Genomic DNA, 113,564 nt, shown 5'->3' on the forward strand with positions numbered 1-113,564 from the left:
TAGAGCAAAAAGACTACTGAAGGAGATCAAGGGGATACAAATTGGAAAAGAAGAAGTCAAGATATCATTATTTGCAGATAATATTATAGTATATATTAGTGACCCTAAAAATTCCTGGGGAGCTCCTACAGCTAATAAATACTTTCAGCAAAGTAGTTGTATACAAAATTAACTCATAAAAATTAATAGCCCTCCTATATAAAAATGACTAACAGACTGAGAAAAAATCAGAGAAACAACACCCTTCACAATAGCCTCAACTAATACAAAATATCATGGGATAACTCTAACCATGGGTCAGTATGATTAACATAGTAAAAATAGCCATCCTACTGAAAGCAATCTACAGATTCAATGCAATCCCCATCAGAATTCCAACACAATTCTTTACAGATCTTGAAAGAACAATACCCAACTTCATATGGAAAAAAGAAAACCAGGATAGTTAAAAACAATCCAGACCAATAAAACAACTTTCAGAGATATCACAATTCCTGATTTCAAGCTCTACTACAGAGCTACAGTAATAAAAACCTACATGGTATTGGCATTAAAAAGGCACACTGATCAATGGAATTGAATCAAAGACCCAGACATAAATCCACACACTTATGGACACTTGACTTTTGATAATTGTCTTAGTCAGGGTTTCTATTGCTGTGATGAAACACCATGGCCAAAAAGCAAGTTGGGGAGGAAATGGTTTGTTTATTTGGCTTATACTTCAGTATCACTGTTCATCATTTAAGGAAGTCAGGACAGGAACTCAAACAGAGCAGGATCTGGGAGGCAGGAGCTGATGCAGAAGTCATGGAGGGCGCTACTTACTGGCTTGCTACAAATTGCTTGCTCAGCCCACCTTCTTATAAAACCAGGACCAGTAGCCCAGGGATGGCACCACTCACCATGGGCTAGGCCCTCTCACACTGCCTTACAGCTGGATCTCATGGAGTCATTTCCTCAACCGAGGTTCCTTCCTCTCTAATGACTCTAGCTTGTGTCAAGTTGACACACAAAATCAGCCAGTACAATAAAGAAGCCAAAATTATACAATGGGAAAAAGAAAACATCTTCAACAAATGGTGCTGGTCTAACTGGATGTCTGCATGTAGAAGAATGCAAATAGATCCCTATCTTTCACCCTGCACAAAACTCAAGTCCAAGTGAATCAAAGATCTCAACAGACCAAAACCAGATCCACTGGACCTTATAGAAGAGAAGGTGGAGAGGAACCTTGAATTAATTGGCACAGGGGAAGCTTCCTGAACAGAACATTGTTGTGCTGACTAGTCTTGTGTCAACGTCACACAAACTAGATTTATATGAGAGGAGAGAACCTCAATAGGAAAAATGCCTCTATAAGATCAGGCTGCACATACCCCTGTAGGGTATTTTCATAATTAGTGATTGATGGGGGAGGGCACAGCCCATTGTGAATATGACCATCCCTGGACTGGTGGTCCTGGGTTCTATAAGAAGGCAGGCTGAGCAATCCATTAAGCAGCACCCTCTATGGCCTCTGCATCAGCTCCTGCCTCCAGGTTCCTGTCCTACTTGAGTTCCTGTCCTGACTCCCTTCGATGATGAGCAGTAATGTGGAAGTGTAAGCTAAATAAACCCTTCCCTCCCCAACTTGTGCTTTGGTCAAGTTGGTGTTTCATTGCAGCAATACAAACCCTGACTAGGACAATTTTTAACACAGGTACTAAGATCAGCAATTAATAAATGGGACCTCATTAAACTGAAAAGCTTCTCAGCATTCACAGGGCCTGTACAGTGATGGGGGATGTCCTTCTTGTATATATGCTTCTCTTATTGGTTGATTTATAAAACACTGTTTGGCCAATGAGGCAGGAAAATAGGCAGGACTAGAAAACGGGGAGAATTCTGGGAAAGGTAGGCAGAAGGAGCCTGCCAAAGACAGTCGCCATGTAGCCCACCGGGAAGATAGGATGCACCAGGTGTTTTCCGGTAAGATAAGACCACATGGAAATACTTACATTAATAAAATGGGTTAATAAGACAGGGCTAGCCAGTAAGAAGCCCTAACTATTGGCCAACAGTTTAATAATTAACATAGCATCCGTGTGTTTATTTGGGGCTGAGAAGGGCGGCGGGACCTGGAGGGATCGTACAGGTCTGCACCAGGTCTTCTGCCTACACATCATGGATTCCAGGTTACTGTCTTTATGAGATTCCTGAGTGTGAGAACAAGTGGGCCTCTGCCTTTGAACTGTCTTTTGGGCTCTTCTCCTTCTGTTTGTCTTATCCAACTCTGACATGTTAGTTTTCATTTTTTATTATCGTATTTTATGTTGTTGGCACCCCTCAGAAGCCTGTTCTTTTCTAATGAGAGACAGAAAAGGGGTGTGTCCAGGAGAGGACGTGGGGAGGGACTAGGAGTAGGGGAAACCATAATCAGGATATATTATGAGAAAAAAATCTGTTTTCAATAAAAAATAAAGAAATTATTTTATTATTTTCTTTTTTAAGTGTGTGGGGTTAGGAGGGTTGTAGGTGCATGTAAAAATGCAGTGCCTGTAGAGGCCAGAAGGGGGCAGAAGATACCCCTGGAGGTGGCGTTACAGGCAGTCCGGAGGCAGTCAACATGGGTTGCCATGTACTCTAGCCACTGTGCCATCTCTCCAGGCCTGCTTTGTTTTTTAAATAAAGAATCTCTCTCTCTCTAGGGGCTTGAGAGAAGGGTGTCATTAGCACATCTCTCCAAAACATGAGACCCTAAGTTTGGATCCCCAGGAGCAATGATGTAATGCCAGCAATGGAAGGCAGAGACTAGAGGATGCCTGTAAGCCAACAGCCATCTGCACTGGCCTACTTGGTGGACTTCAGGCCAATGAGAGACCTTCTCTCAAACAAAGAGTGGAAAGCATCTAAGGATTGACACTCAAGGTTACCCTCTGACCTCCACATGCAGGCACATGAACTCTCACGGATTTGTACACAAGAGTCACTCGAGCCCGGGCTGATCTCACACTCACGGGATAGGATCCTACCTCAGCCTCCCCAGTGCTGGTGTCACAGGTGTGTGCCCCACACCCACTGTGCTTGCTAATCTCAATTCTTTACCAGTCTGACAGGCAGACATTGGTTCCTGGTGGAGGCCCAGCTTAGCTGCTGGCTGGCCAAGCAGAGCCCTACTGTGCTCCAAACATGAAGTTACTTTCTCACTGGGGCCTTCTGACTGTAATGGACCAGCTAGTTCCTATAGGAACCTGGCGTACAGGACACTGGCTGGGAGACTCTGGCAGGCAGGCATTTAACCAAAAGGATCCCCATGAAAATATGGAAAAGCAGGCTGTGTCAGTCACTGAACACACAGCTACCAAGTACTGCAGCACCCAGCATGCTCCCTAGACTGGGCTGATGGCTCTCAGTGTCTGCCAATGGCATCTGGGGTCATGGTGACCCAGTCCTGACCCAGCCTCTAGTGAAAGAAAGGAAATGGGAGTGCCCCTAACTGCCCTCCTCCATGCTCTCTGACCCAAGGACCTAAGGAGCCTGCCCATTCCCAGAAAGACACACCTTGTCCTGGGATACAGCCCTCCTGATGCCTCTAGGAGACTGGCAAGGCACCCTGGGAGCCTCCTCGGGCATTTGGTAACATGGTTCACAAAGGGTCTCTGTGTTCTAAAGTGGACCCGGCAGAAGCATCCAATACACACCCAGGAAGGCCACAGTGGCTATAAGGCCTCCATTTTGGCCTGTTATACAGAACACCCAGGCCAGCTCTCATCCCCTAAGTCAATACTAAAACTGGGCAGGTCCAACACAGGGCACTGGGAAACAGGCAATGCAGCAGAGCCCTGTCACCAGGAGAGCATAAAAATCAACACTCGGGACAGAAACGTTTGGTACAAAGTTTATAACTCACCCTCCCATGAAAAAGCAACTTTAAGTGTTCTGAAATAGATGGGAATGGCAGACCCAGGACCCACTTCCAAAGCCTGGCTACATATCTGGTCCATGTGGGCAGAGTAGAGGCAGGACTGGACATCAAATTGAGGGAGGGCTTGGAGGCCTCGAGCAGGAATCTTCTACAGGCTTGAGAACAGGATTCAGACCCAAAGCCACGTGTGACCTTTCAGGCAACCCGGGCAGACCAAGGGTTAGTAGCCTTTTTTTACACTTGTGATCCCTGCCCCAAGCCCAGGCCAACTGCCCCACGCAGACAAAGGGCTCATCGTCTGCAGGTCTGTCAGGGAGGGTGCTGACTTCATGTGCTGTCTCAGACCCGACCATTCCTGGGGCCATACAGGGATGACCCTCCTCGGAAAGCCCTTGGTGGAGGGAGACAGCTCTCAGAGCAGGGCCTCATCTTTTACAGGCCATGTGTTTACATATGTTTACATATGTTTACAGGCATATGTTCCTGGAGCACACACAGTGCATATATATGTCCCTGAATGGACCCTGTCCATACTCAGGGCTAGCCAGGCACCCAAGACTCTAGTCAATGGTCACCAGCCGGGACCCTGGGGCAGCTCCAAAGCCAGTAGTGCCTGACCAGGGCCAAGGGGCCAACACATGACTGGCCCACAGGTGGCTTCCCAGCTTCCAAAGCAGGAAGAGACTGGGTACTCATAGTGGCTAAGATCCATCGCCGAGAGTCAGTGTCAGTGACAGACTGGGCTTGCGCTGGGGTTCCTCATCCTCCTGGCAGGACTGGGGCGGCCGGGATTTGAAGAAGTCTGAGACATATCGGACCTGTGGGGGAGGGGAAGACAGTGAGTGAAGCCAGAGGATGACGACCAGAGGGAAAGCCAAGAGGGTTGGTTGTAAAGTAGGTGGGGCCAGTGGTGGGGAAAGCTGGGGGCGGGGCAGACCAGCAGGCAGAGGTCACAGGAACACTGGGGTCAGGCAGAACAGGTCTTATAGGACGAGGCAGGCAGGGCTCACCGTGAGGCAGGCCACCAAGGCTCCTTGCAGGAGGCCGACGAGGACATCACTCCAGTGGTGCTTGTGGTCAGACACTCGGGTGTAGCCCACATAGATTGCAAAGGCCACCAAGAAGAACTGAACCGTGGGCCTCAGCAGCCGTGCCCACTTCCAGCAGAGCCGGGCCTGCACATACAGCTGTCGGGGCATCAGCCTGCATCAGCTGGGCCCGTGGGTGTCCACACCCTACCCAGCCCAGCTCAAGAGTCATAAACCCCCCTACCCTCAGTGTCTCATCCACATATCCCATTGTGCAGTGGGGAAGACCCAGGGAAGGGGTGCCTGAGTTAGGTTCCCCGGGAAGGAGGTAGACACTCACCGCCAGGAACAGCATGCAGTACATGCCAAAGGAGGAGTGCCCGGAGTAAAAGGACAGCCTGGGAGGGAGGACAGCCGGTCAGCGGTACCCGGAAGGCAGAGCCAGGAGCTCCTTGGGGAGCAGCCACAGAGGGGTGCAACTCTAAACTATGGGAAGCAGGGCTAGAGAAATGGCTCTGCTGTTAAGGCCCTGACTGATTTTGCAGAGGACCCAAGTTCAGTTCCCAGTACCTACATCCTGCTGCTCACAACTACCAGGAGATCTGATGCCTCTGAAGGCACCTGCACTCATGTGCCAGAGCATACACACACACACTAAAAATACATCATCTTTAAGATCTACTTATTTGCTGGGCATTGGTGGTACACGCCTTTAATCCCAGCATTCAGGAGGCAGAGGCAGGTGGATCTCTGTGAGTTCGAGACCAGCCTGGTCTACAAGAGCGAGTTCCAGGACAGCCTCCAAAGCCACAGAGAAACCCTGTCTCAAAAATAAAAAATAAAAAAAAATTCTACTTATTTTTATTTTTATGTATATGGTGTTTTGTTTCCAGCTATGTCTATGTACCACATATATGCAGTGCCTACCAGTGGTCAGAAGGGGGCATCGGAAGTTACAAATGGCTGTGAGCTGCCTTGGGGGTTCTGAGAATCTAACCCAGGTCCTCCGGAAGAGAAGCCAGTGGTCTTAACCGCTGAGCCCTCTCTCCAGCCTCTTAACCTGAAGGGAGGCTTGCACACAGGACTTTCCATCAGGGAGGGGACGTCTCATTTCCTCACTCTCACTTCACCAACTCCAACCCCCACCTGCTCCTGGAGCAGGCATGGCCAGCAGGACCACATTGTGGGTGGCAGTCACCCAATACTGCCACTGTCACCCAATGCCATCATGGCCACTGATGTGACAACAGGTGGTCCGAGTACTGACCATCACCTCACCTTACAAAGATATTAGTCTCCACTGCCTCAGAGCTTGAGCAGCAGCCCACAAGCTATGCCTGGGAGGTTCAGAAGGGACAAGCATCCTCAGAGCACCCACAGAGCCACTTCATAATCTTGGCAGACAAAATAAGGCTAAAGCTAGCTCCACCCCTAGCTCCACCCCAGGACCCAGAAAACAAAAGAGAAATGGATGTCCAATCCTGCTGACCATAGACCCTCACAACAGCATGGCTGTCCACTAAATAAACAGTGACCACACTGTCCATTCTCCCCTGTAACTCGGTGTTAGAGAGACTTGTATGCATGCAGAGGAAACGTGTACGCACACACACACACACGCACACACACACACACACACACACACACACACACACACACACACCATGGCTAATAAACAGAAGTTGTCTAAGGACCTGGGAAGATGGTTAGTAAGTAATGTGTCTGCTTTGCAAGCATGAGAATCTGAGTTCCATCCCTAACACTCGTGTAAAAAGGGAGGTGTGTGCTGCAGCCCATAGTGTGTGGCACATGGGACTGGGGTGCTGAAAACAAAAGGATCTCTGGATCTCTGGATCTTGTTGGCCAGTCTAGAACTGCACAGCTCCAGGTTCAGTGAGAGGCCTTGTCTTAAAAATAAATGTGGAGAGGGACTGGAGTTGTGGCTCTGGGGTTAACAGCACTTACTGCCCTTGCAGAGGACCAGGGTTCAGTTCCCAGACCCACATAGCAGCTCACAACCACTTGGAACTCCAGTTCACAGGGATCTCGTGCCCTCTTCAGACCTCCATGGGCTCCTGCACAAATGTAGTGTATATACACACATGCAGGAAAACACGTATACACACAATTACATATATACGGTGGAGAGCAATTGAGGAGGAGAACACTTCCATTGACTGACTATTGGTCCTCACACGTATGTGGACACAAACACACACACATGAAGCAGTCCATGAGGAGACACAAGCACCAAGCTTAGGGACAGACACTGCAACCAGTCACTGGAAATATCCAGAGATGAGAACATCTGTGAGACAGAAGGAACAGAAGCCAAGAAGACATCCTATGCTGGTCATGGGGACACAAGTCTGTCACCCCAGCACTCAAGAGACTGAGGCAGGAAGATGAGACGTTTGAGGTCATTCTGGGCTACACAGTGAAATCCTGCCTCAAAAATCTAAAATTGCATCATGGATGTGGAAATGTCATTAGTACTGAGAGTGAAAAGGCACTGGAAGGCCTGACAGCTGATCAGAGCCAACGGAGAGAGGAGTGGAGATTACAGAGCCAGGGTGTGAGACACATAGGCCATACCAAGCTTGAACAGCAGGGCTTAGAAGAGCAGGACCAGCAGGGAAATGGTGCTGCCAGCAAATAAGCTCACCACAAAGGACCCTGAAGAGGCAATAGCAGTCACAGTAGATCCCTCAGTACTTGCCTCAAGGGGCAGAAGGCAGTCGCCCAACCTCTTCAGGGCAAGCCACTTCCTCCCAGACAAATGAACCCTGCCCACTTAATTACCTGCCCTGCCAAAGACACAGAAGAAGACCCATGGCCACCTCCCCTGCCTGCCTACTAGACAGGTTTTCTCCATTCACCAAGCTCCAGACTTCTCCTTCCTCAGAGCCTTGCCTGGGCTTCAGCTGGTACCCACCTGGCCTCAGTGACATTGGCAGGGCTGCCTCTGCACACCTCCAGCTGCACATAGCCGGAACAGTTGACCCGGCTCCAGTCGGGGTCACAGACAGCCAAGAAGCTGGGTCGCAGACGGCCAATCATGTACTTGGCCAGGTCAGTCAGAGACTGGCTCACAGCGGCCCCAAACAGGAAGGTCCCCAGCACCTTGTAGATGGCAGCCACATAGTTGTTGAAGTCAGAGCGTGAATAGAGACGCTCTGTGTACACCAGGTAGGCCTCCCCCGATGAGACCTGCCAATGGAACAGGTTACAGAGCACTGGGCAGACACTGCTCCCTCCGTACCCATCGGTTGGGGAGCTGAGCCCTACATACCTCAGGGCAGAGCTGACCCAGCCCCCACCCAAGCACTTTTGTGCCTTACAAGGATGACAGTGGCTGTGATGATGACCCCGGCCATGAGTCCATGGGTGATTGTGTCTGGACGGTACGGGTACCGGATGGAGTCATCGCCGCAGTAAAACCCTCGTTTGTATGGTGTGTTCACCAGGGTCAGGATGATGAAGGGCAGAGAGGCTGTGGGAAGCCAAGGAAGGTACATGGTTCTCCACAGAGCAAATCCCTACCCACGTGTTATCTGCTCTAGTATCATGGCCGCTTCGCCATGACCCCACTGGAAACACTCCAGTGCCCTTTTTTCTTTTCATTCAGCCACAGTTCTCCCTCTCAACTCTGCTCCCCCCACCACCTCCCTCCCCAGCCCACCCCAATCCACTCCTTCTCATGGGTAAGGGCATGAGAAGTCAACAAACCCCAATTGCCATCATAGGGCCTTCAACCTGTAATTGATGGAACCCAGACCCAGAGATCCACAACCAAGCAGCAGGCTGAGCTCTGGGAATCCAGTTGAAGAGAGGGAGGAGGGAATATATGAGCAAGGGAGGTCAAGATCATGGTGGAGAAATCTACAGAGACAGCTGAACCAAGCTCATGGAAACTCATGAACTCCAGACTGTACTAGGCCCTTGGTATGTGGGCGACAGTTGTGAACCTTAGACTAGCTAAGGGGCCCCTGGCATAGGACCGTGATACAAACCTGGTACATGAGCTGGCTTGTTGGAGCCCAGCCATTGAGCAGCTCTACCCTGATGTGCTCTGGCCTCACTTCAGGCCTCCCTAGAGCTGACTCAGCACCAGGGACCAAAGCCTCTACACACACACACACAAACACACACACACACTGCAAGCACAGTGACTCCCTCCCATCTCATTCCAGCACCCTCCTGATGAGCCACCCATGGATGGGGTCACTGTTGCTATTCATAGCTCCTATCCTGTGTAGAACCACATAGTCACCTTAGTGACAGTTAGTTGGACTGTCCCATCTGCATAGGAACACCAAGGGACCTTCTGTGTTCGGGGTGGGGCCCTGGAGACTGCTCACTGCCTGGGAAGGTAAGATCATCTAGTGACACAGAGTTAGACTGGAGGGCTGTCTCCCACAGCAAGGGCACAGCCTGAAGGCCATCCCTAGAGTGTCTGGTCTTTTTACTGTTCATTGATGTTTTGCCTATATGTTATAGACAATTGTGAGCTGACACATGGGTGCTGGGAATTGAACCTGGATCTTCTGGAAGAGCAGTCAGTGTTCTTAAGTGCTAAGCTGTCTCTCCAGCCCTGAGTCTCTGCTTCTTTTTTTTTTTTTCCTCTCTTTTTTCTTTTTTCTTTTTTCTTTTTTTGGCTTCATTCCAAGTTCTGAGCCAATGCCAGCTGCACACTTGACAAGATGGACCCAGCCCTGGATGTGGGCTGGGAAGCTCAGACCAAAGCCCAGAGACACAGACACTCTTGGAAAATAACCTGGCAGTCAAGCTGTGAACAGAGCTGCAACCTGGAGCCTCCAACCAAGGGTGGCTGGGAGGTGAGAGCCAGTCACAAGAATAGGACAGTGGATAGCACCTTGTTCCACAGGCACAGGTACACAGACACCCCAAAGAGGCAAACCTGGGCAAGTGCCCTGTGAACAGGAAAGTTGGGTGTGGCGGGCTCGACAGGCGTGGCTTTCAGGTCCTGAATGCCAGGAGAACACAAGGAGATGAACCTCCCCTCAGTATGCAAAGGGGAAACTGAGGGGCCCAGAAAACAATCCCTGACAGGGGCTGGTCCATCACAGTTCCGGAGGGCACATGATCCAAGGAGATACTAACATCATGAGGCTAAGAGGTGGAGCTAAAAAGGATGACAGACTCAGTGTCTCCTGGGAGGGGCTAAGCTTCATGACTGTGAGAGAAGGCTTGAAGGAGAAGAGATCAGAGGACACGAGGAGATGGCAATGAAGGAGAAGAGAGGATGAGGAGAGGGGAGAGGGTGAGAGAAGAGAGTAAAAAAAGGGGGGGAAGGGGTGAGAGGAAACAGAGATGAGGTCAGAGGAAACCGGAAATCCCTTATCTTGTTCATAGAAGGCAGCTACGTAAAAGAGTATGGTGACATCATCATGGAAGACAACTGGATTCAGCCAATCTGCTTACTGGACATCTCAGGCAGACCACAGCCACAGGGTCTGGGGACCTAAAAGCCCTGTGCATGGCTGGGCTGCATGGCAGGTGTGAGCCAGGACTGACTCCCAGCTATACCCACTCCTCTCCTCCCACCTTCCGTGGGCATCTTTAGGGGACGCTGTCCCCACCAATGCCTCCCTATCAGCACCAAAAGCCTGTGCTGACTAAGGGGAACAACAGGCTGGCATTGGCCTCCTCCTTCCTGCAGTGACTCCGGGTAGCTCCGCCTCTGGGGACCCAGGACTTTCCAAGGAAAAATGTAAACTATTTCCAAGTCCTCCAGTACCTGGCACACGGTTAAAGCAACAGACATGCTTTAATAAACCCGTACAGTCAAACAGGGTGCCCAAGGCTCGGGGATGTCCCACGGGGCCTCCTTGGTTGCCAAAAAGCAAAGCTGAGTAGAGTATCCTTCCGGGCTACGGAAGATGGGCCGAGAGGGAGATGCAGAATGGGGGAAGACAGACGACACCCTGTCACCGCCTTCGGGGTAGGATCCAGCCACAGTCCCCTGGGCCCCGAACAAACACTTGCCCTTTGTTCGCGCCTGGGGGGGTTCGGAATGCTCCTCCCCGCGGCCTGAACCGGACTGGCAGGTTTGTCTGTGTGAGCCTGGCCGTCCCCGCCTCCCGGGGGCACCGTGCTGGACCTTGGCCACGGGTCACTGGCCTGCAGGGTCCTGATGCCGCCCCGCCCGTGTGAGTCACACCGCCCCGAGGCACTGGAGCGACTTCCTGCTGCCGGGACCCCCGCCCCCAGCACACACACACACTCACACACACCGGGAACAGCCACAGGTAGACAGGCAGCCCGGATCCCGCCAAGAGCCCAGGAGGGATGGTAGGGCGCGCAGAAAGAAGTAGGAAGCGCCGGTCACCATTGTCCGCATCCAGAACGCATACTGGCAGGAGGCACCGAGGGAGCGTGGACCTGGGAGAGAGTTCCCGCACCCGGTCCCGAGACTCTTACCGACCAGCACGCACAGCACGTCCAGCAGCACGAAGACCCACCTCCGCTCCATGTCGCCCCCTCCCAGGGACGCCCGCGACCCCCGCTTGTCCCAGCTGTTCCGGAGCGTCCCAGCAGCCCCAGGATCACATGGCCATGGAAAGTGCCCGGCCCAGGGAAAGGGCTGGGCTTGACGAAAGGGCCGGGGCGAGGCGAAGGCGGGGCTGGGGCAAGGCGTGGCACAAAAGAAAGAGCAGAGGCAGGAGGAACAGGCAGGAGAGGGCGGAGACCCTGAGGGGTGTGTTTGCTACCTTGACCCGGGCGTGGAGGGCAGGGACTTCGGGGCTGGGAGGGGTCTCAGGACAAACAAGTCTCTAGGCTGGCATTCTGGTATCTCCGGGCTGAGTATAGGGCTCCAAAGCTGAGCATAGGGCTGAGTATAGGGTCTTCCAGCTGGAGTCTTCTGGCTGGGAGCGGCCACCAAATCTCTAGGTAGTAGGCTGGAGGTCACCCAAGTGTGCCCAGCACTTGGGCGGGGTTCTGCAGTTGTAATAAGGAGTTGAGGGTAGGGCAAGCCAACAATCACCTGGGCAGCACAAAGCTCACACACTCGGGAGTTGATCTCCTCAGCCTTTCCAAGAGAGGGAATCTGCACTGGACCCTCTAACACCTCTAAAACCAATAAGCACCGCAGCATGGGGTGACCGGGCTCAGGCAGAGACCCTCAGGCAGAGACCCTCTAAGCTAAGATCTTGTAGTCCCTGGCAGGTTAAAAGGTTCCTTGACACTTCGTGGAGGGAGGTTCAGGGTCAGTATCATGCCCCTGCTGTGTCCACTCTAGGGACCGACCACCACAGAGAATCTGAGGTTGACCCATGAATGGGCCCCAGCCTACCCTGTCCTGGGAGTGTCCTGGAGCCCTGGGCAGAGGACACTTGAGAGCCAAGGGCTTGTGGACTCAGGAAAGGAAGTCCAGGCTCCCAATACCCACTGTGGGCTGTGACCATGTGAAGGTGTAAGAGGCCACCGCATAAAGCCTCCACTCCAGAGATCATTGCAGCATTGGTGGCCACTGTTCTCCCAACATAGGGCTGTGTTTCAAGATGTTTAAGACTTGAGGACAGCGGAGGGCAGGAGAAGGACAGCTCCTGGATGAAAGTCCAGAATTCCTGCTGACCTGCTCCTGCGGGATGTCACCTAGGGTAGAGCTGTCCTGAAAGGTCCTGAGAGAACCCATGTGCCTGCTCTTTGGTGCTAGGAGGAGGCAGCACACAGTGACCTGTTTGTGGGTAGAGAGTCCCTGCACCCTAGAAGTGTCATTAAAGTTGGCAGGCAGCACCTTCAACATACAGTAACCTGCCAACCACTAGGGCTGGACAAGGACTGTGCAGAAACCTGGCTCCAGGTCTTCGTCTGTGTCCATGCCCTCCCCTACCTATGCCACAGGCCTGACCCTTAAAAGACAAGGGCATTCCTTGGTGAACTGGGCCATGATTGACAGGACTCTATCTGAGGACACTCTGAGGAGAGCCCCCCCCCCCCCGCCCCGACTCCATCATTCGATCACACCACCCAGCCATCCATCTAGAGCACATGACTCAGGTGCCAGGGTTCTATCTGCGACATATGTGGCCTGTCTCCTGGCCCCTGACAACTCGAATGAATGATAGCATCCTTCCTGCCCCCCTTTAACCTCTGTTTACCTGTGACCTAACCATAACAAGGTCTTAGCAGGTCAGGGTAACACTGCAATTCTGTGATGTTAGGGTCCCTTACTGAATGCCTACTGCATGGTGAGAGGAGAGCCAGAAAAGAGGTGATGGAGGAGACTGGGGCACTGGGCACGGAGAAGAGGATGGGGCAAGGACGCTCCCGAGGGAAGAAGGCTGGAAGAGGGTGGGTAGGAGGAGGACCGAAGGTGGAAGGGAGGCAGACTGGAGGAGGGAGGGGCTGGAGAAGGTGAGGCTGGAAGAGAGTGAGGAAGGAAAAGGGATGTGGCTGGAGGACTAACAGGAGGAGGGCGGAAGCTGGGGGATGAGAGGGAGGAGGGCGGAAGCTGGGGGATGAGAGGGAGGAGGGAGGAAGCTGGGGGATGAGAGGGAGGAGGGAGGAACTGGAGGATGAGAGGGAGGAGGGAGGAACTGGAGGATGAGAGGGAGGAGGGCGGAAGCTGGAGGAGGCTGAGAGAACAGGCTGGAGAAGGGCTGAGGCTGAAAGAGCGTGAGGATGCTGTTTGTTGATGGAGAAAACAGGGTCTGGAGGAGGGCTGTGGCCTGCGGAGTGTGAGGAAGGAGGAGGGTGAGGCTAGAAAGGATGAATGGGAAGGGGAGGGTAGAGGATCTGGAGCCTGGATAAGCAGCGAGGCTGTGGGAGAGATGAGCCTTCATGGACTCTTTCTCCCGTCCTTCCCCTCTTGGGAGGATTTGGGTCAGTTGCTAAAAATCCTTGGGCAGTATCAGCATTAAAACCTTGTAGAGGTGGCAAAAATTAGGATTAAGGTTAGGATTGGGGTCATGGCTCCTAATCCATTACCAGCATGACCACACAGTGAGGACCTTCCCTAGCAGAATTCTCCCACCAGGCCATGCTGAGCCAAGCTGCCTAACCAGTAGAGGAGCATGGGCTGGGAGCCTGGCCTTCCCCTGGGGCACAGGAGACTTGACTAGTCCTGCTGTCTTGCTAGCTTCCTGCTCCCACAGGGCATTGTTGGTCCAGGGCAATGGAGCTCAGGGTTAGCTCTGGCCCTGGGGACTCATGGCTACTGAGGCATCAGTGTCTCTCTGAAGGAATGCTGGGAAGTGAGCAGAGGGATCTACGTGTATTAGACACCACTCATATACACACAGCCTTGGCTCCCCATTTCTCTGTTTCAGTGCCTCCCTCCCACAGTCAGGGTTAGGGTCCCACATGATCTGATGCAAGCAAGATGCAGACCAAGGCAGGAAATTTGGGTGCATTCCTGAAGACAGACCCTGCAGCCTAGGTGCTCTGGAGATCAGCAGTTAGAAATAGGGTCAAGCAAGCAGCGGGCAGCCTGAAGAGTGGGGACCCGATGTACTGTGGAACTGGCCTTCTGCTGTCCCTGAGCCCTCACCCCACGCCAGTCACCTGCAGGGCCCAGGCTGTGCATCTCCTGCCCTTGGCCCAGCTGCTCCCCTGCTCGAGAGCATCAGGAAGCAGTGGCTGGACAATGCACAGACCACCAGCATGCAGGGGACCAGAGATGGCTGAGCAGAGCACAAGTGTACCAGTAACAGTGGATAACACAGCAGTGGTGAACTGTCAGACACAGGACATGTGTGAGCTCTTGCTTCAGCTCCCACACCTCTCTTCAGACATGGCTACCTCCTTCCCTGCTGCTGCTCACAATGGGCAAGGGACTCCATGGCAGATAGAAGAGGGTTGAGTCTACTATCTAGAGATAGATACTTTGGTGGCCCGGTTGCCATTACACATCCCTGCTGGCATGAATGATAGGTGTCTTTCTGACGGTCAGACCTCCATAGAAGCAGAGCTTCACACCCACAGTGGACCACCTGCCCTCAGTTTGCAGCACCCCCCCCCCATGAGTGTGTCTCTGGAAATCTACACTGAGGCTCTACACATCCCCCTCAATCACCACTTCCGTCATGCCTCATGCCAGCCACAAGGCCTGGATCCAGGCAATGCCAGTCTTTGATGACTGCCTGGGTGGGGCTGCTGGATGAAGCAAACAAAAAGGCAAAGCCCAGAGGGTCAGAGTAGCACGGCAATAAGCCATTATCAGCAGAAACGTAATTCTTATCCATCATGGGAATCTGAATACCCGAATTTTACCTGGTGACACCATCAAGGGAGCTATAGGCTGGGAGACTGAAGACCACTGAGAAGTGAACAGAAGTTTAGACAACAGAGTCAGGCCTGGGCCCATCATATCCCAGAGCTCTGACCAAGCCAGAAAGCCTGAGGCTCAGGGCAGTAGAGGGCCCAGATCCTCTAGCACCAGGAGCCTTTCGCCCTCCTCCAAGGCTGTCTCAAGAAGCCCCATCCAAGCTCTCTCAAGCCAACATCCACTTGCTCGAGCCAGCACAGACTCCCAGACTTGTACACAAAAGCCTTCATCCCAGTGCAAAGAGGCCTGGTCCTGAGGGAGGTTCTGGCCTGAGGTATGGGCTGAGTGCAGGGACAGCACTGGTAGGAACGGCCTGCAACCATTTGAATTCACGAGGGTGGCCTGGCATCTGCCCCAGCTGCAGATGGCGAGGGCTGGTGGCCCAGCTCTGCTCCCTAAGTCTTCAGTGCCCCTTACAAAGCAGACACAGATGCTGACTGACAAGCACTGACATCACCAGTCAGCAGGACAGAGCTCAGGGTGGCTCCTCCTGATCCTGGCCCACCTTGTGTCCCAACCTAAACTGGTCCCCCAACACCCTCCCAGGCTCACTACAACCTCTCTGGATTTCCAGACCTCTTGGCCTAGAAGAGTGTTCTATAGCTGGTCCAATGCTCCCCAAAACCATGCACGGCATGCCAGACACAGCAACCACTCTTCTCAACTGTCCCTGCACACTCAAACAGAAAATCCCATCTCACTATGCCTATGAGACCCAAGAAATCTCACCCAAGGATCTGTTGGCAGGGCTAGAATGACTCAGGACTTCCACAGAGGACAGCAGGGCTGCCAGCCACAAACCAGGCAGTATGGGAAACAGGGTGACCCGTTCCCACCAGCCTCCCAAGACTGATTTACTTGGCTACACCACATTTAAGACTCACATCCTCCACCACAAGAAAAATCACAGTATCACCTAACCAGGACTCCTAGACACCAAGAGGCTGAGCCAACCAGAGCACCTGCATGAGTCTGACCTAGGCCCTCTGCTTATGTTACGGTTGTGTAGCTTTGTCTTGTGAGACTCCTAACAATGGGAATGGGGCTGTCTCTAACTCTGTTGCCTACTTTTGGGACCCTTTTTCTCCTGGGTTGCTTTATCCAGCCTTAATACGAGGGTATATGCCTAGTCTTATACTACTGTAACTTGATATGCCAGGTTTGGTTAATATCCATGGGAGGCCTGCTCTTAAGAGAAACAGAGGAGTGGATGGAGGATGATGGAAGGAGAGAAGGGACTGGGAGGGGAGGAGAGAGGGAGAGATGTAATATGGGAGAAAAACAAAAACAAAAAACTCAAGTCCTCAGAAACAGCCGGACAGGAAGCAAAGCTGATGTGGAAGTGAACTGAGAGGATGAGACAAGCGGGTACAGCCTTCTACCCCCCCCAAATCTGCAATTACGGGGCTTGTCTAAAATACAGGTACGCTGGACATGGTGGCTCTACAACCGTGTTCGGGTGGAAGCTTCACCCCAGCCCCTGGCATCCATAAACCCAGAGTCTGGGATGTTCTGGCGGAAGCTTCATCCCAAGACCCCTCTCATCTCTCTCCAAACCCCCCTGCATTCATATAGCCTGCCAAGTAACAACCCTTCCCCCAAAGATGCTCAAAACGACTCCCATAGGGTATTTAAACTGTCCCCCAGAAAATAGACTGGTTTTCCGGTATCTCTTTCCTGTCTCCTCTCTGGGGGAGGCTGGAAAATCATCCAGGAGCATGGTGTCCACTAAACGTGGGCTTTTCTAGTTTGGTTTGATTTGGTCTGATTCGGATTGCTGCATCGGTGGAGAGGCTTATCGAGGTGCAGAAACTTCACCCAGTACTCAGGAAACTGAGAAAGAGGAATAAGCAAAAACTTGAGGCCAGCCTGGGCTTTGCAGCAAGTATGGGGATAGTGTGGACTAAAAACAATGAACTAAAAGTAGGGCTAGATACAGATAGCTGGCTCAGCAGCTTGACTGCTAATCAGGGACTCACAAGATGGGGAGAACCAACTCCCCCAGGTTGTTCCCTGACCTGCCATGACATACACGCATCCACTGATACATATACACACAAATAAACAGAAAAACATGGCTGGAAATATGTTCATGGTACACAGCTCGTCATGTAAAAGGCCTCAGGACAGATAGACAGACAGACATGGTCACGGACACACACACACACACCCAGCCCTCTCCGTCCAAGCATAATGGCAAGTTCCAGACCAACCTGGTCTACAGAGTTTGAGGCATCTTAAGCTACACAGCAAGACCCTGTCTGTAATCAACACAGAAAAACCAACACATAAAATAATATACAGTAACTACTACATAATATAAAGAGACAGCAAATACAAGGAGAGTTTTAGCAGAAAAATTAAAAATGATTCATGACTGGACAGGATATCTCAGCATCAGGTTAACAGGGGCCATCTGACAGAGGGGTGGATGGGAACAGACCCACTGGCCATACAGACGCCAAGCTTCCACAACAGGAGATTCTCAAATGCCACGCTTCCTTCCTCTGCCTTGGGCCCCACTGTTTGGGTCCAGTTGCCCTGTCCCTGCCCAGTCTGTCTGCTGTGCCCAAGGAAGTGATGCCAGGTTCAAGTTTCCAATGGTGACCACACACAGAATACCCTCCCCAACCTACTGTCCCAGCAAACACTGGTCTCTGCCTTAAGTGTCTGCTCTGCCACCAGCTCCAGGCAAAGTCGACTGGAACTCCATGTTTGAGCTTTCTCGGCCTCTTCCAGGCTTCCTGTATTGTGTGTCATGGAGCCCTGTGGCCCTGTGTGATCTAGTATCCTCATGCCTCTCAGCTGCACTCTACTGTGCAGTCATACTCTTGCCCAGGGTCCCCAACGGGGTGACAAGGGCAATGTAGGTTCCCCAGCTCCTGCCAAGCCACCATGAGACACCCCGGGCTTCAAATCAATTTAATAAATAAAATAGCATTGGGCAAAGGCAGTCTCGCATCACAGTGTCCTCGGTGGGGCGAGGGACAGTCGAGTCCAGCCACAGAGGCTCACACAGCACCACTCTGCCAACACCGGGCGGAGCTGCCTGCCCAGAGACCCCACTCCGAATTGTAAACACCAACATAAATAAAACGAGGGAGGCCAAGGACAAGACGGACCCAGCCATCCTGCTAGGAGCCTCCAAAGAAATGAGACCCTCAGAACAGGGGCGTGGCAGGGTGGTGCTTCCAGAGCTGTACCCCAAGATGCCCCAAGGGGAGGGGCAGGAAGGGAATGGACCACCTGCTCCTCACCCACCAGGCTGCTGAAGCCCCACCTCGGTGCAGGGTGGGGGTGCGGGCAGGAGGCAGTTGGGGTATAAAGTGCGGCTTTTCCTGAAGTGGAGACGGTGAGGGCCGAGAAAGGGTGGCCACAGGGCGAGGTATATGGCTCTGTGCCCCAAGGTCCCACGCAAAGCAGAGGCTGGGGGCCACAAGCCCGCTGCGGTGGGGAAAGAGCTGGCCTGTGGAGGGTGCCCGGGCAGAGGCTGCTGGTGCGGGATGAGTCCTGCCCAAAGTCCCAGGCAGCACTGCCTGCCCAGCCTCTGCTGGCTGAGGGACAATGGCTGGCTCCATGTTGGGATGGGCCCTCTCCAAGCCCAGCTGCCAGGTTGGCTCGGCGGCACAGAAGCAGCCTGGGGCTGTGGCGGTGCTGGATGCTGAGGTCTGGGGTCTGTGTGGCCCTGGCCACTTCACTGAGTCCCATCATGATCTGAAGCAGAGGAGGCACCACACAGGCCTGCGTGGGAGAGGTCAGGAAGACTGACAGGCAGGCCTGGCAGTGCTGCCGTGTCCATTCTGAGCACTCACGCCCACAGATGACCGGGGGTCAACAGGTCATCACGTTGCACCTAGGGGAAACCATAAGAAAGGGTCAGTGGCCAAGGAACCCAGGCCTCACCAATCCCCACCCACTGCCACCCAAAATGCAGCTCTGTCACTGCCTGGACAGGCTGGTGCAGAGTGGAGAGCAGCATGGCACCTGCACCCACTTGCAGCTTTGTGTGCAATGAACATATTGCTGAGCTGAAAACTAAGGAAGCCAGAGGAGGTACAAACATCTCAGGGCCTCCTGGTCCCAGTGGCTTTCCAGAGTGTTGGCGCAAGCCTCCAGGACCTCCTCACACTTGGCATTTTGTGTCTGCAAAGCCAGCGCTTGTGTGTGCTGCTGCTGAGTTCTTCCAGCCCAGCCAGTGCTGCAGTGGCCTCTGAACCTTGGCTGCACCTGGGGAGTCACTTCCCTGGGCGCTTGCTTTGAGGAAGGGGTCCCTAGAGGCAGCTTGGCCCTGGGCACCGACCAGCCTGTGGAAGGTGCTAAGGGTGACACTCACTGTGACAAAGGCTCTGAACGCAATGTGGAGGCTGGGCATGTGGGGTGGCCAGTCAGGAAGGGATTCACATCCCCAATGCCAATGAGTCCAAATTCAGTGACCGACAAGGCCACCTGTGCCGGGGCCATGGGCTCTGCAGTGTCCTCGCTCAGATCCACAGGGCTGGACACAAGAGGCAGCTCCTCAGGTAGGGCAAGGTCCACAGCCAGCCTGGGGCTGGTGCCCGGCTCTGGAGCAGGAGTGGCGGCTGCAGGAGCAGCAGCAACCACAGGTGAGAGGTCAGCCGGGGAGGCCAGGCTGCTGGGCTGCTGTAGTGAGGCCACAGCAGGGGGCTCATTCAGCTGCTCGAAGGGATGTGGTCCTGGCTCCGAGGACAGGAGATGATCCGAGCCTGCTCCAGGCTGATCAAGTCCACCAGCTGCAACATCCACACTAGGCTGCTCTGAAGGGAGAACAGGAGGAGCGGCATGAGCAGAGGCTAGGCCCCCATAGCCCCACGTTCCTCTCTACGGTCTCATTTATGTGGGGCCTCCTTAGCCAGCTATGCCAGTGGGCTCAGCCACGGAAACTATGAAGTCAGGAGCGGGCCATGTCCACAGCTTTGTAAACAGGCATCAGAGGACCCAGAGACGAAACACCAGAACTCTGCTGGGAAGTGTGAACACTGGACGGTTCTACAAACCCACAAGCACCACACAGCACAACTACAAGGCACAACCTCGTAGACTCAGTGCCAGAACACTGAAACGAGACCTCTGCTGACAAACAGACTTGGAAAGCGGGAGTCCTTACTCATGTCTCCCGGTGTGAATGTGTTTTTGTCCCCTCCCAGTCACAGGGTTGGCGGGGGCAGGACCAAGCTGGCCCACTGCTCAGTGTGGAGACTGCGTGGTGCAAGCTTTGGGTTCCCTGTTCTCACCCACAGTCCCACCTCATGTGAACTCACCCATGGGCACCCCTGCTTCAGACTCCTGCTCAGGGCGCAACCGGGCAGGACCATCAGAGTCAAGGCCATCCAGGTCCTGCTCAGCATCCCTGTGAAGAAAGGGCTGTGAGGAGAAAGCCAGGGAAGCAGGAAGGGACACCCCACCACACCCACCCTGGCCAGATGGCTAATATGAGCACGCACGTGGTTCCAGAGGAGACGAACTTCCTCCGGCCCAGCCGCGTCTGCTGGGCAAAGTAGTCGTACCGCTCAGATTTCTTCCACAGGTAGTAATACTCCACACACTCGCCCACCGACCGTGTGCGCACCTGTATGGACCACAGGCATGCTTTTGGCCTCACTGCACAGTTGCAAGCCACAGGGTTGCAGGCAGGAAAGGCTTCCCAGAGGGACCCATGAGACATCACCTACTGCCCAGTCCCCACCAGCGCTCTATCGACTAGCCTGCAGCCTTCTCTCCCTGACCCTCAGATCCATGAGCAGCAAGCTAAGCACAGAACAGTGCAGACAACGGTACAAGTCCAGGATACTGGCCCATGGGAGCCAGTTGCTAATATGAACATGGGCTTGGAGCCACCCTGAAGACAAAGCTGAGGACATGCACTGCAGTGAGGCCCAGTGCTGCCCATCCACACTGTCAAGCCCCAGGAGACACACCTCATGCACGTTCACAAGGTTGTTTCTGGGGTTTCCATGAGGAAAGCCCAAGCTGCATATGGCTGGGGTCCTGGATGAACCAAAAAGGTAAAAGACTGTCAACTGGGAGAGAATTCAATGTGACCAGCCACCTCACGTTCCCATCGCCATGGTGGACTGCACCTTCAAATCTCGACCAATAACAGACGTCCTCAAGATGTTTGTGGCTAAAGGCTTGGTCACAACAACAAGTAAGTGACTAATACAGAAAACTAGTACTGAGGTGACATTGGCTGAACAGACCCGACCACATGGTCCACAAGTGCCACTGAGTGGAGGGACCTGACCTGTGGTCAACACGTGCCTCTGGGTGGAGGGACCAGACCATGTGGGAGGAACGTGAAAGAGTTTAGAACTAGCTGGGAGACGGTGACGCTCGCCTTTTATCCCAACACTCGAGAGGCAGAAGCAGGTGGATCTCTGTGAGTTCGAGACCAGCCTTGTCTACAAGAGCGAGTTCCAGGACAGCCTCCAAAGCCACAGAGAAACCTGTGGGGGGAGGTGCGGAGGGGGGGAGAAAACAAGAGTTTAGAACTATGAGCTAGAAGCTCTAGGCTCTAGCTCCCAGCAGAGCTTCTCGGCCATGCTGGTGGGAATTCAGAAGGGCAGAGAGTGAAGAGAGATGTACAGTGGAAGCCACAAGCTTCCCAAAGGGAAGCCTGAGACCATCCGTGCTACAATTTGGCAAAAAGTCTAGCTTCCTCCTGTCTGGTTGCTGAACACTGAAGTGGGGCTGAACTCAAAAGTAACAGACACAGCTGGGCAGTGGCGCACTCCTTTAATCCCAGAAGTCAGGAGACAGAGGCAGGCAGATCTCTGAGTTGGAGGCCAGCCTGGTCTCCAGAGTGAGTTCCAGTATAGCCAGGGATATGGAGAGAAACCCCGTCTCAAAAAGAAAAAAGGAGGTAAAAAGGTAACAGGCATAGCTACTCCATGGAAGAAATTTCAAGATAGGACAGCACACTCACTGCGCACTATCAAGACGGGACAACAGCAGCTGCAGCCCACGCTCACTGCTCACTGCACACTGCGCTCGGTCAGATCAATAGTAAGAGAGAACAGAGAGAACACAACATGAGATTCAGTGGAAAAACGGACCTCAAGCAAGATCTCAGCTACTGATCCAGCTTCAAGCACGAGTCCCTATGCCCTGCAATGGGAGAGTGGAGTAGAGCAGAAACCAGCACTGAAGACCCTGGCTGTGAAAACCCAAATTCACTTGAAAAAAGAACACCACACTGAGGTCACTGAAGGGACCCCTTCCTCAAAGCAAGCGCCCAGGGAAGTGACTCCCCAGGTGCAGCCAAGGTTCAGAGGCCACTGCAGCACTGGCTGGGCTGGAAGAACTCAGCAGCAGCACACACAAGCACTGGCTTTGCAGACACAAAATGCCAAGTGTGAGGAGGTCCTGGAGGCTTGCGCCAACACTCTGGAAAGCCACTGGGACCAGGAGGCCCTGAGATGTCATTGTGTAAAGCTGGGAAGGCAAAGCCCCACTTCCAGTGAAGATGCCAGGATGCTGGAGGCACCTGAACCACAGGACATTTGCCAGAAAAAAACTGCAGGCAGAGTAGAGCTGGCCCCAAGAGGCTACATGCGCCACGGTAACAGGGGAAGTGGCAGGGCTCAGGCCACTGGAGCCCAGACTGTGAGCAGGACACAGAGCTGCATGTGGGTGCAGCCACGCCGAGCCCTAGCAGGGCTTCCGACTGTCTTCCATTGCTATGAAGAAAGAACAGCAATGTCCATCGAGCAGCACTGCACACAAGTATGGGCTTACAGGTTTGCTTTGGTTTTTTGTTTGTTTGTTTTCAAGGCAGGGTTTCTCTGTGTAACAGTCCTGGCTGTCCTGGAACTCTCTCTCTCTGTAGACCAGGCTGGCCTCAAACTCAGAGATCTGCCTGTTTCTGCTTCCCAAGTGCTGGGATTAAAGACATGTGTCATGCTCGGCTACTTACTCATGTGTTTGAGTATTTACCTGCATGTATGTTTATGCACCATATATGTGCCTGGTATACCTGAAGTCAGAGAAGGTGTCAGATCTCTTGGAACTGAAGCTATAGTCATTGTAAGGCACCACAAGGTGCTAGAAATCAAATGGGGTGCTCTTCAAGGACAGCCAGTGCTCTTACCACTGAGCCACCTCTCCAGCCTGTAACTTATATGTAGACTTTGAAGGTCACAGCTGAAAGACTACATCAAGTCTCAGAAGACAGTGACATCTGACTTATGAACTATGCAGGGACAGGACAGGAAGCTGGAAGAATTCCCAGCAGGAGCCCTCCAGGAGCAGGGAAGGAATGTGATGAGTGAAAGTGAACTCCGGTGTCATTATGAGAGACAGACTGCGAGAGTGAATCTTGTCAACCTAACGGGATTTGCAGTCACCTAAGAGACACTCATAGCTTGGCTTGTCGAGGAGTCTCCAGAGAGATGTAACTGGTTATAGAGGACACACCCTGAATGTAGAAGGCACCATGTGATAATTAGGGATCCTGAGTGAACAGAAAGGTAAAAATCAAAAAATGAGCAGACAACGTATTCAGGCCACCGCAGCTGGGGACTGAACATAATCCTTCTTTGTCATGAGAAGCTACCTTTCAAACTGGGCCCAACACGGGCATTTCCTTAAAGCCCTTCCACTCCAGTATTTCATCACAGCGGAGGGAAGCAGTCACAGGGAAGTGACAGACAGGACACAGATGCAGTGACAAGGAAGTGATGGACAGGACATGGGTTCAGATACCAGGCCTCACCTGTGCTACACCTGGCAGACCATCATCCCATGGCCACCATGCATCCATAATCCCACAGATGTGTCAAGCTAAAACCTAGGACACTCCTACTTTGATGTCCCCAGCAGTGTCCTACCAACATCCACAGGGGCCCTCCCACCTGACTTCTGACTCACAGCCCCACCCCTGCCCAGGACACAGCACTTCACAGAGACCCAGTATCTGGACACACCTGCTGCCCAGAGAGCCGGCCTGGCAGGCCCCAGGAGAGACCCCAGGCTTCACAGGCTCCTCATGCCTCTCTGCATCCTAGACAACAGGCACAGTCTGTCACCAGAGGAGTTCAACAAGGTTGTGCCAAGCCCCTGGATAGCAGATGCACTCCTGCTTTGACAGTTCAGGGCTGAGCACTGCCTCTGGCCAGCTCTAGGCAATCAGACCAAGCAATAGCCCTGTGACACCCCAAGCCCAGAACCCCTGTATCACCACTCACTAAAGATGACACCAACACCTCCCAGGTGAACAGGTTCCCAGGGTACAAGGCCAGATCAAGGCTGGGCTACCAGCACTACAACCAGCAGGGGCAAAGGCAGGTACAGAGAGCTGTATGACATGTCAACCCAGAGCAGGGCCTGTGGCACTGAAGCAAGGCAGACACCCACGAGGCACTCAGTGACCCAGGCATCATGCTCCAGTGTGGAGCACTGAGCCAGCAAGCACCACAGAAGACCCAAAGGTGAAGGGGGGGAGGGTGAAAAGGAGCCAACTTAGGCAAGGGAGCCTCATTCTTTGGGGTGAGAAAGGGCCGAGTGAATGTGGCCAAGACCAGGGGGAGCCTTCGACAGGACGGATCTGGCAGGAGGGCCTCACCCACCTTGTTAGCCTGGATCAGGTGGAAGTTCTTCCCATGAACACGGAAGCCATGTTCAAAGTTCCTGCACTCCTCCTCGCTCCAGGCGCAGAGTCCGTCTGCAAAGAGTGGGGTGCTCAGACAGCTCAGGGGCAGAGAGAGGAGGGGAGCCCAGGATTGCAGCTCACCTCGGATCACCTTTACATTGAACCTCAGCCTGCGCAGGGCCTCCTCCACGTTGAAATTACACTTCACCAGCTCGTACAGCGCCTGGGGCAGAGCAGGGTTTACATTTCTCACCAGTCTACCAGAGCCCGCACAGAGGACACCACACCCCATGCTGCACCCGCACCACGGCCCCAGAGCCACGTGCTGCACCCGCACCAGGGCTCCCAGAATTCCAGTGGTGCTGGCACCTTGGCCAACAGCCATCAGGGTGCCTGCACTGTCACACCAGGAGTGACATGGAACGCTGTCACCACTGCCCCTCACAAGTGGATTCAATGTGCCATCCCACAGCCAACTGCCTTACCACTCCCTGGCTGTGCCCCATGTGTGCCCCCTACCTGTTCACTGTCTTTAACCACCTCGCCCTCTGGAATCTGGGGGCCGGCCATCTCCTGCCACCTCCGCTTCACTGCCCTGTACAAGAACTCCTCCACCTCCCGCTCTGGGAGCACGCTGGGGCTCCACAGCAGCTGGTCTTCATTTTCATAAACTGTGGGGAGAGGCGGAGAGTCAGGTGTGGAAAGGCCGCTCACACCGGGGCAGGCACCTCAGCACTTCCCAGTGGGTGGAACCAACTCCTGGCTCATGCAGCTCCGTGTCACATGGACCCAAGTGCTATGAGCACTGAGGGAAAAGTTAGAGGGCAGTGGGGGGGGGGGCAACAAAGTTGGGGTGTGAAGCCAGCAAACTGAACCCACCAGCAGATTTCAAGTGGTTCTGAAGAGGCTATGAGTACTTCCCCTCAGGGTGTCACAAACAATCCCAGAGGCAGTGTCACTCAAGTGTGCCCATCTGCAGACAGAGCTTCAGCACACAGCAAACACGGCAGAAACAAAGGAGAGAGAGAGCAGTGGTGCTCGCCTATGATCCTAACATGTTGTGTGTGTTGTGTTGGCCAGTCTCCACACAATGTTCCAGACCAGCCTGAACTACAACAGAACCTGTCTCAAAAAGGGGGAATGAAACAAATAAGAAAAACAAACAAACAAACAAACAAAACACAAAACACACAGACTGAAGTCTATAAACTCAGTCAAATCTCCATGTGTTCAAGGCCAGCCTACTCTACATAGGGAGTTCCAGGCCAGCCTAGGTTACAAAGAGAAACCTTGTTTCAAAAAATAAAACAAGTAAAGCCAAAAGTGAACCACAGCCCAGGCAACTTCATTGAAGAAACAACATATGCTTCATGGGACATGCTCAGTCTTCCCCAATCTGAAAAAGAGGCAACTTCAACACTTCCACAGGACAGCTTAACATTGGTGTTAACACTTGACAAGAGACAAAAGTTTGACTGCAAGCCACCACCTGTGAGCACATACAAGCCCGTGAAAGGCAGCCTGGGGGGAATCTCTCCAGGCAACTCGGGAGCAGGCGGTGGCTGCAGACATGGGCAGCGGTCACCTGCTGCTGCCCAGCAGAGCTGGCCTCTCCAGACCCTCAGTGTTCACCTGCCTCTCAATCCATCCTTCAGGCATGCTTCCATTTAGTGCCTGGCCATGGTGTGGTTGGGAACCCGTGGCTGAGCGTGTGGCTGAGATTCACTATGCAGGGTCCCCCTCAAACGCAGACCAGTGTGTCTGCACTTATAGGAGCCAAGTTGGGGAAAAAGGTCCCTAGGATATGTCTCATACTGCTTCCTGAACACCATGAGGCAACCCCCTCTGTCACACACTCCCCATGCCATATTCTTTTGTGTGGGCACATGGGGCCCAACAACCAAGGATCGACCCTCTGGAACTTTGAGCCAAAATATACTTTTTGTGTATGTGTGCACACGTGCGCGTGGGGGCTGGGGTGAGGTCTGAAATGAACCCTTCCGCTGTGACTTCCACACATCTGTCATAGCAGCAGCAACTAAGCAACTACTGTACGGTTGATCTGATTACCCTACCCTCCAACACTGTTCCACTGGTCTCCATGAGACATACAGTGGCCTGCGTGGATGACACCCACTCCAGCTCCACAAACAAAAAGTGCCAAGGACAGCATAGGGCACAACAGTTGATGAGAAGGAAGAGCCTAGCCTCCCTGCCACCGCACACACATGTGCTGAGTGCCCCAAAAGCAGACCAAGTGTTGTCTGCAGCCTAGAGAGCATAGTGGCCAGACCATGGGCCGCAATGGGGACAATCCATCATGTCAGGGCTGCTCCAGAATGTAGGCTGGCCCAACAACTGTGAACCTGGCCAACTGCCCTTCACCACACTGGCCCGATCCAGAGCACACACCGGACACCCAACAACACAACTTAGGTCAGCAGCTAGACAGAGGGGCTCTTCATCTGTTGAGGCTTCGGCCCTGAGCACTGACTCTGAGCATGGCACAAGTGAGGACAGGTTCCATGCCACATTGAAGGACCCACAAGTACAAAGATGGGATAGCCTAGCCAGTAATGGCGCTTGCTGCCAAGCCGGACAATCTTGAGTCTGAGCCGTGGAACCCACATGATAGGACAATCCTACAGGTTATCCTTGGACCCCACGTGTGCCTGAGTATTCGTGCACACACACCCACAAAATGTAAATACAACGTGTATATAAAAATGTAAACAAAGGCCTTTAATCCCAGCACTTGGGAGGCAGAGGCAGGTGGATTTCAGTGAGTTCAAGGCCAACCTGGTCTACAAAACAAGTTCCAGACAGCCAGGGCTGTTACACAGTGAAGCAAAACAAAACAAAAAAAAAGTAAAGAAGCTAATTTTTCCCAGTGAATGACATAAAATATACACAACAACCCACAAAGCACTGGACACATATTGTACAAAAGGACAGAGACTGAGGCCATCCTAATGGGGGGGGGGGGTGTGAGCAGGGGCTACAGAACAGAAGCAACCCAGGTTGTGTCCAAAAAATGCAAATAACTCCTACAATCCCAAAGGGCGCCATCAGCACACAGGGGAATGCTCCATCCACCATCCACCTGGGGACAGTGTGACACCAACCAGGCAATGAATGCGCAGCTAAGGAACACTGGACATGCGGGGGCAGCACACACACCCTGCGCAGGCAGCACACAGAGGTGGTGCCCAGAGCAAGGCCACAGGGAGGCACTGCCACCAGAGGACCATGGAAGAACCTAAATGACACAGAAGGCTGGGTGCACACCAGGTCCGGGCTCAAGGACACAGTGAGGTATGCATAGGTGCTGTGTTGGGTAAGTGTCTCTTATGCCCCACCCTGAGTACCCCTGTACCTTCGGGCACACCTTGCACAGCCCACATCGAAGCAGTCACCCTCTACAGGGTCTCTGACCTCGGCTGCTGGGCAGAGCAAGGAGTGCTCTATCAGTGGTCCTGGCCCTGAGGGCTTGGGGCAAGAAGTCCAGACAGGAAGTGACCTCCCAGGTCAAGGGACAATTAGGGGACATGGGAGCAGCAAGTATATAGGCCCAAAGAAGATACTAGACCCGTTCAGGGAGGGAATGGTGCTGCTGGCAGTGCTGGTACAGACAGGGCGGTGGGAACCACGGACTGGGCCAGGGATGGTACTTGGTACTATGGTACTGCTAACGATGGTCTATTCCACCACAGACAGCAATCAGAAGCTTGCTAAGAAGGTGCTACCTAAGCCGGGCAGTGGCGCACACCTTTAATCCCAGCACTCGGGAGGCAGAGGCAGGCGGATCTCTTTGAGTTCGAGACCAGCCTGGTTTACAAGAGCGAGTGCCAGGACAGCCTCCAAAGCCACAGAGAAACCCTGTCTCGGAAAAAAAAAAAAAAAAAAAAAAGAAGGTGCTACCTATTCCCAGAGCCCCTGGACAGGACCCACAAGGCCTCCTGAACAACTTACTCTTGTCACAATGCCGGTTCAAGTGCAGGATATTGAGGTCAGCTTGGAACTGGGGCCCCACCATGATCTCCTGCAGAAGCAAGAGCCGGGAACAGGGTCAGGGTCAGGAATTGAATGGTAGACATGAAGCTGGAACCCCACGGGCACCATGGGCTCCAGAGGCTGCCGCCCAGAGCTGTGGGTCTGCCTGCCCGTTTCCACTTCTGCACTCTGGTGGGTGAGACAGAACACCCCACTGCCTGACCCTGCAAACCCCTGCAGAGTGCTGGGTCACCTCACTGACAGTCAGTCATCCTCAGAGCAGAAGTACAAACCAGGTTCAGGTACTTAGTGGGTCCTACCCACCCTGAAGTCACAGAGCCATCCCGCCTCTCAGAGAGGCTCAGAGCCTGTGGGGTGCCAGAGGCACAAGGTGTAAATCACACAGCTCCATACCTTCTTGCACTTGTTGGCAGGAAGCGCGTCCTCCTCAGTGTCGGAGGAGGCTGACGAGCCTGGGACGTTATCACCAGCCAAGAACCGAGCTGTAGAGAGAGAGGCAGTGAGGGGCACCCACCAGGTTACGGCTGGCCCTTCCAGGGGCCTCAATGCAGCCCGTCTGGCAGCCCCTACCCTGCACCATGTCTACCCAACCCAGCTGCCAGAAGCTAACAGAGGCTGGCAGGCCTGAAGAGCACCTATGGTAGCCTGAAGCCACCATCCCTGAAGTGCTAGGCACAGACCCACTCCTGTCTCACTCAATCCAAACCCACAGTATGGCAGCTCACAGGACCCCAGCCTCACCCAGGGCCACTATAGCATCTCCCCTACAAAGCCCTGGGCCCAGGCCTATGTGACCTACACCCACTCTGATTATGAAAGAGGTCCGAGGCCTCATGGGAGGTGACAGATGGAGTGAGGTCATCAGCTGAGGACTGCGTCTCTTCCTCCTCTTCCCCAGAAAGCAAGTCCTTGGCAATCTGCTCCTTTGAACAGGACAGTAAACACAGTGTGGCAATTACTTCACCTAAACCTAACAGCAACATAAAAGGCCAAGCCTGTTGGGCGAAGGGGATGCAGACAGCTGGCTGAAGCCATCGTCTGTGTTGGATAGAGGTGCAGACTCCACATGCCCTCTGGGGCTCCGACTCCTTTCCCAGCCACAGTTCCTCAGGATGGCATCCATCACCTGGACCAGAATGGCTGTCAGCCCAACCCCAGGACAGAGTCACTGTGGTTGTACCAGTGAGGACACAGCAGGAGAGCAACCCCAAGCAACTGTCACACTTGCTGACCCAGTAGCCCCCCAATCCTGGGCCTGGCATCCCTTCTGCTCACCTCCCACTCAGGGCAGCCAGTCACCTTCCTGAGGCCGTTTCAGGGAGTCCCACTCACCTTGTCCAAGGTCATGTCCGGCAGAGTTGGGGCTGTGTCTCCACCCTCGCTCTCCTGCTCAGAGATGGGGTCTGATGACTCGTACCCATACAGTGCAAGCAGCTCATCCAGGGGCATGTCACTGCTCTAGGAAGGAGTACAGGATCCATCAGGGGAGTGAAGCCTAGGGCTGCGCCTGAGTCCCACTGACCCCTCGCTGACCCCTCGACACTCCTTAACAAATCTCCATGGGGCAGTACGCATGCATCAGGACCACCACAGAGATTAGCAGTACAGGGACACAGCAGACTCGGGCACCGGCCAAGGCTTTGGGGAGCAGAGCAGGCTCTGAGGCCAGGCCAGGCCAGCACATATGCAAACCACATGTGCATGGGCCACATGGAGACCCATGGGAGCAAGTGGACACAGACTGGTGAAATCACCATACCTGGGCAATGAAGTCCTTGTCCAGCTCCTCCTCCGGCTTGTCAGGGCACCGTGGGGCCTCGGCACAGCCCTCTCGGAGGCTATAGTTCTGTGACAGGAGCTCGGCAAGATTAAACTGATGGTCTGCAGAGCCCATGGATACCACTGTGGAAGAGTTCAACAGGTAGACAGAGTGTGGGGACTGAGTAGGGGTAGGTCTGGAGGGCCCAGAGACTGGAAGGGCACTGGGGCTAGAAGAGGGACGGCATCAATCAGGTGACAGCATAAGGCAATGGAGGGGTCCCAGGTCCCGCCATGGCCACAGCCACACACACAGGGCCACACAGGCAACACTACACAAGTCACTGTAGGAGTGCAGAGTACCACACTCTGCTATCTGCAGGGCCACACCTATGTGATGTTTATGGTGGCAGAAATCTGCATCACTTCACGCTCATGGGCCCACAGCAGATGACCAGCAGACCACTAAAGACCTTAAAGCCACCAGGCATGCAGCCACCTCAAGGAGAGCCCTCCCTCCTTGGCTGTTCTCTGTTAGCTAGCCACTGTCCCATAGCGCCAATGAAAAGGAGTGCCCTGACCACTGTGCACACCTCCACCTGGTGGGGGACGCTGAGCCTCCCTTGACTCTCACCCATGCCTGTTCAGTCAGGCTGAGCAAGAGTTCTGTCTGGGGCAGAAGCGGGTGAGGATAGTACCTGCCGTGGTCTGCAAGCTGGGCTCCCGAGGGCACAGGCTATGTGCAAGGCAGGAGGTCACTCGAGGACTCTGCCTCTCCAGCGAGGAGGCCTGTAAGGAAAGAAAGGCGGCACTGCTCAGGAGCCCACACCCACCAGCAGACCTCACACAGCTACTGGAGCTCTGGCGAGAGCCCAGCCACTAGGTACCCTTGAAGACTGCAGAGGAAGCAGCCTGGGGACTGTCCTATCACAGCTCCAGTGTGGAGGGACCTTGAAGACATGGGACTTGGTGAAAGATACAGACACAGAAGGATACACTTGTAACACTCTTGACAAAGCAGGGAGAGGAACTGGACTCAAGGGTCTGGGTCACTGGGGAGAACATGACTCTAGCAATGAAAACAGTGGCTACACAGGTCCCACTGTACTGAGAAGAGTTGACTACAATGTAAGGGGCAGCAAACTGAAGCCGTGTCTGCAAAACCAGGACCAAGAGACGTCAGGGCTCGTCCCCAATACCTGTCCACTTCCCCACTCCAGCAACACCAGCCAAGGTTCCAGTGGCACTGCAAGAGAATGAAACGAAGGGACAGAGAACAGACACCTCTTTCAGCTAGTGACACTGAGGTAGTCCAGCAGGGCTGAACACCATCTTGGTCCCACACCAGCAATGGATATCCCCTAAATTAAGAAAAACAACCCCACTCACAGCGGCCAGGATGTATACAGCACATGCTCCCTAAGAACACAGCCATAGAGACAGAGATGAGCGACATGAGAGAAAGGGTGACCACGCTCCTGGCCAAGGTCCCCATATTGGAAGACGGAGATCCTCTGAAGTGACCTAGACAGCCACCCAAATTGCAGAAACTGATAAGCCAATTCCAAACAGCACACACAGAAACTCAAGGGTCTCAAAAGAGCCACAAACATCCTGAAATCAGGAACACTGATTTCAGAAATGCTACAAACCATAGACATCTCAGCAGAGTAGTGTGAGCCTACAGATAAGCCCAGGTCTGAGACACACAACTGGGAATCTCAGAGACAAACTCCCCGATGGCCTAGATGCACAAGTCCAATATATGTAACCCAACAGACTGACATGTGACAGGACTCACAGGATGGGGAGAAACACTGGAAAGTCAAGCACACATCTGGAAAGCGGTGTGTGTGTGTAGAGACTGCTTAGTGAGCGAAGATAAATCAGCAGTCCAGCCTGCAAATGTCTCAGACCTTGAGCCCATCTCTCCAAAGACACACACACTCTGCAGAGAGGCCATGCTCCTACCACAACAGAACATGCAGCACCAGGAGCGCTTGGTGCTGTCCCCAAAGTCACAGCACCTCTATTCCAGGAGAAGGAAGCACACAGAAGCACCACTCACCTCAGTTAGAAGTGGGAGGGCCATGTCTACCCGCTGAAGAATAGACAAGCAAAAATAAACACCAGAGAACCACACAGCCACCAACAAGAACGAGGCTTTCATACATGCCACCAAAACAAGGGGAGACCTCGCCAGACACTGCAAAGAAAAGGCCACACAGTGTAGGGGGCACCACCAGGGGTGAAGCCAGAGACAGGACATGGGTTTGTACTGGATGAGTGCTGGGAAGGGGACAGAGTGACTGCTCATGGGGATAGGGCTTCCTTTAGAGGTAAGAGAATGGTTTCAAATTGTGTTGGCAGTTACACAACTCCAAAAATACCAAAAGCCACTGAACTACACACACTAAAAGGGAGACAGACAGGGTGCACCTCAGCAAGCTGCTGCCCATAATAATCATAGGAGGGGTAGGAGTAATAATAAATAATGTGGGGCAGGAGAGATGGCTCAGTGTTAAGAGAGAGCACCGGGGCACAAGCCGGGCGGTGGTGTCACACGCCTTTAATCCCAGCACTCGGGACGCAGAGGCAGGAGGATCTCTGAGAGTTCGAGACCAGCCTGGTCGACAGAGCAAGTGCCAGGATAGGCTCCAAAGCCACAGAGAAACCCTTTCTTAAAAAAAAAAAAAAAAAAAAAAAAAGCACTGGGGTACAATTCCCAGCACCCACAAGGCAACTCCAGCTCCAGGAGATGCTGCACCCTCTTCTGGCAAAACACTCAATACACAAGAAATAAAGATGCATCTTTTTTTCCCCCACCCAAAAGCTAGAATGCTAAAGAAAGTTTAAAACTTAGAATACCGTAGCTCTAGGTCCTCAGAGAACCTCAGTGGTGAAGCATTCATCCCTCGAGAAGATGAAACAAGCAAACTACAGCCCAGAGACATCAAGATACTTATTTAGCAAGGACTCCAGAAGCCCCTCCCCTCAGCCAGGCCCATCTACTCTGAAGCACTATCGAAATACAGCACCCTGCCATGCAGCAAAGGGGTGGTGGGAGGCGCGGGGTGCATCCCCCTGGGAAGAGGTGCCAGTAAGCCCCCAAGGTTCAGGAGTGACCATAGCCCAACTAGCTTTTGAGGTGCCCCCACTTGGAGGCAGAGAGCTGAGGAAGATGAGGAGGCAGGTCCACCTGGGACAGCCGCAGGGCCTGGAGGCAAGGAAGAAACATGGCATTCGGGCAGGCTGTCAAGCATCTTACACTCTGTAACTGGTGTGGTGTGGCGAAGCGTCCTAACCTTGGAACACAGGCTACCAGACCCACCGGCCAATGTGAAGGCACTGGGAGGCTGCCCTAGTGTCCTTGGAACCATGCCCAGGGACTGTCCCTTTGTCCCTACAATCAGGAGCCCTAACTAAGAGGGGGGACACCAAAGGGCACCACAGTTGCACAACTGGCCAGCAACAGTCCCACAGCTTCTTTATCCAGACAGAATGAGAAGACCCTCCTGCTTTAGGCCAGGGGTCAACCTAAATAGGGGCTCAGGCAGAAAGGCTCTGAGAACACAACAGTGGTAGATGCAGCCAACTGAGAAACCACACAGCCTGCTCCTTGCCAACCTGGCCAAGTCCATCTCCAGGTGATCCTCAAAGTCCCCAAGACTGACTGACCAAGGCATACATATAAACATGGTCACTGGAAAACCAGCACATCACTTTAATGACACTTTAAAGGGTGGGTTCCAAGACCCTATTTCCCCACATCAGGAAAGACAAAGGCCAGCCCTCAGATCTCTGTGGCAGGAGGGAGGTTAGCCTTAAGATGATCCAGGTGACAACAGGACAAACACATTAGAGGCTGATTCCCAAGGAAGAGGCCAGAGGCAAGTGGGCCCCCAGCAAGGTCTCTGAGAACAGAGGATGCAGTGGGTTGGCATGGACACCATCACCCTGACTTGTCAGAAGCAGGGACACAGTGCCGGCAGCCCCTCACAGGCAGGTTTCCCAGTAAGATGCAGGGGACGCAGCTCTGGAGGCTGGGTCCCAGCATTCCATCTAGCATCTTTTGAACGACGGTCGCCATGAGAAAGCCCAAGTCCTGCAAAGACCTCATGTATGTGTGACAGCTGACATCCCCACGGGGGAGGAGCCTCAGCATTAACTCCAAGCCCAGCCAGTTACCTACAAATGGCAAGCCACAAGAGTCCCAGTGAACCACAAGAAGTATGAGAGGCCAGAACAAACGAATACTTAAAGAGCAAGACTCAAGAGAAAGGACCCACATCCACACCCAGGCAAGGGTCCCTGTGCCCCTGGTGCCCCAGCCTCACCCTTCCACTGTAGCAGCAGCTAGGCCATCCTGAGAGACGGGTTCAGCCTGTCTCCACCCACATGGAGCTAGAACATGGGACAACAAATTGATGGGGGCTCAACCAAGACAGAGGAATGAAGAAAACAAGGTGGAGGCTGGGAAGCTGGGGTCAGAGACGGGACAACTGGCAGGCAGCTCCATGGGAATTCAGAGAACTAGAAAGAAACCCAGGGGGTAGGTGGTCTCATGAGGACCACAGTGGGTAGGCACAGTGAAAAGATGTAGCGAGACCAGCCACCTGTGAGACACACGCTAACCAAGCAGCTGACAACCAAGGACTGCAAGATGCCCACTTTCAAGAGTTAAAAATATATGAACCCCGCCACAGGAGCAGAAGACACATCAGGATCCCACCGACCCTCTCAGCTACGGGAAGATACTACCCGGCTCCCTCAGAGAGGAAACTGAGGCCGGCACCTTCTGAATCCTAGACTCCAGGACAGGATGTAGGCACAGTCTGGGAAGTCTCCACCCAAGCCACCCAGGGCAGAGCAGCCTCCCCGGAGCCCAGGAGCCACCACTCAGCCACCATGCCCGAAAGCATGCCCGTCTTGTTTCATTAGGAGCCCGAAAGAGCCCTCCGGATCGAGCAGCCAGGAAGACACCACGGGGCCCCCGGAGCACGGCCCTGTGGCCCACGCGCGGGCCTGTTGCTACCCCAGCGGCCCCACTCGCGCACCGTGCTGAGTTCCAGTCCCGCAGTGGCGGGTTCGCGGCGCCTCGGTGAGGGCTGGTCCCGGGGCTCAGGGGCCGCACTCCGCGGTGCAGGTGAGCGCGGGGCTGAGCCCAGCAGCCCAGCAGCCCCGCGCCCGCGGGGAGGCCCGCGCCCGAGCTCCCACAGCCAGACCAACTCCACGCGCGAAACTTTCCGCTCGCAGAGCGCCGCGGACTCCGCGCCGTGCTCACCCCAGCACGCCGGGCTGCAGTCCCTGCGTCGCCGTCCCGGCCGCCAGCGCCGCCTGCCCGCCCACCCCGTCCACGGCGCCCTCCGCCGCGCGGCCCCGGGTCTCGGCCAGGCACCCGGCCGCCCGCGCCTCGCGCCCCTCCCCCCCGCCCGCGCATGCGCACCGTAGCTGAGATGGGGGGCGGGAGCGCCCACGGGGCTCCCGCTCCGGCCCGGGGCTGGTAGGGAGGCTCGGAGCGCTCGGGGTGGGAGAGCACGGGCCGGACCAGGTCTACCCAGGGCGGCGTGTGGGAGGGGCCGCTGCCCAGCCGCTCACTCACCTCCGCCATGGCCGAGCGTGCGCGCGGGAGGCGGCGGCCGCGAGGGTCCCCGGATGCGGTGCCGCGCGCTTATTGGCGGAGGCGCCGGGAGGCGGGGTGGGGCGGGACGCAGGAGGCACGTAGTAGGTGTGCTGGGGCGGAGCGGAGGTATATAGCCTCAGCCCTGTATGTCCCGCCCTGGCATCAGCCAAAGGGCTGATTCCTGTGTGCATGCCCAGCTACCAGGCGGGAACTGTCCACAGATGAGGGAGATGGAGCAGAGGTGAGGGACATGGCGCAGAGGTGAGGGACTTGGCGCAGAGGTGAGGGACATGGAGCAGAGGTGAGGGACATGGCGCAGAGGTGAGGGAGATGGCGCAGAGGTGAGGGACATGGCGCAGAGGTGAGGGACTTGGCGCAGAGGTGAGGGACATGGCGCAGAGGTGAGGGACATGGCGAAGAGGTGAGGGAGATGGCGCAGAGGTGAGAGAGATGGCGCAGAGGTGAGGGACATGGCGCAGAGGCGCAGAGGTGAGGGACATGGCGCAGAGGCGCAGAGGTGAGGGACATGGCGCAGAGGTGAGGGACATGGCGCAGAGGTGAGGGACCTGGTGCAGAGGTGAGGGACCTGGTGCAGAGGTGAGGGAGATGGCGCAGAGATGAGGGAGATGGCGCAGAGGTGAGGGACATGGCGCGGAGGTGAGGGACCTGGCGCGGAGGTGAGGGACCTGGTGCAGAGGTGAGGGAGATGGCGCAGAGGTGAGGGAGATGGCGCAGAGGTGAGGGAGATGGCGCAGAGGTGAGGGACCTGGCGCGGAGGTGAGGGACCTGGCACGGAGGTGAGGGACCTGGCGCGGAGGTGAGGGACCTGGTGCGGAGGTGAGGGAGATGGCGCAGAGGTGAGGGAGAGGTGCAGAGGTGAGGGGGCGTTGATCTAGAAGTGACAGGTGACATGGAACGGTCCACAAGGAAGATGTTCCACAGGTGGCGGGCCAGTCTACCGATGGGGGTTAGGGGTTGGAATGAGTGGATGGTCTGGAGGTGAGGGCTGTGGTCCAGAGGTGATGGGGAATGGACAAGAGGTGAGAGGGGATAGTCCAGAGATGAAGGATACAGCCACAGGTGGGTGGTGGAGGGGGTGGAACATGGTCCTGAAGTGAGGGGAAATGGTCTAGGGATGAGAGGGGGTGCTGCTGAGGTGAGGGATACAGGCCAGGAGGTAGCGAGCAGGAGCACATGGGAGCCTCAGGAACAGACCTGATGTCAGGTGGGGCAGTCAGAATGGGAGACACTTGGAGACACACCTGGGTTTGCAGAGGCACAGACCTCTGGTCTACACAAGTCACCTGATGAGCCTTCCCATTGTGCCAGAAGCAACTGAGCTGGGGGATGAAGGCACCACTGGGGTGCTGGTAGCCTGTGCCCTGCCCCTGCGTCGCCATCCTGGACTGTCCCTGTGCCGACCCAAGACAGAAGGTCTCCTGCCTCTGAGCCACATCTGATGGGCCCCGTGATCGAAATTCCTCAGGAAAAGAAAAAAAAAAAGTTGGTAGGCTCATTCATTCCATGAACTAAATAAATGCTGAATCCAGAAGTACAGTGAGGCTTTGAGACACTTCAGCAGGCACAAGATGAAGCTGAGGAGAAAGGCTGAGTCAGCCTATTGAGTTGTGACAAGGATCACTAGAGAAAGCCAGGCATGGTAGCTCACAATTTTAACTCCAATGCCTGGGAGACTGAGGTGTGAGGCCAGCATGGGCTATGGAGTGAGACGCTGCCTCAAAAACAAAATTAAATCTGGGTACAGTGATGCATGCCCTTAATCCTAGCACTCACAAGTCAGAGACAGGCAGATCTCTGTGAGTTCAAGGCCAGCCTGGTCTGCATAGCGAGTTCCAGACCAGCCAGGGCTTCGGAGAGACACCCTATATCAAAACAGACAAACCTGGGAGCTGGAGAAATGGCTCAGGAGTTATGAGCACTGGCTGCTTTTCCAAAGGTCTTGAGTTCAATTCCCAACAATTACAGTGTGGGTAACAACCATCTGTAATGAGATCTGATACCCTCTTCTGGCTTGCAGAGATACATGCTGGCAGAACACTGTATACATAATAAATAAAAAAGACTTTAACAAAGAAACAAATGAAGAGCAAGACCCTTCAAATGGGGACTTCCTTCCCCATGGACTCGTGGAGAATGAGGTACCCTTTTGGCCAGGTGGACACTGCACCTCCTCAGGTGATGCATCTCTTATCCAGGCCAGAGTGTAGAAACTGTTGACATGGACTCCAGACCAAGCCTTAAAAGGAACATTCTGTTAAACAGTAGGGTCTGTTCTTCAGAACTGCCAGTGCTGGAAGAGAGAGATGTAGAAGTCTTCCAGTTCCATCAACAGCATGCAACACTTCATATTTAGTGGGCCAGCAGGAAAGGGAAGTGCCACATAGGATCCCAGACGGGACCGGAGTCCAGATGTAAAGGATCGTATCAGTGTTGAGTTTCCAGAAATTGATATGGATCTGCAAGAGAATATTCTTGTTTGAAAATTCAGTGAAAAGCCAGGTATGGAGAACACCTATGGGTCCAGGTGTGGGGTACAAGCTCACACCTGGAATCCCATTGTTGACTAGGCTGAGAGGCAGGAGGGTTGCAGTAAGATCAAGGCCAGCCTGGGCTACAGAGTGACTTCACTGTGAATATAGACTGAAACATTGCCCAGAGGGGCCGGGAGCAGCTCAGCAGCCCCTTGCCACTCTTACAGAGGACCCAAGTTCCATCCCTAGTACCTGCATAGCAACTCACAACTACCTGTAACTCCAGATCCAATGAGTCCAATGTCCCCTTCTGGCTTCCAAGGGTACCTGCAGGAATGTGGTACACATACATGCATTCAAACATATACACAGAAAATAAAAAAAATAAATCTGAAAAAAATAGGATGGAGAGATGCAGAGGACACAGGGTTGTTTCCCAGACACACATGGCAGGTCCCAACCATCTGTAACACTGTGACTTTGTCACCATGGCTCAGTCTTCCCTCCACACAGTCCCACTGTCTTCACCTTTTGGCCCAGTAGCAAGCAAACTTTTCCCAGTAAGTAGCCAACAAGCATCTGTTCACCCTTAGGGTTCCTACAACAGACTGAGGTGTGATTCCCCAAAGCCAAACTAGGCAAACGAGTGAGTTTATTGGATTTACAAAGAGTTGTACCTGGCCTAAAGCAGTTGGGCCACCCAGGAATGGATGATAATCCCCCATAGCTGTGTAGACGGGGGTTCCCCTTTCAGTCACCTCTCCACTCTCTGTGAACTCTGTCATCTCCTGAGGCCATGAGCAGAGCGGAACTGCGCTCAGCTGGGAGGGTGGTATAGGAAGGAATGGCAGGCAGATCAGGGCTAATGACAGTCCTCAGCTCTTTCTGTGAGGGAGCATCAGTAGGATGTCTTACAGGTAGTTGGGACTGCCCTGTTATGCTCAGAAGGACAGCATTCCGCAACACCCAGGCTGGTCCCAATGGTGACCTCGGTATCTTCCTGCCCATGTCTCAAAGTCCATTATGTCATAATATGGCTTGAGTCATTCTCAAAGATTTTAAATAGCAGCCTGAAGGACTACCTTGATGTGTCAGCACTGCTCCAACAGAATACCACAGCCAAGATGGAAGAAGATGTGCACATCTTTGCTGCTCAGGAGTGAGGCAGGAGAATCACTTGAGCCTAAGAGTTAGAGGACAATGTGGCAGTGTAGCAAGACATCTTAGTTACTTTTAAATTGCCATGACAAAACACCATGACCATGGCAACTTGCAGAAGAAAGCATTTAAATTGGGGCTTATAGTTCAGAGGGCGAGTTCTTGCCCATCATGGCAGGGAGGCAACAGGCATAGGGCTGGAGCAGTAACTAGGAACTTAACGTCCAAAACCACAAAACCAAGGAGGGGGGAGGGGGGAGGGACAGTACTACTAGGAATAGTGTGCATGTCTGAAACCTCCAAACTAGTGACATACCTCCTCCAACAAGGCCACACCCTCTAATCCTTTCCAAACAGTTCCACCAACTGGGGACCAAATATCCAAACATATAAGCCTGTGCAGGTCATATTCCCATTCAACCACTACACAAGACACATCCCAATAATGATAATGCCACAAATGGGTTATAAAGAGCATAAATTAAATTAAATCTGCCATATTGAGTGGACAGTGGTGGCACACACCTTTGATCCCAGCACTAGGGAGGCAGAGGCAGGTGGATTTCTCTGAGTTCAAGGCCAGCCTGGTCTACAGAGTGAGTTCCAGGACAACCAGGGCTACACATAGAAACCTTGTCACAAAAAACCTGCCATATTGCCCCTCATATCAATCCTAGCACTTGAATGGCTGACTTCAGGAGGGTCCAGCCTCAAAGCTTCCACATAAAAGTATTTCCCAGAGCAGGAGAGATGGTTTAGTAAAGTGCTGACCACAGGTATTAAGAAGCTGAGCTCTAGTCCCTGGAACCATATAGAAGCCAGATCCACATGTCTGTAGCTAGCCGTGGGGGTGGAGACAGGTGGCTCACAGAGCTCACTGGTCTAGCCAGTGGCCAGTGCTGGCTCAGCTTCAGTGTCTGGTAAAGGGCCACACTCTACTTGTAAGACAGTGTGTTGTTACTGGTCCTTCAGAAGGGCCATATATTGATTGTGTCTTGACAGTGGTGGAAGGGCAAGCGAACAACCTCAAAGCCTTTTATAAGGTGACAGTCCTGTGAGGGCTCTGCCCTCTTGACAATGTCAACCCTCCTAATAATGTCACATTAGAAATGCATTTTGGAAGGGACACCATCATTTGAGTCACAAGAAACAGCAACTATAATGGGAAAAATGCCCCCAAAACAAGATGGTTCCTTGTCCTGTGAGGAGCTGTGCCAAAGCTACTCTCAGAACAGATGACAGGATATCCCTACTGTGTGCTGAGACCCAGGAGCAGCCATGTATCCGCAGTATTCTCCCACTGGTACAGGGACCCCTGTCACCAGCACAATGTTCCACGACTGCCTACTGTCTCCCAATAGTGCTAGGCATCTGTGCCTAGTCCCTGCCAGACACAGCCCAGCCAGCCACCAGAAGCTCCCATCTGCGGAGTCAGCCTTCTCCCCATACTTTTGCAGGTCATACTCTTTAGGAAGCTGCGTTGGCTCCTCCTTGTGTCAATTTGACACAAGGTAGATTTTTCTGAAAAAAAAAAAAAAAAAAAGGAACCACAATTGAGAAAATGCCTCCAAAAGATCACGATGTAGGCAAACATGTCGGGTGTTTTCTTAATTAGTGATTGATGGGGGGTGCTAGCCCATTGTGGGTGGGGGCATCCCTGGGCTGGTGGTCCTGGGTTCTATTTAAAAAAAAAAAGGCTGAGCCAGCCGTAGGGAGCAAACCAGTAAGCAGCACCCCTCTGTGTTCTCTGCATCAGCTCCTGCCTCCAGGTTCCTTCCCTGACTTCCTTCCATGATGACTGTGATACAGAAGTATAAGCCAAATAAACCCTTTCCTCCCCAACTTGCTTTTGGTCATGGTGTTTCCTCACAGCAATAGAAACCCTGATGAAGACAAAAGCAAACATAGACAGAAACTCATGTTAGGGAGAAGACACCCCCTGGAAGTGGAGATGGTAATGTCAGAGAACCACTATGCAGTGGACAGAGGCCTTGGCTCCAGTGGTAAACCCTGCAGAGCTCCTGGTGACCTCCCTACCAGTGGTTAAGGCTTTCTCAGGGAGAATGTGACACAGAGACCTGCCTTCTGGGGCAAGCCTGTTTCCAAAACTGGAGTGAGGCCAGACATGGTGACATATATCTTTAGTCCCAGCACTCAGGAGGTAAAAGCAGGTAGATCTCTATGAGTTTGAGGCCAGCCTGGTCTACAGAGTAAGTTCCAGGACAGTCAGGGCTACATAGAAAGACCCTGTCTCAAAAATAGACAAGAAAAAAGAACTAGGGTGAGCACTGGGCTTCAAGGGACTGATGGGGAATGTACTACTGTGTATGTTTATCTTATTGATTGTTAAATAAAATACTGTTTGGCCAATGAGATAGCAAGTTAAACGGGACTAGGAGTCAAAGAGGATTCTGGGAAATGTAGTAGAGAAGTGGTGATCCAGGCAGGAAGTGACATAGCAAGGAGACTCATATTTAAGTGAAGGAGAAACAGGAAGGGTCCTTTTCCCCCTTGCTCCTCCAGCAGCACGATATGATCCACCGGCAAGGAGGGACACCAATAAGGTGTCCGATAAGATAAGTCTTATAAAATTTATAGATTTATGATAATTAAGACTGAGCTAACAGATGAGAAATCCTAGTCATTGGCCAAACAGCTTTGAACCTAATACAAGTTTCTGTGTATTCATTTGGGCCTAATTCGGGCAGGTGGCTGGCATAAAGCACACACGTGGCAGTGGGGCTCAGGCGGCTTTTGGCAGAAACATTTATCGTAACAGACAACCCTACTGATGGTCACATGACCTCTGTGTCTTTTGTATACACATTCCTGATAATTTGTGGGTTTTGTGATTTTGCTCTAGCAATGACCTCTATAATTACAGTCATGTGATTGGACTTAACTCTGTTCACTGTCCAGTGGAGACAGAAAACAACTTAAAACCTCCCACTGACTACACTTCAAAAGTAAAGAGAGGGCTGGAGAGATGACTCAGAGGTTAAGAGCACTGACTGCTCTTCCAGAGGTCCTGAGTTCAATTCCCAGCAACCACATTGTGGCTCACAACCATCTATAATGAGATCTGGTTCTCTCTTCTGGCCTGCAGGCATACATGCAGGCAGAACATTGCATACAAAATAAATAAAAATTTTAAAAAAACAAAAGGAAAGAGAAACGTAAAGTTTTGTGATACATTTTATTTAATACAACATATCTTTAAGTATTATCTTTTTAACATGTAATCAATCAATATAAAATTATTACTGAAAGATTTTGCAATGTTGGAGATCAGAACCAGGCTTTGCATAGTAAAGAAGTACCTCACCACTGAGCCACACCCCATCTACTGAGATATTTGCATTCTTGGCTTACTACTTTCTACACTCCTCTATATTTGCACATACAGAGTGGGTCAGCTCTAGGCATCTGAATTTTACATGGCCACTCCTGAGACCCTGGACAAGATTGCTGTAGACACTGACTACTTCAATGCTTCTTTTTTTTAAAAGATTTTATTTATTTATTATGTATACAACATTCTGCTTCCATGTATATCTGCACACCAGAAGAGGGCACCAGATCTCATAATGGATGGTTGTGAGCCACCATGTGGTTGCTGGGAATTGAACTCAGGACCTCTGGAAGAGCAGTTGGTGCTCTTAACCTCTGAGCCATCTCTCCAGCCCCTACTTATTTGCTTCTATGGACTCTGTTGTTAAGACAATGTTGGCAAATCAGATGTGATGCAGGCCTGCATTTTACTAGGGATTACCAGAGCTCGGCACATCCTACACAAACTCTCACCCCTGAGCCAAATGCCTAGCTCCTCACTAGGGGATTCTAGATGGGGCTCCACCCCTGAGCCACACCCCAGCCCCTCATTGGAGGATTCTAAGCAGGGCTCTGCCCCTGACCATGCCCCCCAGCACCTCACTGGGGAATTCTAGACAGGGCTCCACCTTGACTACACCCTCAGCCCCTCCTGGGGGATTCTAGATGGGGCTCCACCCCTGAGCCACACCCCAGCTCCTCATTGGAGGATTCTAAGCAGGTCTCCACCCCTGAACATGACCCCAGCCCCTTACCTGAGGATCCCCCGGTGGCTCTACACCTGAGCTATGCTCCCAACTGTCTTTACTTAATTTGAGACAGGTTCTTGTCAAGTTATTCAGACTAGCCTTGAGCTTTCAATCCTCCTGTTATGGCCTCCTGAGTACTAGGACTACGAGAATAAGCTATCATGTTTGGATTCCAGGCGGTTTTCTTAAATGATAAATTTAAGTATTTCTCATCCCATTACTTTACCTGAGTCCTTTAAGAGTGTCATTTTTATGGATGTGGCATCTCCTTGTTCTTGTCCAGTCCGATGTGATCTCCCTGACCCTTTGGGATGATCCTATTTCTCTTTATTTAGCTGGTTCTCCCAAATTCTGCCCCCTGTGTCCCTTCTTGCTGTCCTTGGTACTGTCTGGTCTCCTTAAGGCTACTTCAAGTTGGACTTGTCCTCACCTTCAGGTGGCCTCTGCTTTTGCCTCACATTTCATTATCGTTGCTCCTCTCACAGCTGTGAACTCTTGTGTTCCGTTTAGGACCTCACAAGTCAAGGCAACTCTTTTCTTGCTGTATTTAAATTGCTATGGAGCTGGAGGAATAACTCAGTGGTTATGAGCACTGGCTGCTCTTTGTCTGTCTGTCTGTCTGTTTGTTTGTTTTTTGAGACAAAGTCTGTGTAGTCCCAGCTGACCTGGAACTCGATCTGTAGACCAGGCTGGCCTGGAACTCACAGAGATCCACCTGCCTTTGCCTCCCAAGTGCTGGGACTAAAGGCGTGTGCCATCACCTCTTGTTTGGTTATTAGCATTGCAGGCGTTGAGAACCACAGCTCAACCTCTAAGAAGGGACATCACCTGAGCCACCACCACAGCCCCCTACTGCCGCCCACTGACATGACCTAGTACTTTCTAGTCCATTTCACCTGCTGCTATGAAGGTGAAATACCCCAAACCATCTGGCACCGCATCTGCCACCATTGGAGCCTTGACTCTGGCCCCACTGGGAGAGGTGAGTGCCTGGGTCCCCAGCTGGAGGACCTACCCTCGAGGCCCTAATCACCCAGGGCACATCTCGCCCCCCACCCCCACCCACTGAAGCCCCAGAGACCTAGGTCAGCCTCCTCACACCCCAAACCATCCTGTTGCACAGCATCTGTCACCATCGGATCCTTGGCCCCACTACACTTGGAAGAGTCCCAGAGCTGTATCAGCATCCAGAAGAAGCAGGGACCTGCCTCCACCTGAAGGAAGAGTGACCATCTAAGCCTTTGCCCCCACCTACAGCAATTGGAGGAAGATAAACCCCTGAATCACAGGCCCCGCCTGCACCCGCTGGAGGAAGAGATGGGCAGACGACAGTATAGGAACACATCAACAACATAAAGACTTATAGGACACCACCAGAGACTGGGCTCTATACCAGCAAGACCTGAGCATCCCAAGGCAGATGAAGCAGAAGAAAATGACCTTAAAAATAACTTTATGAAGAAGATAGAGGCCCTTAAAGAGGAAATGAGAAACTCCCCTAAAGAAATGGAGGAAAATGGGCTGGAGAGATGTCTCAGGGGTTAAGAGCACTGACTGCTCTTCCAGAGGTCCTGAGTTCAATTCCCAGCAATCACATGGTGGCTCACAACCATCCGTTACGAGATCTGGTGCCCTCTTCTGGTGTGCAGATATACATGGAAGCAGAATGTTATATACATAATAAATAAATAAAATCTTTAAAAAAAAAAGAAATGGAGGAAAAGACAAATAAAAAAAATGGAAGAATTCAACAAATGCATTAAAGAAAGCAAGGAAAGCCAAGAAAAAACAATCACCTGTTGTTTGACACCTGTTGTGTCAAAAATCACCTATCCCGAGGCTAAAGAGGAGGCACAAGCTACACAAGGCTGCTCACTCAAGTCATGCTGCCCTGGAGGCTAAGACAGAAGAATGGCTGTGAGTTCAAAGTCAGCCTGGACTAAAGAGTAAGATCAGGGTCAGAGTGAAACCTGTCTCAAAAAGCAGGTCCTGAAATCAGAAAGCTCCTAAGCAGGGGCTCTGGTCACTCTCTTCCCTTCCTTGGTCCCCTCCACCATTTTTTATAATAGATAACATCTGCTTTGGTGATACAGTGTCCCTGTAAGGAATGACATCTAAATCTATGTAGGGACAGTGGGGCTTGCCAGGGACCTCCTAGGGAAGCAGGTTCACCTTTAGATCAGATAATGCATTTTTTTTAAAGATTTTATGTGTTTATTATGTATACAAAATTCTGCTTCCATGTATATCTGCATACCAGAAGAGGGCACCAGATCTCATAACGGATGGTTGTGAGCCACCATGTGGTTGCTGGGAATGTAAGACCCTTGAAAAGCTGAGGCTTCCAGAATCTTAGCCCAGGACCACGGCCACCCCAATCACAGAATGGAGGCGAAAGCTTGATGCAAATTGCATGAGGCTTTATTGTAGTTTAACGAGCTAACCCCATGTTAGCTCAGGTCTTTGATCCACCCGCCATGTCGGATGACTAGCAAAGACAGTTCCAAGCCGCTGAGTACAGATCTTTATAGGGCAGTGTAAGGGGAGTGTCTAGGGGTATGCACAGGTTCAGGATTGGTGTGCCTCCAGGCTTGGAGGGTTTGCCCTGTGTTGATTGGTCAACTGGTTGTTATGGCCCATAGGCCCTCCCAGGGTGGTTGCTATGCTCTCTGCATCATTGCTGTGGACTTGTCCGTAAAGCACACCCAGAGCCATAAAGCATAGCGCCACCAGCTAACTTCTGATTGGTTCCTTGTCACGAGGCAGGCACCTAACCTCTAGTGACTAAGACAAGGTCATAGAGCACGTTACTGTCATGGCTGCCGAAATGGGGAGCTGGTCCCTTCATTCCCCCATTTTCTTTTTTGGAAATTCCAATCATGGAATTGCTGTCTCTCTAGCACCCCCATCAGGGAGTGAGAGATATTGGCATCCCCATGCAAGGGAGTTCCTTTTGACTTAGCATTTTAACCAGGGAAAATGGGCGGTGAATTCTTTCCCAATCTACTTCCTGCTGACTTTGGGACGAAGTTAGGGACCCCAGAAGGTTGAAATGCTAGTCAAAAGCAAAAAGGGAATTTAGGCAATGGGGATTCCATCAGGAGCTTCTGGTTAGCAGACACTGTTGCAGAGACAGGGGGTGTCCATATCAGCTGGACTGGTTCACATCCACAGCAAGTCCAGGGCTCGCAGTCTACTTAGAACAGCCTGTAGTCAGCAACTGATACTCAGATGTCTGCCAGAAGCAGAAACCTGTTTAAGACATGTTTAAACTAGGAACAGAAGTTAAAACTTATTTACTGAAGCCCACAGTGCAGAAAAAGCAGATATCTGGATATCTGTTCAAACAGCAGGAACATATTTATAACTTTGAGTCCTAGCAATAACGACAGATTTGGACTAGAAGCATTTACACTTTTCTTCTGTCCAGAGAGCCAGGTATGGATTGGACAGAGGTGCCTTTGGCCTGATGAAAAGCCCTTTAAGTTTATATTTAGATGACAACCAAAATAAACCTAAAAACCTTGAACTTGTACCTGGACAGTAGACAGTCATTACTTTATCAGCTAACATACTAACTAGTCTATAGTGGATCTGACTGCCTGATGCTGTCAAGCTGACAACCATTAATATTTCAGAGATCTGAGAAGGGTATATTTTATCCGAATCTACTGAAAAGTGACAGAAGCCAGTTAGAAGCCATTCCATATACAGTTAGCCAAACCCAAGTTTCTCCATTACCTCTGGAGGAAGATGTCTCAAAGAACAGCAATCTTTGCTGTGAGAGGTTTTTTCCTCTCTGTGGAAGAGGGACATGGAAAAGACTGAACTTGTTTTGTCTAGGCAAAGGGGTACAATGAATTTTCCAGTGTCCAGCAGCTTTGTCCATAGTCTCAGCCAGGTCATGACAGGCAACAAGTATCACATCTTAGCATCTTGCTCACCATCATCCAGGTGCAGGAACTGGGGTGCCTCATAATTTTCTTTGGAGACTTTGGGTCACTGTCAGGATCTGGCAGTCTGTCTGATATTATAAACTTTTAAAATAACAATTTAAATGCCATATTCTCCAGGTCTCTGAAGCATTAGAGGTCTGCTTGTCTGTTTTAGTTACTTTCCTTAAGCACACATTAAGCACACAGGTGGCTAGGTAATGTCTTATTTCTGTAACTAATTTTCAGTATGACTGTAACTGGTTTTAACTTAGTAAAATGTTTGAAACTTAGCACAGCTGAACTTAAAACTGCATAGAATATTCTTATATTCCTTAAACAGTAGCTACATGTACATACTTTAGCTGTTAGCTTAAACTTAACTTCTTTCTGAGGCAGGGTTTTTCTGTGACTTTGGAGCCTGTCCTGGAATTCGATCTGTGACCAGACTGGCCTTGAACTCACAAAGATCCACCCGCCTCTGCCTCCCGAGTGCTGGGATTAAAAGCGTGTGCCACCCACACCCTGAACTTAAAGGCATGTGCCACCAACACCCTAAACTTAACTTCTGAAAACGCAAACTGTAACATCTTATAATAGATTAGCATCTTTTATAAAACAAGAACTTTACATTGTCAGGCTTTGATTTTAAAATAATTCTAAATTGAAGCTCTTTAAGTACAAACATTAAAAAAAAAACAAACATTTAAACTGGTTTTAAAAAGAAATTTAAATTCCCTTAAAGTCTTTCTGCAATATATAGAAGCGCTAACATTTTAAATCTTAATTGAAAAACTTGTTTCTAAGATAGTACCTCTAATTTCCATGCAATCATCTTTAGTCAAGATGGCGGTTTAAGTACCTTTTTTCAACTTCAGCAAAATGGCTACCAGTCAGCCATGTAACAAAACTTAGGTTATGCTAGGCAACAGAACATTTTAAAACAAGTATACATAATTTACTTGAGAAATAAACAGAACTTTTAAAACTGAATTAACTTGATATGGTTAAAATTTTAACTTATATTACCAATTTTAAAATTTACTATTTGTAGACATGAGAAACCATAACAGTTTACAGTTTACATTTTTCTCTGACTTGTAACAATCTTTTCTCTGACCTTCGACAACTTTCCTCTGACCTTCTACGACTTGCTTTAACCCTCTATAACTTCTATAATTTCCTATTTTTTCTTTCTCTCTATTACTTTACTCTCCTACATTTTCTCTCATTTCTTGGTCAACATATACTCTTATCAAAGTCCTTCTTAAGGTTTTTTTTTTTTTTTTTAAAGTAACTTTAAGGCCGTTTTTTGTTTTTTTGTTTTTTTTGTTTTTTTTTTTTTTACATCCGGATCAGGACAGATGGTTCACCCACCTGAGCTCCATGTGCTCAGGGAAGAGACTTGGGGGGGGGGGTTGTTGCTGGTAATCCCAGACCCTCGGCCAATGCAGGGGTGGAAAAAAGACCCCTGCAGTCCCCCTGCATACCATGTGTGTGGAGCACAAAGAAGGCTGGGCAGCTAGGCAGATGGCGGCCTTGCAGCCATATTCCCTCAGAGTAGGGAAACTCCTGCCACAAGCCAGGATGGTAGTTGGGGCAGAGAGAGCCCCACTTCGAGTGCCTCACAGACCGGCATGTGGGGATAGGGAAAGACTCACCTACATCGGCCAGGCTCAGCTGTAAGGGCTGCAGCAGCGGTTCGAGTTCAGAAAAGCAGCCTCGGGGGACTCCAACACAACACATTCTAACCCGTGACACATGGCAGAACTCATGTCCTGCGCCACTTGCTCAGGGCAACAAGAAAAGACCCCCTGACCCATGCATACCATGTGCATGGGCAGTAGGGACAGAAAGAGATGTTTAACAAACACACAACACAAATGTGAAACGTGGACAGACAGTACAGTAACACAGACTAGGGTCCTATTCGGAATTTCAGATGGCTTGCTCCCAGCAAGTCCCTGTCCTACAGATTGGGCAACCTGCTTGGGTCCCCTTACAGATGGACCAGGCAACTTGCTCTTACCAGGTCCCGCTCCTACACACCGAACCTCCGCCCTAAACAATTCTTGTACAGAAACCATACAGAAACAAAGACTGGAAAATAAAGTTACCTAGTGTGGTGCCACGTGACTCAACAAAAGGGGGTGTTGTAACTTTAACTGACTAACTATGGTCCTTAACATCCGTCCAGTGGTCAAAAGTCAGACTGAGGGGGGTTGGTTACTGTCAGTCCCATCATCAAAGTCACAAATAAGACAAAAACAAACCCAAGACACACAGACAAAAACTATCAGATGTCTGTCTCCACCTAGACAGACAAAACCACTCCAGAAATACAGATGGCCGGGAGGGCGGATAACTTCCCCAATCCAGGGGAACTACCGTACCCTCACCGGCTCCCAGACGGGAATCTCCCAAGCTTCCCTGAGGTTCCCACAGACTTCCTGGAATGTCTTCCAGGGTGGCAGTCAGTGATCTCCCAAGCACGTCTGCTGATCACACTCTGTCTCCTCCCGAGACACGAGCGACCGCAAAGCACAGAACCAGATTTCAGCCAGCACAAAAACACAGAGACACAAACAATACAGGGTACCCACTTATCTCCAAGATCGACTCCACTCAGGTGAGGGGTGGTCGAAAATCCTGGACGAGCCCCCAAATGTAAGACCCTCGAAATCTTAGCCCAGGACCGCGGCCACCCCAATCACAGAATGGAGGCGAAAGCTTGGTGCAAATTGCATGAGGCTTTATTGTAGTTTAACGAGCTAACCCCATGTTAGCTCAGGTCTTTGATCCACCCGCCATGTCGGATGGCTAGCAAAGACAGTTCCAAGCCGCTGTGTACAGATCTTTAAGGGTAGTGTCTAGGGGTATGCACAGGTTCAGGATTGGTGTGCCTCCAGGCTTGGAGGGTTTGCCCTGTGTTGATTGGTCAACTGGTTGTTATGGCCCATAGGCCCTCCCAGGGTGGTTGCTATGCTCTCTGTGTCATTGCTATGGGCTTGTCCATAAAGCACACCCAGAGTCATAAAGCATAGTGCCACCAGCTAACTTCTGATTGGTTCCTTGTCACGAGGCAGGCACCTAACCTCTAGTGACTAAGACAAGGTCATAGAGCACATGTTACTGTCATAGCTGCCGAAATGGGGAGCTGGTCCCTTCAGGAATTGAACTGAGGACCTCTGGAAGAGCAGTCGGTGCTCTTAACCTCTGAGCCAACTCTCCAGCCCCCAGATAATGCATTTTTTCCTGTCTCAAACTTTCCTGTCCCCAGTGAAGCCCCTGGGAGCCGCCATGAGGCTGGTCTGAGGCCTGACTCGGGAGGAACTATTTCCTTTTCCCTCTAATGTCTTTTTCTTCCAGATGCTGGCCCAGAACTCAGCATGCTTTGAAACTCCCTAACTAGCCCTTTGAACTTCTTCCCCTTGGTCTAGCTTCCCTCCCACCCTGCAACTATTCTCTGCCAGGTGGCTGACCTCCACTCATCTCTGTCTTATCTCAGACATTGTGGCCTTTGTTCCTTCTCTCCTCCACCTCACCCCATCCCCACCCCTTTCCCGGCAGCTGTGACTAGTCCAGCTTGCCTGCCCTGGAGTTTTCCTTTGAAACCTCCAACTGCCATTTATGGTGATTCTTAAAGTCTTTTATTAATGAGACTGAGAACCCAAAAAGGGGACCCCAATTTCCCAGGTATCATATGATGACTCTACTGGGACTTCCCAAGATTTCTGGAGCACTTCTTTCCTGCCTTTTAGATAGTTAATTGACAGGGAAAAAAAAAAAACTGTTCCTGCACCTGCAGAGAAGCATTGTTCCGTGTGTCAGAGCCCCTCTGCCTCCGTCCTGCCATCTGTTGGTCCCACCTGTGTGATCAGATATCACCCCCAGTTCAGGAGATCCCCTAGCATCTGTGAAGGGGGAGCATAACCACAGGCATCAACCATACACGGTTGTACCTCAAAGGACGAAAAATTGGTCTCCCTGGCACTAACCTGGCACTGAGCATTTCTGCTCCACCCAACTGGAACCCCAGGATCCATATGTCAAGGGCCTGAGATCCATCCATCGCGGACCTGAGAAATGACAGACCCTGGGGGTGGTTCATTGGGAACCCAGAGCCTGCTCAGTCCATCTGCACTGCATAACCAGCAGCCCATGTCTTGAGGGACTGATGGACAGAAGTCTGTTTCTCATTGCTCTGAAAGCCATGGTCTGCTATGTGCCCCTGTCTTGTGAAGTACCCTCAGATGTCAGAAGGGGCCAAGAATGTCCCCCTCCCCACCTCACTGCCTCCTGATCCTCCTCCAACACCATGACCCTGTGACAGTTTCAATAGTGAAACTGAGGACCACCAGTAAAAGTGAGGAACCCTGTAAGAGGGTGATCAGCTTCTCATCAGGTCACCAGAAGGACCAGCATGCCATGGGCCTGAGCTTGAGGTCTGTGTGGGCGTGTGGAAGGCAGAGGAGATGGGAAAGGGGTCTGAGGCCCAGCTCCAAAGTCCCTCAAGATGGGAAGAGAAACTTGGGAAATAAAAGGGCCGCACATCGCAGGTAGAATGGGTAAATAACATTATTATTGTTCTGACCTCTGGTGCCCCTGCCCGCCCACGCCCAGGCCACGAAGCTCAGCGAATCACGTACACAGGCGAAAGGATGCACTTGGGTGTTTACTGGGAGTGGGCTGGAGATCAGGCCTGACTGTCACACTTTCTTGGTGATATATTTGGGGGTCGCAAGCTCAAATATTCGGGGAGAAGCCTGGGCCACCAGAGAGGCCGGGGAGATATAGTATGGGTTATAGCCCTCGTTGAGATCCTTTCGTATTTTGGGCTGGGCAAGAGAGATGATCCGTGAACTGGCCACTGCTTTCTTGGTGACATCCAGGATCTCCCACTGAGGATTGCGATCAGGAACACATTTTTCTGACAGGGCCTTGGGTGCTAGAGGGCAGAAGAGAGGAATAATGCCAGACTCAGACTTTTCAGGCAAAGCTCCAAGCTTGGTCTGCCCACCAGCCAACGAGTGACAGAATCTGTGTGAGCCACATGCACAGTGTCACTCAGAGCACATGGCATCCACACACCGGAGTATTACACAGCCATGAACAGGGCAGGGGCTCAGAAACAACACAGAATAAGGGATTGGGGCGGGGGAGGGAGGAGCTCAAGGACAGGGAGAGGACCAGACACAAAAGGACACACAACATAAGAGTCCAAGACAGGAAACATCCACTGCAGGTGAATCCAGAAAAGAAAGTAGATTCAGGGGTGCAGGAGACCAGGGAGGAAACCCAAGAGACTGTTCATGAGGACAAGATTCTCTTTTGTGGTGATAGAATGTTCTAGAACTGGTTAAAGGATGATTGGACAACTTTGTGAAAATATCGAAAACCAACTTTCAAGAGAGTGAATTGTGAAGATGTTTCAGTTGGTCACGGTGCTCAGAAAAGAGGCCGAAGCTACCAAGGAGAGAATGGGTCCATCTCCACCTGGACATGATGGCAGTGGTGAAAAAAGGAAGAGCCTGGCCTTTGGGGCTGCTATGAGATGGGGTGTATGGTTACAGGCTTCTCCCTGGCTGGAGCCTCTGGGCCTTTTCCTTGCCAGCCCATCTCACACTCCCATACTCCCAAAACAGAGCATCTGTAGCCTCCCTGTCTGCCTGGGTCTCAGTGAAGATGGACGAGGCCCCCAGGGCCAACAGCCTGACTGCATAGAGGCCCTGGGGAGAGAAATGGAACCCTATGATGCTGAATCACCATGGAAACACACCTCTGGGCATGTCTGTGAGAACCTTTCTAGAAAGGTTGAACAGAGCCAGCAAAGTCCACCCTGAACATAGCAGCACTGTCCCAGGGACTGTCCCTTCAAACTGTGAGCCAAAAGCAGACCTTCCTTAAGTGCTTTCTTTGGGTATTTCTGTCACAAGAGGGAAAGCAGCTATTGCAAGCCCTTTCCCTCAAAACCCAAGAGGCCCCCAGGCTGGGTCACAGCTCTACTGGCAAAGGTCCTGGGACAGAAATGAGCCAGTGCCTCCCTGGACTAGGGACATTGAAGCTCTCAGCCATTGTAACTCCTAAGGTTTTCTCTCTTTAAAAATGATTTTATTGTTCTATATGTATGAGTGTTTTTGTCCATGTGCACATCTGCACACCACATGAATGCCTGGTGCCCTCAGAGGCCAGAAGAGAGTGTTGGATTCCCTGGAGCTGGAGTTACTGATGGTTTTGAGCTGCCATATAGGTGCTGGGAGGAATCAAACCTAGGTCCTCTGGAAGAGCAGCCAGTGCTCTTAACCAATGAGCCATCTCTCTAGCCCAACACCTGGGCACTTAAACTCTGTGAAGCATAGCATGACTGTGGAGAAGAGAGAACCCCCCACCCCACCTCCCGCCCAGCCCCGCCCCAACAGGACTGACAGAAGCAGAACTGGGCGTGCTCTTACCCATAGCTAAACACACACATTTGCCAGCAACAGAGCAAGTGCCTGGTGTAGCCCAGCACCAAGAAGTGCTGGTCACAGTCCTTTGTGGCTGGGCACTTGTGTCTAACAGCAAAGCCTGAGGCTGCCCTCACCCACAGTGTACACACACAAAGACATGCATGCTCACACATGCTCACACCACCTTGGACTCAGCCCTCACCATCTGGTATTGCGAGAACAAACAAGTGAACAAACAGAAAACCCCACAGGTAAAAATTTTAAGAGTACAAGGCAAGATTGGAAGGAATAACTTCAGGGAGTCTGACAAAGGATTGAATTATCATCCTCTATAAAAAGCAGCTGCAAACTGTACACCAAAACTCAGGGCAGAGATAGCTGGGGAGGAGGTGGGGAAGACAATGCAAAAGTCCAGCCTCCTAATCGACAGGCATCGGCCAAGAACAGCACAGACACTGTGGCTCTTCAAGCTGATGGATGCTCAGGTCCAGCACACGGTGAACAGAACAAAGACACACCTAAACATGCATCACTCATAAGTGGTGATGCCATATGCAAAAAATATGTAGACTATGCCAGGGCTCCCTGTCTGAGGAAAACAGGGTACAGGAATAACATGGGGGGAGAGTCCCGAGGCCGACAATATGTTAGGTTATCCACTGAAGGTCACCAAAAACCCATCGGCTGCTGTGTACTGGAAGGGGGAGTCTCGGGGACCCCAGTGTGCTAAAGGCACAGCCCACTGGATTCTGGCCTGGTATATGTGGGGTGAGGGTGGAGGGACAGCCTAGAAGAGGCATCTGAACTTGACCACACAGGCTCTGCACTGTGTGTATGAAGTGTGTGACCTCTAAGCTGTGATATTAGATTATTACTTTCACTTCCTTTTCTAGGCACTTTTGTCTTTTCCATGAAGAGTGCATACTATTGTTACTGGTGAATGGCGACTCGACTTTCACACAGATGGGAATCAAACGAGTAATTGTTTCAAAGCAACCCTCACAGCTCAGTCTGGCTGCCAGCTGTATACCCTCAGCTTCATGTCCGCACACGCTTTCTTTGCTATGACCTCTGATAGTTCCCAGGTTTCAGACATTCTACAGTTGAGGATGATGAAGCTCAAGGAAACATACTCCTGGCAAACACGGGCTCATCTCCTCATCCACACCCAGGAGGGTAGCCACTCACTTGCCAACTGAAGGAGGCGGTTATGATCCGACACGTGAGGCTTGGGCTTCGGCATAGGGTCCCACTCTTCCATCAGGATGGCTGGGGGCCTGGGCTTTGCCAGGTTAAGGGTCCGTGGGGTGGGGACTGCCGTTTGGGCTGCTCTGGATACCTGGGAAATCTGGAAACAGGAGCGGAGGGCAAGAGTGAAGCAGCCATGACTCCTCAAGCCTGTGGAACAGGAGTACCCTGACTCCCAGGGAGAAATTAGGTTTGCAATATGCTCAACAAGGATTAGTGGCCTTAGTACACCAAGAGCCCCTCTGAGGACACTGCAAGACAGCAGTGCTCTCATCTGACTTGGCAAAAGTAAATCATAAAACAAAATACCAGAAATCATAATAGCCCAGCATGGTGTCACATGCCTTTAATCTGGCATTTGGGAGGACAGAGGCAGATATATCCATGTGAGTCTGAGGCCAGCCTGGTGTACAGACTGAAACCTTGTCTCCAAGTGAATTAGATACATACATACATACATACATACATACATACATACATACACACACATTAGATAGATGATAGATATATAGATAGTTACATAGATAGATAGATGGTAGATAGATACACAGATGGCAGATATAGTAGATAGATGAGTGATAGATGAGATAGATGATAGATAGTTATATAGATACATAGATGATACAGAGATAGATAGATGATAGACAGACAGACAGACAGACAGATAACAGAGAGAAGACAGGCTATCCCTGGACAATCACTTGAAAATACTGGTGATGATGTGGTAGCAAAGACACCGTGCACAACAGCAGGACAGCAACTCTGTACACAGCTTTGAGGTGTCTTTGTGACTCGGAGTGAACCCCGAGGCTCTGGCATCAATGCATAGAACACACACAAAACCAGCAGGTAGCTGTGCTGAATTCACCTGATCAATGTGAGGCACGGGTTCAAATGCATCCACATAAGCCAAGTGTATAACAGAGGGAGGGAGGTGGACACCAGTCCCCAGCAAAGATGAAGACAGAATGAGCTCCTGAGATGCAGTGGGAATATGAAGATGCCACAAGGGGCTGCTAAGGTGGAGGGGGAGCCACGGAGGTGCTGCTGAAGTGGGAAAAAGAGGTAGGCCAAAGAGCATATATCACTAAGATATGTTCTTTTTAAAAATATTTTTTGTAATTTTTGTGTCTGGGCATGACATGCATGCACTGCCTTCAGTAGCCAGAAGAGGGTGCCAAATCCTCTAGAACTGGAGTCATCACCAGCAGGCGTGTGCTGTGGATGGAGCCCAGGTCCTCTGGAAAAGTAGCTAGTACTCATAACAGCTGAGCCATCTCTCCAGCCCCCAAACCACTGTCCAAGGCCTCAGAATTAGATCTGTGGCTGCTGCTCATCACCCACCTTTGAAAAGCCCCTGCAATTCCCAGCCTGAGTCTTCCCCACTGACCCTCTCACAGGTCTCTTAACCTTGCTCCCTCACAGGCCCAGAGAGAAGTCTAGCCGGGCTTGTTGGGCTCTGCAAAAGCCAATGCACAGAGGATGCAGTGCCAGCCCTTGTGAGTTGGTTTCAGGACTTCATGATGGGAGACCAGGCCAGTGACCACAGTGAAAAGACACTCCAAGGCCTTGTGTGGGACTAGTGTGACTGAGAAGTTGTTCTAGGCAAAGCCAGGGCTTGGCTGAGGCTAGACCTTCACCTGTTACAGGGGAGCAGCTTGCAGAAGGATAGGAAGTTCCCAGTGGGGTCTCAACTCCAGGCCCAGAAACCTGAACTCTTCAGAGGATCCTGGCAACTCCAGAGGCCTTAGGGGATTGCAGCAGGAAGAATGTGGGTGCTTCACACCCAGTGTGAGGGTGGGGCAGGAGGCAGTGGGTGGGAAGAACTTGTTTGGATCCAAATGAAATCCAAGTCACCATTAAGACTAGCAGGGAATTCAGTGAGGGCCACACTTTTGGAATGTTAAGGAATTATTCATTATTTTTTTTTAGTGTGTTTTTGTTCTGCTTTTAAATTTTACTTGGTCTATTAGAAATGTGTATGGGAGTGTTATGAGGGAGATGGTATATTGCTGGGACCTGTTTTGTGTTTTTGAAACTGGGTCTCACGTAGCCCAGGTTGGCCTTGAACTTGTTAAGTAGTTGAAGGTGGCCTTGAACTCCTGACCCTCCTACATCCACCCCATGAATGCCATGAATGACAGATATGTGCCACCACACCTGGCTGAACTTTGGTTTGGTTTGGTTTTAGGTAGGGGTTGTTTGTTTTTGTTTCTGAGACAGGGTCTCTCTTCATAGCCCTGACCATCCTAGAATTCACTATGTAGTCTAGGCTGGACTTGAACTCACACAGGTCCTCCTGTCTCCTGCCTCTTCCTGCCTCCTCCAACCTCCTCCTGCCTCTGCAGTGCTGGGATTAAAGGCATGCACCACCATGCCTGGCAGGACTTTGGTTTTGGAGACAGGGTTTCTCACTAACTCTGGGGTTCACTGACTCAACTAGACTGTCTGGCCAGGGAACTCCAGCTGAACTTTAAAATTATTTTACAAAGCAGGTTCAGATGACCACAGAGTGACTGGTCACATCCCTTTGGGTGGTGTCACTTCACAGTGGAGCCCCCATGCCAGCTAGACACCAGATGCTAGGTTGACTTTGAGTGATCAAGAAGCTTTGGGGGCTGGAGAGATGGCTCAGAGGTTAAGAGCACTGACTGTTCTTCCAGAGGTCCTGAGTTCAATTCCCAGCAACCACATGGTGGCTCACAACTATCTTTATGAGATCTGGTGCCCTCTTCTAGAGTGCAGATATACATGGAGGCAGAATGTTGTACACATAATAAATAAAATTAAAAATAAAATTAAAAAAAAAAGCTTTAGAATCCCAGGAGGCCTCAGAGGGCAGGAGAGGTGAAAAGGATCAAGGGCCAGAGTGGGGGTGGGGACAAAGTTTTCCAGATGAACCAGTGAACCCACCCACCTTATAAAGGCTGCACCTGGTCTGTCCCCTCACCTACACCCAAATGCAGCTGCCCCCACTGTCCCTCCCACTTGGAGGGTGTGGCAAGCACCACCTACCTCAGACATATCGATGCTCCAGATGTTATTGCGAACCTTTGGAGTAGCCAGTTGCTTCAGCCGGTTAGAAGGTTGATACTCCAAAGTGGACCGAGGGATGGGCCAGATGGGTGTGGTCCTAAAAGGCACCCAGAGTTCAGCCATCATCCTGCCCCTCTGGAGAGCCATGAGGGGCTAACCATGTATGTGGTCTTTCTCAGACTGCTCAGAATGCTCCTGGGATGTGTGAACCTCAGGGCACTGGGGCAGGAAATGCCTCCCAGAGGAGATCCAGCAAGGGCCAAAACGGGCCTCTCCCAGGTGTGTCCAGTCCAGAGTGAGGTACCCTTGGGTATGTACTTTCTTTTTCCACTTTCCCAGGTGGTAAAGGGCCAGCCGAGGTCCCCATCAGGAGCCAGAGACAACGGGTCCTGTGACTGCCCCAGAAGATTGGGAAGGCAACTACCCTAAGCTCAAAGGGTAAAACCGGGTCCCATCTCTGCCATGTCCAGGAGTAAACTCTGCCACAAGAATGCCACTGCTGACAGATCTTCTGTGATCACTAAAGCCTCCCCTTCCAGCAGCTGCCAGAGGCTGGAATGCGGCGGCTCACTCTGAAATCCACCCCAGTGATAGGAGCATTGCCATCCACAGGTGAGCTTGACTTTAGCCTCATCCCACTCAGGTGACAACATGGCACTGATGCAGAATGGGACTGTGCATAAACACAGGTGGGAAAACCCAGGATCCCACAGTGGTGGCATGGGGACCACTTCAGCCCTCAGTGGGGTATATTTTCTCTGTGCACAAAGACAGCAAAGCCTTTGGGGAGCCCCTTTTGAGGGCCTTACCCTGCCTGGGGAGTGGAGGGGGGGATGGCTAGGGGCAGGTGGGATGTTGAGGGTAAGGGGGGGGAGAGGGAGAAGGGATTGACATGTGAAGCAAGCTTGTTCCTAATTTGAACTAATAAAATAAAATAAAAAAGTATAATGCAATTTTTGGGGAAAATGATCTCAATCACACATGTACAATAAAGCTTAAGATGTGACAAAAAAAAAAAAAAAAGGACAGCAAAGCTTTGCCTGGGTGGCTCTGAGGACAGGGTTCAGAATGCATGATTGGCCCTCCAGGTCCCTCCTCTGTTACCTATAGTCATGAACGCCAATGACACAAGGCCAGGTTGATCACCTATGGGTGCTATCCCCATGACCCCCAAGGTCAGTCAACCATGGGACGTTGGCTAGGAGCTCTTGAGACTCAAGTCCCAGAAGTGAGATTTGCTAAGCCCATCCCAGAAAGAAGCGGGAGGAGGCTCAGCGCCTCAGTCCCTCAGTCCCTGCTGTCCTCTCTCACCTGTTGTTGTTGTAATACTCGAGGTAGAACCTCTTGGGCCTTGACAGCTCCTCCACTCGGCGGGACACCGCTGAATGGAAACGGTCCAGTCACCACAGCTACACTGGGCCCCGCGGGAGCCACCCTCTACCCCAGGGCTCTACTCAGCCCTCCGCCAGTACAGCAGGGGCACAGCCAGAGACATAGGTGAGCATTGCCAAAAAGTGTTGACAGCCATCCTACCATAGGCAGGACAGGCATAAAACAGTGGAGAACAGGACCACAAGACTATGATTCTTTCCACCCCAGGGTTGAACACAAGAGGCTCATAAACTGGGGTTTTGTTGGAAGTTATTGCCAGCCTAGGTTTTCTAGGGTACATGGGCCGTGGCCGAGTCTGGAGCCCCAGGAGAGACCCTGCTTGGCTCCGCTCATTCACATAGGAGCTCTTGTTGGCCGGGGGCGGGGGTGGCACTTTATTTGGAGGAGTCCATGCTATCAAAAAAGATGGATCCCATTTGGGGAGGAAGATGGGATCTCTATAAAACAAATACTAGCCCTGCCCAGATTTGCCTTGAAGACTGCCCTGAATCCCTCCCCCTGTGATACAGCTACAGGGTTCTAGCCACTCAGGGAGGTGGGGGAAGACTGGAGTCCTGGGAGGTGGGTGGAGGCTAGGTGGCCACATGCTGAATGGAACCAGCAGGCCCAAGGCCAGGCAGAGGACACCCAGGCTGCCCTGGAGAGACAGAACCTACCAGGGACCGTGATGGTCAAGGTGGTGTCCTCCATAAATCGCTCGGTCCAGTATACAGAAGGCCTGGAATACAGCCAAGCAGCTCAGGGCAGAGTGCCCTGTGCCCTGTGCCCTACTGGGGAAGGGAAACTGGGGCCCCGGAACAATGGACAGGAAGCTGGGGAGCCAGGGAGGACAGCATGAGGGAAAGGAAGGACGACAGGAGAAGGAGGTGGGCTGGGGTAGGCAGTGAGCACCAGGGAAACAGATTGTTCCGATCTGTTCCATGTTCCAATATGGGGCAGGTGGAAAAAGCCAAGTGCAACTTAGAGAGCTGGGCCCCTCAGGTGCATTGACACTGCCCAGCAGGCCCAGTGCACAGCAGGAGGATGGAGGCAGGACAGCCCTAACATGAGGAAGAACCCTCCACCCCCAGAACCTGGTCCCTGGAGAGAAGGCAGCTCAGGTGTAGCCCTGGGGCCTGGCAGGTCCCTGAAATGGACAGGTGACACAGGGAGGGGACACCCCAACTCACCAATACAGGCAAAACTGCAAGTTGCTCTTGTGTGGGGAAATCCAGGCATAGCCCTTACAACAGCACCCCGTCCTGCGATGAGACAGGGTCCCAGGCCCTGCCTTTGCCTCTGGGTCACAACTGGCTCCCGGATTCCTCACTCTCCTCTGGGTACCACCTCAAGGGTCCCACTTCTGTTGTCCTGCCTGATGCCTCCCCAACAGCCCATGTATTCTCTAGGTGTCCTGCCCAGGGTGAAGCAGGGAGGGAGGAATGGGTCGAAGATGGGGTCAGAAGAGCATGGCAGGCCTGGGGCTCCCACTGCCTCACCACCTCATGGGCCCCAGCCCTCACCTGTCTCTCAGGCATTGCCAGTTGGTCTTGGGCTTTGCCAGCTCCATCAGCCTCCGGCTCTTCTTTCTCCTGCCCCTGGCTATGGAGATGCTGGGAGTCGGCTCAGAGATGGACAGCTGGCTACAAAAGAGTTTCATGTTAGGGTCTGATGGTCTACCTTGATGTGTCTGGGAACCTACAGAGCAGTCTGCCCCCACCCCAAGTCAGGAATCTTTGATCTGCTCTGGACCCCTGGAGCCTTGTCATTCTCTGTGAAAGAGTTTGGCATCACCCAGGCTCCACACTGTCCAGAAACTGAGCCCTGAGCCCAGGGAACCGGAAGAAGCCAGCTCCCACCTCCTGGGCTGTTGGGAGAATGAACATGATGCTCACTTGCTGTGGAATATTACTTTAAGTATGTAAAGGTGTGTTACATTTGTTTCTGCTGCATTTGTTTAATGATGTAAAATGTGTCGCCTTGCCTGCCTAAGGCACCTGATTGGTCTAATAAAAAACTGAACAGTCAATAACAAGGCAGAAGAAGGATAGGCGGGGCTGACAGGGAGAGAGAATAAACAGGGGAATCTAGGTTCCAGAGGAGAGAGAACAAAGGAGAAAGAAAGGGAGACACCCAGGGACAGGCAGCCAGGCAGCCACCAGACACACAGACAGAGTAGGAAAGTAGGACATACAGAATGAAAGGTAAAAAGCCCTGGGGCAAAATGAAGATGAAGAGAAATAGGTTAATTTAGGTCATAAGAGCTAGTGGGACAAGGCTAAATGAAGGCTGAGCATTCGTAGCTAACATTAAGTCTCAGTGTCATGATTTGGGGAGCTGGTTGGTGGCCCAAAGAAAGCCTGTCATGCTCCCTTTTCTCACTGTTTACTGGATAGCTGGTGTGTGCCATGCCCCAGAACAGGACAGTTACCAACAGCATCCCTGGCCTCTGGGGAAACTGCAGTGCTCTTAAGGGAAGGACAATGAAGATAGCCAGGATAGACTGGTGTACCAGCATATACCTCCTCCTGGCACCCAGCTGCCCGCTGGGTCCCCAACACCTACCTCATTTCAACCACTTCCACCTCCAACTCTCGTCGAAGTCTATCATCCAGATTGGGAATTTCAAGGAGCTCTTCCCCAGGTACCTCCTCTGGGGGAACATCTTCCTCTGTGTCTTCTGAGGCTAGCCCTGCATGAGTAGCCTGGGAACTCTGAAGCCAAGGGCTCTCAAATGTTGTACTCTGGAGGCCCATATTGCCACTGCCCAGAGTATCACTCTGACCATGCCCTGACGCACCAGAAGCCTTGGCTTCCAGGACAAAGTTGTTGAGCAAACTGGCTCGGTGTTCACCAAGTTCCCCCATGTGCTCAGCTCCTCCTAACCCTTTAACCTCACTCCCTCAACACCCAAACAGATCTGTGGTTGCCACAGCAATTGGAGAATGCCCAGGTTCTGAGGTTCCAGTTCCACGTGGTCTGGGAGCTAGGCCTGAGGTGCACAGCTCAGGGTCCCACCATACGTGTCTTTCTTTTGGAGTGAGGGACAAGCCATAACAGGATCTCACTATGTATCCCCAGGTCTCAAACCCAAGGTCCTCTTGCCTCATCCCCCTGAGTGCTAAGATAACCCATCTGCACTGGACTCCACAAGCCCAGATTCAAATGTCATGGGTGTTGATATCCTGGCTTCTCCCTCTTCCCGGGTCCTGGGCAACCTGGCCTTGTTCCTGCTCCTGACTCCTCTCCTCCCACCCCAGTGGTTTCTCCTCAGCACCAGCCTGTCACTCCACATCAGCCCTCTCCTGGGCCTGGGCCTTCTCCTTAGAGAGCCTTTCCTGGTCGAGGGGCCTCTCTAATCCTCTGGCTCTCTTCCCACCCCTGGATAGCTCTTGTCTGGGTTGCCTTCCCTCACCCTGGGATCTGTCTTTGAACGGTGATCGCTCCTCACTGACAGCTGTCAAAGGTTGCATGGCTTCATAAGGACTCTGCATGCAGAAACCAGCAGGGCTGGCTGCATCGTGCATACATTAGGTGATTGCATAAGGACTCTGCATGCAGAAACCATGAGGAACTGGGGCCACACGGAGCTGGGCCAATGGCAGCTCCATGACTCCAGCTTCAACAGTCCCAACTACTGAGACTCATTCTAAATTACTCCCGTTCCATATATAAGCAAGCACCTCCTGCCTGTTTTCTCTCTTTTTCCATTTCTGCTCCCCATCAGTTAACACCTTTGCTCCCTTTCCCAATAAACTCCATGCAGGTTTGTTGAGTTTGGTGGATTGTGTTTCATCACCTGAAGTTGCAGCAAAGATTAACAACAGGGGCTGTACCCCTGCCCGTGGATGGGTTTGTGGAATCCATGGGAATTTCTGGGCATGGATTCTTTTGGTTTTTTTGTTTGCTTGTTTGTTTGTTTGTTTGTTTGTTTTTCCTTAAGAGACCACATCTCTTCTTCCTGGTTCTGATTGGGCCTGTTTTTAATGTCTGATGCTCAACCATAGGGCCTGTTAACAGATGAGCCTCTGTTTCTGGAGCTTCCATACTTCACACCCTTGGAGATGCCTCTAAATCTCCACTTTGTCCTCTGGGAACTGACTCTGTGACATGAGTAGACTCTGTCCCCAGGTTATATAGGAAGTACCTCCCAGATATGCCACCTTGTACCCTCACAGTGAAATTATGGCTGTGAGAGGGTACTGTCAACCCGTCCCCCATCGCCAGCCTGTGAGGGCATCTCCAGGAAAGATTAACTGGTGGTGGGGAGACACTCCCCCAATCCTCACGGTGACAGTGATATCTGAGGGAAGACAGTGCTGCTGCCTGCTGGCCTTTGCTTCTTGCTGGAGTGTGTGTCTCCTCTGTCATTGCTCTGCTGCCACCTTCCTTCACTGACATCAGAACCCAGCTTCTCAATCTTCCAAGATGGCCTGAAGACTAGTGGTTCTCCAAGACCCCTCCAGGCCTTCAGTGCCAGATTGAGACTGGTAAGACATTGGCCTGACGGACAAGACAGTTGCCAGGCACTCAACCTCTGCAGAGCACAGGTAGCCATTGCTGAACTATCCAGCCCGTATCCTGTAAGTCAATCTGCTCAATGCCCTTTGCACAAATGCTCATCTGTCCTTTCTGATACCTTGGAGAACCCTGGCTAACACACATAAAAGGCAGAGGAACTGGTGTTCAGGCCCTGCCTGGGCAGTCAAGTATAAATCTCCACTACATTCTCAAGATGGAGAGTCCATCTTGGAGTTCCCAGGCAGGAAACAAAGTCCACCCCCATGCTCTCATGTTGCTGTCACCATGATGAGGTACCACAGGCTCAGCCAGAGAAAGCAGAGTTGCTTAACTGTTTCTACTCTAAACCCCTTTTCCTCTGAGAATTGTTCATTTAACCCCACGTATAGCTATATAGAATAGTTGTACTGAGGGGCGGGACATGGCTCAGCCATGTTATGAGCACTTGCTGTTCCTCCTGAGTTTGGTTCCCAGCACAGGTGTGGTGGCTCACAAGGGCCTGTAACTCCAGTTCCAGGGCATCTGACACCATCTTCTGACCTTGGCAGGTGTCTTAGTTACTGTTCTATTTCTGTGAAAAGACACCATGACCAAGGCGATTTATAATAGAATTTACTTGGAGGCTTGATTACAATGTCAGAGGATGAGCCCATGGTGGGAAGCATGGCAGCAAGGTAGGCAGGCATGGTGCTGGAGCAGTGGCTGAGAGATTCCATCTTATCTATAAATGGGAGGCATGAAACAAAAGAGAATTGGCTCTTGAAACCTCAAAGCCCACCCCTCCCCCAATAAGGCCATACATCCTAGTGATATGGTATAACCCTTCTGTACATTGTAAATATGTATTGCTCTTCTTGTTAATAAAAAGTGAATTGGCAGATAGCTGCATAGGAAGAGATAGGGTGAGACAGCCTAAGACAGAGAGAATGCTGGGATGAAGAAGGGTAGGGTTGTAAGACCCTGGAAAAGCTGAGGCTTCCAGAATCTTAGCCCAGGACCATGGCCACCCCAATCACAGAGTGGAGGCAAAAGCTTGATGCAAATTGCATGAGGCTTTATTGTAGTTTAACGAGCTAACCCCATGTTAGCTCAGGTCTTTGATCCACCCGCCATGTCGGATGGCTAGCAAAGACAGTTCCAAGCCGCTGCAATAGGGCAGTGTAAGGGGAGTGTCTAGGGGTATGCACAGGTTCAGGATTGGTGTGCCTCCAGGCTTGGAGGGTTTGCCCTGTGTTGATTGGTCAACTGGTTGTTATGACCCATAGGCCCTCCCAGGGTGGTTGCAATGCTCTCTTCGCCATTGCTGTGGGCTTGTCATTGCTGTGGGCTTGTCTGTAAAGCACACCCAGAGCCATAAAGCATAGCGCCACCAGCTAACTTCTGATTGGTTCCTTGTCACGAGGCAGGCATCTGACTTTCTAGTGACTTAGACAAGGTCGTAGAGCACGTGTTCGGTCGTTATAGCTGCCAAAGGGAAGCTGGTCCCTTCAGGGTCAGAGGAGTTGCCAGCCAGATGTAGAATGAGTCCAACATACAAAATGGGAGAAATAAAAGCCACGAGCCCCGGGGCAGCACGTGGATTAATAGAAATGGGTTAAGTTGTAAAAGCTACTTAGTAACTAGCCTTAGCTATTGGCCAAGTATTTATAATTTGTAAGTCTCTGAGTCAGTTATTTGGGAAGTAGCTGCCTACTGGGGAAAACTGTCTACATGCTAATCACCCCAAAACAGTTCCACCAACTGGGGACCAAGCATTCAAATATATGATAGATATTCAAACAACCACATCCCACTCTCTGGCCCCATAGGCTTGTAGCCCTGTCATAATGCAAATACAATCAGCAAAACTTCAAAAGTCCCCACATTTTTTCACAGTCTCAATACTGTTTAAAAGTCTGAAATCTCGGGCTGGAGAGATGGCTCAGAGGTTAGAGCACTGGTTGCTCTTCCAGAGGTCTTGAGTTCAATTCCCAGAAACCACATGGTGACTCACAACCATCCATAATGAGATCTGGTGGCCTGTATGCATAATAAATAAATCTTTAGAAAAAAAGTTTGAAATCTCTTCTGAGACTCATGGCAATCTCCTTAACTGTAACAGTTGATAAAACCCAATATACAAGGGCACAAAATATACATTACCATTTCAAAAGGAAGGGAAGGGGACATATCAGGACATGTTGTACCAAACCCCAGCAGGGCAAAGTCCAAATCCAATATCTCTAAGTCCCCCGTCAAAGGACTTGAACGACTCCACCCTTCCAGCTATGTTGCCCGCAACACACTTTCTCTCTTGGGCTGGCTCCACACCCTGTCTGCAGCTCTCCTGGGCCAGTATTATATGGCTCTGGCATCTCCAACATCTTGGGGTCTCCAAGGCAATCCAGGCTTGACCTTGACTGCTTCAACACAATGGCCTCTCCAGGCCTCCATGAAGGGACACCCTGCCCCACACCTGGCCTCAGCAGCGCTCCTTAACTGCAGAGGAAGATTCCACGGCCCCTTTATTCCTGGATCCTTCTTGACAAGGCCAGAACCACATGGCTGAAGCTGCTAAGCTCAGTTGCCTGCATGGGATGGAGCCTGGTGGCCTCCTTGAATTCATTTGCATAAACTTTGACTTGTTAATGCTCTTTAGGAACAAATCAATCCAAGGTCAGCTGGGTGGAGTCATGCCCTGAGGGTACCACTCCCTTTATTCCATTAGCACCAGGCTTCTCTCTCTCTCTCTCTCTCTCTCTCTCTCTCTCTCTCTCTCTCTCTCTCTCTCTCAAGACCTCAGAAGAGGTACTTTCATAGAAGAAGACCCGCACCCAGGAATCAGCGAAACCACGAACTCTGGATGCAAGAGCAAGAGGGTTTATTGATGGCGCCAGGCACCCGGGGACTTAGCTTTTTGTTAGGCTAAGCCCTGAGCCCCGGAAGGGGAGTCCTTTTATAGGGGAAAAAGGCACCGTAATAGTCAGGCGAAATGGCCTTTATCTTTTGCCGGTCCAGATGGCTGACCTTGGGACGGAGCGATCCGGCGGGGAAGTGCCGGCAGCTGTGGGGATCAAGGGTCGGGGGGTGCAGGGGAGGATGTATTCCCCACACGCTCCGCCAGCTGCACGTGGGGAAACTTAAAAGAGAAAGCTAAGGGCGGGGGTCTTTCACTCTCTCTCCTCTCTCTTTCTCTCTCTCTCTTGTTTTTTTCAGACAGGGATTCTCTATGGCTTTGGAGCCTGTCCTGGAACTAGCTCTTGTAGTGAAGGGACCACCTCCCTCATCCCCCTACCCCCCCCCACCCCGTTTTGGCAGCCATGACAGGATAACATGTGCTCCCTGACCTTGCTGGGCCTGTCCTGCTCACTAGGAGGTCAGATGCCTCATGGCAAGGAACCAATCAGATGTTAGCTGGCGGGTCTGTGCTTTATGGACCCAGTGCAGTGACATGCAGAGCATAACAACCGCCCTGGGAGGGCCTATGGGCAATAACAACCAGTTGGCCAATCAACACAGGGCAAGTCCTCCAAGCCTAGAGGCACACCAGTCCTGAGCCTGTGCATACCCCTAGACACTCCCCTTACGCTGCCCTGTAAGATCCCTGTCTTGTGGTTTCTCAGGGTCTTTTCCCAGCCATCCACCATGGTGAATAGATGAAAGGCCCGAGCCAATGGGGTTAGCTCGATAAACAACTGCAATAAAAGACTCTTTGCTTTTGCATCAGAATGGGCCTCTTGGTGATTTGGGGGGTTCAGAATTTGGGCTCAACAATAGACCAACTCACAGAGATCCACCTCAGGCTTCTCTTTAAAAGCACAAGGCTTGATTCCAACATTGCCTAGTGCACTTTTTCTCCTCAAACTGTACATTCTGCATCTATTTTTGCCTCACTTGCTCTGTTTCATTGTAGATAAGCATAAGGGTGATTACTAGATATGGTCTGATGATTTGTAGAGACAGAAGAAGTCTACGCATTGCAGTCTGAGCAGCAATTAGTCTGAAGCAGTCTGAGGAGGTAGTCTGAGGACAGGATCCACCCTTTGGTCTGAGGTAGAGGATAAAAAGCATAAAGATAGGAGCAGCAGGCCGGGCATTGGTGGCACACACCTTTAATCCCAGCACTCAGGAGGCAGAGGGCAGGCGCATTTCTGTGAGTTCCAGGCCAGCATGGTCTACGGAACAAGTTCCAGGACAACCTCCAGAGCAATACAGAGAAACCCTGTCTCAAAAAACAAAAACAAACAACAACAACAATAAAACCAAACCAAAAAAAAAAAGATAGGAGCAGCAGAGCTTGGCCCACCAGGAGAGCAGCAGCAGCAGCTTCCAGAAATTATCTTAAGAAGCGCCTCTGGGAAAGAACACCAAGAACACCTAATGAAGGGACCAGACCCTCACCCAGCCCCCTGCTTTGGCATCCATGACAAGCTGCAGAAAAGATCCAGCAAGAGGTAGGCCTCTGACTCAGCAACATGTGCTAAGCTCCCAACCTTGCCCAACCTTGTCCTAGTCACTAAGAAGCCAGATACCCTCCATGTGGCAAGGAACCAATCAGAAGTTAGCTGGTGGGCTCTAGAATGCAGAGTGGAGCAACCACCCTGGGAAGGCCTCTAGGCCATAGCAACCCAGCAGCCACTGCAGCTGACCAATCAACTCAGAACAGGTTGTTCAAGCTCAGAGGCACATCAATACTGAGACTGTTGCAGACTTCAGACACTCCCCTTGCTCTACCACAATATATTCTCTGCCCCACGGTCCCTGCAGGTCCGTCTAGCTCCACCCGATGTGTCAGACAGATGGAGGAACCGAGTTAATACAGTTCACTTGATAATAAAGGCTCTTTGCTTTTGCATTGGATTGGGTCTCCTGGTGATTTGGGGGTTCAGAATTTGGTCACAACATTGTGTCCCACCCAGCATCCAGTGCCATTCTCTGTACCAGATACTCTACCACCTGGGCAATGACCAGAGCTCAGACCATTCTGTACATAGAGGAGAGATCACCAGAGCAGTGGCCACACCTGAATCTGGAGGAGAAACCACATGAGCTTTGGGCCCCCCCTGCACCTGGAGGATCGATCATGGAGGCTCTGCACTGCCTGCATCTGGAGGAGTGATCAATGGGCCCACAGCCTGCAACTGTACCAATTAGAGGAAGAGGGACCCCATGAAGCACAGGCTCTACCTGTACCAATTAAAAAAGAAAGGGGAAAACAAAAGAGTAAGAGACAGTCAACAACACAAAGAGCAATGCAGCACCACCAGAATCTAGTGGTTCTAGAAGAAGACCAGAACATCCCTTAAAGAAGTGGAAGAATGGACAAGCAAAACATTGGAAGAAATCAACAAATACCTTAAAGAAAACCAAGAGAAAACAATCAAACAAGTGAGGGAAGTAGTTCAAGACTGAAAGAACTGAAAGAGCAGAAATAAAGAAAACAGAAACCAAGGGAATTCTGGAAATGGAAAATCTGGGTAAATGGCCAGTAACTACAGATGCAAGCATAAACAACAGAATATGAGAGACGGAATACAGAATCTCAGGCACTGAAGATACCATAGAGGAAATAGATTCATCGACCAAAGGAAATGTTAAATCCAACAAATTCTTTAGGGGGGGGGCAGTGTTTTGAGACAGGGTTTCTCTGTCACTTTGGAGGCTGTCCTGGAACTCTGTCTGTAGACCAGGCTGGCCTCGAACTCACAGAATTCCACCTGTCTCTGCCTCCCAAGTGCTGCGATTAAAGGCGTGCGCCACCAACCCCTGCCAGACTAAATCCAACAAATTCTTAGCACAAAATATCCAGGAAATCTGGAAAACCATGAAAAGACTGGACCTAAGAATAATAGAGATAGAAGACCGAGAAGTCCAGCTCAAAGGCACAGAAAATATATTCAACAAAATCATAGAAAAAAATTTCCCAACCTAAAGAAGGGCATGCCTATGAACATACAAAAAGTTTACAGAACAGCAAATAGACTGGACCAAAAAAAATTCCCTCATCACATTATAATCAAAACACTAAACATACAGAATAAAGAAAGATTATTAAGAGCTGCAAAGGAAAAAGGCTAAGTAACATATAAAGGCAGACCTTTCAGAATTACACCTGAGTTTTCATTGGAAACAATGAAAGCCAAAAGGTCCTGAACAGGCATTATGCAGACACTAAGAGGCCACAGTAGCCCAGACTACTATACTCAGCAAAGCTTCCAATCACCATAGACAGAGAAAACAAGATATTCCATGACAAAACCAGATTTCAACAATACATATCCACAAATCCAGCTCTATAGAAAGTACTAGAAGGAAAACACCAACCCAAGAATGTTAGCTACATCCATAAAAACTCAGGCAATAGATAATCCCACACCAGCAAATCACAAAGAAGGGAAATGTACTCACAATACCAACAACAACAACAAAAATGAAAACAACAGGATCTAGCAATCATTGGTCATTAATATCCCATAATATCAATGGACTCAATTTGCCTATAAAAAGGTACAAGCTAAGAGAATGTATCCTGCTGCTGCATACAAGAAACACACCTCAACTCCAAAGACAGACATTATTACCTCAGAGTAAAGTGTTGGGGAAAGATTTTCCAATCAAATGGACCTAAGAAACAAGCTGGTGTAGCTATTCTAATAGCCAACAAAACAGACTTCAAACTAAAATCAATCAAAAAAAGATAAAGAAGGTCATTTCATATTCATTACAGGAAAAATTCATCAAGATGAAGTCTCAATTCTGAACACCTATGCCCCAAAAGAAACACACATCAAATCTCACACACTAGTAGTAGGAGACTACAACACTCCACTCTCATAACTAGACAGGACTACTAGGCAGAAACTTAACAGAGAAATAAAGGAACTGACAGATGTTATGTCTCAAATGGGTCTAGCAGACACCTATAGAACACAAAAGAATATACTTTCTTCTCAGCACCCCATGGAACCATCTCTAAAATTGACCACATACTCCGTAACAAAGTAAACCTCAACAGATACAAAAAAAAAAAATGGAATAATCCACTGTATCTTTTTGGATCATCATGGCTTTAAGTTAGAATTCAACAGCAACAATAGTTGCAGAAAGCCCACAAACACATGGAAATTGAACAATGCTCAACTGAATCACCACTGGGTCAATGAAGAAATAAGAAATTAAAGATTTCCTAATATTCAATGAAAATAAATGCACAGCATACCCAAACTTATGGGACACAATGAAAGCAGTGGTAAGAGGAAAGTACATATCTCTAAATGCCTACAGAAAGAAGGTGGAGAAATTCCACACTAGCAAATTAACAGAAAAACTGAAAGTTCTAGAACAAAAACAAGCAAACTCACCCAGGAGGAATAGAACTGGAAATAATCAAACTGAGGGCTGAAATCAATAAAATAGAAACAAAGAAAACAATACAAAGAATCAATGACACCAAGAGTTGGTTCTTCCAGAAAAATCAACAAGATAGACAAACCTGATGCTCATCCCTGTCGGTTTCTGGGAACCAGAGTCCCAGTGGCTTCCCGAGCTGTTGCTAATGAAAGGCTCAACCAAAGTAGGACAGACACCAACACCCAAACCAGGCCTTTTATAGAAGAGTTCCCTGGCTTTGACTGAAGGAAGCCCACCTCAAGAAACCTCAGCTGTGGACAGACCAGCACACACTCAGGAAGAGCCTGGCACGTCTGAAGTCATGGAGATGGCGTGACTCCTAGGACATTTCGAGGGAGGAGACAGAAAGAGCTTCACCCTGTCCGTGTAAAGACAGGTGTGGGAGAGAAGGCGCCACACATCCCCAGTCAGGCCAGGCCAGCCCTGAGAGCAGCCATACTGCTGAACCGTAGGGAGGCAGCATCTGGACTTGGTTTCGACAGACACAGATCAGCCCATACCCAAGATCCCAGACTTGAAACAACCCGGCGTAGGAGCTGTCCCCACAATGCAGGTTCCTCCCCTCTGTCCCACAACTCTGTTTTCTCCTTGGTCCTCCTCTCAGCCCCATCTCCTCCTCCATTCTACCCTCAGTCCCCTTGACTCCTCTGTCCTCCCCTGAGTCCCCTCCCCTCACCACCCCCCTTGCCATGTGCCCCAAGGCTGCTTCTGGCATAGCTCAGCTCTATGCTGCCCTTGATCCCCTGAATTCACTTCCCTCTCTCCCCCCCCCAGCCCCGCCCCGCCCCGTTGCTTTCAGCGCATTAGGACACCTTGCTTCTCTGTCCTATTTCCTTGCTCTTTCCCGTTTGTTTTGTGTGAGTCTGTGAGTTGGGGAGAGGTCTGAGGATGGGGGTTCCCTCTCTGACTGCTCCAGCTCAGCGATGCTTCCAGCCGAGACTGTGGTGATGTTCATAGTGACCACTAGGTGGTGGCCTACTCACGGCCACTGGTGTCCTTCTGCGACAAGGAGGAGGCGCCCCGCTTAGTGCCCAGGTCTCCCCGCAGCTGGACAGTGTCTACAAACCAGAAAACGGTGCCAAAAAGCCTTCGAGGATAAAGAAAAAAAACTACCATTGAACAAAGCTTACGGCCAAAGCATCGTTCCTGGGACTACCGACTGCCTCTGAAGAGTCACAGGTGTCCTACAGCCCAAGGATGTCTGTTTTCCAGGGGATGGACACAGACTGGTGCCCCGGGGGGGAGCAGGATTAAAACCATGAATACAATGGCGAAAACTCCGCACCCTCCCCCAGGATTCCAGTTCCTCCAGGTCCCCAGGGACAACGTCTCTGCCTGGTGCTAACAAAAGCCTGACCTTCCCAGCATTCTTTAACCAAAAGCAAGGAGGCTCTGTCCTCACCTCGTGGGTTCTGCTGTTCTCTTTCGGAACAATCTTAAGCTTTCCAGGAAGGCAGCACCCAGAGCCAAGCCACGAGCATAAGTGTGGGGTTGCGGGCCTTCCCTGTGCACCTGAGACTCCCAGCAGCACCCACGTGTTCTGAGAACAGGGACCTCTTCTGAGATCCCACAGAGTGATCAGAACTAGGAAACGCAGCAGCGCATGGGCGTGGGCAGGGTGTTGGCCCCTGCTGCCTGGGGACCTAAGCCTCACAGGATCCTTCGTGGTGTTCTCCAGAAGCGTCACCGCCCTCCTTCACCACGTGATTGACTTCCAGGACTACCCTTCTCCACGGCAGACCTTCCCTTTGGGTCCCTCTGGTTGTACGAGTCCTGCTGGCTGCCCTGTCACATCTAACATGTACAGCCAAATGATGAAGGTTGGGGCTGGGCTGTGGCTCGGTGGCAGAGCGCTTGCCTAGAGCGTGCAAACTCCCACACCAGCAAGGCAGTGAGGAAAGAACAGATCTGAGCCAGGCAGTGGTGGTACACGCCTTTAACCCCAGCACTCGGGAGGCAGAAGCAGGAGAATTTCTGAGTTCAAGGACAGCTTGGTCTATAGAGTGAGTTCCAGGACAGCCTGAGCTACACAGAGAAATCCTGCCTCGAACCACCACCACCCCCCAAAAAAAGAAAGAAGCCAGCACATCCAACCTCAAACTAACTCAATGTAGCAGAATCTACATTACTACAGCCAGAGGAAGCATGGGGGCAGGGTAGGGGCGCAGGTGGACACTGCCATGAAGCCTCTGTAGGCAGCTGCAGTGTGGAGGTCCCATGGCAGGAATTGTGAAGTACACATAGTCCCCCAAGAGCAGGGTCCAGTATGGTGCAAAGGGCTGTCTTCATGCTCAGGCAGGGATGGGTGGCCAGAAAGGGCAGCAAGACCAGCTCTCCAGACCTGTTTTTCAGCCTAAGTCCTGTGTATACAAGAGTGTCTCCTGATCTTGCTTAGATTAAGTCCTCTGAACGTAACATTCATTGTTGCCCAAACTCTATGATCCCAGGGGGATCTATTTTTTTGTCCTGGGCCTTTGCAATCCTTTCTCCAAGGTAGGGTATCCCAGAATTTGCTCTAAAGAAGCAAAAAGTATAGGAGTTGACAGCCCTGTCACAATTCTCAGGGTTCCACTTCTTCCCAGGGCTTCGGTCAGCATTCAGGAGGCACCCTCAATGGCTGGGGGCAAAAGCTGCCATGACCATCCACAAGACCAAGCTTCTGGAAGGCAGAACTGAACTCCAATGCGGTTCTCCATCCCGGCGTTTCCCAGCACAGTCCGGTTCCTATGGAGACGCCCAGAGTGGAACCAGGCTGAGCTGGGCTTCCCGCCATGCGCCAGGCTCTCGCCTCAGACTAAATTAAGTTGTCCCGGTGGGGGAGGTGGAAAGAGATGATCTAAAATGAGCCAGGGTGACTCAGCACCAGGGACCAGAGGGGGATGCAGCCAGCCCACCAAGGTCTCATTGGTGGCGGGGGGTGGGGGCATGTAGCAGCTCCATCTGAGAGAGGTTTATTAATAGACATCAGGCTTTCTGTGATTCTAAGAAGTGACCATCCTACTCCATGCCAGGAGCTCCCCAGGTTCAGAGAGACACACATGACCCCATCAGGGCCCAGGGTCCCCTAGGGCAGAGTTGCCCTGAATGCGGAAGACTAATCTGGGATGAGGCAGTAGCAGCTATGGAGATCACGAGCTGTGGGCCACCATCTGCCCTCACTCCCCCTCCCCAAAAGGAGATGGATGCGCCTGAGAGACCACCAGGTCCAGTATGGCTGGTGGAAATTTGGATACTCCCACAGGGGGTCAGCTCAGAATGAGGACCAGTGAAGGGCCTAGATGGCGGATCTGGCCACCATCTGGTCTGGGTGGGATGCTAGAGCTGTAGGGTATAACCTCATACTGGCCACTGGGGCCTAGGCTTCAGGAAAACTCATGGCTCATTTAGATTATAACTCACTTGTTACTCATGGGGATGAGCTGCTGGGAGCATGCCCAGCTTCTGATAAAAGGGAGAAGAGAAGCCTGTGAGGGCAGAGGGAACATTTAACCCCTCAGCTACCAACAGTGAGCACTAAGCCCCAGCCCAAGCTAACCTATCTCCCTGCTAGCCCCTGACCACCCAGCCCCAGGCCAAGCTAACCCTCCACCCTCTGACCACTCAGTCCCAGGCCAAGCCTGCCCTACAAGGATGGTGGAGGGATGTGATGGCTGATCTTGGCTGTCAACTTGACTTAACCGAGGAAGAGAGAGCCTCAGTTGAGGAAATGCCTCCACCAGATTGGCCTGAGGCTTGATTGATGACTGGTATGGGAGGGGCTCAGCTCGCTGGAAGCAGTGTTGCCCTGGGAAGGTGATCCTGGGTGTATACCTCCAGGTTCCTGCTTGAGTTCCTGTCCTGACTTCACTTGATAATGGACTGTAACCTGTAAGCCAAGTATTCCATTTCCTCCCCGAGCTGTTTTTTGTGATGGTGTTTTGTCTCATCACCAGAAAGTAAACAGGAGGTGAGAGGAGAATGGTGGGAGGGTGGTGGAGGGTGGTGGAGCACAGCACGAGTTCTAGTAGGCAGTAATAATAAAAGTCCAGGGTCAAATATGGGGGAAAATACTGAAAGGGCAGAGAGATAAAGGAGCAAGACACAGACACACCTTACCTCACTAACTTCCCAGCTCAAAAGACACTGAGGTTCTGTCTCCTCCTGCATTACCACTTCCTCTCTCTACCCCCATATCACTTCCTCTCTCTCTGTACAGACCTCCAGACCTCTATGGTTCACTAGTAGTTAGCTCCTCCCTATTGTTAAAGTTTTGTTTAAATTAGATATAAAGAAAAAGAGGAGGGCAAGATGAGATACAGTATGAGATATATTAGACATATTAACCAGTTTATTATAGGCCTGGCAGAGTAGGGAGACTAAAGGAGAAGAGAGCATCAAAAGCATCAGAGTTCTTGAGAAGAATGAGATTTTACCTGAATTAATGATTAAAGAATAACAGAGACTTGCCAGCAGGCTGCATGGACAGCCACCCCCAAAGTCCTCCATCCATGGTAGTTGGCTGTAGGACACCTGCTTTCTTGCTGATAGCATGTGACCTGTGGATTACAGACTACAGGAAGGCTCCCTACCGTTGGCCCAAGCAACGCAGGGAAAGTTGATTCCACTGTCCTCTTGTCCATGGTCTGGAGTACTTTGTAGCAGTTGAGGTGAAGGGCAGGGTTATTCAGTGACTAGCGTTGTCACTGACTCGAGATGAAGTCTCTTTAGTGCCTATCAGTCTTCTTAGAGGAAATGGTGTGGGGTCTGTCTCTCTGTTATGAAAAGCTTTTTAACAAAACATTTTAAATGCCATGTTCTCTAGATCTCTGAGCATTTGAAGGTTGTCTGTCTGTTTAGTATCTCAGTGGTCAAAAATTTGCCTTTAGTTAGAGAAAAATCCCTTTTTGTAATAAAAAAAGCTGTACCTTTGTAAACGGCTTACAGGATGAACTGAGTGGTATAAATATTTTATTAATCTGAAATAGACCTTAATGATTTTAAACTTTGATCATCATTTAAAGATACATGAGTTAAATTTAAGTTGTATAGACTTAGCTTATATTTTAAATATAGTTAAATTAGAGCTGAAATCGGGAATTTAGTTGAAGAGAGGGAGGAATGAAGAACGAAGGGGTCTGTACCAGGTTGGAGAAACCCACAGGAACAGTTGGCCTGAACAAGGAAGAGCACATCGACCCCAGATGCTGTCCGGGAGGCCAGTACAAGACTGATCCAGACCCCTGAACATGGATGTCAATAAGGAGGCCTCTGCACTCCAGGGAGCCTCTGGTAGTGGATTAGTATTTTTCCCTGGTGTAAGAAGGGACTTTGAGAGCCCATCCCACATGAAGGGTTACACTCTGGCCCTAGACACATGGGGAAGGGCCCAGGCCCAGCACAGGAAGATTTGGTGGACTTTGCAGAGCCCCCGTTGAGGGCCCTACCCTGCCTGGGGAGTGGTGGGTGGATGGGGTGAGGGGTAGGCTGGGGGTGGGGGAGGAGGGATGGGGGTGAGGGGAGGGAGAGGGAGAAGGGACTTACATGTGAAACAAGCTTGTTCCCTAACTAGAACTAATAAATAAATTAAAGAAACACACACACACACAAAAATATATAGTTAAATTATACCTTTATGGCTCTAAATGTTTATCATCATTTAAAGATACATAGCAATTTAGAAATATGAGACTTAGAACAGTTTAAGTTGCATATAGAGTTAGATAAGTATAAAGTTAAATTTAAATTACATGTACAGAGACAAGCAGGACTGGATACGAGTAAAAGGGGGAATCAAAATGTAATCTCTGATCCATACATGGTAGCAAACAGACAGGAGATTTAAAGGGCAGAGTAGACTTAAACAGAGGGCCCTGGAAAGACACAGTATTCTATAAACAAGCCATGAGCAACAGAGCCATGTCTGTGAAAGAAGAAATCACAGACAAAATAAAATAAAATAAAATAAAATGCAAAATTATCTGGCAGCCTGGTTTGCTGGCACAGGCCACTGGAGTGGGCATGCCTACAGGTAGGTCATATGGCCAAGATGGCGGCCCCCAGGTTAGCCCACATGGCCAAGATGGCAGCCCCCAGGTCAGACCACATGGCCAAGTTGGTGGTGACCATAAGCCGTTTTTTGTTTTGTTTTGTTTTGTTTTTTCTGTTTACCTGCCTGTTGGCTGCAACCAGAAAGGTTCCTCTAAGCATTTCCCATGGGTGAGGCAAATGGAAAAATCGGCAAAAAGCTCCTCTCCAGATGCCCATCAGCCCTTGGGAGTTGCCAGGGGCCTGGCCCCGAAGGGGACACAGCTGTCCTAAAACTGAAAAAGGACCCAGCGGTCCAAACTGAAAAAGCAAAAAAGTACCGCTCCTGGAGCAGGATCCCAAACCTGACCCACGAGAAATTCAAGGGATGTCTTACTGGATTGTAGCAAACAGGCAGAACAGGGTTCAAAGATGGTTAGTTGGAAAAGCAGCGAGTTGAAGTGTACAGAGTTCTGGCATCTCAGGCCGCTGCAGGCAGGAGGAAATGCCAGGAAAAGCTGAGATGGAAAGTGGGTTATGAGTTCAGATTCTAGGATCCCCAAAATTTCCCGTGCCCCTGGCAAGAGAGGTTACAGAGAAAGCCTATCCCACCAGCAAGCTGCGAGAGAGCTTACGGAGAGAGCTTAAACTGAGTTGGGCGCCAATGTTATTCTTTTGTTTAAATTAAAAATGAAGAAGGAGGAGAAGGAGAAGGAGGAAGGGGAGGAGGAGGAGGAGGAGGAGGAGGAGGCGCAAGATGAGACACAGGATGAGACACATTAGACATATTAACCAGTTTATTATAGGCCCGGCAGAGTAGGAGACTAAGAGAGAAGAGAAACAGGGTAAATGGCTGACCGCCATGGCCAGTCGCCAGAGAGAGAGAGAAGAGAAGCAGAAGCAGACAGAGAAGAGAAGAGTAGAGAATGTGGAGAGAGAAGAGTAGAGAGAGTGTAAATAGGCAGGGATCTGTCTTTTAAAGGGGTCCTCTGCACCTGTGTGCAGACTTAATTCCCATGGAACCCTGGGCTGACCAGGATACTGCCTGTTCCAATAGGTAACAGGGGCAGGCCAGCATAATGCCTGAACCTTTCAATCCCACCTTTACTTGTTATTTTAAAAAGGTGGTCTAACACGGTGGATAAATGCAAGTTATGAAGGTCTGAGAATGGAAGGTATAAAGGTCTGAAAATGGAAGGTCTGAGATGGTAATGTAAGGTATATGAATTAAAGTTATGAGGGTCTGAGGATAAAAAGGCTTAAGTGATGATAAAGTGAGTTGAGACATTAAAAAGAATGAAATATGTTGCTAATTTCTCTTTCTCATGCTACTGTTCATAGTAAAGTTCTACAATACCACTATAGGATCATAACTATACAAGGTCAAGATTAAGATGCTTCTCATTGTCCTAAAAAATAGCTGTCAATTTTAAAATGTTAATGCTTTCAGCCAAGTTGCTTCTAACATGAATATGCTGCTAATGTATCTAATACTTATGTTTCCACAAACTCTAAGGATTCTTGTAAGTTCCAGGGAGCTGAATTGGATCCAAACAAAACAGGTCAGATTCACTCCAGTTATTCAATCTTTCTCTCATGTTGGGACCCCTCAGGAACCCCTCCCTCATCTTACAAACTTCCCCCTAAGAAAAAATTTTTTTTTCTAAACTTAACCTTGTCCTCTGCTCTGCCAACATCTTGCCAGGTCTAAGAGGCGCCAGGGAGTTCCATACAGCCTGGACTGTGATGAAACAACCAGCTACCCCAGGACTTGGCAGCACCCCAACCTTCTCAGGTCCCCCAAAGATGGCCAACGCCCCCCACATCAGCAGGAAGCAGTCTTGAGAATTCGACACCCTTATTCCTAAATCTGCCATGTCTAACACCCCACCTTTTTTTAATAATAAGTAAAGGTGGGATTGAAAGGTTCAGGCATTATGCTGGCCTGCCGCTGTTACCTTTTGGAACAGGCAGTACCCTGGTCAGCCCAGGGTTCCATGGGAACTAAGTCTGCATGCAAGTGCAGAGGACCCATTTAAAAGATCCCTGCCCATTTACACTCTCTACATTCTCTACTCTCTCTACTCTTCTCCTCTTTTCTGTCTGCTTCTGCTTCTCTTCTCTCTCTCTCTCTCTCTCTCTCTCTCTCTCTCTCTCGCGCGCGCGCGCGCGCGCGCGCAACTGGCATTAACCCTGTTTCTCTTCTCTCTTAGTCTCCCTACTCTGCCAGGCCTATAATAAACTGTCTCATATGTCTCTTAGTCTTGTGTCTCATCCTGTGTCTCTTTATTTCTAGTTTAAACAAAAATCTAACACCTATGGTCTTCAGGCAAGCTTTATTTGTTAGAGTATATACAAGATATCAACCACTAAATTCCCCTTTTTTGTCTAAAATAATAAAGGTTATAACTAATATACGAAAACTATATATAATAAGTACAATAACTATATACAATATAAACAGGCAGTAAATATATCAACAATATCTAGTCCATTAACAATTGACAAATTCAGAGAAAATATTCCATATTTTTTCCTGTCTTGATGAGTCCAAGAGGTTGTACCTAATTCACTTTCTATTCTGACTTACACTACCAGCCCATAAAAGTTATCTTTTTATGTCTCTTAAACTTACACATTTTATACCTCTAGTGAATTTCCTTTCTGTATCTAGTAATAAGGAAATTATACTATAACTATAAAGTCTTCACTACACCAGAGACTCAAGAAGGAAATAATATTAACTGTGTAAGGAGTAAGTGCAAGCAAGCGACTTCCAAAACTGTGAGAAAAGATGGAACAGCTGGCTGCCTGGACAGTCACCCATGGTTTCTCTGCAATGTTGGGCTGTCCATGTTTGGCCTACAGGTCTATCACCTCTGACAGATTTTTATCTGAAACAGGATTTTTGAAGGGCTGTCCAACCATTGGCAAAGTTCAGCAGTCCTTTCTTTTGTGTCCTGCTTATCCATTTTGGACAGCATACTGTCAGCAGTTGAGGCAAGAGCACTTTCTTGTCCAGTAGCTAACTTTTGCCACAAAGAAAGTAAACTCCATGTGGAGTTTCTTCAATGTCTATCATCTTCACCGAAGTAGATCAGTGCTGCCAGGAGCAAATATGTCCCATTATCATAAAAATAAAGAACTTACATTATTAAGTCATCATAAATGACATATTCTGTAGATCTCTAAAGTGTCTGAAGATGACCTGTCTATCTAAGATATATCTCTGTTTGACCTTGAAAACATACCTAATATGACTACAAGTTAGATTTTAATAGGGGACTAATTACTAACCTGTACATCTTTATTATCCAAAATAGTTGGTAATAATAACTTTTATGGACTAAAAATTTGTATTAGATTGTTAAATGAGTTTCATAGGTACCATACCTTGCAAGATTAGAAATGTATGTACAGTATGTTCTAACAAAAATAATCTCAACTTTGTATCAATATACAAAAAAAAACAAGCCAATGTAAAATATATAAAACAAGTAGTTGCTTTTTTGGTTTAAAAATACATTCAATAATCTACCTTTTTACCCTGTTTCTATATCCTCCCCCTTTATTTTTCAGAGTAGATTCAATAATCTATCCTTATATCCTATCTATATCCCCCTTTTTTATTTTCAAAACAAGAACTCTGACTCTTAGTTCCTTTGTTCAACTTTTTCCTGACCATAACCAACAACAACTTGTAACCAACCCTCCTAAACTATTGCAAATACTCATAACCCATTGAAGGACCAAAACCACCCATCCTACCTCTTGGAAATTCGGACTTTGTATTTTTTTTTTTTTTTTTTTTTTTGGTTTTTCGAGACAGGGTCATCCTGGCATTCGCTCTGGAAACCAGGCTGGCCTCAAACTCACAGAGATCCGCCTGCCTCTGCCTCCCGAGTGCTGGGATTAAAGGCGTGCGCCACCAACACCAGGCTCAGACATTGTATTCTTAAATCTACTCCCTGCTAAGGAAAATTTGGGTTAACTGTCAAGTCCTGGGAGAGGTAGCTGTAGCATTTGTTGCTCGGTCTCTGCATAATGGGAAAGTACAGAGCTTGTGTGAAGTCCTGGCTAGAGTAGTCTATGAAGCTGGATCATCTCAGCTGTCTACGTCGAAATTGTCCCGAGCAGTTTGTAGTCCAAAACAAATCTTTAGGTGGTGTTTTTCAGCTTAGTAGTGTTATCACAGTCCTGGTGGAATCATCATTATGGGGACCCATCTTCCTTTTGGAGACTCTAAAGGTCGCTGTTAGATATGGTTATGGTTCACTGCAGAAAATTTAACATTTTAGACATTGTATGCATCAGATCTCAAAGAGGTTAAAGGACCACACTTCGTTATGTACATGCAGAGTACAAAAACTTAATTATCAGTTACCAGATAGAGACTCAAACCCCATGTATAGGAAGCTAGATGAAGCCTTTTACTAGAATTAATTAGTACTCTATATGACCATTAGTATCATAACAAAAGTTTAAAAGATATGTAAATACATTAATTTTTAAAAATTTGAAACAATGTTTATGCCTTAAGAAAAGCTTCAAAGAGCCGGGAGGTGGTGGCGCACACCTTTAATCCCAGCACTCGGGAGGCAGAGGCAGGCAGATCTCTGTGAGTTCAAGACCAGACTGGTCTACAAGAGCTAGTTCCAGGACAGCCTCCAAAGCCACAGAGAAACCCTGTCTCGAAAAAAAAAAAAAAAAACGGGCCCAAGATGTCAAAGCAAGGACGTGGTGGGTCCTCCATTTCCCTGGGTCTTCCCGTAGGAGCTGTGATCAACTGTGCTGACAATACAGGTGCCAAAAATTTGAAGGGCATCAAGGAACGACTGAACAGACTTCCTGCTGCTGGCGTGGGGGACGTGGTGATGGCCATAGTTAAGAAAGGCAAACCCGAACTAAGGAAAAAGGTCCATCCAACAGTGGTAATTCGACAACGAAAGTCGTATTGAAGAAAAGATGGGGTGTTTCTTTATTTTGAAGACAATTCAGGGGTCATAGTAAACAATAAAGGCGAGATGAAAGGCTCTGCTATCACAGGTTCAGTTGCAAAGGAATGTGCAGACTTGTGGCCCAGGATTGCATCCAATGCAGGCAGTATTGCATGATTCTCCAGTGTATTTGTACAATATATTCATCAAAAAGTCTTTTAAATAAAAAGAAAAGAAAAGAAAAACCAAAAAAAAGGGAAAAAAAAGAAAAGCTTCAAAGACTCAAAATAAAACCAAAGGATTGAGATTAGTGGCAGTACAATAGTCCCCTAATTTTGGTTTTTCCTGCTCCATATCAGGTGGCTCTTCTGACATGAGACAGGTTTTAGATTTTACATTAACAAGTATGCTTGGGTTTAAAGAAAGAAAGAGCCACACTCCAACTACAAAGCCAGCTTGAATCTTTAATCGTACTGGGACTACAAAAAGACCAATCATATTATATGTCTATAGAGAAATAAGAAACAAACATTTGGGAAGATTTATGAAATTTCATCCTGTTGGAGATGCGATATGCTAATAGGCCAATTCACTTTTTCTTAGAACTATTTTTGTCTGGATGATTTGTCCTTTTTCTTCAGATGTCTTATTTGTCCAGTGGTCTTCAGAATTCTTAGCTGGATACCTTTATCTCCTGAAAAGGCAAAAACAAAACCCTTCTCCAACCCTAATTTTTGGGAAGGTTTCTTTATGGCAAGTTATATCTGATCAAATGAAAAACATTTGTTAGTTTAAAAGTTAGTTTAGATTGAACAGCCATGCTGTTTGATTATCACCTCCTCTACTCAAGGTGTGTGTGTGTCTCCTGTTCAAATCTAATCTTCATCAGTTTTGATGGTATCCATAGCTTTTCTTCTGTGGAAATGAAAGCAAAACCCTTTCCCCAACATAACACATATCCTTGTTTCCATTCTGAGGTCAGTACATCCTTAAAGTATATCGGCTGATTTAATTTTTAGTTTTTTTCTATTATCCAAAGTCTCTCTGCAGCTGTTGTTCCTTTCTTGTTAGCATTCAGAAAATTCAAAGTTAATAAAGCATTATGTAATCTATTTCTGGAGGTCTTTATCACCCCTTCCTGTTTATTTAGCATATCCTTTAGAGTTCTATTTGATCTTTCTATAACTGCCTGCTCTGTAGGATTGTGTGGTATACCTGTAATATGCTTTATGTAATAAGCAAAACACTGCTTCATTTTCTTAGAGACATATGTTGAAGCATTGTCACTCTTAATTTGTACAGGTATCCAATGATGGTCATAACTTCTAACAAATGTGTGATTACAGAATCAGCCTTTTCAGAACTCAAAGCAGTTGCCCATTGAAACCTTAAGGGGTATCAATGGTGTAGGGTACATATTTTAATTTTCCAAATTCTACAAAATGGAACACATCCATCTGCCAGATTTCATTCCTTCAAGTATCCTTTGGGTTACTTCCTTCGGGTAGTGGAATTTAGTTGAACAAACAGCACGACATTTCCTTATGAATTCCTCCACTTGTTGCCAAGTGACAGAAAAGTCTTTTTTCAAACCTTTGCTATTGACATGATGTTTTTTATGAAATTTTGAGGCCTCCAGGATATTTTCTATCAATGGTTGATCACCTTCATCAATGTCTTGTGCTAGAAGGCCTGGACGACCTGTATGGGATCAGATGTGATATATACCATTATACATATGTGTGTATAATGATTCCTATTCCTGATTATTTCTTGTAACTGAATAAATAATAAAGTCAATTCTGTATCATCTGGTATAAATTCAGCAGTTTCAATATGCAAAACAACTCTTTCTACACATTGTGAATCAGTAACTATGTTAAGATCTTCCATAAAATCCTTTAGTACCATGAGAATAGCATATAATTCTGACTTCTGGACAGAACCATAAGGGCTTTGAGCCACTTTACTTAAATTTTCTGATTTATAACCTGCCTTTCCTGATTTATGTGCATCAGTAGAGAATGTAGGGGCTCCAGATATTGGTGTTTCCCTTACAATGCAAGGAAGGATCCAGTTAGTTCTCTTTATAAATTGAATTATCTTACTTTTAGGATAATTGTTGTTAATTTCTCCCAAAATATTGCTGCAAGTGCTTTTGTGATGATATATTATTTATGATTTACTAAAGCTTCCCTGAGGACTCAGAAAGCAAAGTCAGCCTCAATCTGTAGAGATCAGGCAGTGGTGGTACACACCTTTAATCCCAGGACTCAGGAGACAAAGGCAGATGATGGATCTGTCTGAGTTCAAGTTCACCCAGGGCCACATGAGATAGAATCAGTCTAAAAGACAAACAGAACTCACACCTTTAATCCCAGCCCTAGAGAGATATAAAAGATAGAAGCAGGGTCTTCAGTAATTAGTTTCTAGCCACATTGAGGAGAGCATAGCAGTCTGAGTGAATCTAAGGAGCAGTGAAGTCCGAACAGTTTGAGGATGGCCCCTTTGGTCTGAGCTGAGGAAGAAGTAAGAGCTAGTAACTGGCTGCTTTGCTTTTCTGATCTTCAGCTTGAAGCTTGAATCCCAATATCTGGGTCATTTATTTTCATGCCACACTCTTTGCCAAGGTTCGCTTTCTGTCTATAATTTCTCAATTTCATCATTAGTAAATGGTACTACAATTTCTGCAGGGTCTAGTCCTGCTAATTGACAAAGTCTCAATTTTCCTTTTTGAATCAACTCAGAGATATTTTCCATGTAAGTTTTTTTTTTACTCTGTTTATGTGATAAAAAGATCCATTCTAAGATAATGTCTTCCCTCTGCATTAACATTACTGTAGGAGAATTCTTAGAGGGTAAAGTAACCAAAGTGCAATCTAGCTTTGGATCCAAATAATTCACATGTGCATACTGTAATTTCCTTTTCACCAAAGCCAATTCTCTCTCAGCTTCAGCTGATAATTCTCTAGAATTATTTAAGTCCTTGTCACCATCTAAGATCTTGAACAAATTATTCAGTTCATTTTTTCCTACTCCAATAGTGGATCTTAGATAGGAAATGTCCCCTAGCAATCTTTGAAAGTCATTAAGAGTCAGCAATCAAAGTGAGGGGTTGGTGGCGCACACCTTTAATCCCAGCACAAGGGAGGCAGAGGCAGGCAGATCTCTGTGAGTTTGAGGCTAGCCTGATCTACAGAGTGAGTTCTAGGACAGCCTCCAAAGCTACAGAGAAACCCTCTCTTGAACCTCCCCCCAAAAGAGTCAGCAATCAAACTCTCCTAATTTGCACCTTTTGGGTTCTGATTTTCTGTAGACCTATTTTATATCCTGAATAATTAATAGATTCTTCTCTTTGTATTTTTTCAGAAGGAATTTGTAATACCCAACAGGGCAAAATTTTCTTTACTTCTTCAACCATTCTTTCTTTCTTTCTTTCTTTCTTTCTTTCTTTCTTTTTTTTGGTTTTTCAAGACAGGGTTTCTCTGTGTAGCTTTGGAACCTATCCTGGCACTTGCTCTGGAGACCAGGCTGGCCTCGAACTCACAGAGATCCGCCTGCCTCTGCCTCCCGAGTGCTGGAATTAAAGTCGTGTGCCACCAACACCCGCCTCAACCATTCTTTCTTAAATAGCTACATTCGAGTCAGCTAATAAAATATCATCAATATAATGGTAAATTATAGATTGAGGAAACTGCTTACATATTAATTCCAATGGCTGACTTACAAAATATTGCCATAGGGTGGGGTTATTCAACATTCCCTGTGGGAGAATTTTCCATTGATATCTCTTAACAGGCTGAGAATTATTATAAGTAGGAACTGTGAAGGCAAATTTTTCTCTCTTTTTCTTGCAAAGGTATGGTGAAGAAACAATCTTTTAAATCAATAACTATAAGAGGCCATCCTTTTTGTTTTGTTTTGTTTTTTTGAGACAGGGTTTCTCTGTGGCTTTGGAGGCTGTCCTGGAACTAGCTCTTGTAGACCAGGCAGTAATAAAGAAGGCAAAGGAATTCAAGATTGTAGAGAGCCCATTGGCTGAATCACCTTCTTAATGGCTCTTAGATTGAAAGACCCCAACTCAAACCCAGCCTGATACCCACCAGCATGTATTTGAAAATCACTCTGACTACACACATAGCTCTGGGAAAAAAAAAAAAAAAAACATGTGAAATGGTCGGTCATGATGACCAGTCTCTGGAAATTATTATTACTAGTTTCCAAGGAATGTTATCTTCAACAACTGTCTGGTTTCTAAAAATTATTATGGGTTACCCTGCTCCAGAGCACCCAAGTTTTAAAAATAAGTATAAGTCACTCTGTTCCTGGAAAAACACTAGCTGTCTCATGGCCTTGCAGGTGTAAAAACCAAAATAACATTCCAAACCCCTCGTGGGCAAAATTGTAAGTTCAGTTCCTAACCAATCAGTAAATGACTCATGTATGTTATAGCCAATCAATATGTTGTCATACTCCTGCCTAGTGACCAAAAAGATAAAAACTGTTTGCTTTGGAAACTCGGGGCTGTTCTCTTCCCAGGGAGCGAACCCAACGTGTTGGAATAAAATCCTTTTGCTTTTGCATCGAACTTGTGTCCTGTGAGTGACTCTGTGGGGTGCATATCCCAGCATTGGACTTCACTTTGGGATCCAACAAGATCTGTTACCATTCTCCATTTTTCAGAGTTCTTTTTAATAACAAGTACAGGAGAATTCCAAGGGCCGGTTGATTCTTCAACATGCTGAGCATTTAGCTGCTCCTGTACCAGGTGTTCTAAGACCTACAGTTGTTAAAGGCCATTGCTTAACCCATTTAGGTTTGTCTGTCAACCTTTTTAAAGGTAGAGCTGTTGGTGACTTTGAAAGATCAGCAGCTGTTGTGCCCTGTTCTTGTACAACCTGAATGGTCAGCGACTGTTCATTATAATATCTTCTAATATTTTTCCTAGAAACATACATTAATGTATGGTTTATTTCTGAGATTGGAGGAATGTTAATCTCAGTGTTTCATTGCTGTAACAAATCATGTCCCCAAAAATTCATCGCTATGTTAGCCACATCTGGCTTTAATTTTCCTCTCTGTCCTTCTGGCCCTATACATTCAACCCATCTTGTGTTCTGTTTTACCTGAGATAAATTTCCAGTCTCTAAAAGCTGAACATTTACTTTCTGAAGAGGCAAATTTGGATGGAAAGATTCTGGTGCAATTATTGTCACATCTGAACCTGTGTCTAAAAGACCTTCAATGATGATATCATTTATTTGTATTTTTAATTTTGATCTCTGTTCATTTATAGAAGTTTGCCAAAATATTTGCTTTACAGTTTCTCCTGAATTTTTTGGTTCTCTCTTCTATAGCTTTTCTATCATCCAGAGGAATATGGTTTCTTATAGCAGATATTAGGTTCTTTAATTGCTCTGGGAAGGAGTTTTCTTCATGGTTACAGGAAATGACTGAACTGAATTTGGTATGGGGGTCTGAAAGAGGCCCCTCAAGGTCTTTCCAGACAGCAAAGGGTTACCTTGACTGTCCCTTGTTGACCTACATTCATTTGTCCAATTCCTGCCTATGCCAATATCTTCTGCATAATCCAAAAGGGAGAGGTGCTCTGTTTGAATTATGCTTAGAAAAAGATTGTTTCAAGGAATGCCTTGCCTATAATCCCTTTTTAAGTGACTTTGTTTGTCACAATTGAAACACTTGACATTTCAATCTCTTAAAATCACCTGTCCTATTCATGCATCATCAGGGTTACGAGATATCTCAGATCCATTCCAAGGGTGCTGATCTTGCCTCTAATGGCCTAATTACCCTTTTACATTGTGAATTACAATTTTCAAAAGCCAGAGATTCCATTATTATGTGTCTAACTTCTGAATTTAGTATCATTCTATTTACTGGTGAAATCAGTCTTTGTAAGAAATCCATGAAGGCTTCCTTTGGGCCCTATATAAGTTTAGTAAATGATTCCATTTTCTTTCCTACTTCTCCAATTCTGTCCCAAACATTCAAAGCTGCTGTGTGCCATAAAGCCAGGGTATGGTCATCATAAAGAGATTGCCTTTGTGCATCAGTGTAATCTCCCTCTCCCAGAAGTTGGTCTTGGGAGATTTCCATATCTCCAGCCCTACTTCATTGTTCAATAGTCTTAGCCTCATCTTTCCACCAGGTCTTCGATTGTAACTGAGGACCAGGTTCCAAAATTGTTTTAACCAAGTCTCTCCAGTCTCTAGGGATAATTCTATTTCAGGTTGACCACGAATTTAACATCTGCTTCACAAAAGGTGAATGCATGCCATGTGAGACTATCACGTCCTTGAAACTCCTTAAATCTAACATTTCCACAGGAGTCCACTTAACTCCTGCACCGCCTAGGGGATATCTATCATTTGGTAGTTGTTCCTGTAAGGTGACTGAATGAATTAAAGATAATTGTTCGAAAACCTTAAGTTATTCCTCTCTAACCTTACAATGCAACACTGAAATTGGTTCTGCATTGAATTCCTCTCTCTGGGTCTGACTATCTTTATGATCTGTTTTATTAAGTTTTTCTAAAAATTGTATCTTAGCACTCATGTTAACCAACTTTTTTAGTGATAGAAAATGATGAAACTGATAATATTTATAATTGACATAACATAACTCCCATTTAAATTAGTTATTCTCTCATTTAACTGTTCCATTTTCAAACCATCCAGTGTATTATCATACAGAGACCTAAATCCCTCCATTCTAATGGTTTTTTTCCATTTTCTAATGTGGGAAAACTCTCTCTTTTTTAAAAAATAATTCCCCCTTTAAGAGTTCCCAATTGTCTCAGCAAACGTGCCAAGGAAGATGTTGAAGCTTCAGACTGTGTAGCACGTCTGATCAGAGAATACAGGCAGTGAACAACCTGGCTGAGAACAGCTGCAGCTTCTAGTGTGTAGCCATGATCTGAGAGTGGCAGCCTGAGGGGGTTGGGAAAGCCTGCAACAAGAGAGAGAGAGAGAGAGAGAGAGAGAGAGAGAGAGAGAGAGGAAGCACATGCAGCAGGAGCTGCCTGAAGGTAGAACCAGCTGTTCTAGGTCAAGTAAGGCAAGTAAATTTGCTTAGAGATGGTGGGAGCCCCACGCACAGCTCCAGCCTGTGTTGGTGGCTGCAAATCCACAGGCAAGCAGCTTTTTCGTGAATTCATGCCTTAAAGTTGGGTGCCAAAACGTAGCATGAGTTCTGATAGGCTTTAACAATAAAAGCCCAGAGTCAAATGGGGGGGGATGCTGAAAGAGCAGAGAGACGAAGGAGGAAACCATTGCCACACCTTACCTCACTAACTTCCCAGATGCAAAGAGACTGAGCTCCTGTCTCCTCCTGCATTATCACTTCCTCTCTCTGCCAACTACATCACTTCCTGTCTGTCTGTACAGACCTCCAGACCTCTATGGTTAACTAGTAGCTAGCTTCTCCCTGTGATCTTCAGGCAAGGTTTATTTGTTAGAGTATAAACAAAATATCACTGCAGTAGAGAGTGGTGTTGGGAAGATGGTGGAGGGTGGTGAAGGATGGTTGAGGGTGGTGGTGGAGGGCTGTGGTGGGAAGATCATGGAGTATGATGGAAGAATGGTAGAGGACATTCATTGGAAGGTGGTGGTGAGAGGATGATGGGAGGATCCAGAAAGTGTGCAGGAAAGTGTGAGATCATGGTAGGATGGGGGCAAGATTACAAAATGGATTTTCAAGTGTGTGACAGGATCAGCCATTGAACACCTTCCACATGGGGCTGTATTAGTTTGCTGTTGCTGTGATAATACCCTAAGAATGTGCTGGAGAGATGGCTCAGCAGTTAAGGACACAAGCTACTCTTGCAGAGGACCCAGGTTAAGTTCCCAGCACCTGAATGATGGCTCACAGATGTAGCACAAATTCTAATAGGTAATAATAATAAAAATTCAAAGTCAGCTACCAGGGGGTGAAAGCTGTAAGATTAGAGAAGCAAAGCAGCCAGCCACTAGAGTTCTTACCTCTCCCAATGCTCTGACCAAAGGGGCCATCCTGTCCTCAGACTGCATCCCCACACTGCCTCCCCACACTGCCTCCCCACACTGCCTCCTCACACTGCCTCCTCACACTGCCTCCTCACACTGCATCCCCACACTGCATCCCCACACTGCATCCCAAACACTGCATCCTCACACTGCATCCCCACACTGCATCCCCACACTGCCTCCCCACACTGCCTCCTCACACTGCCTCCTCACACTGCCTCCTCACACTGCATCCCCACACTGCATCCCAAACACTGCATCCTCACACTGCATCCCCAAACTGCCTCCTCTCACTGCATCCCCACACTGCCTCCTCACACTGCCTCCTCACACTGCATCCCAAACACTGCATCCTCACACTGCCTCCTCACACTGCATCCCCCACACTGCATCCCAAACACTGCATCCTCACACTGCATCCCCAAACTGCCTCCTCACACTGCATCCCCACACTGCATCCTCACACTGCCTCCTCACACTGCCTCCTCACACTGCATCCCAAACACTGCATCCTCACACTGCATCCCCAAACTGCCTCCTCACACTGCATCCTCACACTGCCTCCTCACACTGCATCCTCACACTGCCTCCTCACACTGCATCCTTACACTGCATCCTTACACTGCATCCCCACACTGCCTCCTCACACTGCATCCTCACACTGCCTCCTCACACTGCCTCCTCACACTGCCTCCTCACACTGCATCCCCACACTGCATCCCCACACTGCCTCCTCACACTGCATCCCCACACTGCATCCTCACACTGCCTCCTCACACTGCATCCTTACACTGCATCCCCACACTGCATCCTCACACTGCACCCTCACACTGCCTCCTCACACTGCCTCCTCACACTGCCTCCTCACACTGCCTCATCACACTGCATCCTTACACTGTATCCTTAGACTGCATCCTCATACTGCTTCAGACTAACTGCTGCTGAGACTGCACTGCTCCTCAGACTGCCATCAGCTCCTGTCTCCTCCTACCTTACATTCTTCTCTCCACCCAGTCATACCTCTTTCTGCCTCCACCTTCTTAGGGCTGGGATTAAAGTCATATGACTCCAAGTGCTGGGATAACCTTTGAGTGAACTCTGTTTCTCTTTTAGACTAGATCAGTTTCATGTAGTCCAGGGTAGCCTTGAACTAACAGAGATCCATTCGCCTCTGTTCTCCTGAGTGCTGGGATTAAAGGTATGTGCCACCACAGCCTGGCCTCTATGGCTAATAGTGTGGCTAGCTTTGCCCTGTGATCGTCAGGCAGCTTTATTTGTTAGATCATAAACAAAATATCACCACACACAATCACCTATAACCCCAGGTCCAGAGGATCCAATGCCCTCTTCAGTCCTCTGTTGGCACTAAAAATACACAGTACATAGACATACATGCAAGCAAAATACCCATACACATAAAATTAAAGAATGAGGAAAGTATTAAAAATACCCTAACAAAAAACCAATTAAAGGAGAAAGGGTCTATATTTATTCACATTTTGAGGAGCACAGCCCAGAAATCATGGCAGAGTAAGCAGTTGCTGGCCACATCATATCCAGTCAGGAAACAGTGATGAATGCTGGGACTCAGCTCACTTTCTCCCTCCCCACCCTTACCCTCACCCCTTCCAGAAACAGGGTTTCTCTGTGGAACAGCCCTGGCTGTCCTGGAACTCGCTCCTGGAACCATGCTGGCCTCGAACTCACAGAGATCCTCCTGCCTCTACTTCCCGAGTGCTGGGATTAAAGGTGTGGCCACTACACCCAGCTCACACTCTCTTCCTTTTATTCAGGCCGGGAAAGGTGCCATTCACACTTAGGCGGGGTCTTCTTACCTCAGTTAACCTAATCTATACAACCCTTCACAAGCTGAGCTCGAGACTCTCTACTAGGTAAGTATCCATCTTACCTCTTGCCCATTAGACACCTAAACTTATCATCTTTAAGTCTGAACCGTCCTTCCCTTGTCCCCAGAGGCTCACAGCCATCTCCTAACACAGAAAACATCCCACCCAATTCCAAAGGTCACTTGTAGGCTTTAACAGTTCTAACACTGTTGGGGGAGTCCACGAAATCCCTAATTGTGAAGGCCTACAAAATCAAACACAATTTCATCCTGCTGATACACAAAAGCACACAATAAACAATTCTAAAAAGGAAAGTGTAGGATATGTTAACTATCTACCAGTCCAAATAAGAGTATGCCCCTTGGTGCATACACCAACTCCCTCAGCCCCATGTTCAGCATCTGTGGTTTATAGCAGAATCGTCTGGGCTCCAGAGGGTTTAGGTAGCTGCCTGTGTCTGGCCTGTATCAGTCCCATGCTAGAAAGGCCATCTATTCCAGACTGATGTCTTTGGGGCTGCAATTGAAACCAGGTGAACAGCCCGGGGTCCAACCCTGAGTGAGGGACTGTGGATCAGGGAAGTCCTAGCTACCCAGCAGCATTAAGGACTAGACAGAGACATCTTGTCATCTCAGGAAGGCTCTCAGTCAGTACTGGAATGCACAGTTTATTCAAGCATCCTCTTAATAGCTTTCCAAAAGTCGGGGTACTAGCAGACCCCCACATCTATTATCATGTATAGAGCTGATATCAAATATTTCCTTTAATCCTAGAGACACTCCTAAAACTGCACATCCTCACTAGCCTTCTGGCACATTCTACTAGTCCCTAGGCACTTTTCACTAGCCCTCAGGATAGGTGTGGGCCCACCCAGGGCCTAGGTCTATCGTTATACAAACTAGGAGACATTCTCCACCATGGCCAGGCCATCTGGAGGTAACCAGCAGTAACCAGCCAACATCTAAAAGATGTTGATTCGATGGGAGATTCGAGTTCCTGGGATTGAGCTGAGGCCTATATCCGAAATATCATATTGGCTACCTATACCCAACAGGTAGCCCCACCCCTCCATCTCTGCCACCCAAAGCACATGCAACCTTTCTCTTGGGCTCACCCCACTCCACGCCTACAGCTCCCCTATGCTGGTGTACTATGGTCCTAGCATCTACTTCCTCCTGAAGTCTCTACTGAAACATAGTTTGCTTTCACACACAGTGGCCTTTCAAAGCCTTCTTGCAGAGACTCCAGCACTGCCTCCCATTGCCTGGCTCAGTGGCTCTCTCTGGAGCCATAGAGTAAGATTCCAGAGCTCCTCAATCTTGCATCTTTTACACCTGGAAAGCCAGCACCTCATGGATGTGCTGCCAAGCTCTGCTGCCAGTTCCAACACACATTGCATTGTATCAACCTCTGTGTCTTAAAGGCTTCCCTGAGCAGGTGTTGTCAGCAGGGAACTCCTTCAGCTACATTCTTGATTCAGGCTGTCTGCTTTCAGAGAAGTTTGCACTTATATAAATTGGAGCCTTTGATGGGATCTTGCCCTGAGGGCACACTGCCTATCATCCTGTAGGGCAGGAGGCTTTCTCTTTTTCGGTATATGGTTTGACGGCAACTTTAAAGTTGTGTGTGTTCTTTTCCTCGATATATTAGTCAGAATTCTCTAGAGGAATATGACTTATAGAATTAATATGAGACACACAAAATCACACACACACCCACCCACACACACACCCACACATACACACACACACACACACACACACACACACACACAGAGTGGAGGAGGGGTATTTGAACGGCTTGTGGGCTGTGTGATCCAGCTGGTCCAACAATGGCTGTCTACCAACAGAAGGTCCAAGAATCCAGTAGTTATTCAGCCCACGAAGATGGATGCCTCAGCTGGTCTTCAGTATTTTCAGGAACCCTGAAGAAGTAGGCTTTGATGCCAGTGAAAGAATAGACTTGCTAGTGAGAGTGAGAGCCAGCTTTGTTCTTCCATGTCCTTTACAGAGGCTGCAAGCAGGTGTGGCCTGGATTAAAGGTGGATCTTCCCACCTCAAAGATCTGTATTAGAAGTGTGTCTTCCCACTAAGAATTATTTAATTAAGAAAATTCCCTCTCTGGGCAGTGGTGGCGCACGCCTTTAATCCCAGCACTCGGGAAGCAGAGGCAGGAGCATCTCTGTGAGTTTGAAACCAGCCTGGTCTACAGAGCTAGTTCCAAGATCGCTAGGGCTACACAAAGAAACCCTGTCTAGAAAAAAATAAGAAAGAAAAGAAAAATCCCTCACAGGCATTTGTTGTAGAATATTACTTTTGTTTATGCTGAATTTGTTTAACATGTGTGTTTAATTATGTAAAGATATGTGGCATCTGTTTTACCTTGCCTGCCTAAGGCACCTGGTCGGTCTAATAAAGAGCTGAGTAGCTGTTGATATTTTCTCCATCTAGACTCAGTCCCACTGGACCAGTTTCTCTCCACCCAATAGAGTCCCCGAAGCCGCTATGAAATAACCACTTTAAGACTTAATATCTATTTATAATTGTTTGATCATTGGCTTAGGCTTCTTACTGGACAGCTCTCTCTTAATTTTCAACCCATAGCTATTAATCTGTGTATCTTCACATGGCCTTATCTTACCGGAGGATGCCCAGGCATCATCCTACCTTCCTGTTAGCTACAAGGGGTCTGTCAACTCTACCTATTACCTTTCTCTATCCCTGCTTGGACTTCCTGCCTGGCTAAATCCTGCCTGCCTATTGACCAAACAGCTTTATTTATAAACCAATAAGAGAAACATATATTTACAGCAAACAGAAGGACCTCCCACATCAAATAGCCAATAGTTGTGCAGAGAGAGGTTAGGCAGGGCTGGCAGGCAGAAAGAATAAATAGGAGGAGACATCTAGGCTCAAAAGAAAGAATAAAAGAAGAGTAAGAGGAGGAGGAAAGAACAAGGGACACGCCCAGGGCAAGAAGCTGGGCAGATGCCAGACAGACAGACTTAGAGAAGCAGTGAAAATAAGACATACAGATTAATGGTTATGGTTGATATTTAAGACAGAGCTAGCAAATAAGAAATCCTAGTCATTGGCCAGCAGCACTGTAACTAACATAAAACTCTGTGTGTTATTTGGGGGCATATAATGGGTGTGTATAATGTGGCGGCAGAACTCAGACTGCTGGCGGAAAGAGTTATTGTTAAAATGGTGCCCACATGGTTTTACGAACTTCCACATAAAAACTTCACAAAAGCTTAAAATGGGATTTTAGAAGCAAAAGAACAGAGACAAGCATGACTCTTGGTAGCAGCATTTTCTCCGGTGGTCTCTGTTTTGCTAGAGACAAGCAGAGACTTGCTAGGCTCCTTTAAGGGAGGTTTCCTGACTCAGCATAAGCAGAAAAAAAACTCAGGGCTCTTGCTAACAATTCAATGGCGTGTACGAGCAGCTGGCTCTCCAAGCCTGTTGCTTGATGACAGCATAGACCAAGGCAGTGAACACAGCTCTCAGTGCTGGTGGTAAATGTACTCCCGCCATCATGAAAAGACAGAGGCTAAAACAGCCATGGCTTTAATTTTAGCAATGTTGTTTAGCAGATAAAAGACTGCGTAGCCAGAAAAAAGTAAAGATTTACAATAAAGAAGATTCAGATGAAGAAAAACCTCTAAAGGTTTACAGTGTGCTTAAAAATATACGTAGGCTTGTGAGAGAAAAAGAAACAAGATAAAGTGTTAAAAAAAAAAAGGAAGAAGAAATAGAGAAGCCGGTTGTGGTGGCGCATGCCATTAATCCCAGCACTCAGGAGGCAGAGGCAGGAGGATCTCTGTGAGTTCAAGGCCAGCCTGGTGTACACAGTGAATTCAAGGGCAGCCAAAGTTACACAGAGAAACACTATCTCATAAAAGGAAACCATAAAAGTAAAAGAAATAGAGTAATGAAAAAGCCTCGTAAAGATGGAAAATTAATCCAACTTATATATTTTTAGAATGCTTTGACTTCAAAATTTAAAAATAAGGACTGGTTACTTGGGAAAGAGTTTTTGCTTGTGTTTTCACAGAAAATAGAAAGCTATGGATTCCTTGCAGACTAATATGGTTTGATCAAGCAAGACCCCCTGAAGCAGTGGCCCAACTGATCCTACATCTAAAACAACTGAGATTATGCAGCCTTGCAGACTACAAAAACAAGGACCTGGCCAGGTTTCTGTGTTTTATCATGATCCCCATGGTATGGACATTGCCCCCAACCAGCAGTAAGCAGTTTGGAATGAATGATGCCCAAATTCCCAAATATTGTTTACAAATGTTTGTTTTCATTTAAATGGGGTTGGTTATAAATGGTAATAATCACAGTCAGTCTCTTTTTAAAGGGAAAAGGGAGAATAGGATATAGAAATGAATACTTGGCATTGGTATGGATTTTCATTTATTGATACAACTTTAAGGTCAATTTTGTGATATGCATATTTATCCTCTTGTTTAGGTATTATGTTTATACTGATCTTTTAAAATGTAATGCATAATTAAATACATATTATATAGTTACCTATAATAGTCAAAACTTATAATTAGGTTAGTTAGGTTTTCTAGATATACAGAGATGTATTTGAGATGGATAGATATTCTTCAAGCCTTTCAAAGACCTACAGAAGATACAGCATTTAAATGTTTAGGGTTTTTCATGGCAGTGAGACACAACTGCTCCTGACACACCAGTTACATCTGAGAGGAAGAATGGCATTGAAGAAACTCGTTATGGAGTTTGCCTTTTACATGGCAAGATTAGCCATTTGGGCAAGAAACTGCTCTTGCCTGGACTGTTTGATAAACTGGACATGCAGGACCCATAGGAAACTGACTGCTGAACTTGCAAAACAAGACAGTCCTAAAGGGTTCCTGCTTCATGGCGAAGTCTGCCAGACACACTGTGGCCTATGGGCTGAAGATGGATGCCCCAACGTTACAGAGGAACTTTGGGTGACTGTCCAGGTAGTGAGATGTCTCTGTCAGATCTAGAGTTTATATATTATCCTTCTGTGGTCTTTGATGGAGTTGAAGAGAGATAGTTATGGTTATAGTTTTCTTTAGTTATTATAAAAGATAAGCTAATATAAGATTTTAGACTCACAAAGATAGGATAGATGATAGAATATTTTCTTTAAATCTTGCTAAATGTTAATGAACTAAATATTGTAACTATAGTCCTTACTTGATAACTGTTTTGTTATATATTTTACTATGTTAATGTTAAAACCCTTCTTTTTATTTAGACAGAAAAGAAGAGATGATAGGGGAGGTCCTTCTGTGTATGTTTATCTTATTGGTTGGTGAATAAAGCACTGTTGACCAATAGGGGAGCAAGATAGGTGGAACTAGGAGTCGAGGAAGAGTCTGGGAAATGTAAAGAGAAGTCTTGTGATCCAGGCAAGAAGTGATATAGCAGGCAGACTCAGAATATAAGCAGGGACAAGCAGGAAATAGCTCTATTCCTCCTCCTCCTCCTCCTCCTCCTCCTCCTCCTCCTCCTCCTCTCTTCTCTGGGAGCGGCCATGTGAGCCCGACAAGAGAGGACACATGCTGCCAGTGTCCTCAATCAGATAAATCTTTATAAAATATATAGATTAATAATTATGGTTGATACTTAAGACAGAGCAGATAAGAAATTCTAGTCATTGGCTAGCAGCATTGAAACTAATATAAGTCTCTGTGTATTATTTTGGGGCCCTAACGTAGTGGGCGGAACTCAGGCGGCTTGGCAGAAAGATTTATCATTACACTCCTGTCTTGAAAGTCCTCTGTCAAATAAATGCATCCATTAACTTGTTTATTTGTTTATTATTTTATGTGTATGGGTATTTTCTCTGCATATATGTCTGTGCATCATGTGTGTGCCTAAATGCCCTCAGAGTTCAGAGGAGGGCATTGGATCCCATGGGACAGGATTTACGGATGATTGTGAGCCACCATGTGGGTGCTAGGGACTTAACATGGATCCTCTGCAAGAGTAGCCAGTGTTCTAACCACTTAGCAACCTCTTCAGCCCTGTGTCCATTAACCTTAAATTTAACCTTACTCAAGTTCTCAGGACAAGGTAGAATGTGGCCAGATTCTTTGGCTACCCCTTAGGCCTCCTTACCCTCTAACACCTCGTGAGCCAAGCCTCCACAGTCCTTATGGATTTTCCCCAACGTTATATTCTTCTGAGCATCTATCAAAACAGACCATTAGGCTCTGCTCACATTTGAGGACTTTCCTAGGCCTAGCTTCCACTCTTCCACATTCCTCCCACAAACTGTTCCAAAGATCCAAGAACCACATGGTCAGGTCTATGAAAGCAATGACTCCACTGATTGTTCCAGTCCTCTCCTGGTCCCTGCTGCCATGTCTAAATGTCCTGACAAAGCAGCCTAAGGCAGAAAGGTTTGCTCTGGCTCACAGTTGAAGGGTGCAGTCCAGGATGGGGGAGTCACGCCTACAGGAGCATGAAGCAACTGCCACACGATGTCTGCAGTCAGGAAGTACAGATATGAGCACTGGTGTCGGCTGGCTCACTGTCTCCTTTTCATTCAGTCTAGGGTTCCCAAAACATGGAATGGTGGATGTTTTGCACATAATTCCTGTGCTGGTTAGTTTAATGCCAACTTGACACAAGCTAGGCTCATCAGAAGGGACCTTCAACTGAGAAAATGCCTCCAGAAGATAGGGCTGTAGGCAAGACTAAAGGCATTTTTCATAATTAATGATTAATGGGGTAGTGCCTGGACCAATGTGGGTGGTGCTATCTTTGGGCTGGTGGTTTGGGGTTCTATAAGAAAGCAGACTGAGCAAGCCACAGGAAGCAAGTCAGTAAGCAGCACCCCTCCATGACCTCAGCATCAGCTCCTGCCTCCAGGTTCCTGCCCTGCTTGAGTTCCTGTCCTGACTTCCTGGGATGATGATGTGATGTGGAAGTGTGAGCCAAATAATCCCTTTCCTCTCCAACTTGCTTTGATCATGGTGTCTCATCACAGCAACAGTGACCCTGATGAAGACCCTCACAGTGAAGGAGGATCTTCCCACCGCCACTGTCCCAGTCTCCGCAATCCCCCTCAGGCACAGCCAAGGCTTGGCTTATAGGTGATTCTATAAGCAGCAGTTCTCAACCTTCCTAACACTGTGACCTTTAATGCAGTTCATCCTTTGGGGGTGACTCCGAACACAAAAATTACCTTACTACCTACTTCACCTAACTCCCACCAAGTTGATAGTAGATAATAACCACTACAGGGACTGTGCTGAGATTCCACACACCTTTTGTCTATTTCTTTTTAATTAATAGACAGTCGACAGCACAGACTCAGTGAACTGCTGTGTAACTGCAGTAAAATTCAGGTATCAAACTAATTGTATTATAAATCTTAGTTCTATGTCCTCAACACTTTGCAGGGTTATGCAACCACTGCATTTATTATTCTGTCATCCCAAGAAGTACTCCCATCCCCGTGAACAGTCACCCCAAGTCCTCCCCAGCCCACAGCATCTGTGAATCCACTTCCTATCTCTGGAGCCCCGTACTATATAGCTTTTTTGGTACCTGATTCTCACTTATCACAACACACTTATGGTCCTTCCGTGTGCACCAGAGTCTTGCTCCTGTTCACAACTGGATAGTATTCCAGCAGGTGGAGCAGCCACCTACGTGTCCATCATTCATGTATAGACAACCTAGTTCTTTCTACATTTTGATGTTTGAACAATGCAGATATGGACAAGTTTTGTGAGGTAATGCTTTGTGATTTTCCTGCCTTTTGTGTGTGCCTATAAGCAGAAACAATGGATCTACAGTTACCTTTCTAAGGGACCCCTCTTCCCGCACATTGCTGCACGGCAGCTAGCTGTACCATGTGATAGTCATTCCCAGCAGCCTTTGGCTGACTTCTGTAGATATGAAGCATTTTCATTTGAGTTTTCCTTGTGCTGGGTAGTATAAGTGGTTTCTGTGAGTGTCCTGGCCACTTGAGTCTTTGGAGCAGCAGTTCTCAACCTTCCTAACACTGTGACCTTTAATGCAGTTCATCCTTTGGGAGTGACTCCGAACACAAAAATTACCTTGTTGCTACCTACTTCACAACTGTAATTTTGCTACTTGTTACGAGAGGTTCTTGTCCCGGCTGTGTCCCACTGCCCTGGAGCACCAAATAAACACACAGACGCTATTTTATAAACTGTTGGCTGGTGGCTAGGGCTTTTTATTGGCTATCTCTGTCTTCATTATTAGCCCATTTCTACCAATCCACGTATTGCCACAAGGCTGTGACTTACCCATTAATGATCCAATGTGTTGTTACTCTTTTGGCAGCATTGCAACTCTGTCTGGCAGGCTCACTCTGCCTACCTTTCCCGGAATTCTCCTTGTCTCCTAGACCTGCCTATCTTCCTGCCTCATTGGCTGAACAGTGTTTTATTCATTAACCAATAAGAGAAACCTATATACAGGAGGACAACCCCATCAGCTACTGTTATAAATCATAATGTAAATATCTGACACTCTACCCCTGTGAAAGGATCATTTGGCCCTGAAGGAGCCACAACCCACACAGGTTGAGAACCATTGCTCCAGAGACTGTTCAGTTCTTGCTCATTCAGCATATTTTATAAATTCTGGGCATTTGACCCTTTGGAGATTAGAAAGCTCATGTACCTTGTCACTGACAGCCACCTTCCATGAATGAGATCACTGATGTCCCCAGCGGCTTCTGTCCCCACTGTGGCCACCCTGTATCCTGCCTGTCCCACAATTCATGTTGTGTGAGATGAAAACAGGAAAATTATACCTTGTAGGTCAAGGGTTCTGTTTACAGTTGAGACACTGAAGAATAAAGTCCTGGCTGGGTAGTGGCGGTGCATGCCTATAATCCCAGCACTCAGGAGGCAGAGGTGAATGGATCTCTGAGTTCGAGACCAGCCTGGTCTACAGAGTGAATTCCAGGACAGCCAGGGCTACATAGAGGAACCATGTCGGGGGGGGGGGGGGAGCAAGTCCCTGTTTGTCCTGTGTTAAGTCCATGCAAGTTTAGTTTTCTATTTTTAATTAAGAAGATCCTGTTTGTCCTGTGCAGGTTGAGGGTTCTGTTTGCAGTTAAAGATTAAGTTTCTGTTTGTCCTGTGTTAGGTCTGATTGCAACACCTTTCCATGATTCCTTACCCTTGTTTCTTCTCTTTCTTTGTATCTAATAATGTACAACCACCAGCCCTCTCACCTCTGTAAACACCTTAATTCTCATAAAAGGATCCCAAGAAGCCAGCAGTTCTCTCAAATCCTGACAGGGTGAAGCAGCTGGCTGATCAGTCCCAGTGCACCCCAAAATACAGCTTGCTTTAATCAGACAATCGTAGACTTAGCTGTTTCTCCTCTCAGTTCTCAGGGTTAACAGCTAGGGCAGCAACACAGTAATTCTTCAGCCTCCTCACAGGCCTCAGGTCTTTCACTCTGTGTGTGTGCTCTGGAGCTGAGTCCCCTCTGCCCAGATCTGTGTGTTTGGGAGTGGGTAATGGTGGGTACTCTGTACCTCAGGAGCCTGGCAACCTCAGTCTTTTCAAATGTTCACTGCAAACTCTGCACCCCCTCATCAGACAGTGCCAGCCCCACCCCATCTCCATTCTGCCCCACAGACATCTGGCAATGGGGGTGAGAGGGCCTTCTAAAATATCATCCCATCGCCTGGGATGGCGAGATGGGTAAAGGTGCTTGCACCTAAGCCTGACAACCTAAGTTTGAAGCCAGGGACCTGATGGTGGAAGGAGAGAACCAACTCCCCTTGAGTTGTCCTCTGACCTATACACACACACACACAAACATACACACACACACACACACACACACACACACACACACACACACACACACTAAATAAATAAATAAATACATAAATATTAAAAAATCTGTTTCGAGACAGAGTCTCATTATGTACCCCTGGCTGGCCTAGAACTTGCTGTGTAAACCAGCCTGGCCTCTGCCCACCATCTGATCCATCTCCCTCTGCCCACCCCAGGAAAATAATAATAATTGGTAGTTGATAGGGGAGGTCCTTCTGTGTATATGTTTGCCTTATTGGTTGATAAAGTACTGTTGGCCAACAGGGAAGCAAGTTAGGTGGGACTAAGAGTTGAGGAAGATTCTGGGAAATGTAGTAAAGAGAAGTCTTGTGATCCAGGCAGGAAGTGACATAGCAGACAGACTCAGAATATAAGCAGGGACAAGCAGGAAATCGCTCTCTTCCTCCTCCTCTCTTCTCTGCAATCACCATGTGATCCCGGGAAGAGGACACATTCCACTGGTCCTCAATAAGATAAGTCTTGCCGGGCATTGGTAGCGCACGCCTTTAATCCCAGCACTCGGGAGGCAGAGGCAGGCGGATCTCTGTGAGTTCAAGGCCAGCCTGGTCTCCAGAGCGAGTGCCAGGATAGGCTCCAAAGCTGCACAGAGAAACCCTGTCTCGAAAAAAAAAAAACTCTTTATAAAATATATAGATTAATGCTTAATGGTTGATAATTAAGACTAAGCTAGCAGATAAGAAATCCTAGTTACTGGCCAGCAGCATTGTAACTAATATTAATCTCTGTGTGATATTTTGAGCACCCATGTGGCCGTGGGGCTCGGGTGGCTTGGCCGAAAGATTTATCTTTACAGGTAGTTTTCAAACCCAAGACAAAAAGCTGAGGTGACCATCAACATATCAAAAATGATCCTGGTCTCCAGGTTCTCCCAGCATCCTCAGTCCCTACCCATTACAGGGCCCTTCTAGCTGGCATGTCTACCCTACCCTAAATTCTCCAGCCCAGGGGCTGGGCTTCCCATTTTAATGACCCCTCTCTCTCCTCTCTCTCTCTCTCTCTCAGGCCACCTGGCATACCTGGTTCCCCTCTCTCCCTTCCCCTCCCCCACTCCTCACATGGTTCAGAGTCATGTCCACTCCAGACTCTCCAGGTGTCCCTGACTCTGGCTTTGGCTCTCTTTCCACAACAAACTTTCTCCTCCACCTAGGAGCCTTTTTATTTCATTCATCTGCTGCCAAAACCTAGGACCAGTCCTTTCCTTTCCTTTTTTATTTCCTTTTTTTTAATTCATCTGGTGCCCAAACCCAGGAAACCTAACAATAACAATATTATTGTTATTATTATTATTTAATTAAAAACAAAACTTTATACCAGAACAAAGTGCACACCAGGCTTGTCCCTGCTCAGGACCCAACCCTTCACTCCCTGACGCTACACACACACATCACCCTCTCCTGTCCCCTCCTGCTCCAGGAAGCCCCTAGTCTCACCCTTGCTGGTAACATAGCCATGTCCTGGCTGGAGCACTGAACTGAGCAGGAGCTTAGACACACAGGGACCACTGTCCCTGTACCATGGAGGCTAGGCTCTGTTGGCTGCCACTGGCCACTTGGCTGCCTGGACCTCCCTTTGTCAGGGTAGCAGGTTCCCAAAGTGGAGAGTGAATGAAAACAAGGACATGGCCACTCCAAGATAGGGTTAAGGGGATGGTTTTTATTGCAGATAGGAGGGAGAGTACAGCCAGAAGCATCTGGAAGAGGCCAGAGCAGAAAGAGAAAGTAGCAGATCAAATATGGCCAGCAGAACAGAGGAGAGGTGGGAAAGAGATGAGAGGGGAACCAAGAGCGGAGGACCAAAAGGAATGAATCAAGAGAGCACATGGCCAAAATGGCAGGTTGTTATAGGAATCAGAAGCTGGGCTGCAGAGGTTTGGGGGAGGGGGTGAGAAGAGCAGAGAGGAACCTCAGGTATGGAATAAGCCTGGTGACCAGCATGTGCTTGGGTATGCACCACAGTTAGTCATTTGTCCTGGGTTTCTTTGGGACCTGATTGAGAGCAGGAGAGGAAAAAAAACAACACACACACACACACACACACCCTGTTGTCACCTGGCCTTTAGGATCACAACACATCTGCCCAAGTTGAGAGAGGGTCAGGATGTCATATGGGGCACTATCCCAGGGACGTCCTACTTTCTATTAGAGACCCAGGAGCCAGATCTGAGTAGCAACTAATGAACTATGAGCACCTTGTGCATGCACAGAAGGCACTGTTGGATGTGTGCAGCCAGCATGCGTTAAGCACTGACTGCATGCAGCTAGGTGTATCATGTGGCTGACAGTTCACGTGTCTTAACCTCATTCCTTTCTCAGGTTAGATAAAAACACAAAGCTTGCACAGGGACAAAAACATCCCTGCTGCCTTCTTGTTATACCCTAGATCAAGGCTCTTGTGGCGTGGTGTGGTGTGGTGTGGAATGTGAGTTCTGAACAAGGCAGTCTGACCAAGCCAAGACTGATCACATGAGGCCTAAAGCACTCCTATTTCGATCAAGACACTCAATCGACTTCACAGACCCCCCTCCCAGGAGTCAGGCCCAGACCAACCCTTCCTCCTGGCAATGGGAGAGGTTGACTCCCACCTGGGTCCTCCAGAGAGCACAACACAATGACATGTGTGTCAGTCACTACCCCTGCCCACACCACCATCAGGGTAGGTAGGATGCAGAGTGCTGGAGAGGGAACTGAGTCACAGAGAGCAGGCAACCTGACAGGATGCAAACCAAGGTTGCCCACGGAGCAGCCCTGAACCTGAGCCCTGGGGCTTATACCAACCCATTGTAAAGTGGGTCAACAGGTGGCCAGCTCACAGACCACACCCTGTAAACACCCAAGAGTTCATTGCTATGCAGCCTTTCTGCTCCCCTTCAACTCCAGCTGCTTGAAACCCAAAATGAGCTGAGTTAGCCAAGGCCCGTCCTACCTAAAGGATGGGGGAAAGGGGGAGGCACCATCCAGGGAGCCACTGCCTCAGACAACCTGCAATTACCACCTAATATGATTGTGTTAATTACCACTGCAGTGAGCAGTGAGCCCAAGGTTACTCTAGACCACACACACACACACACACACACACACACACACACACACACACACGCACGCTTTCCAAGGTAATCAGGTGCTCAGAACCCCACACGGTCAAGTAGAAATTAGAGGCTGGGGCATGGAGATGAAGGTCCCTCAAAAAGCCACAGCACCCCACCCCAGTGAGTGAGCTTGAGGAGGGAGAGGTGGGGCTCCAGAGATCCTGGAAAGCTTGCTTGCGGGGCCAGCAAGGGCACACAGGGCATTATTGAAACATCCCTGCTGCCCAGGTCCTTCCTTGCTCCCTTCCCTGGTTCCATGCCTTCCCCAAATCACGGGCAGGAGGCTCATACCCTCTTCATTTCCTCCCCAGCTCTGCAGGTGTCCACAGCCCAGGCTTCTGGAGCTGTACCTGTCACCTGATTCTTCCTGAGACTCCCCAGGACAAGGACCTCATCCCTCAGTCCTGAGGCTTACAACAACAGTGTCCTTGATGGTAATCATTAGGCTGTAGCACAAAAGAGAATTAGCACCTTCCCAAGCCAGAAGAATGCCAGCTAAGAACTTCAGGTACAGTTGGACCCAATATGGATGCTACCCTCACCCCCAGTTCCACTTTCCCCTAAGCTGGTCCCCCCTGAAGAAGGCACATCATCTGTGAGTAGAATCCACTAAAAGGCTTCTGCCTAGGAGGACCTGGCTGTCCACTGCATCTTCAAAGCAAGACAGCTCAGATGGAAGCCATGCTGGTCAGGGTGTGTGCTGACACTCACACCTGCCTTTACCATCACCACAGACCGAGGACTGCAAGCCAGAGAGTTCCATGGGATTCGCGTCAATAGGCAACCCTGGACACTGTCCGTGCTCCCTCGGGTGTCCTCCCAAGCAGCGTGAGCCAGAGTGGGGACCAGGCTTAAAGGGGCTCTCAGCTTCAGGCAGAAAATGGGGTCTTGTCCTGGGGTCAGAGGGATACAGAGCTCTGTCCTAGGCAGAGGACACAGGGGTCCTATCCTGAGGTTAGAAGGACACAGGGCTCTGTCCTGGGCAGAGGATACAGGGGTCCTGTCCTAGGGTCACAGGGACATAGAGGTCCTGTCCTGGGGTCACAGAGACACAGTGGTCCTGTCCTGGGGTCACCGGGACACAGAGGTCCTGTCCTGGGGTCACAGGGACACAGGGGTCCTGTCCTGAGGTCACAGGGACACAGGGGTCCTGTCCTGGGGCCACAGGGACACAGGAGTCCTGTCCTGAGGTCAGAGGAATGCAGGGCTTTGTCCTGGGCAGAGGACACAGGGGTCCTGTCCTGAGGTCACAGGGACACACACAGGGGTCCTGTCCTGGGCAGGGAGGGACATGGGGTCTTATCATGGGCAGAGAGGGACATGAGGTCCTTGGTGGAGATCAGAGACACCACATGGCCTTGGATGGACACCAGGAGCTGTGCCCTGTCCTGGACATCTAGGAGGCTTTCAGTCTAGGGCTCTGAGCCTTCAGTCAGCGGGACACCCAACCTGGGTTCTCTCTCCTATAGTGGAGGACCCAGCCAGCCCAGCCCTCCCCATGTGGTCATGGACTTCCCATGTTCCTTCCTTCAATGATGTAGCTCATGCCTAGGTTGGCAGAAGACCACAGGCCACAGTATGGCTAGCCGCTCTTCCCCTTAGCATGGGTCCCTCCCACCCACAGGGCCGAGGTTAGTAATCCACATTGACCCCAGTTGCCAGCAAGATGATGAGAGGCAGCAGGACCTTCTCTCTCCTGTCTGCTGCCCATCTAAGGCATCCTCACCCAGCACCCTGGGTGCCCTGTACGTGTGTGCATGGGTAATGGGTGACTCTCGGGGAATAGATGAACCTATCCCAACTCTGGTGTCGCATGCCCACACAGTGACTCACTGTGTGGAACCCTGTTCTAGCTGAGAGGCCCCAATGGGCTTCCTGTAAGAAGTGCCTACTGCCTGGGCAGGAGCCTCCAGACCAGCCTCACTGGGCCAGACAGCGCCAGGCCAGCTCCTGGATTAGGCAACTGGCAGGATCTAGACAGGAAATGGAGACAGCTCTCTGGGGACTGCACAGCTTGATTAGGCTCCGCTCCGACCTCGACCAGACAACTGGACTTTTAGCAGAGTCCACGGGGCCCCCAGCACCTCATGGGATTTCTGCAACGTCCACTATGCCTGCTGTTCTGAGGACAGGCTAGGTTGATGTGGATGCAGGCTGAGGACAGCATCCAGCACCGGGATCTGTGAGGCCCTCATCACATAGGCTGGAGTCTCCCTCCCACTTCTGTCCAGCCCCAATCAACAGAGTAGGAGTATGAGAAAGGTCTTCCTCACCTGAGGCTCGCACCCTGCCTGCCATCCACAGCTAAACTCCTGTTGTTATTAAACACAAAGCAAGCAGACCTGCACCCCCGCACTCCCCAAACACCTTTACTGCACTAAAAACAGCATTATAAACAAACACATTTGGGGGAGGCGTCTTAAAGATTCACAGTCAACTGCAAACACAACGATATCAAACAGCACAGGGTATAGAAAATGGGACCCCACAGAGCACAGGGGATGGGAGACAGAAAACAGCAGGCAATCCATGGGCCCTTCTGTCCATCACCCCGACTGACCAGCCGAGATCCTGGGTGTGCCCCAGTTTCAGAGACAGTGGGGCACAGGGAGGATTCAACTCCAAAGTGCCACTCGGCTGTGCCTCAAAGGTCCCTAAGGAATCAGCTCCCAAGCCCCTCTCTACACAGACTTGGGCTTTTGGAATTTGAGGATAGCAAAAGAGAAAGGACACGGGCCCAACAGGTAGTCCATTCTGTTCTGAGTCAGAGTTTTTACAAAACACAGCAGCCACTTAGGGAGCCATGAATCCCATCCCATAAAGGTTTCCTACCGAGGGAAACCACATACAGCCCAGCCCTGTCCCTCCCACCCACTACAGCCTATTTACACTCTGGAGCAAAGGGCACCCTGGGAAGGCAGTTTGTTTGTAGCCTGCAGAATGGGGAGGGAGCCATAGGCTTGAGGCAGATGGTCCTGGTTACAGGTGGCTCTGGTTGGTCAGCAGGAATGAAGAGAAAAGAGCCAACAGCCAAGAGACACTGCCTCCCTCAGTTCCTAGTGCATTCTGGCCTTCTAGTCTCTCCAGGTCCAGCAGGAAGGCCTCCGGTGACTCTAGATGGAACCCCAGCGCCAGAATCTTTGAGGCTGGGGTCTACCTGGAGCCAGTCTTGCCCGGGAGGATGACCTCCCACAGACGGGGGGTGGGGGGGGGTGTTACAGAGAGGTTCTCAGAGTGTCTGAGCAGAGAGTATAGCAACCAGATTGTGAGGAAAAACACCCCCGTGCAGCGAAGGAAAAAAAAAAAAATGCCAGCCTCCACTCAGGGAACTCAGCTCCAAGTCCCAGCTGCCTTAGGTACCCGGGATCCTGGGACCGCTAAGAACCCAACTCTAGAAGGAAGGGCCAGGCAGTATCACCGGGGAGGGGGGACGGGGTAGGCCAGCCAGCAGAGCAGTCTTGAGCCTGCAGCTCATCCACTATGAGACCCAGGGAAACACAAGGCCACAGGCCACAGGCCCGCCACCCACCCCACCCCCCACTCCACCCCACCCCACCCCACCCTCAGCTGAACTCAGTGTGGAGGGGGAGGAGCCGGTGACCTCACAGAAAGGGCAGCAGCGAGGTCAGGGGCAGTTCCTCCTCCCCCAGGAGTGTGTCCCGCTTAAGGCTGCTACCCTTATTGACCACCTTGATTCTGAGGGCCAGCTTGCGCACGCTGGCCGGTCCCAGGCCATCAAAGAAGAAGTCCTCGTTGAAGATGGGGTGGCGGCTGTTTTTGATGATGGTGCTCCGCTGCTTCTGCAGCTTCCCGGGCACCAGGCACAGCCCCACGCAGCAGTTGATACTCCGGGCATCACAAGGCCGGTCATACAGACCCTCAGCCGCCAGCAGGCGCACACGCAGGCGGGCCTGAGCCGCCTCGTACTCCGCCAGCAGCCTCACGCTGCCCCTGGTGCCCATCCGCACTGTGTGCTCTCCACGTGGTGCCTGGCCAGACTCGGGGCCTGGCTCCGGGGTAGCCCTGCGGGTCAGGCGGCGACGGACACCCGGACTAGTGTCTGGTGTGCTGTCATCGGCAGACAGGGAGCCATGGCGGCCCACCGAGTGTTTCAGCTGGCTCACCTTGGCCTGGCTGTCCTGAGCGAAGCCCTTGAGCAGCGACACAGAGCGAGAGAGCAGAGGGGACCCGAAGGGGGAGGACTCGGCAGAGGACCCCGTGTCACTTTCCCCACCACTGAAGTAGCGGCTAGGGCTCATCAGGGCCCCCCCAGCCTCCCGGGGTCCCCCATCACCCCCATTGGCCTTGGCACCTGCTCGCCGGCGCCCAGCACCAGGGGAACCCACCTGGGCCAGGGCTCCGTGCTCACTATGGAAAAGGGACTCCTTGCGTCTGGTGTGCGGGCTCTCAGCAAGTGTGGCAAAGCCATAGGACGTCTGCGCCTTGGGCACAGAGGGCAACGACATGGCACCCTGTGCCTGGGGGTCGGCATTGGTGGCCTCCTCTGCTGTCCAGTCCTCCGCGCTCTCTATCTGAATTACGTGTCGTGTGGCTGCCTTCAGCAGGCTCCTGCTCTCAGAGGCCAACTTGACTGGCAGCCGGGGGCTTCGTGGTGCTCGGCGGGGCCCAGGTGAGGCCAGGTTCTGCTCTGAGGTGGATGGACCCAGGTCTGCCTGCCCCTCGGCCTCCGTGGGGCCTGAGGGCAGTTTCGGGGGGATGAAGAAGTCGGGGATCTTGTCCGGCGTCAGCACGTTGCTATACAGAGGGCCCTTGGAGGCCTTGTCCCCAGCCTCGCCACCCACCCCGCGGCTGGCTCCGTTGTCCCCAGACCCCCGAAGCCGTTCCAAGAACCACATGTTGGTTTTTCTCATGAGGGCAACAGGCAAGAGACCAGGGAGTCTGAGAAAAGAAATAGAGATCAGGGGTGACAGCTGTGCTCACAGGTCACCGTCAGGGCTGTCGGAGAGTGGGTGGGACCTGTGTGCATGGGTCATCTGTTAGGGTGACCAAGAGGTTGGCCTTTGTGCCCAGGTGTCAACTGATTGTCAGAGCTGTCAGGGGCTGGCACTTGTACACAGGGGGGTCATCCGCCAGGGCCTCCACGGGGTTGACACCTGGTTCAGGGGTCACCACCTGTCAGGGTCCAAGCCAGCGTAATGCAGGGTTACACCGAGCGCTTGGGGAGCCCTGAGTAGTGTCAGCTCCTACGCCAGCTGGGCCCAGCCTGTATCCCGCTCGCCTACCCACCCACCTGAAGGGCTGGGGTCTCCCCCGGGAACCACAGGCCTGAGCTGTCCCGGCCCCGCCCCCAGCTACCACCCACCTGTAGCTTCACTCAGCGCCTTGCGTTGGGGGAGGTGGCGGTGGTCCCGGGCCCGGAGCAGCGAGCTGACCGCGCCCCCCCGGCTCGCTGTGCGCGGGGAGTGAACACCGCGGAGCGCACCGGGCTCACCTGCCACGGGTCGCGGCGACTCCGGAACACGGAGCTCGGCGGCGGGCCCGGCGCAGCTGCGAGAGAGGCGGTGGTGCGGTGGCCAGCTCTGCGCTCGGCGCGGGAAACCGCCCACCGAGCCGTATTCCTCCGAATGCGGCCGCGCGCCCGCGTCCCGCAGCCGGGAGGGGCGGGGCCTCTCGGAAAGGCCGGGGCGGGGCGGGGTTCCTAATATAAATAGAGCTGGTCTTCTAGTTCGGGCTGGAGGCGGGGTCGGATGGTGGGCGGGGCTCCTGGTAAGAATAGGGTGGAGCCTGGAGAAGGGGCGGGGCTTGCAGGCGAGGCAGGACTTCTCTGGTTGGGGCCTGGGGACAGGGCCGATAGCATTGGACCAATTGCCTGGCACAGGGAGTGATTCCTGGGAGGGTTAGGGGAACACACTAGTACAGGTCAGGGGTGGATTCAGCTGTGTGGAACAGTCTTGGGTTCTGGGAGGGGTATCCTGATACCAACTTCTGTATCCTGTGGTCCTGAGCAGGATCCCACAGTACTTATCTGGGCCTTGGCAGGCTGAGTGGAATACAGACTCCATGGGGAGCTGAGGGGCGGGGCTTGTGACACTGGACCCAGCTGAAGCAAGCTATACCACTTCCGGTCAGGGTACCGCCCCTCAGCTCTGGGGAGCGTAGCAGGCTCCTTCACTAACCAGCTGCTCTTCATCCAATAATAGTTTAAATGATTGGAATTGGGAACTGAGTCCCAGTCAGCTTCTAAATGACCTCCATCTCAGGTTCCCATGGTCACCCAGCAGGGAGTCGTGCTCTGCGGTTTATAGATGAGGCGACACTTTCTAGGAGAAGGACCTACCCAAAGGGAGGCCTGGTCACTACTGTGTTTCCACAGCTCAGTGTCGAGTCCCTAGGGGATGCACCTTCCATGGACTACATTTATCTGGGACCCACCTATGACCAAATGACCCAGATGCTGGGAACAATCTGATAGCCATCCCAGTGCCCAGTGAGGTGCCCACAGAGCAACACACAGATGAACGGCAGTGTAGGTGTGTGGTTCTCCATGACACAACTATAGCAAGCTGGTCCTGGTGGCACACACCTTTAATCCCAACATTCAGGCAGCAAAAGCAGGCAGATCTCTGTGAGTGAGGCCAGCCTGGTTTACTTGGTGAGTTCCAGAACAGCCAGGGCTACATAAGATCCCGTCTCTAACAAAACAAAAACTGTAACAGGCAATGTACAGGGCAATGGAAGAAACTTCCATCAGCCATGGCAGGGTAAAGTCAGGACTCAAACCAAGGGTAGCTATTTGGTCACAGTCCTTAGGAACCAGGCTGCCTTAGCCTGCTCAATTGGAGTCTGAATCTTGTGGTCATACACACTTCCTGCTGTGTGTCATCAGGAAGCCTCCAAACCTCTCAGTCCCTCTGCCACCTCAGTGATTTCACAGACTATGTTTGTCTACTGTGGAGAGTCCCAGAGAGCCTGAAGGATGTTGGTTGGAATTTTTTCCCCCAGGCCTTCTGCAGGTGAGCAAGTATCTTAGCCAAGGGTATTGACCCAAGTGACAAAGGATTCCAGAGGCTGGCTCCAACAGATGAGCCCAGCTGCTGTGCCCTGCAGCTTAGAAATGGAAGCCAGTGGGGAGAGGTATCTGGAAGTGGGTCTCCAGTCCCACCCTGTTGGCCCCTGTGGGCCCTACCCTGCAGGGAGGGAGCCCAGCCCTTTCAGCTGGCAGATGGCAAACAGGAGTCTCTTGGTCAACAAGCCGTCTGTCTCTTTGAGAACCATTGGCAGAGACAGATGTGGCCAAACCCCTCCCGTCTAGAACTCAGGCTCAGGTCATGCTGGAGAGAGCTCCTAGGGTAGATGGCATTGGCCCAACTTCTTCCTACAGTCCTGCGGTGCTGCCTCCAGTTGTGTGACCTTAGCCCCCACGGCCAGGGGGAGGGCTTTCTCAGAGGTCTGTGTGGCATTCTGCTCCTGTCTAGAGAGATGGCTCAGTGCTTAAGAGAACTTGTTCTCATGGAGGATGAGAGTTCCTACTGCTCATATGGTTCACGGGTGAAACACTCATACACATAAAATACAATGTAATGCTATAGATTAAGACTGGTGCCAAGCCGGGTGTTGGTGGCGCACACCTTTAATCCCAGCACTCTGAAGGCAGAGGCAGGAGGATCTCTGTGAGTTCGAGGCCAGCCTGGTCTCCAGAGCAAGTGCCAGGATAGGCTCCAAAGCTACAGAGAAACCCTGTGTCGAAAAACAAAAACAAAAAAAAGACCGGGTGCCAATCCCTGAGCCCACACAGCTCTAGCAAGGGTAGTCTTGCCTCAGATCACAGGAGCCTGACTGTTCCTACTCCTGTTCACTTCCAGACATGTGCCGTGCTTGGCAGGCCCACAGGGAGCTGGACCTGCTGTCTGCGTAAGTGGCACTT

The 113,564-nt window shown here is 49.7% G+C and overlaps 5 protein-coding genes and 1 pseudogene across 13 annotated transcripts; 1 reads left to right on the forward strand and 5 right to left on the reverse strand.

Annotated features, from left to right (window-relative positions):
* Window positions 1–3,864: 3,864 nt before the first annotated feature.
* On the reverse strand, window positions 3,865–11,543 carry Plpp2 (phospholipid phosphatase 2). Its single transcript, XM_027419475.2, is given in 7 exon segments — window positions 3,865–4,617; window positions 4,619–4,725; window positions 4,918–5,094; window positions 5,276–5,333; window positions 7,871–8,145; window positions 8,277–8,428; window positions 11,380–11,543. Coding segments are annotated over 7 exon segments (960 nt in total). The 5' UTR covers window positions 11,432–11,543; the 3' UTR covers window positions 3,865–4,478.
* A 6,593-nt stretch (window positions 11,544–18,136) lies between these two features.
* Window positions 18,137–36,314, reverse strand: Mier2 (MIER family member 2). Of its 8 annotated transcripts, none has more exons than XM_035445566.1 (14): window positions 36,211–36,314; window positions 31,307–31,397; window positions 30,610–30,752; window positions 30,183–30,308; window positions 29,656–29,767; window positions 29,244–29,332; window positions 28,809–28,878; window positions 25,356–25,507; window positions 24,978–25,059; window positions 24,814–24,908; window positions 20,692–20,816; window positions 20,509–20,597; window positions 19,563–20,004; window positions 18,137–19,082 (listed from the first exon to the last, which is right to left on the reverse strand). In XM_035445566.1, exons 1-14 carry the CDS (start codon window positions 36,217–36,219, stop codon window positions 19,061–19,063), a joined length of 1,647 nt encoding a protein of 548 aa, XP_035301457.1. In that variant the 5' UTR covers window positions 36,220–36,314; the 3' UTR covers window positions 18,137–19,060. The 8 variants fall into 8 exon arrangements, with proteins under 8 accessions (XP_035301457.1, XP_027275272.1, XP_027275270.1 ...); XM_027419471.2 differs by having other exon boundaries at window positions 29,650–29,767; XM_027419469.2 differs by having other exon boundaries at window positions 29,650–29,773.
* Window positions 36,280–37,631, reverse strand: LOC113836184 (mucin-1-like). The gene is made up of 3 exons (XM_027419555.1): window positions 37,536–37,631; window positions 36,433–37,123; window positions 36,280–36,341 (listed from the first exon to the last, which is right to left on the reverse strand). Exons 1-3 carry the CDS (start codon window positions 37,629–37,631, stop codon window positions 36,280–36,282), a joined length of 849 nt encoding a protein of 282 aa, XP_027275356.1.
* Window positions 37,632–52,601: 14,970 nt separating this feature from the next.
* On the reverse strand, window positions 52,602–62,964 carry Theg (theg spermatid protein). Of its 2 annotated transcripts, XM_027419572.2 has the most exons (8): window positions 62,562–62,964; window positions 61,520–61,639; window positions 61,187–61,258; window positions 60,674–60,735; window positions 59,937–60,006; window positions 58,605–58,722; window positions 55,530–55,689; window positions 52,602–52,840 (listed from the first exon to the last, which is right to left on the reverse strand). In XM_027419572.2, the coding sequence occupies exons 1-8, from the start codon at window positions 62,861–62,863 to the stop codon at window positions 52,602–52,604; spliced, it is 1,143 nt and encodes a 380-aa protein (XP_027275373.1). In that variant the 5' UTR covers window positions 62,864–62,964. The 2 variants fall into 2 exon arrangements, with proteins under 2 accessions (XP_027275373.1, XP_027275374.1); XM_027419573.2 differs by lacking the exon at window positions 61,187–61,258.
* A 19,666-nt stretch (window positions 62,965–82,630) lies between these two features.
* LOC100760980 lies at window positions 82,631–83,041 on the forward strand (annotated as a pseudogene).
* Window positions 83,042–109,281: 26,240 nt separating this feature from the next.
* C2cd4c (C2 calcium dependent domain containing 4C) lies at window positions 109,282–110,550 on the reverse strand. Its single transcript, XM_035445134.1, has one exon. The coding sequence runs from the start codon at window positions 110,548–110,550 to the stop codon at window positions 109,282–109,284; it is 1,269 nt and encodes a 422-aa protein (XP_035301025.1).
* Window positions 110,551–113,564: the final 3,014 nt, after the last annotated feature.

This window comes from Cricetulus griseus, chromosome 5, assembly GCF_003668045.3.
Source record: "Cricetulus griseus strain 17A/GY chromosome 5, alternate assembly CriGri-PICRH-1.0, whole genome shotgun sequence".
Taxonomy (NCBI): Eukaryota; Metazoa; Chordata; class Mammalia; order Rodentia; family Cricetidae; genus Cricetulus; species Cricetulus griseus.

Bases quoted from the DNA above. Each gene is read 5' to 3' on its own strand.
- LOC113836184 (XM_027419555.1), bottom strand. From the start codon at position 37,631: ATGGCGACGCAGGGGCAGGGCACAGGCTACCAGCACCCCAGTGGTGCC. The intron at 37,124-37,535 runs GTGACTTGTGTA...TGTCACTTCTAG, and splicing joins ACAATGGGAAGGCTCATCAG to ATCAACGCCCCCTCACCTCT. The intron at 36,342-36,432 runs GTAGCTGGGCAT...GCTCCGCCCCAG, and splicing joins CTGTGGACAGTTCCCGCCTG to CACACCTACTACGTGCCTCC.
- C2cd4c (XM_035445134.1), bottom strand. From the start codon at position 110,550: ATGAGAAAAACCAACATGTGGTTCTTGGAACGGCTTCGGGGGTCTGGG.
- Mier2 (XM_027419469.2), bottom strand. The intron at 20,598-20,691 runs GTGCGTGCTCAT...CTTTCTTCACAG, and splicing joins TTCGTCTCCTCTGGAACCAC to GGATGCTGAGCAGGACCTGG. The intron at 20,005-20,508 runs GTGAGTTCACAT...TTCTCCCTTCAG, and splicing joins TGAAGCAGGGGTGCCCATGG to AGCAGCCTAGTGTGGATGTT.
- Theg (XM_027419572.2), bottom strand. From the start codon at position 62,863: ATGGGGGAACTTGGTGAACACCGAGCCAGTTTGCTCAACAACTTTGTC. The intron at 60,007-60,673 runs GTAGGTTCTGTC...GTTTCCATTCAG, and splicing joins CTTGACCATCACGGTCCCTG to CGGTGTCCCGCCGAGTGGAG. The intron at 55,690-58,604 runs GTAGGTGGTGCT...TCCTGTTTCCAG, and splicing joins GGAGCATCGATATGTCTGAG to ATTTCCCAGGTATCCAGAGC.